The following is a 132,480-nucleotide window of genomic DNA, read 5'->3' on the forward strand; positions in this document are numbered from 1 at the left end:
CTATGTTTGTGTGTGTTTTCCCTTTATTTGACCCAGCTCCGAGTGTATACCACCTATCTCAGTCTTTAACTGGCTGGGACACCTTGCATTGCAGTTTGCTTCTGCTAACATACATTTTTCTTTCTTATCACCAACGAGTAAAACTTCCCTTACTAACCACACCGTGTGATTTTTCCATAACCAGGGTTGAATCTCCATCTAGTTTTCCTAACTCTATTTTGTGTATATAATAATGGTTAAATCTATGATCCTGTAGTTAACAGTCCAGCATGAAAAACAAGGAATGTAAAAACTGCCAATGTGCTGTTTACACAAGGTGTTAAAATATATTTAACGGATTCAACATGATTTATTATGTCTATTTTATAATTTCATATGCTGATCATTAAACGTTTAGAGCTGTGTGTCACACAGTCAAACATAAATCACTGTTAAGCTATTGCCCAATGAACAAGAGGAAAGTGTAAACATATTTACAGTAATTCTGCAAAGACTATAAAATATTCATGTTACCAAGAATCCAATTAAAAATTTTAATTGGATTAAACACTAAATATTTGGGGAATTTTGTTTAATTATTTAACATATCTTGGAGTGGACAACATTTCATGAAATGCATTATAAACATTAGTAATTGCTTCATTTTAATCGTAATACTGATGAGTGGTCAGTTTGAGCCAGGGATATTCACTTTCTCAGATTGCATTTGTTGATGCTTTCGGTATCACACCTTGCTCAGGTACTTTTTAACCCATTTCAGCCCATTCCTGCATAAAATTTGTATGTTTTTGTAGTGTTGTGTTGTAGAAGTGTTTATACTGTGTACCCGTGGTTGCCAGTCCATGCATCCCTTAATCTGGTAAAAGTTTCCACTCATTAGGGATTTTCAGGGAAAAATAAGGAGAAAAAATAGGAACAATAGCAATATCATTATCTGCTACCACAATTACTAATATTTTATGGATGTGATATTTCATTTCATCAGTCTGCTTTTATAACTCCTGATCACATTCCTGATTAATATTGTTATTGCGTTAGCATCATTGTTTCTTGTTGTCTGTACAAGAGGGGGGGAAATCCATTAAATAATGATGTGTGTTTGATTAGAAAACTGTCCACTGTGCTTGATTGCTTTTCATGAATTTGTATATGAACAGCCATTCTTCTCACTGATGGTCAAGTGACTCTCTTCATTGATGGGCAGGTCATTGCTGAAGCCTGACAGCCAAGTGGTGGGTAGACATCTGTCCAGTCTTTCTAGCTGTAAGGCACTGGCTTGGATGTAGTCAGGAGAGATCAGTCATGCTGAGACTCATGGGTAATCCAGGACGGAGGTAAGCCACTGGAACACGACCATTCTCGCTGGTCGATCCTGTGATAGACAGACGGGCTTTGGAGCGCATTGCATCCGTGAATTTCATCTGTATAAGGACAAAAACACATTAACCACATTTTCATCAATGACACGTAACTTAAAGCTGCATAGACAGGGTTAGAATCACCAGTTAACCAGAGTACTGAGAGGAATCTGCCACTGTACTTCATAGGCACTGGACTACTTGAATCTTTTTTTTGTTGCACTCACCAAACCCTTTAAGTTCCCCACTTATATACCTAATTTCATTTTTCAATCCTTTATTCACAGGTAATACTGTACAGCTGCTAACATAGCCTTTTTTAAGAGAACGTGCTTTCTCCTGGAAACCCTTTTAAGCCTCCTATTTCTTTAAACTTTAATATTTAACATACTAACTGAGGAATGTAGAATTGTGCTATCGCTGGTACTACCTGCTGGACATTGTTGATCAAGGGTCCAATACTAGCTGATATGGCTGATATGACTGATTACAACAACCTTGTGAACAGCCTATTACACTTTCTTATATAACAACTATTGTTGGGGTACCAGGGTGTGCTATTGGCTGTATTGGCTTTAGAGTTGTGGCAGCCGGACTGTCACTGAACCAGTGACTTTGTCCTAGAGCCCCCCAGGGGGTCCAGACCTGGATGTAGCATTAGGAGGGAGCTGCTGAAGTTAAGGAAAGACTGTTGGACAGCTGTGCATTCAGCTGTTGCGAAACAAGAAGGAGCTGGGCTTTGAAACAGCTGCTGGACTAGACGTGGACAGAGCATAGATTGTGTGGTAATGCCTTGCTTTTTGACTGTTTTATTGAGATTTTAGAATATCCCCTCATCTGCTTTTTTTGTCTTTTTTATGGTAATATTTAACAATTGTTATCACTCTTGTTCCTATTACTATTTCAGGTACAGAGGTACTTCCAATTTATACTTGTGTTTTTATTTGTGGGGAAAAATTTCTTTGCCCCAATGTCTGTCTTTGGGCTCCTATAGGCTCTTTCAAACCTAGGAGGCATTGTTTTTCAGCATAATCTGCTACTTAGCTTGACCTTACCTTTACCATTTGCCCGCTTGGCTGGTACACATATGAACAAATCTGTGTGTAACTCGTGTGTCTGAATGTTTTTTACACAAGTACAGAAGTCCTTCAGACCATGTATGTGAACAAATGATAACCTGGTTGTCTTTTAGAATTTAATCACAAGGCTGAAATGAGTGCTTCTGCTACAACTGCTAATTGTTATTATTGATTTCCCAAAACATTGTATGCCACAAAACCCTCAGAATTACAATAACAATTATTACGGCATCAACATTTTAATAAGCACTTTGAGCGCTTATATAGATACAGCAGAAAAGCATTACACGAGAACCAGTCCATTTACTTGAGGCAGAGTGTCTCAGGGGAAACAATATTCAGCAACCTGTTGTTTGAGCTGGAGCCTCACTTTTTGGTTTATTTATTTATTTTTAAGTGGTCATTACTCCTGTGGACACATTCTGAAAAGCAGCAGTTTTTTTCTGGCTTGCTCCTTGGACCTCGGACACTATTTTAAGTTTCTTTCACTTCGTTTTTGCTTTAAACAGCTTCTTTCTTACATATTTACCACTCTCTCCACTTCACCTCCAGGTAACCTTATTTCCTTGTGTAGCAAAATAGGGGTGTGCTGCATGCAGCCCACTGACTGCTAATATGAGTCTAACTTAGCCTGATGCACAGCTGGACTGGCCACCCAGTGGGCTGATTTTTTGTTTTTACATTCACATGTGGTCTCTTTTCTTCATGATAGAGGTTTAACCTGCATTTTTGCAATGTACTGTGAACTGTATTCACTAATAGTGATTTCTGTAAATGTCTGTCAGTCTGAGGATGATGATCATCCAATATTGATTTCAGGTTCTTGTGCACAGAGGCTTCTCAATATTTTTTTGAAACTTTTAACTAAATTTACTGTAAATAATGAGATATTTAAGCTCTTTGCAATTTTACACTGAAGAACATTATTCTAAAATTGTCATACAATTTTACAAGTTTTTGTTTTTGATTTGTATTTTTGCAAACCTCTGATATCTTTCTTTCTGAGAAACTCTGCCTCTCTAAGATACTATTTATACACAATCATGTGACCTGTTCATTAACGTACATTAGCTGCAAAATGTTCCTCCTACTTTAAATACTTGATGTGTTTTCAGTGAGTGATTGAATAAAGTTGAGGTTTAATAATAACTGCATTCTGTTTTTATTTATATTTCATATAGTGTTCCAGCTTTTCTTTGACACTGGGGTTGATAAGTGCTGTATAACACTCAATACAGCACTTGATATAAGATTTTCAAAAGACTGCATGAAATGATATGAAATGTTTTGCTTTTCTTAATATTATATATTGTATATACTGTATATAATTCCATTGATACATTGTATTAATGGATAGTGGCTGTAGGCCAGTAAGTCAACTACTAATTATCTTCTATGGTTGGTGGTTTGATCCCTGGCTGCTCTTAAGTCTTCTTGCACAAGACACTAAACCTTAAGTTGCTCTCCAATGAATATATGAATGGCTAAATGAGGCATGTTGTATAAAGCACTTTGATTGCTCAAGCAGAGTAGAAAATCACTATATAAGAACAAGTCCACTTACCATTAGGAAAGAAGCTATGTCAAACTTTAAGTATACTATAAAGAAAATAATTAGTGGCAGCAACTAACCCAGCCACCAGGGCACGTGTATGTGACGAGGTGAGGCCAAACCAGTGTCCTCCTAGTGTTGGTCCCAAACCCAGATAAATGAGGAGGGTTGCAGCAGGAAGGGTCTGCAATGTAAAATCTTTGCTAAATCAAACATATGGATCATCAAGAATGAGATTTCCATACAGGAACAGTCAGAGCCTGGCTTAACAGCGACTCCCTTCTGTGCTATCCGGTCTTTAAGTCTGACATAGCCGTTTCCGGGTCCAAACTCCACTTCAGGTCCCAAAGTCAAACTAACACTGCGGCATCACTTAAAGTTACAAACTGTCTAAATTCTTTCATCTTTAATCAGTGATCAGTTGTACCAGGTGTAACAATTAAGTTTAACATCCAGGAAAACAGAATTTATGAAATTTAATCGAGTTAGAAGTTAGCAGGAAGTTAGCTCGCTAGCTTCCACCTAAACATGATATAGCATGTTCTGACTGAGGGATTTTGGAAAAAATTAAAACGTACAGCTCTGCTATCACTTCCAACATAAATGAAGACAGAAAACTAAACAGCAGTGACGTTTGTAGGGTTACTGAAGTTGGGCTAGTTGGTATATAATGATGTGCTACCTGATCGCTAGTGACACAGCTGTGTTAGCTTAACATAAACGCTGTGAAGCTGGAGGATGAACGCTAACTTTTTCCCCCTCGATAAAAGTTAACGTGAGAGTTCCTGATGGTTAGGGACAAATGCAATCCCATGGCAGGATGCTGTAAACAGACCAAACTTCAGTCAGAACAACTGAGATAATCCATATACTGCTGCATGGGCTGGGCTGTAGTTGCATCGTAAGGGTTTAAAAACTGAGCTTTAAAATGATGGTAACAGTAGTAATAAAAACTGAGAGAGGCCGACAGTGATCACTGACTTTTATAGGGGCTTGTTCAGATTAAATAGAACCGATACAAAGCATTAAAACATGTTAAAAACACAATAGCCTTAATAAATGCAGAGAGGTTTGGACCTGGAAGCAGGGTTCATACGTGATCACTTAAAGACCAGACTGGCCAACAGGGTGTATCATGCAGGCTGAAATTTCACGACTCCACTTCAGCCAGAAGTTAACTGAGAGGCTCAACATCCGGTCTTATATGTGATTTAAGCACTCTGTTATTTGTGTTTTTTGCCAATAATATCCTTTTTCTTTATTCTTAATCAAAAAAATAAATTAAAATATGAGTTTGAACAGTATGTTAACAGAGAAATGTAGTCTGAGGATGTCTGTTCTAACATCTACACATTTTGTGTGTGTAGACATGATCCACTATAATTTTTAACAAGAAAAATAATGTTAAATGTTGTAATTAATTATGCTCACTACTGATCAGAATATAATCAGTTAAATATATATTGTTTACGTTTAGCCAAAAGGATGAGAGTAAGGCAATATAATAATGATTCTAAAGACAGGCCTAATTCAGGTCGAACTGAGAGGCTGGGTAGGTAAGGCCTTGAGAAACATGAGGGTGTGTGTGTGAGGGAATGAAGCAAGAGCCACTCTGATCGTTGAATTTCTGACTTTAAAAATACACAACTGAAGGGTGATGGCGTAGATCAGTGGGTGAGCAGGGCACTATACACCATATGGCTAGAAAGCAGTAGGCCTGGGTTTTAGTCTGACCCGCAGCCCTTTGCTGCATGTCTTCCCTTTCCTCTCTCCCTACTTTCCTGTCTGTCTACAATGTCTCTATCAAATAAAGGCTAAAAGCCCCCCACCCAAAAGAATCTATAAAATATATTCAATTTGGGGAAAAAAAAGTCTTGAATAAATAGTGATTGAGAGATGTCTGTGAAGGTTCTCAGTCATCCAGGTCATCATAGTCAAAGGAGCTTGCAAAGAAAAGTGTCCCAGATTTAAACCCAGTGGGAGTATCCCCCCCAAAGAGGGACAAAAGGCCCATTTCCTGGGCCATCTGACCTCAGGAAATCGCATGATAAAGTGGGACAAGGTTTCACAATGAGCTCACCCGAAGCCCTGGCTGATTGGGACCCACACCCGTTTTCACACCTTGGCTCATGTGATTAGAGGATCATCAGGGGGTCCTTTTGTCCCTCTTTGGGGGTGTACTCCCACTGGGTTTAAATCTGGGACTCTCAACCATTTGACCTTAGAACTAGAGATGGACCGATCCGAGATTACGTATCGGCATCGGTCCGATACTGACCTAAATTACTGGATCGGATATCGGAGAAAAATAAAAAATGTAATCCGATCCATTAAATATCACGAAAGCACCTCACAAAACTTGCAACACGCCGTAACTCTCCTCAGAACGTTAGCACGTCGGAGCAGTGTGGTCACGTGATAGAGCGGCTGTGGCATGCGGGACCTGTCGGTGGTCTGGATAGCATGTGGAGCTTCGCTAGCAACCCGGCATTTCATCTCCGACAAAGTTATCCCGAGAGAAGTAAGGCAAGTGTGTAAGTCCATCTCTGAATGTTTGTAAAGCATTCCTGCGTTAAGCTTAACAAGCGACTGCCTCTTCTTGCTGCTACTTCAATCATGAAACTGCTTAATGATCAGATAATCGGCTTTTCTGTCGCGAGTCCATCTCTCTGGTTTGTTTTTGGCCCACTTTGCACCAGAAAGAGGAAACCAGCGGCTGAACAACAGCAGCACATTTAAGCTTGATAAGCTGTTGTTAGAATTGATTTAATATTACTTTCTACTCGAGGATCTTTTTCTACATAGCTGACGGCTGGTAACTGTGCAGGGGCGGATCTAGCAAAGTTTAGTCAGGGGGGCCGATAGGGCATTAACAGGGAAAAGGGGGCACAAAGACATACCTTTCTTTCTTATTCTCATTTAAAATGTCTAGCTTTTAATAAATAATTATCTGACACCCAAAGTTTTAATTTGATGTAAAATGAATAGAAGTCAATTACTGTATATAGTAACTATTAAGTCTAATATATATACCCTAGTAAGCTATAGTACTTTTTCCTTTGGGAAGGTACCATCTGTGCAGTCTGCAATTTTGTTGAAGAAAGATTGTCATGATCCTGGGTCCTTTTGACCCAGCATTTTGTGTTTTCTCTTCGATTTTGGTTCTGTTCTTCCTTTGTTTAGTGTTTACTCTGTTCTGCCCGTGTGTTCCTGTTTTATTGTGAAGGTCTGCGTCTTATGTGAGTGTTTTCAGTTTGCCTCCCTAGTCTCGTTATGTTAATCACTCCCAGCTGTGTTTCCCACCTGTGTGTAATCTCCCTGTGTTCTCTGAGTGTATTTAAGTTGTATTTTCTGTCTTAGTAATTGCTGGTTCGTCTGTGTTGTTTCCCCTTGGTCTCCCTGCGTCTTCCCATATGTATTTCTCCGGACCTCCCTGCATCCTCGTTCTGGTTTGTCTTATTAGTTTACCCAGTTTAGGTTTCCAGTTTCATGTTTTGTCGCCACCGCTGTTTGTACTTACCCACCCCTGTTAATAAACACTCACCTGCACCAGAGCTGCTGCCTTTTGGGTCCTTCCTACATTCCACACGGCTTGCCCCGGCAATCCGTGACAGTACGAACCAGCCACCATGGACCCAGCAGCAGTAAATCCGTCCGAGGAGCTCCAGGACGACGTTACATATAACGTGGAGATTCTCCTCGGGCTGTGGCTTGAAAACCCTCCAGAGGAGCTTCGCCGCACCGTCGAAAGCCGGCTACAACGGCTCTTTTCCGGCCTGCCATGGCTTCTAAAATCGCTTCCTCCGACCATGCAGGCTTTTCTCCAGCACACACCTCACCTTCTCTCAGCCACTCCTGCCTCGCTGCCCGACTCGCCGGATGTGATCTTGCCCGGCCCGTCGGAGCCGTCTGCGGGGAGGAAACGCCGATCGCGCCGCCGACGCGCCACCCCACAGCCGGACGTTCGGACTTCTAATTTACCGGCTGTGGTGAGTGAGGACTCTGTGTCTTTTCCAGACAACGTGACTGTTCATTCAGGGGCTGTGTTTTGTGTGGCGGATGTCAACGCGAGCTGCGTATCGCCTGTGCAGCTACTCCCAGCTCAGTTAGCTCCCTCGCAGCCACCCTCAGTTCAGTTAGCTCCCTCGCAGCCACCCTCAGTTCAGTTAGCTCCCTCGCAGCCACCCTCAGCTCAGTTAGCTCCCTCGCAGCCACCCTCAGCTCAGTTAGCTCCCTCGCAGCCACCCTCAGCTCAGTTTCCAGTGTCCCCCTCAGCTCGGTTTCCAGTGTCCCCCTCAGCTCGGTTTCCAGTGTCCCCCTCAGCTCGGTCTCCCGTGTCCCTTTCAGTTCAGTCTCCCGTGTCCCTTTCAGTTCAGGCCCCAGAGCCACCCGTGTCCCTTCCAGTGCCGCCTGTAGCGCAGGCCCCAGTAGCTCCAGTGCCGCCTGTAGCGCAGGCCCCAGTAGCTCCAGTGCCGCCTGTAGCGCAGGCCCCAGTAGCTCCAGTGCCGCCTGTAGCGCAGGTCCCAGTAGCTCCGGCTCCAGTATCCCCGGTTTCACTCATTCACTCCATGCAGGGAGAAAGTCTAATATCACCTCAAGGGGCTTTTCGCGGTTCAGCCGCCATTGGCACAGTTTGCCGCTCCAGGGCTTCCCCAGAGGCTAGGTCTCAGTCCCCAGCTGATTCTGGACCCCTGAAGTCTATACAGCCACCTGAGAACTGCACCATGTCTGCGTTGCCTGGGCAGAGCCAGTGCTCAGTGCATTGCCAGTTGCCTTCGTGTTTGCCAGAAGACTCCATGACTGCTGGCTTAGTGTTGACTTCTGCTGGAGGGTCCGAGGGACCGCTCCGGCCTTTGTCTCTAGTCTCCGCTGGAGGGTCCGAGGGACCGCTCCGGCCTTCGTCTCCTGTCTCCGCTGGAGGGTCCGAAGGACCGCTCCGGTTTTCGTCTCATGTCTCCGCTGGAGGGCCCGAGGAGCCCGTCCAGCTTCCTACCTCATCAGCTGGGGGGCCCGAGGAGCCCGTCCAGCAGCCTTCCTCGTCAGCTGGTGGTTCCGGAGAACCACGCCAGCCTCATGCCTCGTCGGCTGGAGGGTCCGAGGGGCCCGTTCAGCCTCCTGTCTCCGCTGGAGGGTCCGAGGAGCCCGTCCAGCCCCCTGCTGCAGCTTCGTCATCCTCGCCTGGTCCAGCTTCGTCATCCTCGCCTGGTCCAGCTTCTGCCTGTGCTTCGCCTGGCCCAGCTTCTGCCTGTGCTTCGCCTGGCCCAGCTTCTGCCTGTGCTTCGCCTGGTCCAGCTTCACCTTGGCCTGGTCCAGTTTCGTCCTCGCCTGGCCCGGCTTCAGCTTCGTCCTCGCCTGGCCCGGCTTCATCATCGTCCTCGCCTGGCCCGGCTTCATCATCTCCGCCTGGCCCGGCTTCATCATCTCCGCCTGCTGTGGCCTCAGCCTCGTTTGGGTCTGGAGCTAAGCGGCCGTTTTCTAGACCGCTGGCTGGGCTACTGGCCGGCCACCATCGCCTGAGTGGCCGCCGTTGCCTTCCGCGCGGCCGGCCCCCGGACCGCCATCGCCTGAGTGGCCGCCGTTGCCTTCCGCACGGCCGGCCCCCTGAACTCTTCTGTTTTGGACTCCTGTGCTGTCGGCCCCCTGGCCGGCCCCCTGGTCTTTTCTGTTTTGGACTCGGTTTTCCTGTGCTTTGGTGTGCTTTTCTTTTGGTTTTGGACTTGTGTTTTGTTTTTCTTTTTGTCTTCTGGCCTTCTGGTGCTCCTGTTTTATTTTGCCTCGAGCCCTCCGTCCTGGACCCCCTCCGCCCGCCCTGGTCGGGTTGTTTTCTGTTTTTTTTGTTTTGTTTTTGGGCTGTCGGGAGCCAGCCCTTGAGGGGGGGGGGTTCTGTCATGATCCTGGGTCCTTTTGACCCAGCATTTTGTGTTTTCTCTTCGATTTTGGTTCTGTTCTTCCTTTGTTTAGTGTTTACTCTGTTCTGCCCGTGTGTTCCTGTTTTATTGTGAAGGTCTGCGTCTTATATGAGTGTTTTCAGTTTGCCTCCCTAGTCTCGTTATGTTAATCACTCCAGCTGTGTTTCCCACCTGTGTGTAATCTCCCTGTGTTCTCTGAGTGTATTTAAGTTGTATTTTCTGTCTTAGTAATTGCTGGTTCGTCTGTGTTGTTTCCCCTTGGTCTCCCTGCGTCTTCCCATATGTATTTCTCCGGACCTCCCTGCATCCTCGTTCTGGTTTGTCTTATTAGTTTACCCAGTTTAGGTTTCCAGTTTCATGTTTTGTCGCCACCGCTGTTTGTACTTACCCACCCCTGTTAATAAACACTCACCTGCACCAGAGCTGCTGCCTTTTGGGTCCTTCCTACATTCCACACGGCTTGCCCTGGCAATCCGTGACAAAGATGTTGAATCTATTTAATATTTCTTGAAAAATAATTGATTTCTGTGCATTTTTTTTCACACTGCATCAAATTAAGGTTGATTACGTCGATTAAGCATCATGAGGTGGCGCGTGAGGGGTGGTTCCCTATTTTTTATTTATTTATTTTTGTTGTTGGAACCCTATTAGTTAGGTTGCTTAATATTTATGCTAAGTACTCTTTAAAATACCAGAATAGGGAGGATGGTGTAGGTTTAAGTTTATTAGATTGATCAGTATTGCTGAACTATGAAAAAAAAATTTTTTGCATACAGGTATAGCAGAATAGCTTTAGTGTAGTTGTTGTTTTAAACTTGAGTATGAACTTGTACAAAATGCAGCAAGATATTTAAAAAAACAGTTTTGTTGATTAAAAAACACTGTATCGGATTCATATCGGTATCGGCAGATATCCAAATTTATGATATCGGTATCGGACATAAAAAAGTGGTATCGTGCCATCTCTACTTAGAACTGAAGAAGCTTCTCGGATGAGAGGTGAAACATTTTCAAGCAACTTAAAGAAGTCCAGATGCTTTTTTTGCAAGCTCCTTTGACAGTGATTGAGAGAGTTTTAAAGAGAAAAAGTATTTGGATTAAGAGGGATTGTGCTAAATTGAATGTGCAAATGAAACCTAAACTGAATGAAACATGAAATGAAGCTTATTCATATTGGACTGAATAAATTAACGCAATTTTCCATGTTAGAGAGATAGAGAGAGAATGAGAATGATAATATCTGACTGAAGATCGGTGGATCTCATGCAAACACACCTGATTGGTTGATTAGATACCAGAGAGAGAGGTGGAGAGAACGGGACTTGACAAAGCATAAATTGGAGTGCCTAGAGGAGTCCCTGCAACCTGTGAGATGAGCAGTTCAGAAGACTGAATCTCACAACTGTTTGAAATGTCAGACCACATCGGGATCCCCTTCAGTTCACTCACCAGCCCCACCTTGGAGCTGAGGATGCCGTGATCTACCTGCTCAATTGTGTCTACACCTATCTGGACCAACCAGAGGGCACTGTGAGGGTCATATTTTTCGACTTTTCCAGTGCATTCAACACCATCAGGCCAAGCCTCACAGGTGATAAGCTGACAAAGATGGAGGTGGATGCTTCTATCCCAGGGGTCAGCAACCTTTAACACCCAAAGAGCCATTTGGACCTGGTTTTCACGCAAAAGAAAACACTTTATGTCTGCGCTATCTATGCTGTTGTGTTGGTATGTGTCGGGCTGTGAGCTGAAAAGCTACAGCCGGCTGTATGCGTCAGCAACCGTGTGGGAAAAGTTGTCAATAAAGAGATGCTGAAAAGCATGTTCATGCAAACATCGACACAATAGTGCCCTGCAGACTGTTCACAAAGCTGAGGGATCTGGGACTTAACAGCCGTCTGTGTGCATGGGTGTTGGACTTCCTCACTGGCAGAACTCAGGTGGTGAGGGTGGGCAGGTGCTTCTCCAACAGCATCACCATCAACACAGGAGCACCTCAGGGATGTGTCCTCTCGCCACTGCTCTACTCCCTCTACACTTCAGACTGTGTGGCCACCCATGGCTCCAACACCATTGTGAAGTTTGCTGACGACACAGTGGTGTTGGGTGCCATCTCCAACAACAATGAGGCGGCCTACATGGATGAAGTGAAGAATCTGGCATCGTGGTGCCAGGACAACCACCTCCAGCTGAACGTCAGCAAGACCAAGGAGCTGGTGGTGGACTTCAGAAGGGGTCAGCACAGAGACTACAAGCCCATTATCATCAATGGAGCTCCAGTGGAGAGGGTGCAGTCCTTCAAGTATCTTGGTGTCCACATCTCCTCAGACCTGACATGGGCTGCCCACATTCAGGTCCAGACCAAAAAGGCTAGGCAGCGCCTGTATCACCTACGACAACTGAGGAAGTTCAGGGTCTCTCCAAAGATCCTCAGGATTTTCTATACAGGCGCTGTGGAGAGCATCCTCACACAGAACATGACATCGTGGTTTGGGAACAGCTGTGTGAAGGACCAAAAAGCTCTCCAGAGAGTGATCCGTACAGCAGAACACTGCTGCAGGATTGCTCTCCCCCCGCTTCAGGACACCTACACCAGGAGATGCCGGACTAGAGCAGCGCAGATACTGAAGGACCCGTCCCATCCTGGCAACAAACTGTTCCAACTTCTGCAATCTGGTAGAAGGTTCCGCATCTTCCGGGCAAGGACAGAGAGACTCAAGAGGAGCTTCTATCCCCAAGCCATCCGTGCCCTAAACACACACACCCGCCCTCTCACATCATCTATAATTGACTGAGACAGGACTCTTCCAGACACTAAACCAAGGCACAATGTACATTTCAATTCCTTTAATTTTAAATATGTTTATATTGTCTATCCTGTAAAATAGTCAGATGTCTATTCATATTAATGTACAGAATTCACCTGCTTGCTGCTACTACTGCACATTCACCCAGTGTATATACTATATGTGTATATATATATATGTATATATATATAATGTTCTTCCTCTACACCCCCCCCCCCCCAATTTTTGCACATGTCGAGGAGCGTGTCAGGCTACATTTCACTGTGTGTTATACTTGTATAACTATGCATGTGACGAATAATAAAGAACCTTGAACCTTGAACCATTAGTAATTCCTTTTGTGCATAATTTTATATTGTTGTTAATAATAAATTAATTAAAGCAACAAAACAACCTGAAGAGCCGGTTCGGAGCCGAAAGATCCGGATCTTTTTAGTGAGCCGAAACGAAAGAGCCGGTTCTCTAAAAAGAGCCGAAAATCCCATCACTAGTGTCGGGCTGTGAGCTGAAAAGCTACAGCCGGCTGTATGCGTCAACAACCGTGTGTGAAAAGTGGTCGTTAAAGAGATGCTGAAAAGCATGTTCATGCAAACATCGTCGTGTCTGCCGTGATATGTTTACAATGGGACTTCTGCTCCTGAACCTCTGCGCACAGCGTCTGCAAATCGGGGCTGTACGAAGTGACTTTCATCTTTACGCAGGACTGTAAGCTGCCATCTGTGAGGCGTGAGCGGTGTTTGTCTTTAACATAGTTCATGGTGGAGAATAGCTGCTGACATAATGTGGATCTATAATTGGCCTACCTGGGGTTGAAAGTCTCGATAAATGCGCGGCGTTTCGGCAGGCATACCGGCTTTCGCGAGTGTGACGCTTATTTTGAGCGATGAAAAAATAAAAGAATATAATTTTATTTTTATATTTCAATATCACAATAATCTTCCAATTTAGAACTACAAGGTAAAAAAGAACTAACATAAATAAAATACACTTCAGCTAAATACTTCTAATTTATTTTCCCAAACCACGCGGAGCTGCACTATAAGGACTAAAGAGCCGCAGATTGCCGACTCCTGTTCTATCCGGTCGTTAAGTGATGACGTGACGAATCCTGCTTCCGGGCCCAAACTACCCTGCGTTTATTAAGGCTTTCGTGTTTTTAACATGTTTTAATGCTTTGTATCTTGTTCTATTTAATCTCAAAAAGCCCCTAAAACAGTCAGTGATCACTGTCGGCCTCTCTCGGATTTTCTTACCGCTATTCATTTTAAAGCTCAGTTTTTAAAACCTTACCATGTAACTACAGCCCAGCTCACTTAATTTTTAGTTTTTCATCAGTATTTGAATGACTAACCTCGTATTGTGAATCGATTATCTCAGTTGTTCTGACTGAAGTTTGGTCCGTTTACAGCAGCGTGCCATGCGATTCCATTTGTCCCTGACCACCGAGAATCCTCACGTTAACTTTTATCGAGGGGAAAAAAGTGTTCATCCTCCAGCTTCACTGTGTTTAGTATGCTAACATAGCTGTGTCGCTAGCGATCACGTAGCATATCATTATATACCAGCTAGCCCAACTTCAATAACTCTACAAACATCACTGCTGTTTAGTTTCTGTCTTCATTTATGTTGGAAGTGATAGCAGAGCTGTACGCCTTCATTTGTTTCCAAAATCCCTCAGTCAGCACATGCTATATGTATTTAGATGGAAGCTAGCGAGCTAACTCCCTGCTAACTTCTAACTCAGTTAAATGTCATAAAATCTGTTTTCATGGATGCCTGGATGTTAAACTTAATTGTTACACCTGGTAGAGCAGGTAGAGCACACTGATCATTCTATTACAGATGAAAGAATTTAGACAGTTTTTCAACTTTCAGTGATGCCGCAGTGTTCGTTTGACTTATAGATATGCAACGGAGTTAGGGCCCAGACACGGCTAATGATGTCAGACTTAAAGACCGGATTGTGTCATGGATTGTTGATTACCTGACGGGAAGATCACAATATGTGGGTCTTCAACATTGTGTGTCTGACAAGGGGATCAGCAAAACAGGGGCACCACAAGGGACAAGCCTCTTTCCTGTTCACCCTCTACACCACGCACTTCAGCCACTGCACAGAGACCCATGGGTCCCATGTGTGCGACTAATAAAGGTTTATCTTATTTTATCTCTTTTATCTTATGAGTGACGGTGATGAAACAGAGTACCAGGCTGTTGTTGACTCATTTGTCACGCAGTGCGAGCAGAATCATCTGCAGCTCAACGTGGCAAAGACCAAAGAACTGATTGTGGACTTTAGGAGGACCAGGAAATGTGTTACCCCTGTTTCGATCCAGGAGGTCCATGTAGACATTGGGGAGGACTATAAATACCTCGGAGTACACAATGATAATAAACTGAATTGGGTTAAAAACACTCCCCCCATCCCCGTAGGTCTGGTATTCTTCATGAGCTCCTGGTTCTCTCTAGCCTGGGGTTGTCTACAGCTAAGCAGCTTCTGGTTTTTCATTTTATTTTTTAATTTACTGGGAGTCACTTTCTGACCTTTCAGGTCATGCCGACGTCCCTCTCCATGCAGATATAATGACCTCAATATGGCCCAGTCTTATGCTGACCTGCCTCAATTCTTTTCTGTTTTTTCTTTTCCAAACACACAATCATCTCCCACATTTTTGAGGCTCGTGTGGGTCATCAATCTTGTCCCATAAGGAATTTCCACCCGTTGATCTGTAGATAACCTATCATGTCTGCAGGCATTTCAGGGAAACTCACGCTCTGTAGTTGTTATTTCTTAGACTCACAGGCCTCCCTAATGGCTCGCTATTGCTCTGGACTCAGCATCCGATAAACTCTTGTGGGAATAAACCCCATTTCTTAGCTGGCGTCAGCCTTTATGTGGGTTTGGAGGATTTTGCTTTTATCTCTAAAGGTTTCACCCTCACGGCTATAGGAGAAGGGGACGCTGATGAAGTGCTTGTGGAAACTGTTTTACTATTTGCCAAAAATAAACGTATTGGCTAGGTATGGTGTTAAGAAAAGAAATGCAGAACAACACATGGTGATGGATTTTGTGAAAAAGATGGAAATAGCTGTGGTGAATATGTACTGTGAACATGATCGACTACAAACTCTCTCTACTTTTAAATCGTGTCTAAAACCCATCTGTTCAGAATTGCATACTCATCACTTTTAGTCTATTTTTCCTTGTTTAGCATTTATACTTACTTACATTATTTTTTTTAAATTTTTGTGTTTACTGTATGTTTTTATTTTGTTGTACTAATGTAAGGTGACCTTGAGGATCTTTAAAGGCCCCTATAAATAAAATGTATTATTATTATTATTATTATTATTTAAGAAGAGGGAGGATCATAGAGTGGCATATAAGAGTGTAGGTAAGTGTGCACAAGTGGACTTCACCTTACACAGATGGTGGGATCTTAAAGACATAGGAAGCTGCAAGGTGCCATCAGTGGAGAAGGTAAATTGTTTTCTTATATTGTGCAATGATGTTTGTATTACGTTTTCATATATGTTCAGGTAGGTAGGTTAATAGATGAAAAGTGGCACTTCCAGTTGATTTTAAACCAAAACTGTGAGCATGACCTGCTCTGAACCAGGCTTTGTACACAACAAAAGTTACCATGACACTGAAAATTCTGACTTAAAGCACAGCATAGCTTGCTAACTTTCTTTGCTTAATTTTGTTTTTTAGTCTAAAGCCAAAAAACAACAACCAAAACAGCAGCAACCAAAAAACAACTGTTATCTAACAAAGTCTCTCTCCCAAACCGTGAAATCCATGAGCAATTGTGTTAACATTAGGGATGTAAATTTTTATGGTAAACAGACTCTGGGGCAAAATGTTGTCTTGAACTGATACGACAGGCTAAATGGTAAAGTTTTTAACACACACAAGCCTGAATCTAAAATCTGGGGCAAAACGAAGGAAGAAACTGAGATAGATGCGACTGTTTTTTTTTTTATCCATCTTGGATTTGCTCTTAAATTCAATTGCCAACCAATTCCCATGGCCACTCTAATGCTGATTCTGTCAGAGTTCTTTGTTAAAAGGGGGTTTTAATTCTCCTCTGTTACCAAGGGCTTGCTCAAAAGAGAATTATTGGAATTTTCTCTCTTATATTCTAAGGGCTTGTGAACTCGGATAATCACAGGTTATCTATCATTAAATCAATTATAGGGCTGTTTCCAATTAGGTAATTAACAGAATAACTCATATTTTGTGTTATTACCAGTCTAAATTATTAGGGCCACCGAATAAAAACTGACATTAAGTCACATAGGAGTACTCAGTAAAGAGGATGATTGGCTATTAAGACAAGAGTAGGAGAAAAGGATAACGTACAGACAAACATAACAAAAAGTAAAAGGGCAAACAACGAAGTCAGAGAGAAGGAAAAGGAGAGGGCAAGGACAGAAAGGAAAGTTTGGAAGAGGAGTGGAGAAAAAATGGGAGCCAAAGAAAATGAAGAGAGAAGGAAGGGGGATGAAGGAGGCAAACGAGCTGTTGAGAAATAAGTAAACGAAGGAAAAGAGTACCACAGCCATACATAGTTTTGATCTTTTACTTTGAAGTTTTAAAAAAAGACTTTATTATTGTCTCAGTGTTAGTATTGTTTGTTAGGAAAAATTGCTGCATTCACATCATACTCTGAACACACACTGGCTCATATCACAATGCAATGCGAGACTCAATGGCAACTTTTGTATTTATGTTGTTCACAGTCAAAACAGTTCATGTATGTGAACAATGACTAAACAATGCTTTATTAATTATAAAGTAAATATCACTTAATTTTTAGTTTTTCATTTCAGAACAAGCATCTTTTTAAATTTTAAACAAAAAGTTTGCTCGTTTATAAACAAAATGTTTGCTGGTCACTGGTGTCGTAAACTTTCTGTACATAAAGATAAATTGCTACACTATAGTGTTATCATAATATAGATATATTATGTTTTGTAGAAAAATAACTACTATAATAATAATGATTTTTTTTTATTTTTAATGTATTAATTCATTCAGTAACTACCACCTCTTTTAATTTACCATGTGTATCTGCCAATTTACCACCACTAGAGTGATCAGTTAGCCTAACGAATGACAACACTGCAACTATATTAAAAGTAGAAATGTATACTTATATCTGAAATGGTAAAAAAAAATTATATGGACAACCCAAGATCTGCACAAGTGTTTGTGAAACAAAACACTATGCATCTGGAAAATTTGCCTGCATATTCTCTATGTTAGGTAACATCTACAGTATGACACAAGGCACAAATTCAGTTGTACAATGATTTGCAGATGACTAGATCTGGGTGCAGAAAAGTACAAATGCAAGTAGTTGTGCATTAACTATTTAATATACTTACTACTTATTTCCCTTCACAAGTTTTTCTTTACATTGGTAAATACAGACAAAATGACTGCACAAGTTTAACTCCAACTCTACGTTATTTTTGCCGCTGAGGTTGCTTTGCACCAGTTTGATATGAATACAGCTGTAAATTGAATTTAAATGGATGTTTGAAAAGATGATTTAACACCAATTAGTTGAATGTCTATGACACAAACATTGTCTATGGCTGTAAGGTAAGGACACTTTTAGCCATCAATCATCACTCTCCTACCCGTGTTAGATCTTGACGCTCTCAATGCCGTAAACGTTGTAGCCTTCTTTATAGGTGGCGTAGTTTGGCTGGTGGCTGGGGGACAGCAGGTTGTAGTTGGGGGGATGTTGAGGAGAAGGCAGAGTGTGTGTGTAGTTTCCTGTGTGCTGCGGTGATGACAAGGTGTTGGCTGCCACCTTCATAACAAAAATAAAGTCATGGTTATTGCTGCAGTGATTTTTCTAAGAAAAATTAGTATAACTGTTATTATTGTTACTTTAAGTTACAAAGTGACAATAGTAGTTTGAGCTATAAGACCAATAATAATTGAAATATGGCAGAAGTCAAAAGAAAGAAAATAGTCTCCGTGTCCATCCATGCAAAGAATGTGGTAAAATAATAAAAAAAAAAACATGACAGCCATTTAGAACTCTATCTATCTATCTATCTATCTATCTCTCTCTCTCTCTCTCTCTCTCTCTCTCTCTCTCTCTCTCTGGACTGGTCTACTGGGTATGTTCCTGGTGGCCAATGCACTTTTGGGCCGGTGGGTCAATTGAAGGGCTGCTGCACACTAGCTGTACAACAGCTCATACATTCATACAACTTTCATTACTTACACTTCATCATACCTTCGATGTGCACCTTGAAGAAGAGTTTAGTGTGGAAAAAGTAGTGAAAAGGTGGAGCTGTAAAGCTAAATAGAAAAAGAAACTAAAAGTAGATGCAGTAAAATATGTCCAGTTAACCAACACGTTAGCTGTCGGGCCTGCTGCTGCACCGTCAACAGCAGTACCAGCAACAACTAGTAACAAGCCCTGGTTCACAGGAGGCTGCTGTTGGTAGCACCAGCTGTGGAGAAGAGTAGGAGGTGGGACAGCAGTCTCAACAACTAAGTGAGGAAGAGATGGAGTAAGGTGAAATTAACATAATTAGGAAAGGAAAGATTCAAGGATATAGGTAAAATGAATGGCTACTTTGACCATAAACCACTCCTAATAGCTAAAGTGTGGCTTTTAATTGTAACATGTTGCACTGCAGTGCAACTAAGATGTCCTAACAAAAGTACAACTGTACCAATAACAATTAATATCTATAATCAACATAATATGTGTATACATGACATATTTATTTAATTTATTTTTGAGTGATCATGGTGGGCTTCCTGCCAGGGCCAAATTTTTGTCCCAGTCCAGCCCTGTCCACAGCCCAAGGGCCAGAGTTACTAACCTTTGCACCAGTGCAAAGTGTGTTTTGGTGTAAAAATTAAAAGTAAGTATTTAAAGTTTTAAAAAAAAAAAGTATTTACTAAGACAAAATTTTGTGTAAGAAGTGGGACCTGATATTTTTGTGACTCACCCTCTTGCATATGCATTTCTGTGAGTTCCTTTCTCACGGTGTGAAACATGGTGCCAACTACTAACTAATGTTTGCAACATGCAAAGTACTGCTAATTGCGGCAATATTTAACACTGAAAAAAAGCATGTTATTGTATTATCTTATGGGACTTATGGGAAACTTATTATTATTGCTTATAATATTTGTCTTTTGCTATTGCAGCAATTATTGCTGAGTGGTTAATAATTAATTTTCTGTTCTTTTTGAGTTACCTGGCTGCTGTTAGTTTTTCTGTATTATGTTTAGTTATTGTCCCCTCTGCTGTCTCTCATTTGGGCAGGTCAGTTTGTTGAGTTATGATATTTAGTTAAGTATTATTTTTTTGAGCAGAATTCTGTTTAGTTGACCTCTCTTATAGGCTCAATTAGTTCTTAAAATAGCTTATTCTGTGACTGTATATTTTTGAAATGGGGCTATAATAAAACTCATATTTTGAAGAATACACCTGTTCCTGTATGTTCTTGACTGCTTGGTCTCTAATACTCCACTTTAACGGCTCTCAGCCAACGACCCTGCGTCAGTGTGGAGGGGCCTGCAGGAAATCACCAGCTACAGACGCCCCCCACCCACTATTGAAGCAAACAAAGACCTGGCCAACGAGTTAAACACTTTTTATTGCAGGTTTGAGACGGACAGACTCCCACGCCCCACCCTCCCCTCCCCAGGGACATTGCTTCAGACATTGACCCCCAACACACCTTCCACCTCTCCGCCCTTCACCCTCCCCCTCCCCAATCCAGTCTCAACGACCACCCCCACCCTCCCCAATCCAGACCTAACGAACACCACCACCCTCCCCAATCAAGACTCAACGACCACCCCCATCCTCCCCAATCCAGACTCAACGACCACCACCACCCTCTCCAATCCAGACTCAACGACCTCCACCACACCTCTCACCCCCCTTTCCTCCTCCCTGAAACTCAGAATACACACTGAGGATGTGAGCCGACTATTCCAGAAACAGAAGCCCAGGAAAGCCCCCGGACCAGACGGCGTCTCACCCTCCTGCCTCAAAACCTGTGCTGAACAGCTGGCTCCCATCTTTACTCGCATCTTCAACAGATCCCTGGAGCTGTGTGAAGTTCCCTCCTGTTTCAAACGCTCCACCATCATCCCTGTTCCCAAGAAACCCACCATCACAGGACTGAATGACTACAGACCTGTCGCCTTGACGTCTGTGGTCATGAAATCCTTCGAACGACTGGTGTTAGCCCATCTGAAAGACATTACAGGCCACCAGCTGGACCCTCTGCAGTTTGCCTACCGGGCAAACAGGTCGGTGGATGATGCAGTGAACATGGGGCTGCATTACATCCTGCAACACCTTGACCGCCCGGGAACTTATGCCAGGGTCCTATTTGTGGACTTTAGTTCGGCTTTTAACACCATTGTGCCTGAACTTCTTTCCTCCAAACTCTCCCAGCTCAGCGTGTCACCAGCTACCTGTCAGTGGATCACCAGCTTCCTGACAGACAGAAAGCAACAAGTGAGGCTGGGGGAGATCACCTCTGAAACCCGGTCCCTCAGTATTGGTGCCCCTCAAGGATGTGTCCTCTCACCACTACTGTTCTCCCTCTACACTAACGACTGCACTTCCAAGAACTCGGCTGTCAAACTCCTAAAGTTTGCAGATGACACCACTGTCATTGGCCTCATTCAAGATGGTGATGAGTCTGCATACCGGCAGGAAGTTGAGCGGCTGGTACACTGGTGTAGTCAGCACAATCTGGAGCTGAACACTCTTAAAACTGTAGAGATGACAGTGGACTTCAGGAGACATCCCTCAACTCTGCTCCCCCTCACCATATCAGGCAGCCCTGTGTCAACTGTGAAGACCTTCAAGTTCCTGGGTACAACCATCTCCCAGGACCTGAAGTGGGAGACCAACATCAACTCCATCCTCAAAAAGACCCAGCAGAGGATGTACTTCCTGAGACAACTGGGGAAGTACAGTCTTCCACAGGAGCTGCTGATCCAGTTCTACACTGCGGTCATTGAGTCTGTCCTGTGCTCCTCCATCACAGTCTGGTATGGAGCAGCCACTAAACAGGACAGGAGCAGACTGCAGCAGACTGTACGGGCAGCAGAAAGGATCATCGGCACCCCCCTGCCCTCCATCCAGGATCTGTACCTCTCAAGAACCAGGAAACGGGCAGGGAAAATCATCACAGACCCCTCACACCCTGGACACAGACTTTTTGATCTGCTGCCCTCTGGCAGACGGTACAGAAGCCTGCAGACCAGGACCACCCGACACAGGAACAGTTTCTTTCCCCTCGCCATCTCCCTTCTTAACAGTTGACCTGTCACACTGCTCCCACTGCCAGACTGCAGCTGCACCTTATGTACATTTTGTAGTATTCATTCCACCTCATTCATTTCTGTATTTTATGTATATAAGTTTAGATTCGTTATTTATAGTTGGTTTACACAGCTTTGTGTATGTATGTGTAATGTGTATATATAGACACGTGTGTGTGTGTGTGTGTGTGTGTGTGTGTGTGTGTGTGTGTGTGAGATTTACATTGCTGTGCTTGAGAGCCACCATCTACCGGAACCAAATTCCCTGTATGTGTCTGCACATATACTTGGCCAATAAACACGATTCTGATTCTGATTGTGTCAGTTTATTAGGAATGTCAGACAAAAATGTGATTAAAACATATAGATTACCAAGCACAGGAACCAATCTTCTTTCAGCTCTTCAGCTTTTGGCGTTGAGTTCATTTCAATGTACTATAGCTTCTGTGGCAGGGATTTTATTAGCTTTGTTCCAGGTGGTGACGTTACTAATGAAAAGAGTGTAGAGGTCCAGCGCATTCCCAACTAGCGAGGATGCCCTTCAGCAAGTAAAACAGGAGTTTCAAACTAACCAAATACATGTATTGTTAATCCCTGAAACTGACCATGTGTTCCATAATAGGAAGTACACATTCTCAATTATTGTGCAAGTATTTTGCTAATCTATAAACATTATAATAAGTGTGATATCCAGGGGTGTATCCAGGGTCTGTTTATGATGCCTCTGATTTCCAGGGGAGCAGACTTTTTCAAAAACTGTAGGACGGAGAGTATAGAGAAGATTGGCTTTTAGGAGTATCTTTTTTATTTTCCAATGATCAGGATTTCATTATGATGATCATCTTAGTTCAAGGTGTTCATGGAAATTACCCCTTACACTCATGGATTATGACACAGGTTCAAAGCCTGACCACATCACCAGAGCAGCGCTACAACCATGGCCACATCTGTACCCGAAGCACGTCAGTTACCGAAGCCTGTTTCCATTATAATGACTCTGTTTGTCAGACTAACACCGTAGGCCTACATTTAACGTACACATGTGTGGCAATTGTTTAAAGGGTCATTGTGCTGGCTGTTTTACCATTTGACACTCAAAAGTGTTCCCAATGCCATATTCCGAAATCAATTCATTAAAATAAACTAACATCCAAATGACATCCTGACAAACTTGACTTTACTTGTAGAACTGTGATTATGTACAAATGTAGGTATAATATGCTTACATTTGCATCATGTAAAGTGTATGGTATACATGACCTATATGTCTGGTTTCTCTCTGGTCTCCAGGACACTTCCTTATCAGTCCATCCAATCCTTGTCATCCATGATGAGTGAAGCTTAAACTCAGTGTTCCAGTTATATTTCCAAGTACGCCAAGTATTTTTGCTAAACCAGATACTGCTGCAGTCATGCTCTTATGTCTGGGTCACAATGCTTTTGCATTTCCTTACGTCCTATACACTTCCTGATATGAGCTGGAGTTGACTCACCAAGTTTGGCAAGCTCTCTTGTAATGCCGATGTCTGCTTTGTCAGGCTTTGAGTATTTTCACGGCAATATCAGTGGGGTGGGTGGGTTTGTTGATTTTAAATATTTACACCGTAGCTGCGTCCATTCAGTAGACCTGGTAAAAAGTCACCTCTGCTGAAATGTGCACAGCAGTTGAAATTTTCCCTATTCAAGTCTAAAGCCCAAGTTCAAGAGTCACATTGTGTTTTTTTGCCCTGTCTCCCTCCCCTTATTCTCAACAAGTTTCATTTCAAGTCAATACAATTTTATTTATATAGAGCCAAATCACAACAACAGTTGCCGCAAGGTACTTTGTCTTCTAATATAAAAAAATTAATGCAAGGAAAACAGAGAAAATCCCTACAATTATGTGTCCCCCTACGGGCAAACACTTTGGGGACAGTGGGAAAGAATAACTCCCTTTTAACAGGAAGAAACTTCCAGAAACCTGCAGAACCAGGCTCGGGGAGGGGGAGCCATTTGCCGTGATCGGTTGGGGCCAGGCCAGGAATAAAGTCTATTAGATAGATAAGATGGAAGCCACCTCATACGCTTAATACCTACAGCATGCTGTAATCTGTAATAAAATATGGTTAACAGGATCAAACATCGCACTGACTGAGATGAGTCAACAGTCAGAGCCCACAAGATCATTTCATTAATGCTTTGCTTTGCTGTGATAAGCTCTGAAACCTGACTGAAACTCTTTAAACCACTGCTCTGCAAATCAGTAAGCTGTTTTACAACTACTCCTTCAAGAAATTTAGAGATAAAAAGAAATTTGGTGTATTGTTATAGCTAAGACAGTTTGGTTAAGTGATGGTTTTTCAAGTAACAGTTTAACTACTGCCCCCCCTTAAAAGCCTGTGGTATGTAGCCCATTAATAGAGTCAGACAGATTGTAATAAGACTGAAGCATTAATTACTTCCATTCCATTCTTAGAGCTGTCTTATAGAAATGGGGTCTAATAGACACAGGTTTGTATGAAGTACTTAAGTTAGAGAAAAGAATCTAAATGGATATCAGTAGTAGTAGAAGTGACAGTGCATAATGTGTCTGTGAAGGTTCTCAGACATCCAGGTCATCGTAGTCTACGGAGCTTGGAAAAAAAACGTCTGGACTTTTTAAAGTTTCCTTGAAAACGTTTCACCTCTGATCTGAGAAGCTTCTTCAGTTCTAAGCACAATTGTTAGAGAGTCCCATTTCTGGTCATCCCTAGTTGGAGTCTGGTCTTCTTTTTGTGCATCTTTGCTGACTTGCTGAAAGACCAATTGGGATTACCACATGTTTTAAGAGCCTGGGCCATTTGACCTCAAATGGCCCAGGCTGGCCATGATAGGACTGGGCTAGGTTTCACACCTTGGCTCCTGTGACTCAGTAGAGGATCAATAGGGGGTCCATGACCCTTTTGGGGACACTCTCATAGGGACTCTCCACCAATTTTTCTTTAACCTGATAGCTCTTAGCACCTGTTATTGTGATTGTATTGTTCTGTGAGTCATGCTATTTTTCAATCTTTAAAACAAATAAAAAGATTTGAAATTTGAACACTTAAAACACTGGGAAGCCTTTTTTACTATTAATTTAAAATTCATTAATTTTTAGTACTAATTAGTATCAGATAGTGGAATCCACTGGTATACTGTTATCACTTTCACGATTCATTAACCGTAAGACCTTTCTGTTTGTGGAGGATTAATTCCATCATGTTTCACATCATGTTTTTAGTGAGAATCCTCAATAAACTTTATTTCAACATTGTTAATATATAATCTTATATTATTGTTTAAGATTGAAATTCAAATTCAGCTTGTACTTCTAAAGATCATATACCTTCATTTTTTTGGCTTCTGCACGACTCTTGTAGCAAAACTCGACCAGTGCCACCATCATGGCTAATCCCAGACCTCCAACCAGGATGTAGAAGACTCCTGCTACATTACTAAGAGAGAGTGCGCTGGTCTTCTCCTAGTATGCACACACACACACACACACACACACACACACACACACACACACACACACACACACACACACACACACACACACACACACACAAGGAAGAAAAATCATCAGAAACCCCAGAGAAAGTTCTAGCGGCATGCTCTTATATTAATAGCTAACTTTATTTACTGGGAAGGTCTACTCAAAAGTAGACTCAAACTGAACCTAAATCAGTCAAGCTAAATATATTATAAATGACCTAGATTAAAACTTTACATGTAGAACACTGTCTTCAACCTTAATCATTCTGTATCTCTGCATATAAGAAACATTTCAAGCCTTTTTTGTTTTATTTTCAATGATTATGGCCTCAAGTTAATGAAAATCAAAAAGTCAGGATCTCAGATTATTAGAATATTTCAAAGTGATTATTGCAACCTTGGTGTCAAAAAGGTCAGGAACTGGGACAAGCTTCAAAATGATAACAGAAATAAATTTTATCTGTCACCCCCTCCTTTGATTTTTTTACGTTACCATGTTGGAGAGGTTTGTATGCCCTAGTGATCCTGGAAGCTATGTTTCTAGGGCCGATGGCACCTCGTAGGATCCTGGGTGAGAGGCTAGACTAAGAGCAATTCAGAACAGTCTTATGATGATTGAAAAACCAAGGGCCCAAGTTACCTTTCTTGAGCTCCACAGTGGAGCGAGGGCAAGAGCCTGAGAACAAAGAGCCTGCAATGTATGGTATGTATGGTAATGGCTGGGGTGTTGGGAAAGTAGAGGCCCTGATGTTCTGAAATTTAGCTTTCAAATTTGGCTACAGGGACATGGAATCTGACCTCTTTAAAGGGGAAGGACCTTGAGCTTGTCCATGAAGTTGAGAGAGACATGAGGTTGAGTTGGACTCACCTAATCACATAACTTGTACATCTTAGGTTCTAAAACCAGCTATATGTATTGAACACTTGGATGAAGAGAGGAGCTGAACCTGTAACTGTTTAGTATCTGGTAGTCAGTTGGATCACGTAGCGGGGGAAGAAGCCAGACACATCAGCTGCACAATAAAATACACTGAGTGAGCTGGCTACAACCCAGATCTGTGAGATCTTCAACTCCCACAGCAGCATTCCAAGGCAGGCTGGGTACAGTGTTTGAATGGACAGTATTATTCATCTAAGGCTAAAGCAGCTGTCGGGAACTATTGTCATAAGGTAATTGGTGGATGAGGGGAACAACTTGCACATCACTTGGGCCCTGCACCCAGAGAGACCACAACCAATCTGTTCACTCTGTGTTCCTCAAGGCTCTTGCCATTTTGGCCCAGAGTTGGTTGATATGCCTCTTTAACACTGTGAAGGTCTGGGGTGGTACCTCTGGATTGGCAAACTAGAGTGATGGTTCCTCTTTTTAAGAAAAGGGACTGGTAGTTGTGGTAAAACCTCAAGGGGTATCAACTTCTCAGCTTTCTGGTTGTGGAACATCAGAGCAGTTCTCCTCTTGTGGAAATTGCAGCAGACCTGGGAATTTGCCCAATTAAACAGAATACATGCAGAAGTGTGGTCCATGGCTCAGCTGCAGGGGAGGGGTGGAGCAGTGAGCTCAAGGGGCAGTGACAGGGAGGTTGGTGGCACAGGTGTGTTTTATTTTAGTTATTGAGCTCTTTCTCTCTTCCTGTGTGATTTAGTGAAGCCGGAGCAGAGAGTGGAGAGGTGTGTCAGAGTGCAGCTGTAAAGCTGCGCCCATGGGTGCCGAGCCAGAATAACAACAAAGAAATTGTCAGCAGTGTGTGTCACAGCAATAAAAAGGGAAAATAAAAATAATAAACAGTGTGTCCACTTTTGGTCCATTTTCACACTGGTGCCAAAAACCCTGTTGCCATGTCGGACCCGCAAGCCATGCCACCTGTGCAGCCACTGCAGATTCCAGGCCTGCCGGATGACGGAGGAGGAGCAACCGTTTGCCTGGGCCTGGAACCTGCATGATGCGTCGGCGAGGTGGCTACAGCCCGGGAAGTCCAGAAGGGGAGGCCCACATGCTAGGGAAAGTTGTGCAGGAGCAGTCCATGGAAAAGGGCTGTCTGCAGACACATAGCGGTGGGTGCATTGCCACCAGTCCGCGAGTGTGGGGGTGGTGGTCCTTTTTGCTGGCAGCCAGAGCGGAGGGGCCAGACAGCCAACAGGGACACAGGCCCCTGTGACAGCGCTGAGGCGATGGGTTCCAGCAACTGCTCCAGTGGAGGGCCCCCTACACTGCACCCCAGTAACCTCTTTCTCTCCATTCTGCCTTCCCAGGGCCCGGAAGGGGCTGGCGCTGCACCCTAGCCATGGAGGGCGGGACATTGTTTATTGTTAGAAGACAGGCTATATCGAGTGAGTCGTGACACTCGCACGGAGGAGACACACACCCAGTTGTTGGTACCACAAAGCCGCCGAGAAATGATTTTCCAGGCAGCTCACTATAACCCTAAGACAGGGCATATGGGATTTGACAAGACTCTGGAGCAAATTATGACCCAATTTTATGGGCCAGGTATCCGAGAGGATGTGCACCGCTGGTGCGCATCTTGTCCGGAATACCAACTCATTAACCAGCCAGCCATACCAAAAGTGACTTTGCGAACCCCTACCATTGTTGGAGGTCCCATTTGAAAGTATTGGCATGGACCTCATCGGGCCATTTCACCGGAGTGCAAGTGGCTATCACTTTGTATTGGTTCTAGTTGATTATGCAATGCCAGAAACACCCAGAAACAGTGTCGTTGCAAACCATCACTGCAAAGAGTGTGGTGCAGGCACTGTTTCAGGTCATCTCCCGAGTCCGTATTCCGAAAGAAATACTGACTGACCAAGGCATGTGGTTCATGTCTTGCACACTGAAGAAACTGTACAAATCATGGGGCATTAAATCTATTCAGAAAAGCATCTACCACCCTCAGACTGATGGGCTGGTGGAGTGGCTGAATAAGACTTTAAAGTCCATGATTCTGAAGTTCATACATGAGGATGAACACAATTGGGATCACTGGTTAGACCCTCTGCTATTTGCAGTGCGGGAGGTGCCCCAGGCCACCATGGGATTTTCTCCCTTTGAACTACTGTTTGCCAGGAAGCCGTGTGGGGTGCTCAACCTAATTAATGAAAGCTGGGAGGAAGGTCCAGCAACGTCAGCAGCATCTGTATAACAGAGTGGCCAGGCAATTTTCACCAGGGAGACAAAGTGCTTGTATTACTACCTTCTTCTAGCTCTAAACTACTCACCAAGTGGTAAGGGCCCTTTGTGGTCACACAGCGAATGGGGAACGTTGACTATGAGGTCTCGCGGTTGGACAGAGAGGGGGCCACACAGATTTGTCATCTCAACCTCCTTAAAGCATGGAGAGAGACTGAAACTGCGTCTCTGGTGAGCCGGGTCAAGGAGAGAGATAAGTTGGGGCAGGAAGTACCAAATTGCACCATTCCCACCTCCCTCCATTGCAACGACCATCTCATACAGGCCCAGAGAGCTGATGTTGCCACATTGCACCAGTGCTTTGCAGACATGTTCTCCCCCCTGACCAGCTGTACGTCTCTCATCAAGCATCATTTTGAAACACAACCTGGCGTGACAGTGCATTCATGACCCTACAGGCTTCCTGAACATAAAAGACAAATTGTTCAGATGGAATTGGCTGAAATGCTAAAAATGGGAGTAATAGAAAAGCCAAACAGCACCTGGTGTAGCCTCATAGTTCTTGTAGTGAAGAAAGATGGGTCTATATGGTTCTGTGTTGACTATCAAAAGATGAATAAAGTGTCATGCTTTGATCCTTAACCCATCCCCTGGGTTGACGAGCCCCTGGACCAGTTGGGCACGGCCCGTTTTTTCATGACACTGAATTTAACCAAGGGCTACTCACAGTTTCTCTTATCTGCAGATAAGAGGCAAACTGGTTTTTGCCAGTTCGGTACACTTCTTTTTGGCTTGTTTGGGCCCCGGCCACATATCAGCACCTCATGGACTGGGTGCTGTGGCTGCACGCTGCAATGCTGCCGCCTACCTGGATGATGTTATCATCTACAGTGACACCTGGGCGGAGCATGTGCAGTGGGTGGCAGTGGTCCTGGAGTCCCTGAGGCAGGTGGGACTCATAGCCAACCCGAAGAAGTGTGCAGTTGGACAGAGGGAGGTACAGTATCTGGGGTACCACATGGGAGCCAGGCAGGTGCGTCCACAGGCGGAAAAGACAGCAGCTACTGCACCCTGCCTGCGCCCCAAGACAAAAAAAGAAGTGAGACGGTTCCTGGGGCTGACAGGTTACTATCACTGGTTTGTGCCCGGGTTTTTTGACCTGACCAGCCTCTTGACTAATCTCACCCGAAAGGGTGCTCAAGATCTGGTCCAGTGGACACGGCTGTGCTAGGCGTTTGTGCAGGTGAAAAAATATCTCTGTGGGGAGCCACTGCTCCACACTCCAAACTTTTCTATCCCTTTTCTTCTGCAGACTGATGCCTCAAACAGAGCGCTGGGGGCCGTTTTGTCCCAGCAGGCAAGGAGGGTCGACCGGCCCGTACCCTACATCAGCTGGAAGGAAAAGGAGTGCCTGATGGTTCAGCCGGATGGCTCCCCAGCCTCAGTTGGGCGGTGGTGGTGTGTGGCGGAGGTGTGGTCCATGGCTCAGCTGCAGGGGAGGGGTGGCACAGGTGTGTGGTGTTTTAGTCAATGAGCTCTCTTTTCCAGCTGGAAAGCTGCACGCATAGGTGCTGAGCCGGGAAAAACGACAAAGAAACTGTGTGTGTCACGGCAATAAAAAGGGAAAATAAAATGGCCTGTATTTGTATAGCGCTTTACTAGTCCCTAAGGACCCCAAAGCGCTTCACACATTCAGTCATCCACCCATTCACACACACATTCACACACTGGTGATGGCAAGCTACATTGTAGCCACAGCAACCCTGGGGTGCACTGACAGAGGCGAGGCTGCCACCGGGCCCTCTGACCACCACCAGTAGGCAACGGGTGAAGTGTCTTGCCCAAGGACACAACAATGTGTTTTGTGGACTTGAAAAGGCATTTGACAGTGTCCATCGGGATGTACCTCCAAGTCTGATGTCATGATTTTCATCTGGAAATAGATGGACTGCCCACTATGGGTTAGGAATGAGTTGCTGCGTGGAGGAGTATTTTGATGTCTTGCAAGTGAGGGAAGGGTGGAGTAGGAGATTAACAACAAACTGGTAGCGCCTCAGTGACAGATCTTTTCCTTGATACCTATAAATTTTGTTTCAAAGATAGTTCCTTCCTCAATGGGCAGAAAAGGTCTGTTAATACACTTTTTGGTTAGCATTATACATGTGAATATTGTTGAACTGTCTCTGTTCTTGACATTACCTAAAGCTGCAAGTAATCCATACTAACTACTGTGGAGTCTTACCGTGTATATTGAATGTGTGAACAGACAGTGTGTTTGACTGACCCACAGACATAAAACTAACCTTATTTGTGGAGTCCTTGAAGCCACATTCTCCTTTATCGTACCACCACTTGTTTTTCATCTTGTCTAGGGTCCCTTGCTCATTCAGTTTCAATACGGCAAGGTTTACTGGCACTCTTCAATGGGAATAACATAAATAACATCATTATCAATGTTATCTTATGTTATTAATGAGGCAGCGGTTCTCAAACTCTGGTCTAGCCACCAAGACAGGTCCCTCATGTGCTACTAATTATTCATCATTAAAACTTTCATTGCAGTATTTGAAAAGATTACTTTCAATGTAAAGATCGTCTAATGGCTTTCTTTATTTTGTATGAGACACCTTTTAGCAAGTTCACTGTCTGTTGATTGTCAAATATTAAATACTAAAAGTATTTAGACATGACCATGAACAGGAAGTCTGTAAAGACTCTGTGGAATAATCTTGTTTAATTTGGCAAAGCTGCTTAAAGAAAATCTTGTGTTGTCAGGGCCTCTCTGCTTGGCCCTGGAGACAGAGAATGAGATGTGCTCAGCGAAAAGGCTTTCTGCTTTTTCAGTAGCAGTACTCCTCCAGGGCAGAGCCATTGATAAATAGAGTTTGGGCAGTTGCACAAACTCTTTATCGACAGCTCTTCTCCTGCACTGTTGCTACCATCTGGTGTGAGGTCACCTGACCCTGATCTGTAAGTCCTCATCTGCCTGCAAGTGTGCTCTGAACCTGACCTCAACCAAACAGGGGCAACATATCAGCAAAAGAAGCATTACAGACTACAATGCTACATGTTCTGGTTCCTTATTGCATCTGCTAAATCTAGTAGTTCTAGCGTATTTGTTTTTCTTTGTTCTTCAATTTCTGTAGGGGGTTACAGCTAGCTACTAGTGTTTGATGTCACATGTGGCATTGTAACTCTGTTTCTTCTTTACACTTTTTACATTTAATAACCCAGTGTCACCTGTGTGTTGTGTGCTGTAGTGTATGTGTGTGTGTGTGTATTAACCTTGCTCTCCCCTCCTCCGCTGCCGCATTCTCCCTTGTCATACCACCACTTGTTTTTCAGTTTGTCCAGCAGCCCCTGCTCGTTCAACTTTAACACCGCCAGGTTCACCGCATTTCTACATGAACACAGTGGCTGTTAGCAGTTCAACTCTTGCCAGTGTCTGTCCTCCTGCTGATATGCATGTTAATAGGATGTAAATAATAATAATTACTGTAAACACAATAGAGATAAAAGGAAATCGATTTTCTCATAACAGTTATCTTGAAGTAATATTTATATAATATGGTGTTTTGGTGGCTACACTCATGGAAATCAGAATGTTGTGTGGTATGTCAAATTTATATTTGTCGTTATAAAACAGAGATACACAGAGATGGATTTTTGGTTCTCATACAGTTGTCAAAAGTTTACATTCATCACTGAGATGAATGCCATAGTAATTTGGGACTTTTATATATGTATATATCAAACTAAAACAGTTTTAGATACAGTACCTGAATCTCAAATATCTATAAAGATTACTTGAAAAGATAACACTGAATGTGTGCAAGGTTATTTGTTGGCTTCAATATGTTTTTGTAGTGTGGGGCTTAAAATCTACATCACTGCACTGTAAGGATTTAAAAGTACCAGTCTCTTGAGCCCCACTTTTGATACAAGTTGAGTAAGCAGTGCTTTGTCTTCCTGCCAGGTCCTCTTAAATCACATCTATTGACTTCAGAGGGTTAAGATAGTGTTTGTATAGTTTTGAGTCCGCATGTAAACCTTTGACCATGTGGATTATAAAAAATAAATTTTTTTACTTGTGCATCCAATTCTTGTTTTTTTAAGTAATTGAAGATATATGCCGTACAATTATTCCACCCTAAAAAAACCCCCCAGTTGTTCTTGCTCTGTAATTAAAGTAAGTAGAGTGCCCCTGATATCTCAGTATATTAGGTGTTAGCAGTGTGTTACGGAGGATGAAATAGACTGTCACTCAAACCTCCAGTGTAGAATTTAGCACTTTTTAAATAGCTTTTATTTTTAATAAACTGCTGCCAAATCCTGCCCATTTATACAACTGCAATCATTCATCAAATTTTTTCGATTTCTCTATCTACACCTATGTAAAAAGTGTGAATCTGAACATAACATTCACACTTGAGATAGCTTTCAGGGTGATTCTAGTAAATGGCAATGATTAGGTCATTTTTTAGATTTTTTGTAAAAGTTACAGCAATGAAAAATGATTGCATAATTAAACTCGGAGTAGCTGGAAAAGTGAAAGTGAGAGGTTTTGTAATTTGGTAAGACATATGTCAAGGGCTAGGTTAATGCCTTTGCAGATTACCAGTAATACTTTATGGGTATTATGGCCAGTGTTGGGAAGGTTACTTTTAAAATGTATTCCATTACAGAATACAGAATACATGCCCCAAAATGTATTCTGTAACGTATTCCGTTACGTTACTCAATGACAGTAACGTATTCTGAATACTTTGGATTACTTAATATATTGTGGCGAGTTCAGACAAGGAGGAGACGGAGGTATCGTTTGGTCTTGCTTCCCGTGAGCTAGCCAGGGAGCACAGCCGTTTATTACATTTGCAGAAGAACACACTGCCACTAGCTAACTGCTCAGCGCGGCAACCACAACACACATAGGGCGCCCTCTGACCCCGGAAGGACACACCGTCGCAGCGAGAGGGCGTCACCCGTCACCATGGCAACATACACAAAACATAACTGTACAAGCAGAACCCCGAACAGCCCTGACCCGCTACAATATTATCATGCTTTTTACAACAACGTGAATGTACTATTGCTGTGTGATTTATTACTATTACTGAAGGTCCGCGACTCCGAACTGTAGTAAAGGGACCTCTGACTAATGCTGGGCTCACACTGTGCGATTTTTGGCCCATTTTGAGCCGATTTTTGAGTCGTGCGATCGTTTTGGCGATCGGCCCGATTTTGGCCTTCATCGTGCGTCGTGCATCGTGTAGTATACGTGGGGTAACGAGAAGCGATTGACACCTCACGACCAGCTCCCGATCATCAATCGCTTGGTCGTGAGGGTGTCACCGCAGTTTGCCACACTGCGCACGCGCAAACACAAATGTCAGCGAAAAAGACGGCGTAGCACGGCAGTGCAGCGTGTGATCTGGACACAAGCGATGGAGGCACAACCTGTAGAACCATCCGAGCCCTTTCGATGTGGCCTCACAAAATTATCACGACCACAACAACCTTGAAAATAGTTGGATCGACACTGCTGCTCAATCACAGCTGCCTGACCAATGTTTTTCATTAGCAATTTAGCAAAGTTGATGGTGGTGGTGTGTCTGTGTGAGTGAAAGACGGAGAGGGAGAGCGAGCGACAGAATTTCTGTTATAACCTTCATTTTTATGGACGCACAGTGTGAGCACTCAGGTCGCATCAGAGCATCGGGCCGTATAGTGTGAGACCCTGCATCATGACCTATGAACTTCTAACCCCTGCGAGTCAATCGTACAGTTTGAGCAGGAGCTCAATCGCGCGACTGAAAAAATCGCACAGTGTAAGCCCAGCATAATACGGCGGGGTCCCTGTCGGCTGGTAGCCGAAAAATAGCTCTACTTTGTTGTGTGGGTCAACTTTTCTTGCGACAGACAGAGAGAGGCGTTGAAAGGCTGCTCCAACGGAACTTGTTGTTTTCGGAGGAAAACACGAACACAGTGTACAGTCGAGTCTTAATACCTTACTTACAACTGGGCTCGTCAGGCACTCTTCTTGGCTGCAGTGGTTATTATTATATTTACATGCTTCCAGCTCCCGTTTTTGCTCGATGACTGCTCGTACCTTTCCACTCCCCTTTTTCTCCCTCCTAGCGCTCACAGACACATAACGTGTATGGCAGTCCATTCTCCCTGCAGCACGGACTACACTGAACATGATGCTACATTCTTTAGAGCTATGCTTGTAGCATTCTGCCTGTTAGCTTAGCACAACAACAACAACAACAACGAAAAGGCGCTCTCTCACCCAGGAAACACACAGTCGCAGAGAGAGAGAGAGCGTCGCCCTGTAACCATGGCAACCGTAATGCTGCCGCCTGGAACAAAAGAACGTAGCTGTCAAACAAAACCCAAACAGTCCTGACCCGCGACAAAATGAAACAGGAAAGTACCCCAGTGTATTCCATTTATTTCAACAAAGTAACTGTATTCTGAATACCACCTTTTTAAATGGTAACTGTAACGGAATACAGTTACTCATATTTTGTATTCTAAATACGTAACGGCGGTACATGTATTCCGTTACTCCCCAACACTGATTATGGCATACCTTAGAATGATATGAAATATATTTAGAATGGTGAGTTGCTCAAATTCCAATTATAAATATCCATTATAAACCAGCATACCTTTATTATAATAAACTAGTACCTACTCTATAATAATGTTCCACATAACCAGACTAGGAGCTGATTGCACACACATTGTCAGTGTCATCTCATACTGATGCTTGGTCTTGAGTCCCTTTTAATCATATTTGCATTTAATGGTAGTGCCATTTTAAAATATTTTCTACCAACTGGAATTGTACAGGCTTGTTCAGTTTTGGTGGTTCTAAGCCTGTATGTATGCTATATTTCCATCCTGATACAAAAACAGTCCCATTTAAAAAAAAAAATATAGATCTTGGATTAGATTACCAGATCATTCAAGGCACTGGTTGCCACCAGCAGCACCGTTAATAAAGAGGGTACTGGTAGAAACTATGAAGCAACAGTCAAGGAGAGGAGGAAAGAATGTCTGAAGACAGCTGATAAAGTAGGAGTATGAAGTTGAGAATCTAAACTGTGACTATTGCGGTGAAGGGAGGAATGAGTCTGAAAGGATACAGAGAAGGAATTATTAATATATACATTTGTGCAAGTGATGAGGCAGAAGAGGATTAAAGCCAATAGCATAAGCAGCTATGGCTAACAGGAAGAAAAGGTCATCTGGTAATTCCGAGGTAGGTTGTTTGCACCCTGGCATTTCCAGTCAGCATATCAAAATGTCCTTTGGCAAGATACTGAACCAGTAAACACTAATTAAAATATATCTCAAATAATCAATGAACCTGCCAGGTCTATTATAAAGAACATTCCCTGATCTGTAATTTATCTTTTGTACTAATGGAAGTGACAGCGTCATTGGACAAGGTGTTAATGATTTAGGGCTTGAGCTACAATCCTATTGCATGTTACAGAAAAACCACCTTAAGGGAACCTAGAATTATTTTTAAGGGAAAAACAAGCTATTTCGCACAGTCTCACAGAAGCCAGTAGACCTGGGGAGGGAACTTAAAGGAGAATGCCTGGTGGCCGTGGCAACCCAAAGAGATAACCCACATAGCAGACAGGTTTGGCCTGGATCTGGTATCAAGCCAGCACTGCTGGCTGACTTCTGGCATGGTAAGTGGTATGTCATCCAGATATGGGCCAGGCCCGGCGTAGATGGCACTGTTTATGTGATGGCATGCCACATCTGTCCCAATTGTGGTTTGGTTTATGTGGCCCAGGCTCATAGAAAACAGGTCCGGCCCGGATCTGGCACTTCTGACTGACTAGTGTCATGGCAGGGTGTCTGTCAACCAGATGTGGGCAAGGTCTGGCAATGATGGCACTATTTATGTTCCTATTTTCCTGTTTTAGTTAGAAGACCCAAATGACATGTTACAATACTATACTGCTATGGTAGCCAATGTTTCAAATGCAGGTTTGACAGGTTTGTGAGTGTACACTTTAGCCAAAACCTAGTGAGGTTTACTCATGCTTATTACTGGGTGGTTGTAGCTCAGGAGGTAGAGCAGATCACCTACTAATCAAAGGGTTATTGGTTGAATCCCTGGCTTCTCCAGCCTGCATGTCAGGAGTATAAATGTAGTTAGGAATCACTCCGTTTAAAGAAAGTGTGTGATTGGGTGAATGTGGCATGTTGTATAGAGCACTTTGAGTAATCCATGAGAGTAGAAAAGTGCTATATAAGAATCAGTCCATTCACTGTCTGAGTTTTGTCATGTTACTTTTGCACTATTATGTTCCGGCACACGTTGTTATTACATGGCTTGATTAAGGTACACATCAGGCTGACATCTGGGGTGTGTGTGTCTGCAACTGGCCTTGTGCAGGCCCATGTGTGGGCCACCTCTGGCAAACCTGATCTGGGCCACCAAAGGGCCATCATTCTTTGCAGTATGTGGGCCATGTGTAAGCACATTGTGTGGGCCAGATCCGGGCCATACCAATTTTGCTATGTGGGAACGTTGGCCTGTTCTCTTGTGTGCTCGCTATCTGCACGAGGCATAATAGGGGTTTGGTGCAGCTGGTGTCAGGCGGTAGTCAGGGACTGAGGCAACAGGGAGGTCTCATCTGAGCTGTGCTGAATGATATTCAAAGTGCAAAGAAGTCTTGGAGTTATCCAACCAGGTGGGGCAGCTGCCAGTACCCCACCTGGTTGGGTACTTGGGTACATCCTAGATCGCTCAATGATTGATTTTGTAATTGTATCATCATATCTGCAACAATGGGCTCTGGACACGTGGGTGCAGTGGGGAACTGAACTGTCAATCAATTGCCACCTAGTGGTAGGTTGGATTAGGTGGCAGGGGAGGATGGTAGACATGCCTGGCATGACCAAACGTATAGTGAGCGTGGACTGGGAGCTTCTGGCAGAAGCCCTGGCCTGTGAGATCTTTAACCCCCAGAGCTTTGACAGCATTCCAATGAAGGCTGGGGACACTATGTTCTGCACTTCCACTGTTGTGCAGAGCTGTAGCTGCAATGTGGTTCGTGCCTATATAAAAAAAAACTTGACCTTGACCTTGTCATAGTGGCAATCCCCAAACTAGATGGTGGAAAGCGGTTGTGAAGGGAGCAATCTACCTGAAAAGCAGTGTTATTGGGCTTGGTTAGTTTGTGTGACTGAAAACAGCTGACAAGTATCAGCAGCCAAAATGCACTTGGGCTCAAACAAAATCTTGGGTGTGGGAAGAATTCATTGAGGCCATAGAATGAGACTGTCAGCCTTGAAGTGATTCTGGTTACGTCAGGCAACTTAGGAGGAGAAAGCCACACTCTACACATATTTACATAGTGTACAGTGCAGCTGGAGCACTGCTGACTTCACTGATGATATGGTTTGGTGCTGAAAGTAATACTTTGAGGATCTCCTAAATCCCACTGACATATAACTTCCATCGTGGAAGCAGAATATGGGAATGACCTATGACCAGTGTTTGTGTTTTCAATTTATACAATTCAGTTTTATTTATACAGGGCCAAATAACAACAACAGTCACCTCAAGGTGCTTTATATTGTAAAGTAGACATTACTTTACAATATAAATATAATGTAAATATAATTTGTTTTCCTAACCCTACCTACACTAACAGTCATGCTTGAAACTTGAAGCAAGACATAAGATCCATCAGACTTTATCCTCCAACTGTCGCCAAAGAGCGACAAACTTTCTTTTAACAGGAAGAAACCTCCAGCTGGCTGAGTCTGACTCTTGGACTTTCAAGTTCTGTTTATTTCTTAGTTTTTGCATTGTTTAGATTTTCACCTCTGCATCTATGCATAGTCTTGCCAAAGGACATTTGGCATGCAGACTGAAGCAGCCAGAGATTGAACCACAAAGCTTGCAACTAGTAGATGACCGGCTCTACCTCCTGAGCCACAGTTTCCCGGCCTGCCTGTTTTCCCATGTGCTATTCTGTATTGCAAGGTATATATTATGTTGTATTTTGGACTTTTTTTCTTGTAGTCCCCTTCTGTCATGATGTGGAGTGTGATAGTGAGGAATGAGGACTTCAAATGCAGGATGCAAAGACAGAGTTTTAAAACAAAGCAATCCATTTGAATATAGCTGGATAAACCCCCATAATACAAAGTAACACAGTACGACATGAAAAACAGTACAACATAATGGAACACAGGCAAACTAAGGTAATGAGTGAAGTGGAAACAAAAAAAAAACAAAAAACAAAAGAGAAATTAAAAGTCCAAAAACACAAACACAGGGTCATAGGACGTGACAAGTCTACGTGTACAGTAACTTGTTTATCATAAACACCATATACTGATTAACGTAAATATTTTTTTAAGATTTCTAAAATCCTATGTTTGTTATGTGATCTAAAATCTTACTTATAGCCACTTATAGCAACTAATAATATAATCACTTATTGGTCAGTATTGCCATTCATATATTTTAAGTTTGATGCTTTGTATATACCAGTGTCCTACATTTTGTTTCTGAACAGAGCCCATCAGTGACTTAACACTGCTAATCTGTAACAGTGAAAAAATGAAAGAAAATCTGTATGCCCATGCTAGGAGCAGAGACCATGCAATTCAATACGGCAAGTAATTCAGTATTTAGCTCAAATCAAGACTTTTTCATAAGAGAAACTGTAGAAATGAAATGTGTGTCTCTGGTTCTACCATGATGTATACAGTGACAACAGAAATCCAATAAAGCTGTAAAGCTCCATTAAGCAAAGTTTAGCATTCATTTAAAAAAATGAAATGTACGGATCCTAACACTCAACACTGAACTCAAAACCTTATAAAGATCTCTAAATTCATTGTTCTGACTTATAAGTCCAGCGTGTTAAATCCTAGTCCTTAGCAACTAGCAACTGTTGGCTAATACTCAAGTCCTGTTCCTTACATATTGTTTAAAACATTTTCAAGGCCCGTATCCTCATTGGGATTTCTTTGTTCCAATTAGCCACAATCTAAACAAACAATAGCAGTGAAATTTTCCTTCAGTCTTCTATAACTAGATAGCAGAGGTGGTAAACGTACAGAAACGTAGTAGAAGTACGGATATACGAGTGTTAAAAATTACTACAGTAAACGTTGAAATACTCAGTTCAATTCAATTATATTTATACAGTGCTAAATCACAACAACAGTCACCTCAAAGCGCTTTATATTGTAAGGTAGACCCAACAATAATATATACCAGGGGTCAGCAACCTTTAACACTGAAAGAGCCATTTGGACCTGGTTTCCACGCAAAAGAAAACACTGGGAGCCGCAAATACTTTTTGACATCTAAAATGAAGATAACACTGTATATATTGTTTTTTACCTTTATGCTTTGTTTGAACAACTAAAGTGTGTTGCTTATGAAATCCATGAAGTGCTACAGAGAAAATTACATTTTATTTATGTAATTAACACATTTTGAACTCTTTAAGAAATATAACGAAAGGAAAGACACCAACATGAATTAAAATGATCCATGTAGCAAACAAAAACTGTTATATCGCCTTCGGGCTTTTGGAGCCTTGACCTGACTTTTAAAAAATAATTGGGAAAAAAAGCACTAAAAAACTAAACTTCACTAAAAAATGAAAAATAGACATTTGCAAAATTCTGTCTAAATATGTATTTTACCTGGTTAATGTGTGTGGCGGGGGTGGTCTGCAGCGCCGCTGCAGGGGAGGCGGACTCACTTGAGCGGCACCTGCAATCCGATCACGCATTTATGTCTGTGCTATCTATGCTGTTGGGTTGGTGTGTGTCGGGTAGTGATGGGTCGGTCGCGAACAAAATGGCTCTTAGAGCCGGCTCTTTGACGTGAACGATGCGAGCCGGCTCCTTATCGCAAGCCGTGGGTTTTTTTTTTTCTTTCTCTCACCCTCTCTCTCTCGCACTTTTTTTCACTTCACTCAGCATGCCAGCCTTGTGCTTTACGCTGGGAAGAGGGGGGAGGGGCGGTAGTTACACTGAGTAGCACAGGAACAGAGCGGGAGGGAGAGAGAGAGAAAGAGAGCCAGGGACAACAACCTCACATTAGAAAGGTATAGTAATCATCCACAGCTATTTTCAGTTGCAGATGATAAAGGATTCAGAAAGTTTATTCATGCAGGTCCATGTTCTTTTTGTTTTCATATTATAATTTATATTTAATTGTGTTGTGGTTTGCAGTGTTTTGTGTTGTTTCACTTTAAATTTGTAAAAGGAAAAAGCTGAAAATTTAAATAGTTAAAAGTTGAAATGTGAATAATTGATTTTTGTATTATATGATTTATTTATCACATTTTATGTGGAGTGAATAAATAAAAGTATGTTTACGGTGGCCCCTACAGACAAAGCACGTACAAACTTCATATCACGTACGAACTCTGAAGCACGTACAAACCCTGAAGCACATACAAACTCCAAAACATGTAAAAACACGTAAAAACTCCAAAACACGTACAAACTCCGAAGCACATAAAAACTCAAAACACGTACAAAACACAACAGAAGTGCTCCACGATGCTAGGGGCAGTGTTGAGCTTTTGTTACCTAGTGGCTACACAAGCCAGCAAGTACCAACGACCGGATTTGGTGTGTGGTAATAACAGGTAAATGAACTTTTTTTTTTTATTATTTGACTATATATGAATGCTTGTGTATAAATACACAAACAATACACATATGCTTTCATGCTTTCAATTGTGTAATTTAAGTGATCTAGGTAGCTCTGTTTTGGAAGTTCAGTTCATGCTAGAAATGTGTTTTGGAGTTTGTATGTGCTTTGTCTCTAGGGGCCACCGCATATACCAGGGGTTTATGCGGTTTTGGCTGGTGTATCTGGCTCTGCCCTAGACTGGTTTTCTTCCTACTTATCAGACAGGACCTTCTCTGTTAGGACTGATAGGTTCTCCTCTAACACTGCTGCCCTGACCTGTGGTGTCCCACAGGGCTCAGTTTTAGGTCCATTACTATTTTCTTTTTATATGCTTCCTTTAGCTAGTATCATTCAATCTTTTAGCAACCTGTCTTATCATTTTTATGCTGATGACATTCAGCTCCATATGTCCTTTAAGCCTCATCAGCTGGATAGGCTGTCCACCCTAGTCCAGTGCTTAACCCAGGTTTCTGATTGGCTTTCAAGCAACTACCTTGTTCTAAATACTAACAAGACCGAGACCATGATCATAGCTCCTCCTGAGCTACATTCTAAAATCAGTCAGGTTCTTGCCTCTTTCTGTCCATCTGTCAAGTCAAATATTCGAAATCTTGGAGTAATATTTGACTCTTCTCTGGGCCTTGACTCTCATGTAAAATCTTTGTCTCGTTCCTGTTTCTATCATTTAAGAAACATATCTAAACTGCGACATATGGTTTCCTCAGCTGAACTGGAAAAACTCATTCATGCATTTGTGTCATCACGCTTAGATTACTGTAATTCCCTGTTTACTAGCTTGGATAAATCATCTCTCTCTCGCCTCCAGACAATACAAAACGCAGCAGCCAGATTACTAACTCGCTCTACCAAGCGTGTTCACATCACTCCCATCTTATATTCTTTACATTGGCTCCCAATAGAGTTTAGAATTCGCTTTAAAATTCTTGTTTTAACATACAGAGCACTAAATGGCCAGGCTCCAGATTACTTATCCAAGCTTCTTTTAAAATACACTACTGCTCGTCATCTCCGCTCACAGACTCAGAGTCTCTTAGTTCTTCCCCGTACACGATTGAAGACAAAAGGGGACAGAGCCTTTCAGTCTGTTGCACCAAGGCTGTGGAACAGTTTACCACTACAATTACGTTTGCTTGACTCTGTGGATTCTTTTAAAAAACTGTTAAAAACTCTTCTGTTCAAACAAGCCTTTTGTTGATCTACATATTTTATTTTATTTTTTTTACATTATTTACATTTGATCTTTTACATTGTATATAATGTCTATTGATTTTATTGTTTATTTTAATATTTTAATATTTGTGTACAGCGCTTTGTGATTGCCTGTCTGCGAAAAGCGCTTAATAAAATCATCATCATCATCATCATCATATATTTATATATAAACATATATAAATAAAACCACCTTTTTTTTACATTTACATGCAGTAAACGCCAGGACCACCTCCTACAACGCGGGTCTCGCCACTGGCGATATGAGCGCCTACAAAGCGGCCTCATACGGCGTGCGGCGCGCGGTGAGAGATGCCAAACGCAGGTACCGGGAACGTGTGGAGTCCCGCTTCCACCAGGGCGACACACGGAGTATGTGGCACGAACTACGCACCATTACGGACTACAAAGCCAGGGACACTGCGCCGATCAACGCCGACTCTGCATTCACCAACGAGCTGAATCGGTTCTACGCCCGTTTCGAGGTTAGCCAGGCGGCTAATGCTATCTACCGCCTGACTACCGAGGACAGTGACGTCATCAGCGAGAGACCGGTGACCAGCATCGCGGAGCATGACGTCCGAGCGGCACTGAGGAGAGTGAACACAAGGAAAGCGGCAGGGCCAGACGGCATCACCGGCCGTCTGCTGCGCTGCTGTGCTGACCAGCTAGCAGGTGTGTTCACTTACATCTTCAACGAGTCCCTGGCGAAGTCTGTGGTCCCCACATGCTTCAAAAGATCCACCATCATCCCTGTGCCCAAGAACAGCAAACCCTCATCCCTGAACGATTACCGGCCAGTTGCACTGACCTCGGTAGTAATGAAGGTGTTTGAGAGGCTGCTGAAGAACATCATCTCCTCCTCCATCCCAGACACCACAGATCCGCTGCAGTTCGCCTACAGATCCAACAGATCCACAGAGGATGCCATCGCCCACGTCCTACACACCACTCTCAGCCACGTGGACAAGAAACAGGGTAACTATGTGCGAATGCTGTTTGTTGATTACAGTTCAGCGTTTAACACAATAGTGCCCTGCAGACTGTTCACAAAGCTGAGGGATCTGGGACTTAACAGCCGTCTGTGTGCATGGGTGTTGGACTTCCTCACTGGCAGAACTCAGGTGGTGAGGGTGGGCAGGTGCTTCTCCAACAGCATCACCATCAACACAGGAGCACCTCAGGGATGTGTCCTCTCGCCACTGCTCTACTCCCTCTACACTTCAGACTGTGTGGCCACCCATGGCTCCAACACCATTGTGAAGTTTGCTGACGACACAGTGGTGTTGGGTGCCATCTCCAACAACAATGAGGCGGCCTACATGGATGAAGTGAAGAATCTGGCATCGTGGTGCCAGGACAACCACCTCCAGCTGAACGTCAGCAAGACCAAGGAGCTGGTGGTGGACTTCAGAAGGGGTCAGCACAGAGACTACAAGCCCATTATCATCAATGGAGCTCCAGTGGAGAGGGTGCAGTCCTTCAAGTATCTTGGTGTCCACATCTCCTCAGACCTGACATGGGCTGCCCACATTCAGGTCCAGACCAAAAAGGCTAGGCAGCGCCTGTATCACCTACGACAACTGAGGAAGTTCAGGGTCTCTCCAAAGATCCTCAGGATTTTCTATACAGGCGCTGTGGAGAGCATCCTCACACAGAACATGACATCGTGGTTCGGGAACAGCTGTGTGAAGGACCAAAAAGCTCTCCAGAGAGTGATCCGTACAGCAGAACACTGCTGCAGGATTGCTCTCCCCCCGCTTCAGGACACCTACACCAGGAGATGCCGGACTAGAGCAGCGCAGATACTGAAGGACCCATCCCATCCTGGCAACAAACTGTTCCAACTTCTGCAATCTGGTAGAAGGTTCCGCATCTTCCGGGCAAGGACAGAGAGACTCAAGAGGAGCTTCTATCCCCAAGCCATCCGTGCCCTAAACACACACACCCGCCCTCTCACATCATCTATAATTGACTGAGACAGGACTCTTCCAGACACTAAACCAAGGCACAATGTACATTTCAATTCCTTTAATTTTAAATATGTTTATATTGTCTATCCTGTAAAATAGTCAGATGTCTATTCATATTAATGTACAGAATTCACCTGCTTGCTGCTACTACTGCACATTCACCCAGTGTATATACTATATGTGTATATATATATATATATGTATATATATATAATGTTCTTCCTCTACACCCCCCCCCCCCCCCCAATTTTTGCACATGTCGAGGAGCGTGTCAGGCTACATTTCACTGTGTGTTATACTTGTATAACTATGCATGTGACGAATAATAAAGAACCTTGAACCTTGAACCATTAGTAATTCCTTTTGTGCATAATTTTATATTGTTGTTAATAATAAATTAATTAAAGCAACAAAACAACCTGAAGAGCCGGTTCGGAGCCGAAAGATCCGGATCTTTTTAGTGAGCCGAAACGAAAGAGCCGGTTCTCTAAAAAGAGCCGAAAATCCCATCACTAGTGTCGGGCTGTGAGCTGAAAAGCTACAGCCGGCTGTATGCGTCAACAACCGTGTGTGAAAAGTGGTCGTTAAAGAGATGCTGAAAAGCATGTTCATGCAAACATCGTCGTGTCTGCCGTGATATGTTTACAATGGGACTTCTGCTCCTGAACCTCTGCGCACAGCGTCTGCAAATCGGGGCTGTACGAAGTGACTTTCATCTTTACGCAGGACTGTAAGCTGTCCTCTGTGAGGCGTAAGCTGTGTTTGTTTTTAACATAGTTCATGGTGGAGAATAGCTGCTGACATAATGTGGATCCATAATTGGCCTACCTGGGGTTGAAAGTCTCGATAAATGCACGGCGTTTCGGCAGGCATACCGGCTTCTGCGAGTGTGAAGCTTATTTTGAGCGATGAAAAAATAAAAGAATATAATTTTATTTTTATATTTCAATATCACAATAATCTTCCAATTTAGAACTACAAGGTAAAAAAGAACTAACATAAGTAAAATACACTTCAGCTAAATACTTCTAATTTATTTTCCCAAACCACGCGGAGCTGCACTATAAGGACTAAAGAGCCGCAGGTTGCCGACCCCTGATATATACAGAGGAAAAACCCAACAATCATATGACCCCCTATGAGCAAGCACTTTGGCAACAGTGGGAAGGAAAAACTCCCTTTTAACAGGAAGAAACCTCCGACAGAACCAAGCTCAGGGAGGGGCGGGGCCATCTGCTGCGACTGGTTGGAGTGAGAGAAGGAAGACAGGATAAGGACATGCTGTGGAAGAGAGACAGAGATTAATAACAAGTATGATTCAATGCAGAGTGGTGTATTAACACATAGTGAGTGAGAAAGGAAACTCAGTACATCATGGGAATCCCCCAGCAGCCTACAACTATTGCAGCATAACATCTATATTCTTAAGCAAAAAGGAAAGTTTTAAGTCTAATCTTAAAAGTAGAGCTAGTGTCTGTCTCCCAAATCCAAACTGGAAGCTGGTTCCACAGAAGAGAGGGGCCTGAAAGCTGAAGGCTCTGCCTCCTATTCTACTTTTAAATACTCTGGGAACAACAAGTAGGCCTGCAGGGTGAGAGTAAAGTGCTCTAATGGGGTGATATGGTACTATAACGTCATTAAGATAAGATGGGGCCTGATTATTACAGACCTTGTATGTGAGGAGCAGGAGTTTGAATTCAATTCTGTAACTAATGAGACACCTAGGTTTGTTCTTATTTACTCAATCAGTGATGAATAATAAGATGTTCTTATAAAGCACTAAACTATTTCTTCAGGCTAAATGATGATCTTCTACATTTGTGACATGCCATTTCCTCTCCGGCTTACGAGTTATCTGCTTTAACCTCCTAAGACCCGAACTCTTCCACGGCATGCATTTTTAATTTCTCTTTGATATTTGGGCATATTGGGCCCCAGTGAATGTAAAAACAAAGAATTGCCAGATTTTTTTTAAATCTTATTTTTGTTTTTAAGAAAAATAAGGTAGCATAGAACAGTAGCAGTATAATGTCCTTGTAAGTGGATATCAGGCCCTTGTAGAGCAAAATTGAGTATTTTGGTCTAAATAACCCAAAATGTGATGTCCACATATGTGGACGCCAGGTCCTAGGAGGTTAAGCTACGTGTTTGGAAATTATACCACAGAGTCAAATATTTCTGATTTGAGGCTCTATTTTTCACAGGAGCTATAGTATCCAGAGTCATATGTAGTGAGGTAAAATTATTAACAAGATGATCGACCTCTGTTGGAGTAGTGTCCAGGTGCAGTTTGCACTGTGCTGCAAACTGCACTCATAGCAGCAGTTTGTGTGTTTCCTGATGTCTGTTAAGCTGATAGAAATGTAGCATTTGAAATCACATGGATTACTTTAAAAAAAGTAATCATTTACATCCTTTATGCTTACTCCTTTTCTGTACTGGTAGCTAGATGCTGAAGTACCACAAGCGCAATTTATAGACAAAAAAAACAAACAAACAAAAAGCCGCCAGCCCATATTAACACTTGAATATGGCACAAGGTTTTATCTCTTTCATCTCTTTTTATGTGATATCCCCTGGTGATTAATACATGAACAGTATTGTGTTGCATGTATTTGCTATTTAGACTCAAATCGGTTTGATGTTTGATAGCCTACAATGACGTGAAATAATAATTTCCATTAAATGTGTTTAATCAAAAGTAATGAGCCCGCTTTGAAAATGTAAGCGGTATAATGTAAAGTGCAGATAATTAAAAATTCTACGTATGTACAGTAACAAAGTATTTGTACTTCATTACTTCCCACCTACGTTATATAGTCTTTTCCTACATAATTTGAGCACTCAAAGCGCTTTCTAACTCCAAGCTTCATTCACCTATTCACAAACATAGTAATATAAGTACTTTTTGAACCTAACATTTATGCACTTATATTCCGATAGATACATTGTAGGCAACTCACAGTGGTTCAGAATGTTGGACAAGGATACTTTAACATGCAGGCTGGAGGAGCCACCAACCTTTCAATTGGTAGACGATTGATTATGAAAGAGTGCGTTTGTAGAGCATGTGGCTAAAACGGACAAGTGTCCTGGCAGGAAAGTGACATATAAACTGTCATGGCGTGACTGGGAGGAACAGCCAAGCCAACACATTGATCTGAACCTGAGTGGTGTTCTCTCACAAAACTTCTAGGTTCACAGATTGTCCATGATGAACATTATGATCAAGTAAAACCATGTTTGTGATAAGAGTTGGAACCAGGATGCCATCAGTCGCAGGTTGATGATTGATTTTGCAATTGTATCATTAGACCTGCTGTCATATCTTGCACATTTGGGTGAAAAGATCCATTCACCTGGTGGTGAACAGATCAGGTGGGAGGGGAGGATGCCAGACAAGACTGGTGTATCCACATATAAAGTGAGGGTGTGCTGGGAACCTCATTCTGATCTCCCCAGTGCAGGAGACTTTTAATTTCTGGAGAAACTGAGTCTGAATGGACCATGTTGTGCATCTCTATTGCTGAGGAAAGTATGGGGCTGTAGCCACCAGGGAGCCAAAAGGGAGCCAACACGCTGAAGGAGTCTGCTGACCTTGGCTAGCTTGTCGGATGCTGGAGAAAGGTACTAAGCAGAGCCCAGCTCTTGGAGTAGCTGAAGCTGAAGCATGTTGTATTATTGTAGGGTCTACCTTAAAATATAAAGCGCCTTGATGTGACTGTTGTTTCTGATGTTAAATTAGCTGGTATCTGGTGATAAAGTTCTGCTGATCTGCAGAGGGTGGTGAGATCAGCACAGCGCATCACCAGGACTGAACTGCCAGTCACGCAGGATGAGGAAGATGCAGCGGATCCTCTCTGATCCCAGCCACAGACTTTTCACACTCCTGCTGTCCGGCAGGCGGTTCAGGAGCATCCAGACCCGCCTGCCGGACACAGAGACGGTTTTTACCCACAAGCCATTAGGCTTTTCTGAACTGCTGACATTCTATACACACCATTACACACTCACTACAATTACAGGACTCTACACACTGTCACTTCAACTAATCCCACTTAAATGCTCATTGCACAAGTTTTGCACAAACTGTAAATACCAAAACTAGTCTCAAATTCTCTAAATATTTAATACTTTTTTCTCTTTATCATTATTATTACTGTTATTTCTGTTATTTTCTTCTTCATTTAACTGCACACTTTTATATGCTCATGTAAAGCTGAGGAGCACAAGCCAAAGAATTTCATTATGGGTAAATGTGGCTACACTGTTTATCTGTACATGACAATAAAACTTGAAACTGATCTGAACCGAGAACCTAGTTAGGTTGAATATGCTGAGGATCTCTGTGACCTCACCAACAAACCTTTTGTACTGAAGGAGAGTTGAAGTCACAAAGATAGTTTAAAAAAACTATTTGTGGTCCGCTTGGTGCAGCTTCTACAGTAATGTGGATAAAGTCTAAGGAGCTTGGAAAGAAAAGCGTCTGGACTTCTATAAGTTGCTTGAAGACGTTTCACCTCTCAACTGAGGCTTCTTCAGTTCTAGGGTCAAATGGTGGAGAGTCCCAGATTTAAACCCTGTCGGAGTATCCCCCCAAAGAGGGACAAAAGGACCCCCTGATGATCCTATACCTAATCACATGAGCCAAGGCGTGAAAACAGGTGTAGGTCACAATCAGCCAAGGTTTCGGGTGAGCTCATTGTGAAACCTAGCCCCACCCTATCATGTGATTTCCTCAGGTCTGTAAAACCTCTTACTACCTGTGCGCCCTGTCACAATCTTTTGGACATGGGCTTCAGTTGATATAAAATACTCGAGAATCACTTTACTGACTTGTGAATCATGATTCACAAGCCCAACTGACTCCTTCACTGACTCATCCCTGTTGCTGTTAGCAAACTAATTTCAATAGTAGAAATATATTTCGCTTATAATTAAAATTGTGGGGGGAAAAAAACAACAGCAAGTTTCTTAACAGAAACATTTCTGCTCTGAACTGGAAGAAAACACCCTGAGTAGAAAGCTCACATCAAGATAATAGCTCCTCAGTTCACAGTAGCATCGCTCTGCTAACAGCACATTTGAGTTACTCACCCCCTCCCTTCCTGTGCTGAATCGTAGCATGAACGAATCACTCATTCACCTCCTCCCTTCCTGTGCTGAATTGTAGCATCAATGAATCACTGGTCGTGTCCAAATTCATGGTCTGCATCCTCCTGAGGACGCATTTGTAGACTCCTCCGAATGCAGCCGGTGTGTCCTTCGTGGCCCACCATATCCCAGAATTCATAGCGCGGCCCAGCCAAACTCCTGTTTCCAACAATGGCAGCCGCTACTATGTTTTAAAATTACTCTTATTAATCTTTCTGGGTCACAAAATAAACTTTTAACATATTTTCAGGGTGTGAATGTGGGTGTGTAAACTGAAAAAATATCTGCTCGATTTATCAAGATATCGCATATTTGCAAAAGTGCTTTGACGTTTTCGGAGACGTCTGTTACCCACCAGCTCGATAGCTGGCCGAGAGCTCGAGGGTCACTAGAGCCACTGAGAACGGCACAACTCCCGGCACATCATTTCAGATCACCGCAGACTTTCACTACTCAGGTTAAACATAATATATAAGTCACTTAGACAACCTAAAAATGTTATTGTTTGGCTTTTTTCAGTGTTTTATTTGTTCGTGAGTAAATCAGTTTGGCTGAGATTAAAGTTATTAGATTAGATTAGATAAAATAAAACTTTATTAATCCCCCGGGTGGGTTCCTCCTTGGTTTTCACACAGCTCAATAAACGTCAAACAGAAAACTGATCAAACAGAAGTTTGAGATGGTCGAGAATTTACGCCAGTGTCCTGTTATATTTTCGATAGCAAGGAGCAGACGGCCGAGTTTATTAAACTCCACCGAGACAGCCTAGACCGTCCAATTTCACAGCCGTTTACTTCCGGCCTACCTGACCTTCTGAGGACCTGGCCCACGTAGACCGTGAAGGCCGGGTCCTCAGGAGGATGCAGCCCATGAATTTGGACACGACTACTCACTCACCCCCACCCAACCCCCCAACCTTCCTGGCTCACAGCTTCTTCTTCTACTTTTTGGTTGGCAACCACTGTTAAGGCACATTACCGCCCCCTGGCTCACAGCTCAGTGGACATTTAGATGAGAAAATATATATTTGACATTTGAGGAAAAAACTAATAAAATACAATAAAAATAAATAAAATAAATTTTCCCTTTAGAAATCGTAATTTTTTTTGCTCTTTTTTGCTCTATAAAAATAGTTGTTATTCTTTTTCAATCATCTTAGCAGTAGGATATACATGAAAAGAGAAACACATTAAGTTTGAGTGAAAATGTAATTTTTTTGCACTCTCTGGGCAACTGACTCAGTGACTCAAATGACTCAAAAAATCCGATTCATTTTTGTGAGTGACTCATTCAAACTCGATTCAGTAAAAACAATCAAATTTACCATCACTACTCCCTGCATTGCTTTTACTTACATTTCACATAGTTAACTTTTTTCTTTGTGGAAATGAGGCTATGGATTAAAATGCCATTGGGTGTCATATGAATACGAGGCCAACAATGGTGTAACAGCCTAGAAACCGGAAAGATAATTTTGATAAGGACCCAATGTTTGCAATTTTGCCCCTATACACCACCAGATTTTTAAATGAAACAAGATTTAAGGAGGTTAACAAAAATACTGCATGAACAGTTTAAGAATTACAGTAGTTTTATACTGAATCTCTGAATCTCACATTTTAAGAGGATTTTCTAAACTTGCTGACTACAGTACGCTTCGGAGTACGCATTTTGAGACCTATTATGTCACAGCGACGTGACCATGGCTGTCCCAATCCGAAGTGTACTCCAAATGCGGTCTCCAAATACGCCGTCGTTTTCCCCAAATATGAAGTTTGGTCCGCTGTGGACTTTGTGGTCCCATATATCGCAGAATTCATAGTGCGGCGGTGGGTGTGGATAATTTTGCCGAAAAAAGCGGCAGATGGGTTAAGCAGAGCGGCCGAAAAAGTAAACTTTCAAAAGTAAGTACTGAATATTATGTCACTTATTTATGTGCAAATGTTTAATAATGAAGAACATTAAAACATTACTGTTAACCACATGTCGGCAAAGTTGCAAACATTAGCAATGTTAGTACTATAGCTGACCTTAATCTTACAGAGAATGTGATGATTTTATGGATAATTAAAGTCAGTCATATATCCACAAATACAACAAGATGAAAGTCAATGAATGCTGCTCGGTTTGCAGTCCTGAACATCACGGCACAAGCAGGATTCACTGCACTGTTAATGTTAGCTATGTTATATTGCTGCCTCTGTTCGGTGGTGTCGAGCCAAACGGACTTTAACGTGTTTTTGAACGAGCTGACGGTTCACTCGTTAAGCTGAAAGAAAGATGCTTTAATCACAGGACCATCACTGTACCATCTGGGAACTCTTCTTGTTGAGCACTCGTAATGACACAAACACTAAATCCTCCTTCTCTTGTGCTGTTTTGTAGCAGTGTATACACCTGAGACTGTCACCTGTCTGTCTGTCCTGCACTCTCTCTTTTTCTTTCTCTCTGATTGTGTAATAAAAGTATGAACATTCATTTATAAGTCACACTTGTGTTTGAATCCTGCAGCTTATCACACATTTGATTTCCATGTGTGACAACTGCAAGTGTCCGGAGTGAGGACAGACTGAAGGACCCACTGCTGCACATCATCTGTGAGGCTTTGCACCCCTGATGATCCACCAGGACAAACTCAGCAGTGTGTGAGGAAGAGGAGGAGGAAGAGCCAGCAGCAGCTGACAGATGGAGAGAATAGACAGACTGTTCCCTGTTTGTGAAGGACTGCTAGAAAAGTTTAAAATAACGAATTGTCTGTCCTGAATCAGTCTTATTAGGTAATGTTTAAATCATTTTATCATTCCAGTGTTTTCAGTGTGGGAGAAAGTACTCAGGGCCTTCAGGTTACACACTATGAAAGGCAGAAACAAGTTTAATATTCAGAAACCTAAAGTATGTATCAGCAGCAGAATGGACCTAAAAATAAATGTTTGTTTCAGTTCACTTATTGGTAATGCCACAAGAAAAACAATGGTGTGCTTGGTTTCAACGTAACTTTATTCTTTCATGAGTTATTTACAAGTTTCTCTTTGTTCACAGCCATTGACATGTCGAAGAGGTTAACACGTGAGGAGCGGATCGAAATTGTGTTGATATCTGGTGAACGCAGTCATTGCAGCAGATTTCAATGCAAGACACCCTACGAGACCACCCATCTCCCATGCTACAGTTAGCAAACTGCTTGCTAAGTTTCGTGAAACTGGTTCAGTGTTGGATTTGCCAAAATGTGGACGCAAGAAAACTGTCACTAATGAAGAAACATCAGTGGCTGTCCCAGCTTCATTCAGCAAGAGTCTGCCAGAGATCAGTAATATCTTCCCCACTCGCTGTCTGAGGAGGGTGCACAGTATCCTGCAGGACCAACATCACCCTGCGCGCCACCTTTTCCATCTGCTGCCCTCAGGGAGAAGGTACAGGTCTATACAGGCCAGAACATCCAGACTGGCCAACAGCCTGTAGCCACAGGCTGTGAGGCTCCTGAACTCTCTGCCCCCCTCTCACGGACAATAACCATATCCAACTTCTTAATAGCAATGAACTGGTCTGCATTGGTGCATCATATCTTTATTCTCTTCCCCCTCCTGCCCCCCCTCTTTCTTAAATAGATAACTATCATATCTGATATCATATCTCACAGTACAATAATATTGAATGGGTTGCATTGTTGTATTTTGTCATGTTTCTCAGGTCTTTGTCTGAATTTCTACGAACATTATTGCTAAGGATTGTCTTATTGCATTGGAGTCACACTGGGTTAAATATGTACACTTGGGTTTTAAGGGGTATTTATTATTTTCTTCTTTTTTTTTGGGTTGTATGGAAGCCCCAAACGCAATTTCATTGTTCTTGACAATGACAATAAATAAATAAATACTAAAATACTAAAAAGAGCCCACAGCGTAGCACTCGCCGCATGTCACTGGAGAGTGGCATTAGTCGAACATCCCTTCGGCGGATATTGGCTACTCACAAATGGCACCCTTACAAACTCCAGCTACTGCAGCATCTCAGCGAGGATGACCCAGATCGGCACACAGAATTTGCAGAATGGGCAAAACAAAAATTGGAACAGGACCCTCAGATCACGCAGAAGATTTTGTTCAGTGATGAGGCAAACTTTTATGTGAATGGTGAAGTTAACAAACAAAACCACCGCTATTGGTCTGACACTAACCCACATTGGATGGATCCCTCCAAGACTGTTGGAACAACAAAAGTGATGGTTTGGTGTGGTATATGGGGTACAACGATAGTGGGTCCATTCTTCATCAATGGAAACCTCAAGGCCACTGGATATTTGAAATTGCTACATGATGATGTGCTTCCCTCTTTATGCACTGAAGCTGGCACGTTCCCTGAGTTTTTCCAGCAAGATGGTGCACCAACACATTATGGGTGCCAGGTCCGAGCATTCCTAGATGAACAGTTTCCTGGAAAGTGGATTGGTCGTCATGGGCCAGTTGAAAAGCCTCCAAGGTCTCCCGATCTGACCCCCTTAGACTTTTAGCTTTGGGGTCATCTGAAGGCAATTGTCTATGGTGTGAAGATACGAGATGTGCAGCACCTGAAACTACGGATATTGGGTGCCTGTGCTGGCATTTCTCCTGCGGTGTTGCTATCAGTGTGTGAAGAGTGGGAGAAGAGGGTTGCATTGACAATCCAACACAATGGGCAGCACATTGAACACATTTTATAAGTGGTCAGAAACTTGTAAATAACTCATGAAAGAATAAAGTTACGTTGAAAACAAGCACACCATTGTTTGATGTGTCACATGGCCCTGTTCCTATTGAAAAAACAAAAGTTGTATCCAAGATGGCCGACTTCTAAATGGCCACCATGGTCACCACCCATCTTGAGGAGTTTGCCCCCTCACATATACTAATGTGCCACAAACAGGACTTTAACATCACCAACCACTCCCATGTTATTACGGTGTATCCATATAAATGGCCCACCCTGTACAATACAGTGCATTGTTAGTAGATCACCCTGCAATTGTGATATCACAATAATTTGACAGTTGTGGACAGGTGTATTTTTATGGCTGGCCTTACCGCATATGTGTTTGTAAGAGTTTCATTGTCAGTAAGTTAAACTAAACTATGTTTAGTAAACAAACAGGGTGAATTATTGCCTATAAAATATAATACATCTTACATATATATATAAAAATATTTACATGCTTCCATCTCCCGTTTTTGGTCCGTGACATCTCTTACTTTTCAACTCTTTTTCTCCCTTCCTCGTTCACAGACACATAACGGGTATGGCAGTCCATTCTCCCTGCAGCACGGACTACACTGCCCATGAGGCTAGATTCTTTAGGGCTATGCCTGTAACACTCTGCCTATTGCCTTCATATTAAATCATTTTTGTGAATAATTTTTTAAAATATTTCTTCACGTCATTATGTGGGCTACAAGTAGAGGTGACATCGGCCGTGAGATTGAGACACAGACATGAGAGCCTCTTAATGCGTGTTTTGTTTGGGTTTCCACCGGCGTGGACACCAAAAATATAGAGTTCATAGCCTAATGAAACAGGAAAATACAGCCATGTAATCCATTCATTTCAACAAAGTAACTGTATTCTGAATACCACCTTTTAAAACGGTAACTGTAACGCAATACAGTTACTCATATTTTGTATTTTAAATACGTAACGGCGGTACATGTATTCCGTTACTCCCCAACACTGTTGCTAATCCACTTAATACCATCTGATTTTTTTTTTTGCTACATTTATTAAAGTGTTCCGTTCTGATTTTGCTTTGTTGATTCTGAAGTGTACATATTTTTTCTCATATATATGACACAAATATTGTTGAGCTATATACCATTCTTCTTATTTAAGCTATTTCTTAAGGGCCACTTTAGATAGGTCTATATAAAGTGCTAAATGTTGTTTATTTATGAATGTAAATTTGTTGTATTTTCTGTAGCAATTTAAAAAAAAAAAAAAAGGCTATTAATCTGCATGTGTAAACATGTATGTAAATTCTTGCGCAATTGCATGAGATAAAAGAAAAATATAAAACTACTACTACTTTCACATATTAAAAAAATAAGAGACAGCTCTGAGGGAATGTAGGGGGAAGCTAATTTATGTATAACTGTCCGTATGTAATTTAAACATTTTATGGTGACATATAGTGCCCTCCCCCCTCCCAACAGACACACACACACACACACACACACACACACACACACACACATACACACACACACATGTGTACACACTCAGACGCAAACACACACATGCAAATTGCAAATTCCAACTTCAAATGGAATGCAGCATTAGGTCATAAACTCCCTTGATCCAGGTCTTAAAGAGCCAAGTTATCAATGGAGAAAAGCCTGCAGCCAAAAATAATAACTAACACTTAAAAAAAAAAATCAAACAGAATATGAAGACACTTTAATTTGACATTCACAGGTTTGTTTAGAATGTTTTACACTATAAATGTCATCACATTTATTTTCAAGATAAAAGGAGCCTATCTGAAGGGGTTCTTTAAGACCTGGAAGCAAATCAAACACCCTATCCCCCATTTGTCATGGAAACCACCGCTAGCCATTGGTCAGAGGTGGTAACCATGGTAATAAATACAAACCACTGAGATGGTGTCATCAGGGTAGGTGGATTATTATAACAACGAGTTAACCGCCGTGTCCCATTCATCACACTCGCATACTGCGACACCCAGCTGGCAGTAAGCCTTGGGATGAATCTATCTGCTCTCCATAGTGAGTTATGTGTATAGGGACAGCTTGAACACTGGCTAATTACCACCTGATAACAAGCAGTTTGTCAGCCAGGGTTATTACTGTGACTTCAAGTTACTGAGTTTAGGAAAAATCTGGATCTCTTTAAAGCTCAAAGTAGTTTAGCATGATTTTCTCTTTCATCTACATATACAGAGAGAAGAACTGTAGGAATTAGGAGAGGGATGGTATGCTAGGCAGCAGGTTAGTAGTGTGAATGGTACATGGCAGTGCAGGTTGGCCAGCATTGTTATACTGATCCACCCACCTTAATGGGGATCCTTTTGGTGTGGCGATGCCATAGCCTTTTGAGTCCAGGTTTCCTCCAACTTTCATTGTGTCACAGGGTTTCCTCTGCTCAATGTACTCATTCATGGTGGACTCCAGCAGGTAAGCGTACTTTCCCTTGGATTTCCTGACACGCTGGACACCCTCTGATGTTTTCTTGACAAAAACTGAAGGTTCTGCGTTTTTCATGTACTGCCACATCTTGTCAAACAAGGCGATTTTAGAACGCTAAAAAAGAGAAACAGACACAGATAGTATGCGATAACTTAATTTTTATAACTTACCTTTAGATAACCTGTAATGTATGTAAAGAAGGCGTTTACCTAAAGCACTTTTGAAGGTAAAGAGAGTATGACTGTAGCCTGAATGAGTTGATGCATCATCCCACAAGACAATATTCTAAAACTAGCTCCATAATGCTCCACTGGGCAATGTTGTTAAGCCTAAATTGTAAAACTGTTAAAACCTAGTAATACTGTAGGTTCTGTGGGGATCAGGGAAATTATTTTACTGCTACTGTTCATAACCATCATCTTTATCATTGCATTAATCAGCATTGCATTAAAGCATTTATTGAAGCTGTTAACATTACATTAAAGTCTGTATTACAGGTGGTATCATAATCATGGAATATTCTTTCATTGCAGGAGCAACTGTAATCATTTTATACACATTGCATTTTGGTGCTTATTAAAGAGTTGAAGCTCGGTCAGTTAATTGATGGTCAGAAGCTTTGTCCGGCGCGATCTATTGAGCAAAGTGGCCTAGAGCTATGGAAGAATTGCATACACGTGTGTTCATTAAAATCATCGTTTGACTCCACCCGGCCGGATCAGTGTTGTTATTTGGATTTCCTCCTGTATCCCTCCTCAATATTTGAACCCTTAACAATATACATCAATACAACTATTATAGCCCAAATTTTAATAATATGTATGCATTACGTGCATAGTAATTACATAAATTTAAAAAAAGTGCAATAAACTACAAAAAAATTGAAAATCGTTTTTTTAACATATATTTCTAGTTAGAGAAATTTAAGAGGCTTATCCCTCAAAACTGTAAATACAAAAAAGTTGCACAAAATAGTTTCCCACCACAGGAAATTTATTTTAAGTGTCTTCATACTTTTATTTTTGAAATACACCAATTTTTATATACTGCAGGAAAAACGAAAATAAATATTATAATGCAAATTTGCAAAAAAACAGCATATGCATCAAAATAAACTATTTCCAGCAGTGCAATATGAGTCCTAAGCATCCCAGAAACGACACAGAAAGTCATAAAGTCAAACATAACTTTTAAAAACACCAGTACAGGCTCGCAAGGCCCTGATGGGGGCCCTTCATGTCCTGAGGAAGAATAACCTGGGCCAGAAGCTCCTGCTGGACTTCTACCACTCCTCAGTGGAGAGCATGCGCTTCTACTGGCTGGGTCTTTAGTACACAGGGGCCACTACTGACAACAGGAAGGCAACACAGAGGGTAATTAATACTGGTCAAGTTGGCTGACATCAGCCACCCTTAGAGGCCTTTGCCAGCTCCTCCTGTCTCAAGAAAAACAAGGTCATCACAGGTGACCCCTTGCACCCCGCCCACCACCTGTCTGACCCGCTCCCGTTTGGTCAGCACCTCAGGTCAATCGGGTCCCACACCTACAGACAGACTAAAAGTTTATTCCCCTGGGCCATTCGGACTTTTAAGAAACACTCCCCCCCCAACCCACCCCTGCCCACTCACCTCACTAATCTGAGTACCCTGATCACTCAGAACACTCACATGTGGACTCTAAACTCAGAGCAAGTGCTTTGCACCTCTTCCAAGCACTTTGTTCTTCAATATGTGCTTTTCTCTTGCTTTGTATACATTTATTGGGGTGACCGTGGCTCAGGGGGTTGGGAAGCGTATCTGTAACCGGAAGGTCGCCGGTTCGATCCCCGGGCTCTCTGTCCTGGTCGTTGTGTCCTTGGGCAAGACACTTTACCCTAACCGCCTACTGGTGATGGCCAGAGGGGCCGATGGCGCGATATGGCAGCCTCGCTTCTGTCAGTCTGCCCCAGGGCAGCTGTGGCTACAACTGTAGCTGCTTCCACCAGTGTGTGAATGTGAGAGTGAATGAATAGTGGCATTGTAAAGCGCTTTGGGTGCCTTGAAAAGCACTATATAAATCCAATCCATTATTATTATTCTCCTATTTGTTATTTATGCCTGCTGTCTTACTATTTATATTTTAGTCCTGCACTGATGCTGTGGAGCCTCCATAATTTCATTGCATGTACAATGACAACAAAGGGTCATTGGGATGTGACTCTACTGTCACATCCCACTCTGGGCAGCGCATCTCGCATGTTCTTCTCTCTGCCTCTTCCTCATTTCAGACTTGCTGCCCCGTGGGAAACCTCCCATAGACTTTCTCCGCACATTTGCAAATAAGTTGAAACCTCACATATTCTCCCGCTGTGCACCTGTAAATAAATTCACCATCACATCAAAGTACTTTGAGTTGTGTGTCCGCCCTCCAGTACCCTGTTCCCGTTACCAAAGGAGCCTGCTGAGCCCATGCAAATCGGGCAATCCAGGCTCACTCCGTAGGAGAGAGAGAGGCGTTTTCCTGCATGGGAGTTTGTACTGTGATCGGCCAGGGCATTTCATTGGCACCTGAAATTTGGGGGTACTGGTGGGCGTTTCAGGTGCAGCTAAACTCCATCTCCCTCCCTGTGAAGCTCAAATACCATCAGACCTCTCATTCTCTCCAAGCATTCGTGGAGTCCGGTTGTGAGAAAAATTTAATAGACATGGATCTAGCCCGACAGCAAGGTTTCCCTTGGTGCCTCTCAAGCCTCCCATTCCGGCCTCCACTCAAGGTTTTGCCTATATCACTCATAAAACCAAGCCCGTGCAGCTAATCACATCGGCCAACCATTGGGAAACAATAACTCTCTTCATGTTTCCATCCCTTATCTTTGGTTTTCCCTGGTTGAAAAATCAGAACTCCCACCTGGACTGGACTGCTAGCAAATACTTAACTGGATTTTAACGTGTCACTCTCTCTGTTTGCAATCAGCTCTACTCTCAGTTTCCAGCTCCTGGTGCTGTACACAACCATCTTAGATCTATTTCTGGTCCTCGAGGAGTACCATGACCTCAGAATGGTCTTCAGTAAGGAAAAGGCTCTTTCTCTGCCACCACATCATCCCTATGATTGTGCTATTAACCTCCTCTCTGGTGCTGCTCTCCCCTCCAGTCCACTATACAATCTTCCTAGGCCAGAGAGGGAGGCAATGGAGGAATACATTCAGGAATCACTAGTGGCTGGCATGATCCAACTCTCGACTTCCCTGGTAGTATTCCAAGCCCTCGTCCATGATGTACTAAAAAAATTTTTACTCACCCCCTGGTTGCAGAGACATAATGCTCACATTGATTGGACCAGGTAAAAAAAATCACCAGCTGGAGCCTGTTTTGCTTGGCGAACTGTTTGAGGTCAGCCATTCCCACTGCAACAGCAGATCGAGCTCCACCCCTGTCACAAACACCAGACCTTCCCTCCAGAGTATCATGATTTACAGGAAGTGTTCAATAAAGACAAGGCTCGCTCTCTACCGCCTCACCGACCATACGATTGCACTATTGACTTACTTCCGGAAGCCCCGTTGCCCTCTAGTAGACTGTATAACCTGTCCCGTCCTGAGAGAGAATATATGGAGAACTACATCCAGAACTCGCTGGCAGCAGGAATAATTAGACCTTCTTTCTCCCCAGTTGCTGCGGGCTTCTTCTTTGTATGAAAGAAGGATGGGTCGCTGTGGCCGTGTATCGATTATCGAGGTTTGAACGATGTTACTGTAAAAAATAAATACCCTCTCCCACTAATCAACTCTGTTTTCGAGTCTCTCCAGGAAGCCACAGTTTTGAGTTCCACACCTCATCTATTTCCTTTTTGGGCTACATTTTGGCAGGAGGACAGGTGAAGACCGACCTAGTAAAGGTCAAGGCGGTGCTGGAATGGCCGGTCCCAGAGTCACGGAAAAAGCTTCAAAGCTTCCTTGGGGACGCGGACTTTTTACCGCCACTTCATTCGGAACTACAGCCAAGTGGCTGCGCCTCTCACCTGTTTCACCTCATCTACGGTACCTTTCACCTGGCCCCCAGAAGCCCACTCAGCTTTCGCTAAGTTGAAGCACATTTTTACATCCGCACCCATTCTAATCCATCCTGATACTTCTAAGCAGTTTATCGTGGGGAGTGACGGACTGAGGAGGTAATTGACAGAAGTGACGTACAAGGTAAGCGACTCATGCTGTAACTGACGTCAGACCCAGAAGATTTTGGCGGAAAATTAAAGCGAATGGTAGTTTAGAATTGAACAAAGTTTCTTTAAGCTTCAGTATTACCAAATATACTAATAAATTGTCATATAACTAACAACATCTGTCCTAACCCTAACACCCTGGAGGACAACGGGGAGAATTTAGACGCTCTCCAAGATTACATCGACCGCTGTTTCCAAGATTTAGTCATGAAGAAGGCTCAGAGTGCATCTTCCCCGGCCAAAATTGAGACACGTCCTATTGTGGCCAAATTCGGCCACTTCAAACAAAAGGAACAGGTGAAAAGCCGCGGCAGGGAATTAAAAGGAACGGACTTCAGCGTGAACGACCAAAGAGATCCTGGAACGAGATAATTGATAAAAAAAAATAAAAAATTCTTAGTACAAAGACTACGCCTACAAAATTATGAACATGGTAATAAATCCGGTCAATTTCTAGCAAACCAGCTAAAAATAAAGAAAGAAAAAACAACTATATGTGCTGTTCAAGATTCATCTGGGAACACAATATATGAACCGATACAAATAAACAACATTTTCAGGGATTTCTATAAAAGATTGTATTCACCACAAATAAACCCATCTAAAAAGGAAATTGATCAGTTTTTGGACAACATAACTCTTCCAAAATTATTAGACACTCAAGCAATGGCACTGGATTCACCACTGACATCAGGTGAACTCCAGGAAGCCCTGATAAGTATGCCCAATAATAAGGCTCCAGGTCCAGACGGCTTTCCTGCAGAATTCTACAAAGAATTCTGGACATTTTCTAGCACCAGTTTTTTACAGAACGTTGTTGGAAATCAAAGAAAAGGGCAGACTTCCATCAAATATGAATTCTGCAAACATTAATCTCCTGCTAAAACCAGGCAAAGACCCTGTATATCCCTCAAGCTATCGTCCAATATCCCTTATAAATGTAGACCTTAAAATAATCTGCAAAGCTCTCTCAAAGAGACTGGAGAAAATAACCCCCCTCTTAATTCATCCTGACCAAACTGGTTTCATAAAAGGTAGGCACTCATCAACAAATACACGTAGATTACTTAATTTGATAGACTACTCATACAGTAAAAACCTAGAAACTACAATATTCTCTTTAGACGCAGAAAAAGCATTTGACAGAGTTAACTGGAAATTTCTATTTGCAACTTTACACAAATTTGGTTTTGGATCCTCTTTCATAAACTGGTTAAAAATATTATATAATTCCCCAACAGCTTGTGTCAGAACAAATGACCAGACATCCTCCAGCTTCTGTCTCCTGAGGGGCACCAGGCAGGGATGCCCACTCTCCCCTTCACTGTTTGCAATTTTTATTGAACCACTAGCAGCAGCAATTAGACAGAATTCAGTAATTAAGGGCATAAAATGCAAGAACGTGGAACATAAAATCAGCCTTTATGCGGATGATGTGTTACTTTTTCTCCAAAACTCACAAACCAATATCTCTGGGGTGATTGAATTGATAAACTCTTTTGCAAGAATATCAGATTACTCAATTAACTGGTCAAAATCTACAGTCCTTCTGATTAATTGCTCCTTCCATAACTCCTTTTCTACACCACTGCAATCGGGAAATATAAAGTATTTAGGTATTAATGTTTCTCCCAAGCTTGCAGATCTAACTAAATTAAACCATATCCCACTTTTAAAGACAGTAGAAGGTGATCTGGCTAGGTGGAAATGTTTACCCATATCACTCATGGGAAGGGTTGCCGCTATAAAAATGATGGTCTTACCAAAAATAAATTATTTATTCTCAATGATCCCAACTAAACCGCCACAAGATTGGTTCAAATCTCTAGATTCATGTATGTCCAAATTCCTTTGGAAAAATAAACCTCCCCGTATAAGCTTAAAAACACTACAAAAGACCAAGGATAAAGGAGGATTAGAACTACCTAACTTTCAGCACTACTTCTTAGTCAACAGGCTAAGGTTTATCTCAGGATGGCTAAAACATACCCTCTTAGATGAACCTTGGCTAGATGTAGAACAAGCACTTTGCAATAATCTAGAGCTTATCAGCTCAAACATCCAACGACATGAATGCTTCAAAAGCGTCAACATCAGCTCTTCTCTGACAGCATGGTGGGAATTTCTAAAATTGACGGAGTCTTTTTAATCCCATGCAAACGTACATCTATCTGGAACAACCCTGACATATTATAAAACAATAATATGATAAACCTTTCAGATTGGAGTGGTAAAGGAATCAAATACTTAGAACATATACTAGAAGGAACAGAATTTATTCCATTTGACAGACTGGTTACACAATATGGGATCAACAAGAAAAGATTTTTAGAATATCAACAAATTAAATCCATAGTAAAAAATAAATTTAAACCGGGTCAAGTTGAACTACAAACACCACCAAGTGTGGTTCAATTTCTTACTCTTAAAATCCCCAAATTACTATCTAAAATATACAGAATGCTTTCTAAAACAGATGAATCAATATCACTTCCTATTGCAAAATGGGAAGCGGATTTATCAGTTAACTTAGACCTAAACTTCTGGTCTCAGATTTGCTTAAAAACCTTTCATCTAATTAGAAATCCCAGTCTTCAATTAATTCAATACAAAATATTACATAGAGTGCACTATACAGGTCATCGGATGTTCAAGATGGGCTTTACGTCTACCAACAACTGCTCACACTGCCAAACCAATTCAACGGACAATTATATACACGCTCTTTGGTTCTGTCCACCAGTTCAGAGGTTTTGGCGCGAGATATGTGAAGACTTATCAAAGTGTCTGAAATGTAACATTCCAACTTCCCCTTTAGTGTGTTTGTTGGGCAGCTTAGATAATGTCACTACAGATAAGAATATAGCCCATATGGTTTTCACTGCCCTATGCATAGCCAAGAAAACAGTCCTCATGAACTGGAAAAATAAAAATAATCTTAATTCTAACCAATATAGAAATTATCTATTAGATTACATTAGTCTTGATACAGCCTCTGCCACCACATCAGATCAATTGCTCTGGGCTCCTTTGATCAGCTCCATCACCTAGCGGGGATGGGGGGTCATAGTTTGGTCCCACCTTCGCTGTTGTGATTGGTGTGGGGGTAGGGACAGGCTTAGGGCGTCGGGGGGTTCCCCAGGAGCATCTACCTTGGAGGGCTCAACCTGGGGTAGCGGTCATGGCCTATTAAGGGCTCTGTTGGCTCTTAGGTGACGGTTTCCTCGTGGCTGCGTGCAGTGGGGCTAGGGGAGGGTCTGTGCTGACGGACGTGGGTTACTGACCTGGTAGCCTGGCTGCCCCGGGGTGGGTCCGGGACGGGCGTGGGGTTGTGGGGGTACTCCGTCTCCGGGCTGGGGCCCTGGTTGGTGTGTTGCCGGGGTTGTGGGCGGGTGGGTGTATGGGGGCCCAGCCCTGGCGCAGGGTGCCGCTCCATGTCCTCCTGGGTTTTAAATGCACCTTAGAACACACATGCATCAACAATACATATGAGCGGGCAGACGGAGGTCTGGAATCTTCTCACACCCCCGTTCTCTGCGGCCTGATGGAGCGGGGGTGCTAGGAGGAGGATTTGGCCGTTCGACTGGCGTCTGGAATGTGGGGCCTCCCTGCTGCTGCGGAGTCGGGGCGGTCTGCATCTCTCCACCCCAGGGAAAAGGGTAACACCACCTGGGTCTGGGTGCAGTTTCCCCCTCCAGCGGCAAGGGTACCTAGACCTGGGGCTTAGAGTACGCTTGGGGAGTGTGATTGTGTGTACAGTGTCTCTTTATGTCTGTCTCCACGTTGGGTGAGTGCCTGACATATGTGCCTGTATGTCTGTGTCCATATGTCAGGTCGGGTATCAGACGCCACCTCTCTAGGGACATCTCAGGCCCTCCAAGGTATGGAGGCCTATCTCCCACCACCACTTCCCCTGCCAGTGGCAGACGCCCACAGACATCGGTGCGTTGGTGGGTCTTTGTGTCCGGGGATGGGCGTCACACCGGCTCACTCCTTGGTGGCTGCTTATCGGGGCCTGGAGCCTGGGGCTCGCTCGGGCCACTTCGGGGGTGGGGTGCCCTCGGCCTCGGTCACTCTGGCGCAGCTGGCTGCCGGCGCTCCCTGGGCACGTCACTGCTTATGCTCCGCGGCTGCTGAGTGACCCCTCATCTGGGACTCTCCTCAGCTCTTTCTGGGATAGTGGCACGGCTGCCCCTCTCTTGGTCTTCCTTGGTCTCTTGTGTTCTGAGAGCCTCCGGATGTCTGGAGTTTTGATCTCCTCTATACCTGCTTCATGCCCTGGTGGACGGGGCTGTGGCTCCCCACACCCTCTAACAGATATGTAGGAACATGTAGGAACCTTTTAAAAACAAGCGCATTCATGCTCACAGGTGTACAGACGGGTGCTCATACACAAAAAACTATACCCTTATTGGCTACGACCTTAAAGCGCACTGTGCGCTGTCGATCTTACACAATAATGTTTAACATTTAGTATTTACTGTTATATTGCCATAGATCATCATGATGTTGTTTATTCTATTGCTCTAGTTTCCTTCTGCTTGTTTTCTTTTTTCTTTCTCAACAGGTGATCCAGGAAAAGAAAAAGAGAAAAAAAAAGACAAAGGTGATGAAGCAGTCTTTTCTCACTATCTCTTTTCTCCTTTTTCTTTCCCTCTCCTTCTGTTAACTTTCTTCTCAACTGTTCTTCTTGTTTTTCTTTCCCGTCATCGGGTCCAGTCTGGCCTGATTACAATAACTAATAAAAATATAAAAATAACTAATAAAGATCAAATAAACTATGACAATCAAGATGACCAGTATAGCAAAAGGCCCACTTGGGAAAGTAAATCTGTTGGGCATTTTTCTTGGCCTTCAGACAATAATTCTGATTGCTACAGTGCCAGACAGGACACACACACACACAAAAAAAAGCAGTTTATCGTGGATGTTGATGCGTCCGACACCGAAGTTGGGGCAGTTCTCTCCCAGCGGTCCGGGCCACAAGGTAAGCTCCAGCCATGCGCCTACTCCTCATGCCGACTCACCCCCACGGAGAGAAACTATGACATTGGCGACAGGGAGCTCCTGGCTATAAAACTTGCCTTAGAAGAATGGCGCCACTGGCTGGAGGGGGCGGAACAGCCTTTCCTCATATGGACAGACCATAAAAATTTAACTTACCTCAGAACGGCCAAAAGATTAAACTCATGGCAAGCCCACTGGTCTCCATTCTTCACTCACTTTGACTTCACTCTCTCCTATCGCCCAGGGTCACAGAATGTCAAGCCTGACGCGCTCTTCTGTCAGTGTTCCTTGGACACTGAAGCATCCTCTCCCGCCACTGTCCTGCCCCCTGCCTGCGTTTTAGGCGCTCTCATCTGGGACATTGAGGAGACTATCTGCCAGGCCCTCGCAGGGGACCCCAACCCAGGTACCGGGCCACCTGGGCGGCGCTTCGTCCCCGCTACCGCCCATGGGGCGGTCATTCATTGGATTCACACTGCACGATTTTCGTGCCACCCTGGCGTGAGTAGAACAATACAACTCCTTAGACGACATTTCTGATGGAAATTTCTAATAAAGGACGTAAAGGAATATGTGTCAGCCTGTGCCGTTTGCGCTCACAACAAGCCATCCACTAAGCACCCCCTAGGTCAGCTCCACTCGCTCACAACACCTCACCGGCCTTGGTCTCACATCTCCCTTGATTTTGTTACTGGTCTCCCCAGCTCCTCTGGAAAGAGTGTCATTCTCACCGTCGTTGATAGATTCTCTAAAGCTGCTCACTTCATCCCACATCTAGCTCAGTTGTGTGCCGTTGAACCACTATGTGAAACTAAGTTAAATGAATGTGACATACAAAAAATTAACATACAAAGGGCCTGAAACCATGCTGACTTGAATTCAAGTTTTCTTTTAAATGACAAAATTTTGTTTTGGGGACAAATATATCTTTCAGCTTATAAAGAGGACAGGTTTCAGGACATGATTCAGTTGAACTCCAAGGAAAGATCTATCGGAAATTTTGGATTAAGTTGCGAGACTACAATCATCATATTTTGTCATCTAAGGATTCCCATTTGAAACAATAAATTTCATAAACACTCTAGGTGCGTGGAAGTGCTGAAGCAGGCTCTTCCTATTGTCCAGCTGATACTAAAAGTCCTTACCCTGAAAAACTCCTTGGTGGATCCAGAGTCCAGTGTTCCATATGCTATCTCCGTCTGCTTAGCCAAATCTTCAGCACTCTCAATGGGAGACACCATCCTCTCCACCGTGAGGAAGGCAGCCAGGTTAGCAGTGTATGATGAGATAATGATCAGAGTGAAAAACCACCACACCCCACCAACTATACGTCCTGAAAGAGACCTGCCCACATAAACACATGAATCAAATTAAACTGTTCTAGGACTCATGGCAAATTCATTCAATTACATCTTGAGGCACTTGTTGTTATGATTTGACACATTGTAGATTCTTACTGAAGGCATCAAAACTGTAAATGAACACACATGGAATTGTGTAATAAAAAGTGTGAAATAACTCAAACCATGTTTCATATTTAAGATTCTTCGTAACAGCCTTTGCTTTGATTACTGCTTTACACACTGTTGGCATTCTCTTGATGAGTTTCATGAGGTCGTCACTTGAAATGGTTTTCCAAGCATCTTGAAGGAGTTTCCAGAGATGCTGAGCACTTGTTGGCCTGTTTACCTTTACTCGGCGGTCCATTCCATCCGAAACCATTTCCTTTGGGTTTTAGGTCTCCTTCTTGGTTCTAAAAGTTCTAAAAGTAATGATGGACTGATAATTCTCTTAGCTGTCATTTCTACTTAGCTGATTGGTTCTTGCCATAATATGAATTTGAATAGCTGTCAAATAGAGCTGTCAGCTGTGTACCAACCTGACATCTGCTCAACACAACTGATGGTCTCAACTCCATTAAGAAGGCAAGGAATTCCACCACTGAACCCTGACAGGCACACCTGTGAGGTGAAACCATTTCAGGTGGCTACATCATGAAGCTCATTGAGAAAAGGCCAAAAGTTTTCAGCACTGTGAACAAAGCAAAGTGTGGCTACTTTCAGGAATCCAAAATACTGCTACATAATTCCATATATTTTGCTCCATATATTTGATGGAGCAAAATATATGGAGCAGAGAAACAACATTAAATGAGAAGGTGTGTCCAAACTTTTGACTGGTCATTGTGGATAAAGAAAATATTTTCAGCTGACAGACTACAGTGACTTGCCCAACACAGCTAGCTACAGCAGCAATGCCATAGTGGCAACAGCCTCACCCAAACTGGACAGTTTAACAATGACCACATACATCTCTTCATGGCCATAGTTAACATTACAAACATGATGCTATACCAAGTCAGTGTAAAAATATTAGGGTTGAAGTAGAACAGAACAATTGTAGCATGAACAGAGTTTCTAATGCACTTTTATCTCATTCAGTCTATGATAAGAACTGTGCCTGTTTTACAGCCCTTAATTAGTATTAATATTCAGTTCCTGATTAACGAGGCAGTGAATGTATATTAATATAATATACTGATTACAACATCGGGAGCTAATACCGTATATGACTATGAAATGTCAAGGGCATACCAACCTTGGTGAGATGTCACAACCCTGCCGCATGAAAGCACCCAAAGAAAACCAAAGAGAATTAAAGATCCCAAACTCATTGGTGGATTCAGTGGTTAATGGCAAGGCTCCATCTTCTGGCTCCTCAAGCGTCCATTCATAAGGGCTGAACCTGGATACCTACAGCAGCAAAGCATTAGAATGTCAACAGAAATACACAAATTACATAGATTGTTATAACAGGGTTTTCTAAAAGTTTGCAAAAAACAAGGCATTTCATTTTTTCCACTGTTTCAAAGAGCCCAGCCACAAAGTAGGTGCCTACACTCAAAAAAATGAAACGTTGACTTTAATTAAAATTATTTTGTCAACAGGTTCCACGAAATTGAATTATGTTAGTTTAAAGCAAAAATCTTTAGTTCATCTAATTTAAAAAAACTACTTAAGATTAACAAGACATATTTAAGACTAACTAAATCAAGTTATGTTGTATGAACATAGATGATATATTTTCAGGTTAGATAGTTTAGATTAGTTACTTCAACACATTTCTTATTTGTGGCAGTAAAATGTTAAATTTAAGTTAGATTAATTCAAATATTATATTTTCAGCCACCTTGTGCTTTATTAATTAGTTTTACATAAATCTATTTTGTCAACAGGTTCCACACAAATGAATTAAGTACATCCAACTTATTTTTTTAAATTTATTTTATTGCCAACACATTCAGTGAGCATTTGTGTAAACCCAGTCCAAAATAAAACACAACAGCTCATTAGGGTTAGTAATTAACAGTATGTAGACAGATGCAACATCAAGACTTTAAATTAAATGTCTGTATCTACCAGAAATAGAAGAAAAAAAAAACGCATTGAAGATCACATAACACATTGATAAGATGACACTTGAGTTATGCACATGTGATTCTAGTAAGGTCTGTGAGTGTTTTTTTCTTTTAGTGTCTAAAATGGATAGCAAAGTTGCTATTTGCAATGATTGCTTAGGGTCAGTCCAGTAACACAATGCCAATGAAGTGCTTTCCTTTAACAATGTAAAGTGAAGTGTCCACCTCAACAGCCACAATTTAAAAAAAAATAAAAAAAAATAACAACAACAACAACAACAATAATAATAAATAGTCCACTGATATTAGCAATCAAAGAAAATTACATCACCATCCCAAATAAAACTTTAACAAAACATGCCAACATTATGGTCTAACAATAAAACAGCTTGTCAGCGTTCAGTTTTTTTGCAACAGCACAGCAGTAACCATTTAACACTCGCCACTGTCAACATTTATTTTACCAGTGTTTGGGCAAAAAACTTCAGATGTAAACATTTTAACATGGAAACAATTGTTCGTCTTTAAAAGTCCACAAAATATACATTCATCCTGCATTCCCAACTTGGATGATCTGATATCCTCGTGTTGGTGTTGTTCCCAGACCATCATGAAAATGTTGTTCCAGGTTCAACATTGCAAGTGACCAATCACATTGTTGTGACGTTATTCTATTCCAAGCCATTCGTGCATTTATGAAATTCCAATGTTGCAAGGACAATATCAATTCTGCTTACTGTTTATTAAAGGGTTACGGTTAGGGTTAGGGTCAGTTGATCGGCGGACAGAGGCGGTTTCACGCAGCTTAAGTACAGTTTTTTGTTTTACGCCGGTTTTTCCCGAAGTCGCAAAAGTATGACGTCACAACATTCTGATTGGTCACTTGCAATGTTGATCCTGGAACAACATTTAGTATGATGATCTGGGAACAACACCAACACGAGGATATCAGATCAACCTCCTAACTTACCCTTAATTTTAGTATGTATTGCAATTACCTTTACAATGCACACAATGTAACACAAACTGAATATGAACATATTTCCACCTCATAACAATATGCCTTGAACGCTAATATACACACCACCCTTCAACATTTCTGGTGCAGTATCATCTCTCAATTAAATCCTTTAAATCTCAATACTTTTGATTGTCTCTTAGCTTTCAGTCTTGAGGTTAACTGAGATTCAGTGCATATATCCCACCCATTAAGAGTGCACATGCAGAGGCCAGGTCTTCCAGGTCATGCAGGACACACTAGATGGTTATACCCACTGTAGGGTAATTTCCAATAAACCAAGTTCAAAAAAGAAGAGTCTATGGCTGACGCGTGTTCCTGGTTTCCAAAAGAAATGCTTCCAGTTGCATTATGATTTGAAGACTGTTTATTTATTACAAACGGAAGATGTAACAATGAACTCCTTCCTAAAAAGCATGAAAGTTCCAAAAAATAGCAGTTATCCAGAACTAGCTGTGCACACGGTCAGAAAACCGTGAGACTCCTAACCTCTCTGTCCATGCTCCTCCCCTTCCCTCTCACACAGGGTTTCATGCTACTATTGCACTTACATAATTAAAGTGAGAGGTACCCCCTTTTAGGTTCCAATCCCAAAACAGTGACTTAAAATTACTTTATGTAAACACATATATTTTCACATTTATTAATCCTGAAAAGATGACTTATGTAATGAATCTATGAATTATAAAACAAACATGAACTCAATCGTAAATAAAAATATAAAGCAGACGTCTGGCGCTTACACCCACATCGGCTGGAGGAGTGCTGGCATCAGCTCTTTCGATGGTAAAGATAGCAAGGGTAATTTGTTCCAGCTCCCTCTGAACAGCTGTAGCTTAGACACAAAAACATAGAAAAATGGCATCCAGTTTTAAAAAAAGAAAGAAAAAGGGCCAAAGCTACCCTTTAATGACGTAAACACAATATTAGGAACATGCACCCCAGTGTGCCACTATTTTAGACTACAGATTCAACGATAAATATAAATAGTTTGGGTATACAAGAAGATTTCCCAAAACATTTAAACAGGTGCCATGCAAATTACAACAACAACAACATTACAACATGCAACAACATTAGTTATTCAAAATTTGGTTTAATACAGATAAAAAACTAAACTAAAATTACCAACCAATTATTCTTTGAAGAGGATGCTTGGGTCTTCATTCAGGTAAAAAGGTAGTGCCCTGAGGACACACTCCCTCCCCTTTTCAATGGTTTCCTTCTGTAGAGAGTGGCAGAGATACAGGAAGAGAAAACAGATATACTTTAGGATGACAGAAACTCACATTATACGCAAAATGAATGACATATCCACTGCACAGATAGACATGTACACAAGACCAACTAATCATCACATGGACATGAATAGTTAACCTGTTGGGCAGGGTTTCCACCACATTATATATGTCCATAATGGAGGTAAAGACAAACTAATACATCATCTTTTTTGCATTCAAAACATAACATAAAAACATTCACTTCTGGTTTAACCTAAATCAAGGGATCAGATTTTACATATGTTTAGGTAATTTAAATTTTCCAACGTTTTGAGTACCAAACTTTGTCTTGCTTAATATAAATGTAAGTGCACTGTGCAGCTACCATACACTAGCTGTTTAAATTTGAAAATGATCTTATTAGCCATAATATTTTGCTACCAACAGAATAACGCACCTGTGTGGCTGGGGCCAAGGTTTGTCTAATTTTCTTCCCTGCAACGCCTCCTTTTTTCTTGAAGACTTTTATGAGCTGGTCAGTGTATTGGTCAAGTTGTGTAAAAAGCCTTGGAACATGTGCAGCAGTAGTAATCCTCACATATTCTGCTTCCACCTGAAAATATGTCAACAAACACAACATACTGTACTGTAAATATACATACTATATGTACACATATACAAACTAAAACTAATGTAGTAAGACCTCATTAAAGCTATAATTTTAACACAAACATTTACACAAAATGCTAATGGAGCCATTACAGCTTTTATTGTTATTTATCAAGTTCCAAAAAATATTGATCACAGCTGATCTGAAAAGAATTTCATGCCTCAGGCCCTTGAACTGCAACCTTTACCATGGTTCAGATGTGGAGAAGAAATAACAGGGGCATGGGATGGGTCACAAAAGAAAACTTAACTTATAAAACAGTTTTGTTTTTAAAAGTATAACAGTTCACATACCACATACAAGCTCAGCAATACCACATACACCACATCAGTATAGGAGGGAGCAGGTAAAGGCAGGATCTGAGATTTATAAAGAAAAAAAATAATTAATTCCTTAATTTCAAGAAGCAAATTATTGTTTGAATTACAACTAAATAAAATACTACTCAGAAGAAAAGCAAGAGATTGCTTCTATAGAAAGTTAGCACATGGCAGTGTCAATTATCACCAGGTCTGTCGACCTCCATTGTCTGTCCACTCATATGTCTTGAATAATTTTATTAAAAAAATTAAGTGTGTACTTTCACAAACTGTAATTTATAACTACATTGATATGTATAACTCCGCTAGGAAACATGCTGTATTTACAGACCATTTTTACATAATACAGATTACTGATAGAGCAGAACAATGGTGTCACAGTGGCTTTCGCCCTTGACTTTTTGGATTTTAAATGTCACTTTATGCTATCCTTGCTATCCTATTCGATATTTCCGACTCTCGGATTACAGAAAAGGAATCCCAAGAAAGCAAATGGAAAAATAACCCCTTGAAAGAATAACCCCATGAACCCCTGTAGCTAATCCCTTAATAAAACAAAAAACAATAAAAATGTTTCTTACACAGTCCACAAAATAAGCATGTCCAGGACCCAGTAAAACTAATGTAAAACAAGCACACGCAAACGATATAACATGTCTTGTAAGACAAACGCAAAATATAACCATGCTGGACATATAGATACTACACAACATAGTCAAAGAAAAAAGTGGTCTTACCTCTCAAAGAAACAGCAGCTTGGCGCCAAAACAGCCTTTTTCAGTTAAATTTGAAGTCTTGCGCATGAGCAGGCACAAGCCGTGAAACCTTCTTGTTCTGCGCGGTTTCATTACAACTGTTTTTGCATTACTGCCACCTTGTGGATATACAAGGTATATCGATCCTAATTGACTTAACTTAAATGTTATGCGATCAAGTAACACATTAGTATTATGCACGTTGAATAATAGACACAATTACGTAGACTTGATTAGAAAAACATATGTTAACTTAACAAAAACATATATTTTAAGTAAAATGAAAATAAATAATTAATATACACTGAACAATCCACCTCATTCATTTTTTTGAGTGTAGGCTGTGAAGAGGAGCTTTTGTCTAACTATACTGCCATAAAAAGACACAACTGCTCTTTAAGAAATGACACATTTTTAACTAAACTGCTCCTCTGTAGTGTACCTCCTCGTTGTTAAATCAGATTACATGTAATCAATTGATCATAAATATAAAATCTTTCTGAATCGAAGCAAGTTTCTAGTTTTCTATTAAATTAACCCTAAAGTTGAGGCAAGGAAGGTTGGGCTTCAAACTTGAACTACACTTTTTGAGACATAATACATTAGTCTCAATAAGTGTCAGTAGGTATTATGTCACTTATTTCAAACATAGTATTTATGCCTTCTTTTAACATAACCATATTAGGCACTGATACTTATGAAAACAGGATAGCACCTAAAGGAGGATTTCAACAAAGCATGCAAATTCATAATAGCAGGCTTACTTACCAGAAAGAGAACAACACTAACTCCTATGTAGGCAAAGACAATGCACATCCAGATTTCATAGGCCAGTGGGTCCAGAAAGGAGAAAACACCTGGTTTGGATTTTTGCGGCTTTTTAATCATGATGGAGATTCCCAAAGACATGAAGGGTTTGGAGAAATCTATCACCTCTTCACGGACAAGAGTGATTGTCAGGGGAGCAATAGCTATATCTGCTTTCTGTTGGAAAGTAGAGACACAGTGACAGGGACAATGTGATTGCTTCATGGACTTGGAAGAGCTGCTGCTACTACAGCGCTTTGGCAGTCGTTGTGATCACATAAGTGATTCTAGCCTACAAGCCACATTTAACTATACAATCATATAGTGTTTAATTCTACACACTGTAAGGACGTTCACCTAACTTTACATCCACATGCACAAAGAAGACTTTAGAGGCATGCACCAGGGGCCACATGCCTGAAACAATAGTTTCTATGATTTTTTTTCCTATGACTTAATGGTGATTTGTGTGATTAACAATTCAAGTACAGGTAAAATTTAAGATTATAATGGACCATAAGTTCCTAGAGCTCCAGATTTTTTCCTAGAGAACCAGCGAGAAGCACACATCATTCCAGGCATAGCAGATGGCCCAGTCAGTGATTGAGGTCAAGGGTCATGCCGTTTGGGCTCCTACTGGTCACCTCGAGAGGATTCCAGAACCACAGCAATAACCACGAAGGGGTTGGCGGAAATCCAGAAGGACCAGACTAAGAAGGCCAGAAGCCCTGACTTGGCTGAGTCAGAGAAACACCCAGACCTCAAAAAGGGGGCAGAATAATCCCCCGGTCTGTGGAAAAAGACCTCATGGTGGTCCACCCATGAGGTTAAAGTAAGAAGAGGAGAAGAGCACAGAGAATTGCCCGTCCCAGAAGATTAGTTGTTTAAATGTAAAGAAGGTCAAAAGCCCTTTAGACAGAGTTTCTAGTTTGAGCACAAAGGTGGAAGCTGAAAAGTAATGGGAGGTCTGAGAGTATTAGCTTTACTAATAGTTTGTGTGATTTTTATGTTATGTTAATTGCCCGAACACAGTGGTCATCCCACATTTGGTCCAGCCGTTAAAGGGGGACAGACTGTCCAGAGAGGGAAAGCGCGACAACTAAGAGAACTGACAGATACTGGGTATAGAAATATCAACCTGGGGTTAGATTGGCTAATTCAAAATATAAAGGAACAAAAGGTGTCAGACTGTGTGGCGTGCGTAGCCACCCGCCCACACCTGTTCACCGAACCTGGCCCTGTCTATTCAAATGACACGCGGGGATTTGGTTGTGTGCTTATAATAACCAGAAGTGCAATTCCACCAATTGATAATAAAACTACTCCGGGACCTTTTACCCGAAGAAACGCTAACTATACCTGTTTTGATTTTACAGTGAGCAGCAAGGGAAGTCAGAAGTATGACGTAGGAGAGATCCCAGCGGACTGGTGTACGGTGGTGTATCCAGCCCAAGGGAATGCCTCCAGGGGTAAACATGACATAAATTGGCCCGTGGGCAAGAGCGGGTTTGTACTATTATGCTGGGTAAAAAGGGGGTAAGGGTCTCAGGAAACAGGGCAAGGCAGCTCACAGCCCAGTGTAGATGCAAGGTGCTGTTCTGGACGTACACTTACTTGTTTGACTTATTTGTGGGGTTTTTAACATATATGGATGCAATAGGGGTGCCTAGGGGAGTAGCAGCATCAGAAGTATGGTGACCTTCTTTCGAAGGTCAAAAGGGGGAATTGTTGAAAATATATCATGAAGCAGTATTTCAGCAAAGGCCATATTAACCCAGCCGCTAATAAAATGTGCTAGATCATAGGGTATTACCAGAAGTGCTTTGATTGTAATTGCATACGTGCTTGCACAGCGACAGTCAGAACAGGATGGACTCAGGATGTGTCATTTACTATTATAAGACTCATAACGAGAACAACAGGAAACAGGTGGGGGTGAAAGGCAGTTAAGATAGATTTCTGAGTAATTGTAGAAGATCACCAAAAAAGGAATCGTGTCTAGCTGTCACTAACTGTAACTGATGCATGTTATGTTATCTGCTTATGCACGAAGGGGCGTGAACCCTGACATATAAAACTGTGTATCAAAGTGCTTCCTCTTTGAGAACTACACGGAAGGTGGTATTGTGTACATCTCCCTTGCATGCAAGCTAAATAAATAATTGTGGATTGACTAGACCTGCTCTGAGTATTGGTTGTTTGTTCTCAACCCAACATCAAAGAATTCGGGACAACTTCATGACCCAATAGCCTATTTTGAATGGAGGGGAGAGTAGGGAACTGTCTGTTGGTCTGGGTTCTTGTTACAAAAGATAAGAATATAGTGTGAACAGGAACAAAACAATAAATCTGGGCGATGAAGCTGGAATCCACCCCATCCTCTCCATTTTATCTATAAAATGGGGGATTGGATGGTATTAAATGGTTATTTGAGTCTCATCCAAGAATCTCATGTAATGAATTTGTTGAAAAATACGTTGTAACTCACTAAATTACTAAAGTTATTACACAGTGTTAGAGATGAAACCCCAACAATCAGCTAATCTTATATGAGGGAATTTTCTGAACTGGTGCTACATAAAGCTTAATTTTCCAGATTTTTCAGACTGCCTCCTCTAACTTAAATGATCGGAGTGTTTGGTCAGTTACTCAGATCTTTAATGAATGTTATTAATTACTATTAATACCAATTTAATCTAATTAAAAGTAAAGAAAATTTCAAGTTTAAAGTGTCATTCACACTGCAGGACGTGCAGCTGCAGTTGGTTGATGTCCACAAATTTCCAGGCATTTGGTTAAATGTGCTCATGCAATTCTAAGAGAGAGGCTCAGCAGAGATAAAATCTAGTACTTAACAATTTCTATTCCATGTCTTAAGTAATATTTATAAACTTTGCTTTGAACATGGTTTTCACACACCATTTTTGTTTTGCACTACCACCAATATTTAATTTGTCTCATGCTCAAGTTAAATAAAACATTCTGCTGTTTATTGTGCCTGTGTAAAGTCTTACCCCATATACCAGCTCTCCAACCATACCATTCCAGATTTTGGTTTCAGCATCTCTTGCTCCATATTTGCCATCTCCCACAATCCTCAGCTGGTAGCGTATCCCACAGTGCTTTGCAATCTCCGCAGCCAGGTCGACACAGTAACCTTGCATCAGTACAAACAGCCAAACAACAAAGTCGCTTATATGAGATACAAGAGTAGTGTGTAATTGAATATCACATATCTTAATATCAAATTTACTCTAAATTAACGGCACCTTATGTGTCTTGAAAAAGTTTTAAAAGTAAGGAAAAACATATGCTATTGTGGTATCATTGAGCTATCTTCATGGCACATACTTCAAACAACAAATTATTTTCATTAATACTTCAAGTAGAGGAATGAATAATGAAAGGTTTTATATGCAGAATGCTATACACACTGGTTGCCACTCACATGGTGCTACTTTAAATGGTGGCAGTAGCATTTGTATGTAATCTATAAATCCAATCCAACTTTATTTATATAGCATTTTAATATATATAAACAAAAAAAACAAAACACCCAGCACGCCCCTGCGGGCGGTTTATCCTTCAAGCTCGGGTCCTCTACCAGAGGCCTGGGAGCTTGAGGGTCCTACGCAGTATCTTAGCTGTTCCCAGGACTGCGCTCTTCTGGACAGAGATCTCCGATGTTATTCCCGGGATCTGCTGGAGCCACTCGCCTAGCTTGGGAGTCACCGCACCTAGTGCTCCGATTACCACGGGGACCACCATTACCTTCACCCTCCACATCCTCTCGAGCTCTTCTCTGAGCCCTTGGTATTTCTCCAGCTTCTCGTGTTCCTTCTTCCTGATATTGCTGTCATTCGGAACCGCTACATCGATCACTACGACCGTCTTCTTCTGTTTGTCTACCACCACTATGTCCGGTTGGTTAGCCACCACCATTTTGTCCGTCTGTATCTGGAAGTCCCACAGGATCTTAGCTCGGTCATTCTCCACCACCCTTGGGGGCATCTCCCATTTTGACCTCGGGACTTCCAGATTATACTCGGCACAGATGTTCCTGTACACTATGCCGGCCACTTGGTTATGGCGTTCCATGTATGCCTTGCCTGCTAGCATCTTGCACCCTGCTGTTATGTGCTGGATTGTCTCTGGGGCATCTTTACACAGCCTGCACCTGGGGTCTTGCCTGGTGTGATAGACCCCAGCCTCTATGGATCTTGTACTCAGAGCTTGTTCTTGTGCTGCCATGATTAGTGCCTCTGTGCTGTCTTTCAGTCCAGCTTTGTCCAGCCACTGGTAGGATTTCTGGATATCAGCCACCTCCTCTATCTGCCGGTGGTACATACCGTGCAGGGGCCTGTCCTTCCATGATGGTTCCTCGTCTCCCTCCTCTTTCTTGGGTTTCTGCTGCCTGAGGTATTCACTGAGCACTCGGTCAGTTGGGGCCATCTTCCCAATGTATTCTTGGATGTTCGTTGTCTCATCCTGGACTGTGGTGCTGACACTCACCAGTCCCTGGCCCCCTTCCTTCCGCTTAGCATACAGCCTCAGGGTGCTGGACTTGGGGTGAAACCCTCCATGCATGGTAAGGAGCTTTCTTGTCTTTATGTCAGTGGCTTCTATCTCCTCCTTTGGCCAGCCTATTACCCCAGCAGGGTACCTGATCACGGGCAGGGCGTACGTGTTGATGGCCCGGATCTTGTTCTTACCATTCAGCTGACTCCTCAGGACTTGCCTGACCCTCTGCAGGTACTTGGTGGTTGCAGCCTTTCTAGCGGCCTCTTCATGGTTCCCATTTGCCTGCGGGATCCCCAGGTACTTGTAACTGTCCTCTATGTCTGCAATGTTGCCTTCTGGTAGTTCAATCCCCTCAGTTCTGACTACCTTCCCTCTCTTTGTTACCATCCGACTACACTTCTCCAGTCCGAACGACATTCCAATGTCATTGCTGTATAGCCTGGTAGTGTGGATCAGTGAATCGATGTCTCGTTCACTCTTGGCATACAGCTTGATGTCATCCATGTACAGGAGGTGGCTGACAACTGCTCCGTTCCGTAGTCGGTATCCGTAGCCAGTCTTGTTAATGATCTCACTGAGGGGGTTCAGGCCTATGCAGAACAGCAGTGGGGACAGAGCATCTCCTTGGTAGATCCCACACTTGATGGTGACTTGTGCTATGGGCTTGGAGTTGGCCTCTAGTGTTGTACGCCACATCCCCATTGAGTTCCTGATGAAGGCTCTTAGGGTCCCATTGATCTTGTACAATTCTAGGCATCCAGTATCCAGCTGTGGGGCATCGAGTCATAGGCCTTCTTGTACTCAATCCAGGCAGTGCACAGGTTGGTCAGTCTGGTCTTGCAGTCTCGGCTGACTGTTCTGTCTACCAGTAGCTGGTGTTTTGCGCCTCTGGTATTCTTGCCAATTCCTTTCTGTGTCCCACTCATGTATTGACCCATGTGCCTGTTCATCTTAGCCGATATGATGCCTGACAGGAGCTTCCATGTAGTACTGAGGCAGGTTATTGGTCGGTAGTTGGAGGGGACCGGTCCCTTCTTGGGGTCCTTGGGGATCAGGACCGTCCGACCTTCGGTTAGCCATTCCGGGTGTCTCTCGTTAACTAGCAGCTGGTTCTTTTGTGCTGCCAGACGCTCGTGGAGTGCAGTCAGCTTCTTTAGCCAGTAGGCGTGAACCATGTCGGGCCCTGGTGCTGTCCAACTCTTCATACTGGAGACCCTTTCTTGGATATCTGCCACTGTGATGGTTACTGGACCCTGTTCAGGGAGGTCGCTGTGGTCTGCCCTCAGATCCACTAGCCACTGAGCATTGCCATTATGGGTTGCATCCTTCTCCCATATGCTCTTCCAGTATTGCTCCATCTCCAGCCTTGGTGGTGCTGTTCTCTTATTATTGTTCCCTTGCCACTGAGAGTACACCTTTGCTGGTTCTGTGGAGAACAGCTGGTTTATTCTCCTGCCTTCTGTCTCTCTGGTGTACCTCCTCAAGCGGCTGGCCAAGGCTGTGAGTCTTTGCTTGGCAGTTTCCAAGGCCTCAGGTATGGACAGCTTGCTGTATTTCTTATGCACCTTCTTTGTCGCACCTTTCTGCAACTCCGTTAGTTGGCTAACCTCCCTCCGTGCTACTTTGATCTTGCCCTCTAGCCTCCTTCTCCATGGAGGGTACTGCCCCTTGTGGCTGTTCAACTTGTAGCCAAGCATCTCACTGATCACTGCTGCCGTATTGTAGATCAGCTTGGGGTAATGTGCTCACGTTTGCGTGTCCTTGTCAGCAGGTGAGCAGCAGTATTCTGGACCATTTGCAAGCGTGATTGTGAAGCCTGATCAATACCAATATAAAGCGCATTACAATAATCAAGGCGAGTGGGCACAAATGCGTGTAAAACTCTCTCGAAGTCATAAAAAGAAATAAAAGGTTTGACTTTAGAAAGCTGCCTCAACTGAAAAAAGCTATTTCTCACCACTGTATTTATTTGTTTGTCCATTTTAAGAGCTGTGTCAATTGTTACTCCAAGGTTGGAAACAATTGGTTTCACACAGGAAGTGAGAGGACCCAAGTCAGATGGAGGCACACCAGGGCCACTCGGCCCAAATATAATGACCTCTGTCTTCTTTTCATTAAAATTAAAAAAATTCAGAGCCAGCCATGCTCTGATATCTTTAAGACATTCTAAAATAGGCCTGAGGGGGTTAGGGTCATTGTGTTTCAGGGGTAAATAAATTTGACAGTCGTCTGCATAAAAATGATATGGAATTTTATGTTTTTTAATAATATGGCCAAGGGGAAGTAAATACATGCTAAAAAGAAGGGGCCCAAGGATGGATCCTTGGGGTACACCACATGGGAGGGGGGCGGAAGATGAATAAAATTTACCAAGTGAGACAGAGAAACTTCTGTCAGACAGGTATGACTTGAACCACTCCAAGGCAGTGCCTCTAATTCCAACATGATGTTCTAGGTGAGAAATCAAAATGTTTTTGTAAACTGTTGCCACTCCTCAACCTCGGCCGTAGTCCTCGGTGAGTTAAAATAGGAACAGTCTGGCGGTAATAGTTCCGAGAAAGCGCTTAACTCACCGTCACTTAGCCAGGTTTCTGTCACACAGAGGAAATCCAGATTATGAGAAGTGAAGAAATCCTTCAATATGAACGTTTTATTTGCTAACAACTTAGCGTTACCCAGAGCAATCCGGGTAGGGTCCATCATTGCGGTGACAGCCATCCAAGAAACCTGTTTCACTGGATTCTGCGGATTTACTCCACCGCAGCGAAGACGAGGTAAGAGAAGGCGGGGACGCAGGATCTCCTCAGCCGAGCCGACAACAGGTACCAGCTAGGTGGCAATAGGTTCCAGGAAGCAACGGGGGATGAAACGCCAGTGCAAAGGTCGGATTTCCGCCAGAGTGCATTGGGAAACTGTTCTGTCTCTGCCAGATGAAAAACCTAAATATGATTTCAATTTCACTAACAGCCCGCTGCGTTTTCTCCGACGTTTAAAGCGCTTCTTATGAGATGGGGTAGGGGTGTAGCCTAGGTGAGCCGGTACTCCAGAGAGTAGCGGAGGTGGGAAAAAGTCCTGTCCATCAGCGCTAGTCCTTACCAGTTTCTCTGTGGCAAGTCGAATATTTAAGAGAGTTTCACGATTGTAGATCAGTAGAGAGTCAGCGTTGTTCAATAAAAGTGACAAAAACAATATAAACACGCAGAGCAAAAGTGGATCCGACAGCCATGGACGGCGAGCCATGCACTCCGGCGCCATCTTGGATGTAGGACTTGGCTCTACTTTACTTTACGTCTTAATGCATGCGCCATCATCCAGGCAAGGAAATCCCAAAGGTTGATTCTGTCCATGTGGACGTAGTGTTGTCATTTAGATAAATGCTTCATCACTCATCCAAGTGACACTTTCTCCCACTGAAAACACTACGTCCACATGGACAGAATCAACCTTTTGGGATTCTGTACTGAACGTCCAGTTTCAGTCAGTCTCAATACAGAATACTGATATGACAATTTTGGTCTAGATTTTTTGGTTTAAATAACAAATAAAACGTTTTACTGTACTGTAAATAACTTTTCAAACATTTTTTATGAGTATCATATAGACATATAGTACCTGATGTAACGTACCTTCATAACGGTCATTGTCTTGAAACAATTCAGCATTCTTCTTTAGCATCACATACGGTGCTTCCTATATACACAAACACATTGAAATGTTAACAATACAGTAGACTGGAGTATGAATGTGTGTGAGTATAGATAGAAAGCACTTAAAGGCATAAAATAGGTGCTTGTGTAAATGAGTGAATGAGTGCTCAGAGTAGTATCTTGCCCAAGGATGTTTGGCATGCAGCAGCCAGGAATCAACCAACAGTCTTCCAATTAGTAGATGAAAAGAACACTAAATAATACAGAATACTGAAATAAAATGCAAGATTATTAAAAATGCTAACTAGAATCCCCTAAACATCTCCAAAACTCAAAACCCTGGATCTAAACCCATGGCACTGTTTGTAACACAGTGGACCATCTCTTAAATTAGATCTCACTTTGTTGTTGTGAGATCATGCAAAATCTTGATGCTGTGTAAAAAATGTACAGACCAATCTCAAAGTAACATTTTACAGCAAAACTCTTAGAGAAGATTGTCTTCAGCTTCTTAAAAACAACATCCTTGAAAGAAATTCAGTCAGCATCACAATACTATGACTGTGTATTAGGTTACAAATTACATCTTAAAAACTGCTTGTATGGTGAATGTTCTAGTCTTGCACTACCTCACATAAGTTCAGCATTTCATACAACAGGACATCAAATTCTGGCTGCAGCACTGGGACGGTGTCTGGGACATCTCTGTGGTGGTTTAGACAAACTGTAAGTTTTTTGTTTCCATTGGTGACCGCAGGTCTGTGTAGTCTGGACTGAACTGTGGAGTCCCCCAGGGGACCTATCCTTTTTTCGATTATTTATGGTACCATTTGGTCACAATATACAGAGATACAACATTTCATTCGACTGTATCAAGAAGACTGAGATCCCTCAGCTCAGCTCCAACCAGAAATTAAGTAAATTAATTTAGTAACTCCAGCCTTTGTGGGTGTTATAATGTAACACAGAGCGACAGAGTTTTATGTATGCACTTTCAATGGGCAGTTATTCCTGCTGCAATCAAATCAGAAACCTGATCAAAACATAATCAAGAATTAACAAGCTGAATAATTTAATTTAAGGTGAATAAGAACATAATCATTACAATGAAATAATTCTAATGTTAAGAATTTGTTTTCTGTGCAGATGTGACCTTGAGCTCTGTGTGTGTGTGTGTAAGGAGTTAGACTAAACAATTGTCTGGGTGTGAGTAGAGTAGGCAGAAAGACAGAGAAATAGAAAGGTTTTTTTTTTTTTTAATCATGAACAACCAGAAAAAGTCGTTTTAAATGTAATGTGACTGCAGATCTTAACAGGTGTTAAAAAGAGAAGACAAGAAAAACAGATTTTTGGACAAAAAGAAGTAATCAGAAATGAAAAATACATAGAATGATAGAGGGAAACCACATATTTCTTTTTAACATGATAAGAAATCATGTTGGTATTATGCAAACTGAAGTATAGTGTTGAATAAACATGACAATTGTAATAAAATAACTTTTGCTATAGAGAATGAGGGGAGGGGAGGGGAGAAAGAGAAGAGGGAGAACCTCCCTCTTTTGTGAGGTTGTTATAGAATATTCTCCCTTTAAAAATTAAAAGATCTGTCACGGACCCGGCTCCGGGGACTCAGGGTCCGTGAGCAGTGTGGACTATTATTTCTATTATTTGATGTGTGTGTCTTCTGCACGATGCTGTCATGTCTATGTTCCACATGTTGTATGTGTAGGCAGGGTGTGTGTGTATATGTGTGTTTCTGCGGGTGTAGCCATAGCTGGACTGGCCATCGGGCATACCGGGCATTTCTGGTGGGCTGATGGTGATTTTTCGTTTTTATGGGCCGATGGTTTTTGTTTTGTTTTTTTTCGTTTTTTCCCCGTAACGGTATAAACACTGAAAGGTGGTGGATTGGCCAGATGCTGGGAGATGTGTAAAAATAACTCAGTTGTTTGGTGGTGGTTATTGCGGAGCTTCCACAGATTCAGTAACATTAGCAAGTGGTGGAGGCCAGCAGATGCAACACGCTGGCAGGTGGATGACGGAAAGGCAGGAGGAGCAGAGACCCGAGGCGGTGAATTGAACTTCAGGTAAGAAGTTATGAGCTGCAGTCTATCTGGGTCAGATATAAACCAAGTTTAGGTGGAGTTTATTTTCATTATGCTGACTTTTTACAGTCAGTTACAATAACTCGTACTGCGTACTAGCTAGCATGACGGAATTTCTATACAGCTGGGCGGGTGCTATGATGTTAATGATGTTGAACTTGTTTTATCTTATTTTATTTATAACTTCTTACCTGAAGTTCAGTTCACCTGACACTCTCGGACCAGCGGCCGCTTTGGGTCTCTCCTCTTGCCTCCCTTTTCCTTCATCCACCTGCTGGCTTCCACCACTTGCTAATGTTATTGAATCTGTGGAAGCTCCGCGATAGCCACCACACAAAGTAACGAATAACGAGCCTATCTAAATTCCAGTAACGAGTAACGCGTTCCCGGTTTTGGCATAATAACTAGTTACCGAGCTCGTTACCACAATAATAACGTAGTTACTGTAAGACGCAACACCTGCACAAACAAACACATGGACATGCAAGTTCGTAACAAACGCGTTACTTAATAACGCGTTAGTCCCAACACTGCTGAATGCTTTCGGCAGATTTCCATGTGTACATCTGTAATGTCTGTATCATACAAGGCTTGAATAATCTGGTCCCATTTTATCTTAAAGACCTCATAGTACCATACTATTCCAATACAGCACTTCACTCTCAGACTGCTGATGTACTTGTGGTTCCTAGCGTATTTAAAAGTAGAATGCAAGGCAGAGCCTACAGCGTTCATGCCCCTCTTCTGTGGAACAAGATCCCAGTTTGGAATCAGGAGACAGACAGCCTCTTCAAAATTTCATGCTATTTTTTCACATTTTGGATCATCTTTACTACTGCACTATTAGAGAATAGAAGACAGAAAACGTTTGACATTGACTGACATGGTCAATTGTAACTCTATTCATGGGTTACCAGTATCGTTGTAACGATGACAGTCTTATTTTCCATTCCCATTGTGTCATTTGGGTAAAGGTCTGACTTTGTCAGAACCATCTTATCCACCTCATTCCAATACCCAATCTGTGAACAGACACAAGTAAGGTTATGCAAATATCTTGCACATACAAGCTAGAAAATGTGTTCTAATGATACATATTATGGCAACCTGATGTTTTAGTTACCTTAACAGGTCCATTGTTCCTAAGCTCCATGATTGTCACCGAATAGTTGATCCTTTTCCCGTACTGGTCAAACTGTATATTCCCTGTTAAACCATCTACATGCACCTGCATACACATTATTTGAATTATTAATGGCACAGCTTAAGAATGAAATTCAGTCAATTAAATTACAAAAATTAAAATGAAAATAGGCACTTTCTGGATCTCATGCACACCCACACCTCATGCACACCTGGTGGCTATAGTAGGATAAGTTAACAAAGGGAAACCCTACTTTTGGTCATCTTCACTGGTACCTTCACCACACACTACTTCCACTCAAACAAATGACTGATTGTGTTGCTAGAACAATTTTCAAATGATTATATTTTCAATTATATTTTCAAACATTAAATTTTAATAGCTTTTGACAAGTAACCAAATAAAAGACAGCAAGATTTTTCAACAACATCTCTGATCTAAACTCTTACACCTAGCTTTTATGATTTCTTCTTTGTGCATTCAAACTAAAGACATTCAAATCCTTTTTACCTGTTTGAGGGCACGCTCAATTTCCACCCCTTGCGCCCAGGGCACTGCTGGATTAGCTAGACAGTCCCCACTGTTGCCACGACGACTTATATCTATTCTTTGCTTGTGCAGGAATCGGAATGCCTCAGTCATCACATGGACTGCATCATAGGTGAGGGCTGAAGTATACTGAAGGACAAAAATAATGGCAAAAAATATAGTTTGGGGACATTTTACTTCATTTAACAGTTGCAATAAAGGCAATGCTGCAAGGGACCAACTGGCCAGGTGTCCAACCAGGGAGCTGTCTCTTAAGGAATTCTAACCTATGTCAAAATGTCTGATGTTGACTGTGAATCTCATAGAATTAACACGAAATTTCAGGTGATTGGATCAGTTTGAAAGGCAAAAGGCACCTGCAGGTGACGACGTATCGTCGACATTGTTGTGTTTGTTGGGGAGAAAACTTAGAAACATACAGTACAGCACTTCAGAGTCACACTGACAGCGATTGAAGATTTATGGAAATTTGACAAGCTGAACGCATTCTGTACTGTCAGGAGACACGGCGCAAGATTGACTGATATTAAAAAAAAGCATGCAAAATTGCAAACACAAAAAAAAAAATATGCGAAACAGCGAGACTGCAAATGGTGAACCATGATATAGCAAGGGACCACTCATCAAGCATCAGCCAGATCTTTCTAACATAGGTTAGAATTCAAGGGATGAAACTATGACAAGGTTTCATCCCTTGTCATAGTACAGACTACATATGGCATGAACTAACGAGCCTCCAAGCTGACATTTTTTATGTTGAATGTGGTGCAGTATTTTATTTGCCAGCTAAAAAGAAGGCAAAGAAGCTCTCAAACCCATTGATCATTTTCATATATGCCTCAGTCTAGCCTGAAATCTTCTAGAATTCCCTAGAAGTGCTACAGGTGTGACTTTTAATTTTAATGCACACCTAAGTCATGTACAACTCACTTTGATTAACTCAAGCTGTATGTATTATACTTGTTTATGTATTATACTAAAGATTACTTGATATTAGAATACATTTTTGCTGGCCTGATTCTTAGACCATCTCCCGGCAATCTTAATCCATTTCTTATAGCATATAACTTTTGCTGAAATAACTAAAACTCCACTAAATTAAACAAAAAAAAGATTGTTGGATGTCCAAATCTTACTCTAATCCTTATATCAGCTCCAGGATACTCCTTTTCTTCCAAAGCCTCCCATCGCTGATCAAACTTTGCCACCACAGGATCATCAAAATCTACAATCTGAAAGCCAGACACATTTGCACCTCCATACTGGATTTTAGAGAGGTCACCATCCACAAAACCCTGGAACAAGATCAACAAAATATACAATTACTGAAATTTACAAAAAGTTTATTTAATACTAATATGCAAACACTATTTTCTTCTCTGCTAAGATCTCATGCAGAGCAAATGATGTGCCTCCAGCTATTTTTCAGAGATTTACTTAGAGCAAAGGTGTTAAACATAAGGCCAGAATCAGCAACATCTAAAAATACTGTTGAATGACACTGAGAATAGTCACAAAAGCAATCTAGTCCGCATGCCAATAGAGAAACGAGATATGGAATGAGTTATGACTAGTATACTCAGCAACTACTGCTCTATTATATAAATTGCAGTAGTGCAAGCAAAAGGTAGTCTTCTCACAGCATGTCTAAATGTGACTGCCTGCTTTAGGATCCCAGTTACTAAGTGTAAACCTGTTATTAGATCCTAATCTAAACTGAGTTATGTAAACCGTCGTTATTGTTAAACAGTCATACATAAATGGCCTGCAGTACATACATAAATATACTTTGTCAGCCTCATTTAAAGACTGGAAAATGACTCACCAAGTTTGCGATGATATAGTGATATCCTTTCACGTGCCTGCCTATAGTGATCACCTGGTGAATAAGAGGAAGAGGTTATGTCAGCAATAAACAACAATTTTAAATGGTTAACAGGTTAATTATCCTAACCCAGAAAGAAAAACTAGATGCTTCAATTCACTGGAAAAAAAAATCATAATTTTTGGAGATACATGGTATGTAATTTTATTTATATAACACTTTTCTACTCTTACTAACCAGTCATAGAACATCACATTTTCAAATTCAAATTCAAATTCAAATTCAAATTTTATTTGTCACGTACACAGTCATACACAGTACGATATGTAGTGAAATGCTTGGACAACTGCTCGTGACCTAAAGAAAACAAAAAAGGAAAGGCTATGAATAAGATAGGAAATAAATATGAAAAATTAAAAAGGGTAAATTTAACTAGGAAGGAATAAAATATAAATTAAGGTTAAAAATGAAATAACTGTACAACACAAATTAGAATGAAGGGTAAATTTAACTGGGAAGAATAAGATAAAATATATAAATTAAAGTTGAAAATAAAATAACTGTACAACAAAATACACAATACACAATATAGAACTATATAAGAATGTATGAAGAAATCTAAATATAAATAAATATATACACAATAACAGCAGCTGTACAAGTATTAACTAGAAATGAAGAATATAGTGACCAGTGTTGTGCAAAAACAAAGTCCAGAAAGTCCAGTGTGTGTGTAAGAACCATATGTGTGGGTCAGTACTGTGTGGTGGTGTGATTGAGAGACCGTATCGCCTGCGGGAAGAAGCTCCTCCTCAGTCTCTCTGTGTTGGTCTTCAGGGAGCGGAATCGCTTTCCTGACCTCAACAGAGAGAACAGTCTGTTGTTGGGATGGCTGAGGTCCTTCACGATCTTCCTGGCCTTGGTCCAGCACCGCCTGCTGTAGATTGAGTGCAGGTCAGGGAGCTCGGAGCGGATGGTGCGCTCAGCTGACCGCACAACCCTCTGTAGAGCTCGTCTGTCCTGCATGGTGCTGTTCCCGAACCAGGTTAAGATGTTTCCCGCCAGGATGCTCTCTATGGTGCACGAGTAAAAGTTCCTGAGCACCTTGGAGGGCAGTTGGAAGTCTCTCAAGCGTCTGAGGTGGTAGAGACGCTGACGGGCCTTTTTCACCACGGTGTTGATGTGACAGGACCATGACAGGTCCTGCGTGATGTGAACTCCGAGGTATTTGAAGCTGTCCACTCTCTCCACTGGGCACTCGTTGATGACGGGGGTCTGGTAGTTCCTCTCCTGCTTAGTGCTGAAGTCCACTATCAGCTCCTTTGTCTTACTGACGTTTAGAAGGAGGTTGTTCCTCTGGCACCAGTTCTCCAGATTCCTAATCTCCTTCACGTAGGCCGTCTCGTTGTTATCAGAGATCAGGCCCACCACGACGGTGTCGTCAGCAAACTTGATGATGGTGGTGGAGCTGGTAGTGGCCACACAGTCATATGTGTACAAAGAGTACAGCAGGGGGCTCAGAACACACCCCTGGGGGGCTCCAGTGCTGAGAGTGGTGGAGGCTGAGACATGTCCGCCCATCCTTACTGCCTGTGGTCTGCCAGTTAGGAAGTTGGAGATCCACTGACACATAGATGAGCTGAGTCCCAGATGCTCCAGCTTGGTGGTGAGTGTGGAGGGAATTATGGTATTAAATGCAGAGCTGTAGTCTATGAAGAGCATTTTAACATAATTCCCCCTTCTAGTGTCCAAGTGAGTGAGTGATGTGTGGAGGAGATGAGAGATGGCATCGTCTGTGGAACGATTTGGACGGTAAGCGAACTGTAGTGGGTCCAGTGTATCTGGTAGTGAAGAAATGATGAAGTCTCTGACCAGGCGTTCAAAGCACTTCATCACTACTGAGGTGAGGGCTACAGGGCGATAGTCATTGAGAGAAGCAGGGTGGGGTTTCTTCGGGACAGGAACAATGATGGACTCTTTGAAGCATGTGGGGATCACCGAGTGAGATAAAGAGATGTTGAATATCTCAGTGAACACAGGAGCTAGCTGGTATGCGCAGTCTCTTAGGATACGACCTGGGATGCCGTCTGGTCCTGCTGCTTTCCTGGTGTTCACTCTCTTGAAGGCTCTCCTTACTTCATGCTCGGAGATGACGAGCACGTTTCCGGTGCTGGCAGTATCTTCCTGTCTGCAGCCGTTAGCGCCGCTAACACTGGCATTGTTGGAGACCTTAGCTGCAGCCTCGAAGTGAGCATAGAAAGTGTTCAGCTCGTCTGCCAGAGTCACGGCCGCGTTCGTCATACCGGTTGTTGGTGCTTTATAGTCCGTTATTGTCCTTAGTCCCCGCCACAGGCTCCTAGAGTCACTCTGTTGGAGTTGTGACTCTAGTTTCCTCCCGTAGCGCTGCTTCGCCTCTTTCACCGCCCTCCGCACGTTATATGACGCGGCTTTGTATGGGTCCATGTCCCCCGTCATGAGTCCCGTGTTGTAGGCAGCGGTGCGGGATCTCAGAGCGTCGCGGATGGTTTTATCCACCCACGGCTTCTGGTTGGGAAACGTTGTGATAGTCTTTGTCTCCACGGTATCATCCGCTAGTTTCCCGATGAATCCCACAACCGCTTCCGTAAACACGTTGACGTCATCGTCGGAGCTGTTTCTGAACATGCCCCAGTCTGCGTCATCGAGTGCGTCCTGTAACGCGGCCACCGATTGATCCGTCCAGCGCGCGACCTTCCTCTGAACCTGTGCTTTCAAGGAGCACTTTATTGTATTGTCACCTTTCTCCCTTACTATATGTCAATAGACCTCTCTGCATGGAATCATACTTGTTATTAATCTCTGGCTCTCTTCCACAGCATGTCTTTTGTCCTGTCTTCCTTCTCTCACCTAATCGGTCAGGACAGATGTCCACCCCTCCCTGAGTCTGCTTCTGCTGGAGGTTTCTTCCTGTTAAAAAGGAGTTTTTCTTTCCCACTGTTGCCAAAGTGCTTACTTGTAGAGGGTCATATGATTGGGTTCTTCTCTGTATGTATTATTGTAGGATCTACCTTACAATCCAAAGAGTTTAATTTTGGTCTCTTTCTGACCAGACTGTACTCTCAGTATTTCACAGGCTTGCCTAAATGTTGTTCAGAACCTTTAAGCATGCTTCAACATGTTTTTTCTTCAGCAATGAATACTTGAATGGTGAGCGTGCATACTGGCCATGTTGGTTGAGTGCACTACTTATTGTTTTCTTTTAAATAGTACCTGCTGATTTCAAGTCTTTCTGTAGCTCTCTTCAACTGGTCCTGCCTCTTAGACAACTCTCCAAAAGTGCTCACTGGGACCTTAAGTTGTTTAGAAATTTTTCTGTAACCAATGCCATTAGCTGGTGATTTCAGCCGGTGTCACGACTTTCTATCTGTGTCATTTCTTATTATTACACATAATTTATGGACATATATGATCTGATTTCTTTGCATGTATGGATTAGAGTGTTACAGACATCTGGTCATGTCATGTCATGTCAATAGCACGTTTAGAAATATATCTATTTAAAAAATTGGTTTTGTCTTCATTACATTTTACATTACATTTTACCAGGTGAATATTTCCCCAAAATGCAAAAAGAAAATATTTTTAACATGAAATTCTTAGCCACAAACATGTATGTGTTTTAAACCTAACCTGAATTATAAGACAGCTCTGGGGCAGTAGGTCGGGAAGGTATTGAAGATGAAACAAATGCTCATATTTAACAATTTTTTTCTCAGTTATTATGCAAGTAAATGTGGATACTCCAAAATTTGTTTCTTTTCAGATTAAACTGCTGATAATTTTATTTTTCTGGTACAAAGTTGAATGAAAATAGAATTTTCATAATTTTCGTAATCTCCATGTTTTATTTTGTATTATTGTGAGATATAACTATCAACAATTCAGAAATTGCCACAAGTTGCATTTTGCAATGAGAAGTTTTTTTTTTAAATTCATGTGTGTTCAAATAATGGATTTTAAAGGAATACTTAATTTTTTAAATATTTTAATTACCCAATGCTTAAACTGTCTTTAGTGTAGCTGCCAAATTACATTTCATGTTCAAGCATTGCTGCAGATTTAAAATTGGAGATGGTTCAGCAGATTTAAAAAAAAAAAAAATTTAAAAAAGAGAGGAAGGCACTCACATCACTTAGTGATGACAACAACATTATCATCCTTCCGGCAGACAAGGGTAGGTGCAGAGTATTGCTAAACCAGAAAGACTATTATGAGAAGATCTTGTCACTACTCAGTGATGAAAATACTTATGAGCCCCTGAAACAAGATCCAGGGAGTGGCTGCAGGAATAGGGTAATAGACTGTCTGAAGCAGTTAGAACAAGACAAGGCTATCGACTACACCAAGTCTGTATGGTTTACCGAAAATACATAAACAGGGTGCACCTTTAAGACCGACTGTCTGCATGATCAACTCTGTCACCTATAACATCTTTAAGTTTCTGGCTTCGATCCTCAACCCACTGGTGGGCAGCTCTGAACTCCACATCCAGAGCACCCTGGATTTTGTTGAGAAGGTGAGAGATGTAATTATGGAGGCAGATGAAACCATGGTCTTGTACAACGTTACATCTCTCTTCACTTGCATCCCAGTCACGGAAGCGTTGGAGATAGTCCGTAAGAGATTACAGGATGACACCAACCTCAGCAACAGGACCACTCTCAGCATCGACCAAGTGTGTTTGCATTTGCAACCGTGTCTTCATTCCACCTACTTCACATACAAGGGTCAGTACTACAGGCAGAAACATGTGTGTGCCATGGGTTCCCCAGTTTCACCCATCGTGGCCAATTTGTACATGGAAGAAGTGGAAAAGAGGGCTTTGCTATCCTACCCTGGAACACCACCAAGCCATTGGTTCAGATATGTGGATGACACCTGGGTGAAGATCAAATCTCAGGACGTACTACTTTTCACGGATCACATTAACTCGGTGGACCGACACATCAAATTCACCAGGGAGGATATGAAAAGTGGCAGGTTAGCCTTATTAGACTGTGAGATTTCCATCTGTAATGGGGGACATCTAAAAGCTGACGTGTACCGTAAACCTACACATACGGATCAGTATCTAAGGTTTGTCTCTCATCATCCACTGGAGCACAAACTGGGTGTCATCAGGACACTACAACACAGAGCAAACACCATCTCCACTGACACAGCGGCCAGGGAGGCAGAAGAACATCACATCAAGAAGGCCCTGAGTAAATGTGGTTATCCCAGCTGGACTTTTGTCAAAGCTGGGAAGGCACCTAAAGAAAGCTCCGCCAATCCAGGAGAGAAGGACAACCGCTGCCCAAGCGAAAACCTGTAGTGATCCCATATGTGTCAGGAGTATCGGAACAGTTGAGACATATTTTTTCTAAACACCGTGTCTCTGTGGGTTTCAAACACCTCAAAAAATGCTGCGCCAAAAATTGGTCCACCCCAAGGATCAGGTCCCCCGACACAAACAGAGTAACATAGTGTACGCTGTTAAGTGCCAGGAGGATTGCCAGGATTTATACATCGGGGAAACCAAACAACCTCTGGCGAAGCGGATGGCACAACACAGAAGAGCTACCTCGTCAGGCCAGGACTCTGCAGTCTATTTACACCTACAGGCCAGTGGACACTCTTTCAATGATGAGGATGTAACATCCTGAACAGGGAGGAATGCTGGTTTGAGCGCGGAGTCAAGGAGGACATTTACGTGAAAAGGGAAAGACCATCTCTGAATCGAGGAGGGGACCTAAGGGTACATCTTTCGCCATCTTACAATGCTGTGATTGCAGCCATTCCCCAACTCTCTGTGAATGGTACTCATGGCCATTGATCAGTGGGCTTTGATCAGTGGGTTTTGGTCAGTGGTTGTTGATCAATGGTCATGAGAATTTGCATAATTATGATTAAGGAACTGACCTCCCAGCCCATTGTTCCTTCAGTGGGCTGGTTTCAGTCATTATGCAAATGTACTGTTTATAAGATTGGGGAAACCTGCAGTCAGCTGAGACTGAAGAAGTCACTTGGATGAGTGACGAAACATTTCTCCCACAAAACGCTACGTCCAGATGAACAGAATCAACTTTTGGAATAAACAAAAAACATTTATCTGAAGTCTCACTTTGCTTCTGGTGATTCGACACATAATTTTTCATCACTGATCAAATAGAGTTGGTAAGATATACCACCACTGTTTCTGTCTAGTTGATAGTAGACTTTTCTCTCCACCTATCTGGGACTGTAAGAGGAACATGTTGCAAAAATAGTTGTGTTATATTGTTGAATGATCACTGTCTATTAACATTACAGATTACAACACTTTGCAGAACTAATAATACTTGCTGCCTAGCTCCCACATTAAGATTATTATTTTATTATTGGAAATAGCCGCTACTTTAATGCTAACTTAACAGACGGGTAATGTGGCTCTTGAATAACTGCTACAAGTTTAACAGTTGTGTGCAGTAGCCAAGTTAATGTTTATGATAACTGTTTAATACATTTTTTTTAGAAACACGAGTTTTAGTGACCTTTCAAAAGTCTTCATGACCCTAATAAACTTTTCTGGTTTGTAAAAAGTTTTCAGACTCAGATAGCACGTCTGGTATCAATACTACTGCTAATGTGTATCCAATAGCTATTTTGATTCATATCAGAGTATTGATTTCTATTGTAACCCTACTCCACAGAGTAACAGTGCTAACAACTGTACCACCATGCTATCCGTATAGCAGCTTCTATTTAGCTACTTTTCTTTGTCATTTTTTTTTGTCTTCTGTGACAGAGATGCAACATATAGGGTTCATACAAATATTTAAAATCAGTCAAAACAAGTCCCCTCCCCCAGAATTAACTGACTGTTTTTTAAGCATTTGTCATATTTTCAAAATGTTTAACAGCTTGTGCTTTGCAGATTTAACTTGCAGCATTTGCAGATGTCATGAGCAACATGCCCAGTTCTGATAATTGTGACATTATCAAAATAGGGTTTTCCAAATGATTATCATGAGCTGGTACCGTAAAGCAGTTAGCAGATAGGGGTCTAATTTTAGTTTTGATCACAGTTTTGATCCAGCCAATCAAACCAAGCTGAAAAAGAAAATCCAACTGTTTTCTAGATTATCGTCATTAAAGTGTAAGTTAACACTAATAATTATGTAGCAGCCATCTGCATGTGAACAGTGAAAGTTCTACGCGATATCATTTTGCTAACCATGTAGAAAAGACAAATACTGGATACTAAGCACACATCATTTCCATTGTTTGCCATCTGATGATGGAAACAGGCCAACAGTACTTACCGAAGAGGAAATTAACTCTGCCAGAATAGAATTTGAAAGATTTCAAAACACGTATAGTAGTTTCATTTAATTGTTATTTAAGAAAATTTAAATGACACAGACACCATCATGACTAGTTCATGTCTGGTCTGGTATCACACCTAAAAAACATCCAGGATAACCACAATACTGTTGGTTTCACTGAACAAAAGTCTCCAATAGTATGTTTTGCATAGTTTCATTACTTCTTTTACACAGACACACACATATAGAAATATTATCAGTTGACTCTGAGTTGGTTGGATGAGAGACATTCACTGTTTTTTAAGGAATGCCCAGTAAAGAATGGATCTATAGAATCAGCTTCATTTTTGATGGAGAGAAAATATTGCTCATACTGGTAGCAGCAGTAACAAGATAAAAATCAACCTGCTCCATGATGTCTTTCACTTTATCTTGTTCGCAGTCCAGTATGATGCGTCGTTCCTTACGGATCTCCAGGTCCTAAAAAAATAAGACAACAAGCATCCAACATTATTACACAGTCTTTAAAGATTTGTGTGCTCACAGTACAAGATCAAATTGCATCTTCCTGAGGTGCAGTGCTGCCACATACTGCTTGACACCATAGGTTAGACAAAGATATTTATTATAACTAGCTACAAAACCCTGAAAAGCTTTCTGGAAAATACAAACTAAAAGCTTAAGCTTATTTTAGTATTTAAAACAAGCATATGTAAAAACAATAGATAACATCAAAGCAAAGTATACTCTACAATGCTGTACAGCTGCTACACTGTACAGCTGACAAAGCCCTTTTCCCAAGACATCACAGACCAAGTTTTGGTCAGGACCCATAGGCTTCAAATTGTAAGGCACTAGCTACTGTGTCAGTATGTGGTGGGAGTGGGAATGTGCTGAGCTAACTTTAGAATAAGTGCATAAAAGCATGTTTTTATTTTTTGAGGTTTTTTTTATGTCCTTTCAATCAGCGATCAGAATTATTGTCTAAACACCAAGAAAAGTGCCCAACAGATTTGTTTTCCCAAGTAGACCATTACAGCTATTTCTATACGGTCCACTTAATTGTCATATTTGTTTTTATTATTATTATTATTATTATTATTATTATTATACGTTTTTATTTAATTTTCATTTTGAGTTATTACAATCAGAATGGACAGGACCGGGGACAGGAAAGAGAAAGAAAGAGAGGTTGGGAAGAGAGTTAAATGAAGGAGAGGGGAAGAAAAATAGAGGAAAAGAGGGATAGTGAGAGAAAAGACACTGAAAATCTGCTTGATCACCTGCTGAGAGAAAAAAAAGACAACCAAAAAGAAGATAACACAGTAGGGAAACCACAGGTAAATAATAAATATTGAATGTTACTGAGCAGCATACAGTACTAATAATGCATGAAATGTTTAGAGGCATCAGCCAACCAAAATAGTGTGTGTCTGTGAGTACCTGTTTGTACACCTGTGTGCACACCTGTGTGTGTGAGCGCGCTTATGTTCATAGGATTTCTCCATGTAAGCATCTAATAGTGGGTATTGGAAGCCATAGCTCTGCCCCCCAGGGCATGATGCAGGACAAAAAAACATCCATCCATCTGCTTCCGCTTTTTTCAGGTCGTGGGTGGGGGCTGGAGCCCATCACAGCTGTCTTAGGGTGAGAGGCAGGGTACACCCTGGACAGGTCACCAGTCTGTCGCAGGGCTAACACACAGAGACAGACAACCATTCACACTCACATTAACTCCCCTTTGGGCAATTTAGAGTTTCCAATCAACCTATCCTCACTAACTGCATGTATCTGGACTGTGGGAGGAAGCCGGAATACCCGGAGAGAACCTACGCAGACACGGGGAGAACATTCAAACTCCACACAGAAAAACCCCAGCCTAATGGTGGAATTGAACTCAGGAGCTTCTTGCTGTGAGGCAACAGTGCTGTTTGGCTTCTCTGAGTGTTTAGTCCATTTTAAATTCTGTTACCTTCTGTTAACCTACTTTCATGTGTTCCCTGGACTCCTAGACTCTGTTACCTTTCCTTCATGGAATTCCTTTTGGACTGCTTCCGCTACTATTTATTGTACATAATAAAGATGTTTTTTTTTCTGGAAAAATCATCATTCCAGAAGAGGGTTGTATATGATGAATGGAGGGTCCTTCACCAAGGGGAAGAGGTGGCTGTAGCTCAGAAGGATGCCCAGGCCATCAACTAATAAGAAGGTTGGTGTTCTGATCCCTGGCTACTCCAGTCTGCGTGCCAAATATCCTTGGGTGACATACTAACTACAAGTTGCTTTCTGATGCATTCACTGGAGTGTGAATGTTAGTAGTTAGGAAATAAAATGCTCAGATGCTCAGCACTATATGAGGACATTTTGCTTTTTAGATATTGATAAAATGTTTTCATATAGCTGGATTAATGTGACTATTTTATTTTCATGTCAAATAGTTGGACTGAGTGCTGGTGAAAAAAAGACTTGTTTTGTAAAAACACTTTTTTGAGAATTGTGAACATGGTTTAAATAAAATAACTGAAAAAACCATATGGAGTTATTTCAACATTTATCCACTGAACTGTGAACAAAAAATAAAAAGACTGAATTCTTGGAACAATTCTCCAACTCATTTGAAGAGAGAAAAAAAAGGAAAGAGAAGCTTGTTTGTTATAATCTAGCCAAAATAACTTAAATATTTCGGACTGTGTCATTTGCTAAATTACTATGGCATAGTCAGGATTTTCACATCAGGCCAACTGCAGTGCATGTACTTGCCAAAGAATAAATAACATAACAGAAGACACTGTTGAAAATGCTGGTTAGTAGCCTAAACTGATGAAAAAGCTGTTATGACCAAAACTTTAAATTTGTGTCTAAAATTTGATTTTCTCCGCCTCTCTCTTGCATTCCAATATAAGAGCAGAATACCAGTACCTGAAACAGGGACCGGTAGGCTTCATCCTTTCTCTCATCTTTCAGGTTTCCTACATTTATTGCAGTGACGACCCATTTTTTCTCTGCTGCAGTGTCCAGTATTACCTGAAGAGTCGAAAGACCTACACACACAGAGTCTCATTATTAATAATTAATAATTCATTAACTTATACATTTGTAGAACATATCTCTATCTCATTCTTTTCTATTTATATGAAGCATATTTCTCTGCCTTGCTGTGCTTTCTATAACTGTAGCAAGTTTCTGCATTTGCTTAACATTTTCTGTATTTACAATTATTTCAGTCTTATCTTCAAAATTAAGCACTAGCAATATTTATGCGATAAATGATGAGAATTTCCTTACCTCGATCACTGTCATACAGATAGGCAAACTTTTCCCATTTGTAGTATTCCACTAATGAAACTAGTGGCCCCTTGATGTCCGGCCTCATTTGGAGAACAAACTGATTCATTCCTTCTGCTGGGAAAGAAGGTGTAATGAAGGAGACATGAAGTGTCTCACAAAAGGATGTGATGGTGTTGACCGATTTCTTGTCATAGAAGCCAAAAATGGCATAGACACCCCGAGAGAACTGGGAACAAACTAGGAAAGAGAGAAGAAGAGAAAGATTGTACAAATTAAACAGTGAGTTCAAAGGACCTGGGAAGAATATTTGCACTCATTAAGTGTCCCAGTGCCTTTATCCCAAATAAACACTAAACGCACACTTATATTTAATCACATTGAAGAACAGTTTTTTAAATTGGGGTACATTAATAAGCACAGTAGTTACAATAGGAGTGGGAATTCTGTGGTTCACAATAACAAGTAAAATAAAATATTTCTAAAACAAAGCAACACAAAAAATTTAAAAAAAGAAGTGCTTCTGTCCAATTAAAAGCTAGAGGGCTTTATATCTGATATAGACAGTGCTAAGTTTCTATAAGCTGCATAAAACAGTATAAGAGGCCAGGTGTAATAAGCTATAACCAGTTACACTTAAGAGAAGAAAATTAAAATGCCAGTTCCAATCATCTGTTGAGAAAAAATGTATGTATTTTGTGTCAGCATACATGATCCAGCTGTGTGGCTGCAGGAAGGTGAATTATTCTGAATGAGAGAATTGGTATTAAGTATCCCACTGTGGAAAGTGACGTCGGCGTGACGTCTTTCATAAATCATTTTCCAAATTTGGTCCACTGAAGGGGTTGTTTTATAACACCAGGCAACATCTTTTTTTTCCAAACTCTGCTGAAAGTATGTTGTTGTCAGCGGTACGGCCACGGTGTACGGGCTATTTATAGTCCAAATATGGTTGTTGTGGATGTCTTTTCAAAGTCAAACTTTGACTCACTTTAGAGATAATTTTTATAAACCAGCAGAACCAGCAGAAAAACCACAAACCTCTCTTACTTTCCATCACAACTTCTCCCACCTTCTCTCAACCTTAAAAATTAACTATATATAATGCAAATGCACTTTGACACATTGCTTCACAAATTTAAACGAGCAAAGGGAATTTCAATTTCAAAAATACTTAAGCATTATTATTTTACATTTTAAAATGGATTTCATCGTTTTTAATATATCAACAGATTTTAATAAATGACATTTTTAACCTTGTTACAAACAAATAAGTTGATATACTAAAATAAATAAACCAGTTAAAGAAAAACAGAAAAATGCAAAATAACAAAAAGAATTACCCACGCGTAGTGAAGAAATCAATAGGCTAACACATAATAAATTATATTTGTTTATACATAATCCATATTCATTTGTATCATGTTGACAAAATCAATGTTAATATTTGTAAATTTAAAAAATTACATTTATTAATCATGCAAATTTCCTGCAATTGTCATAGACGTCAACATGATGTCCAAAAATATTACCCAATCCAAAGTTCAAATGTTGATCAACATATTATCATCCAAGTTGGGTCATGTTTAGGTGTCCAAATTGTGAAACTTGTTTGGAAGTCATATAGATATCTAGAATTGGTCATGGACTGAGGGACCCAATATACACATGGTCTCCATCTTGAATTAACTTCATTATTTATTTCCACCAAATCATTAATGTGTCTTTTAGATCCCGTTTCTACAAGAAAAAACCCCATTTTGGACAATGTTTTCACCACTCAGAGAGGAGATTACAAAGCCCTCCCCCTCCACCACCTTGGTGCCTGTCTTCTATTCTGACTTCCTTCTCTCACCCCAACTGGTCACAGCAGATGGCCCCGCCCCTCCCTGAGCCTGCTTCTGCTGGAGGTTTCTTCCTGTTAAAGAGGAATTTTTCCTTCCCACTGTCACCAAAGTGCTTGCTCATGGGGGTGGGGGGGGTGGGGGGGGGGGGGGGGGGGGGGTTCGTATGATTGGGTTTTTCTCTGTATGCATTATTATAGGGTCTACCTTACAATATAAAGCGCCTTGAGGCGACTGTTGTTGTGATTTAATAATGATAATGGATTGCATTTATACAGCACGGTTCCGGGCACCCAAAGTGCTTTACAATTCCACTATTCATTCACTCTCACATTCACACACTCGCTGTACAACTGGGGCAGACTGACAGAAGCGTGCCATTGGCCCCTCTGGCCAACACCAGTAGGTGGTAGGGTAAAGTGTCTTGCCCAACAACACAATGACCAGGACAGCAAGAGCTGGGGGATCGAACTGGCAACCTTCCAGTTACAGATGAGCTTCCCAACCCCCTGAACCACAGTCGCCTCAATTTGGTGCTATATATATATAAAACTGAACTGAATTGAATTGCCTACCTGGAATTGGCATAACTGTTATGCTAATTCCAGCATACAAGCCCCTGGTCAAAGTCACCAAACCAGTTTGTAAGCAGGTACATATGTGGTCTCAGAGACAATGGAAGACTGTTTTTCCACCACAGACTGGGAAGTCTTTAAACAGGCCGCCACACGTGACAACACCACAGACCTGCAGGAATAATCAGAAACTGTCATTTCCTATATCTCAGAGTGCATCGATGATTTCCCAGAGACCAGGACTATCACTATCCAGGCCAATCAGAAACCATGGCTCACAGGTGAGGTCTACAGGCTTTTGAGGGAGAGAAATGCAGTCTTCAAAGCTGGGGATTAGGTGAGCCTAAGAACAGCAAGGGCAAACCTGCATCAGAGAAGTGAAAAGGCAATACTCCAGGAGGATTTCGCAAAGCTGGACGAGCACAGAGGGACTGTGCTGCAGAACTCACAGATGTCTTCACAGACATCTTTAATACATCACTGAGCCAGGCTGTCGTTCCCACATGCCTCAAAGCCTCCACCATCATTCCTTCACCAAGGAAGTCTCCTCCCTCCTGCTTTAAGAACTACCATCGGATCACACTCACCCTCAAGTGCTTTGAACAGTTAGTCATGCATCCATTTAAAACATCTCTTGCCCCCAAACTGGATCCATTTCAGTTCATATACCGGTCAAACCACTTGACGGATGATGCATTCTCAAATGCCCTTCACTCAGCCCTCACACATCTGGACACTAGAGACTCATGCGTCAGAATGCTGTTCATAGACTTCAGTTCAGCATTCAACACGATCATTCCCCAGCAACTCATTCACAAACTGGATCTGCTGGGGATCAGGAACTCGCTTTGTAACTGGCTGCTGGATTTCCTGACAGGAAGACCGCAGACAGTACATGTCGGCTGCAACACTTCCAACACAAGAACACTGAATACGGGGGCTCCCCAAGGATATGTGCTGAATCCCCTTCTCTTCAGTCTGCTGACCCACGACAGCACGCCATCACACAGCTCCAACATCTTCATCAAATTTGCAGATGACACAACTGTGGTAGGTCACATCAGCAACAATGATGAGCCCTACTACATGAGTGAAGTTAACCATCTGGCTGAGTGGTGCAGTGACAACAATATGCCCTGAATGTGGAGAAGACTAAGGAGATCATCACACCCTGCACACCCCACTAACCATCAATGGTGCTGCTGTGGAGAGGGTAAGCAGCACCAAGTTCCTGGGTGTGCACATCTCAGAAGATTTCTCTTGTTCAAAAAACACAGCATCACTTGTCAGTAAAGTCCAACAGCAACTCTACTTCCTCCGCAAACTGGAGAGCAAGAGCCTCATTCCCATTGCGAGCACCTTCTTCAGAGGCACCACTGAGAGCAGCATCACTGTGTGGTATGGCTCCTGCACTGCAAAGTAACGAGTAGTGAGAGCAGCGGAGAGGATTGTGGGCACTTCTCTTCCCTCCCTCCAGGACATCTACTTCACCCGCTTCACCTGAAAGCCCTCTGCATTACAGGTGACTCCACTTATTCATCCAACAGCTTCTTCAGTTTGCTGCCATCGTAAAAGAGACTGAAGAGCTTCTGAGCCAGAACCAGCAGACTGAGAGACAGCTTCGTTCATCAGGCTGTTAGGATGCTGAATTCACTCCCTGCTCTGTCCCTCGCAACTCTCACACACACGAACTCCAGACCTGCATTCACCTCTTCCCTCTGAACCCCCCCAGACTTCTACCGACGCCTTTTCACTGACTGCCCCACCCCCACTTGCACACAAACTCTTGCCAAAAAGCACTCTGATTGTGTTGGACACTGTTGTTTATGTAAAATTGCATTGTGTTGTACATAAGACTTGCATTTTATTTTTATGTTTATATTGTTTTAGTGTACACTGAGGGCCGTGGGAGAATTGCAGTTTCAAATTCCTGTGTATCAGCTTTGAGGTTTCAGAGCATGTCACAGTACTGAAACAGCTTTAGTGAAGAATAGAAATAATCTTCTTATATTCCTTCTTATATTTTATCATTAGAGAATGTTGTAGGTATTAGAGGTACTGCACTGCAATGGTTTAAATGGCATCTATCTAATACACTTCAATTTTTATGTAAATGAAGAGTTAATTATGGAGTTCCACAGGGTTCCATGCTAGGACCAATTGTATTTCATAATATGTTTGCATTAGGCAGAATCATTAGAAGGAATAGAAAACATTTCCCACTGCCTTGCAGAGGACACAATTTTTTTCTATCCATGAAACCAGATAACACACACCAATAAGTTAAACTACAGAATCATGGACATGTCCTTCAATGTCCATATTAACAAATATGTAGCACTGCTTTGTCCCATTTGCACAATATCTCTAAAATTCAAAACATCCTGTAAGAGTGCTGAAAAACCAGTTCATGCATTTATTAATCCTAGGTTGGACTACTGTAAGTCATTATTATCAGGACGTCCTACAAACTCCCTGAAAAGCCTTCAGTTAATCCAAAATGCTGCTGCATACTGTACTGAAAGGGACTAGAAAGACAGAGCATATTTTCCCAATACTGGCTTCACTTCAGTGTCTCCCTGTTAAATCCAGAATCAAATGTAAAATCATTCCTCTCACATGGAAGGCCTTGAATAATCAGGCCCTATCCTGTCTTAAAGACCTTACTGTACCGTATCACTCAAATAGAGCACTTTGCTCTCAGACTGTGGGCATACTGTGGTTCCTAGGATATTTAAAAGTAGAATGAGAGGCAGAGCCTTCAGCTTCCAGGAGATTTCTTCCTGTTAACAAGGGTTTTTTGCTTCCCAGTATCACCATAGCTCTTGTTCATTGTCAGTCATCTGATTGTTGGGGTTTTCTCTGTTTTCTCTGTATTGTTTCCCTGTTGTGATTTAGTGCTATATAAATAAAACTGAATTGAAGGGTTTAGGGTTAGGATGAACAGCCACAGCACACTGCACAACTATTGCTACATATTGCCATGTTTGTATTTTTTTAAATTTCAAGTATTATTCTAGACTTTTAAATAATGACCCAATAAAAATAATTCTTTTCTTTTTTTTTTTGTTTAAAAATGAAGAGATCAATACTTACAGCAGTTAGTAACAGCAAAGCTGTTGGCCACCTCCAGGTTATCTATGTGTGGAGTTAGCCTGAAATCTGCCATCCCAAACTGAACCATGCCAACTCGGAATGCACTGTACTCCTGATCTGCGCCTCTGGGAAATAAACCACCTGAGAAAAACAGAGACAGAAAAGGTCGTGATCATAAAGAAAAACAAAACTAAGTGGAGAAACAGGTTTTCTAGCTACAAACATGTTGAGATAGGGACATTTTTACCACTTTATGTCTTAAAAAACAACAACAAAGAAATTGCAATCCTTCATTAACAATTGCTAAATTTTATATTCGTCAAAATGTTTTTATAATGTGATATGGAATCTCAGCAGTTTAGGCTCTCCTTTTTCATATTTATTGAGTTATTTACTTTTTTGTTTGTTTGTTCTATATTAGTTCAAATGTTCTGCATTTCTCTCATAAACTTCATACCTACCTGACACCTCCTCATCACCTTTCTTCCATTTACCTACATGTCCACTGAAGTCTGCTCCAATCACCAGTCTTTTCCACATGGGGAAACTTTCTACCACTTCAGCTAGCTTACTTCAGAATCCTTCTCTCTCTCTCTCTCTTGTCTGACAACCTATGCATTAAGCCAAGCGCTGGCCAATCCCATATGGAAATCTTATTATTTATCAGCATGTTTGATTTGGTAAATATTTTACATTGGGAACCCTTCCTGACCCAGAACTCCCCGGTTGTCTGGGTTTAGGAACAGCAATAGAAATACTAATCAGTAATTCTGAGCTAGAGTCTGCCTGAGACAGAGATATCTATCTCAGGCAGACATTGTCTCTCTAAAGGACATATGTCCAAAAAATCGGTACATACATTCACCACTCCACAGTTCACTCACGTTTGTCCTGTTACAACTCAAAACAAAAAGGCAGAGTGATGTTAATTAAAAGAAACATAAACATTACCATTAGTAAGACTGTAGCAGAAGTGGAAGGTAGATTTATAACACATAGCTCTCTGCGGTATTTCACCTTTAACAATGGTTTACCTTGCCTTCTTTCGCCTCTGTCAGTGCGCCCCAGGGTGGCTGTGGCTACAATGTAGCTTGCCATCACCAGTGTGTGAATGTGTGTGTGAATGGGTGGATGACTGGATATGTAAAGCGCTTTGGGGTCCTTAGGGACTAGTAAAGGGCTATATAAATACAGGCCATTTAACATTCCTTTCAACACAACCTCACATGTCTGAAGTTATTTTTTTCATTTCCACATACTGTATTACCACAACTGGTCTAAAAGCACACAAAGAACATAACATCGGAGTGGGTAAAATGTGATTTTGTTTACTATGATGTCTCTAATGAATCATTTTTATAATTTGAAATGCAAGTATAAATCAGAAATTTCAGAAATGTATGCACATCCAATGGATGTGCTGGGATGCATCATTAGCAGTGTTGGGTAAGTTACTTTAAATGAGTAACTTAGTTACATTACTAGTTACTTCTATCAAAAGTAACTGAGTTACTTCAAGTTACTCGTTACTTTCAGAGTAACTAGTTACTAGGGAAAGTAACTTTGGTTTTACTCAAAATTCTCTTGCTAATCTGTTGCTTCCGTAACTGGATACCCAGCAAGATTGCCAGTCTTCTAGCTTGCTTACTTGCCACAAGTGCACTGTGCCACCTACCAATAGAAAGGAAAAAATAATGTGCACATTTCCACCTGATTCTATCCTAGCCTGCTTTTTACATCCAACACAAAAACTGCAGTCGCGGTGCTTTCGATTGTACTCAGAACTCGGAAATTCTGCCTTCTGAATAGGAAGATGTAGGTAACACCAGACTGCAGATGAGCTGCATACAGAGCTGGACTGGGACAAAAAAATCGTCCCGGGCATTTTGACTAGAGACCGGCCCACCATTATAGCAAATATCATAAAGCCTTTGAATGAAAACAAACGCTGTTGTGACAGTGATGTACACTGTTCTGATGGTTTATATGTATCAATCTATCAATTGTTTGTTGCAAGACTCAGATAATTATTTTTTTTAAAGTGAGACATTTTAAATGAGAATAAGAAAGTATTTCCTTGTGCCCCCCTTTCCCTTTTAATGCCCTACATGGACCCCTGGCAACACTTTGCTAGACCCGCCCCTGCACAGTTACCAGCTGTCAGCTACTTAGAAAAGGATCCTGGTGTTATTTGTCTCTCAGAAACAGTTCATAACTTCCCTTCAACTCATTCATGTTAACTAAAAGGTAAACCTGTTTCTCCATCACAGCTCTGATGATTCAGTAAGGACATCTCCTGGTTTCATCTTCATGTTTCCCTCTCACCACATAACCAAACCGACATCATGACCAGCAGCTTTACAGCTGTGGCTCCAGCAAACATCAGCTGATACTAGAAATTAATATTAAATAAATTCTAACAACAGCTGATCAAGCTTAAACGTGCTGCTGTTGTTTACCGCGACATCCGCTGGTTTCCTCTTTCATGGCGCAAAGTGGGCGATAAATAAACAAGAGAGAAAAGCCGATCAGCTGATCATTGATCAGTTTCATGATTAAAGTAGCAACAGGAGAGGGAGGGTGAGAGGATGAGAGAAGAAGAGGCAGCTGTGCAGCGTAAAGACGCAGAGTAACTCCAGCTTTGTGTCTTTTTCATTGTCGCTGAAGTCCGGGACAAACTGTTCCTTTTCACCTCAATACGAAACGCATGATATTTTCTCTGAATACGAGACGATTCCGTTTTTTACGGGACGTCTGGCAACTCTAATAATTAACCTTATGAACAAAACAAAGTTCAACATCAGTAACATAGCACCACCCAGCTGTATAGAAACTCCCTCATGCTAGCTAGCACGCAGTATGAAAAAGTCAGCATAACGAAAATAAACTCCAACTAAACTTGGTTTATATCTGACCCAGATGGACTGCAGGTTATAACTTCTTACCTGAAGTTCAGTTCACCTGACACTCTCGGACCAGCGGCCGCTTCGGGTCTGTCCTCTTGCCTCCCTTTCCCTCATCCACCTGACTGGTGTCAAGCCAGCCTCCAATTCGAGACTTGCAGTCAAGCCAGCCTCCAGTTTGTTTTACGTTCCCTGTGTATTCAAAGTATTACGGGAATGGATGTGGAAACCGGATTTCAAAATAAAAGCCAACTTCGAGTGAATTAACAGATATGTTAAGAACATAATAACATATAATTTAGGCTTTTTTTTTTTTTTACAAACTCTAATGTTAGCTCTATATGACACAGCCTTGTACCCTAATTGTGCCCTGTCACTATCAAGGCCATCTTATTTTGGATTTCAAAGTAAAAGCCCTGTGAATCTTCATTTTTGAACTACTCTTTCAATGACTTAATAATGCTCTTAAAAGCAAAAGTCGTATTTCCAAATACTATTTGAACTTTATATCAACACTTTCCAACCACAGTCTTTTTACAGTGATACCATATCAATATCAAGTCAGTCTGATTTTGCCTTTCATAGTAATGGCCCTTTGAAATTGTCCATAATTGACTTAATCTTCTAACGATTCAAAATGCTCTAAAATGAAAAATTCTTGTTTCCACAGGGTAATTCCACCTTAGATCAACAGTATACAGCCCCACAGTGATACCATATCAATATCAAGTCATTCTGATTATGCCTTCCAAAATAAAAGCCTTTTTAAATTGTCCATAATTGACCTAACTTTCAGTGATTTCAAAATGCTCTAAAATGGAAATTTCCTGTTTCCACAGGGTAATTCCACTTTAGATCAACAGTATACAGCCCCACAGTGATACCATATCAATATCAAGTCATTCTGATTTTGCTCTCAAAAATAAAAGCCTTTTCAAATTGTCCATAATTGACCTAACTTTCAGTGATTTCAAAATGCTCTAAAAAGGAAAATTCCTGTTTCCACAGGGTAATTCCACCTTAGATCAACAGTATACAGCCCCACAGTGATACCATATCAATATCAAGTCATTCTGATTATGCCTTCCAAAATAAAAGTATTTTCAAATTGCCCGTAGACGACCTACTCGTTTAACGATTTCAAAATGCTCTTAAATTGAAAGATGCTGTTTCCACAGGATAATTCCACTTTAGATCAACAGTATCCAACCCGACAGTAAAACCATGTAAATTTCATGTTGGTCTGATTTCGCCTTTCAAATTAATGGCCCGTCGAATTTGTCCATATGTGATATACTCTTTCAATTATTTCAGAATGTTTTAAAAATGAAAATTGCTGTTTCAACACATATTGGGTTTTCATTTTGAAAAGCAAAATCAGACTCAATTGATTATGACAGAATTGAATCATAAAGATGATGTAAAAGGAAGCTGAAATTGCCACTAGGTTGTAATTGATAGTACGTTTATATTTTAAGTCTGTGGAAAGATGTCATTCTAAATAAAGAAATTACAAAACAGCTTGCAAACCAACCATGACATCTTTCCACAGACTTAAAATATAAACGTACTATCAATTACAACCTAGTGGCAATTTCAGCTTCCTTTTACATCATCTTTATGATTCAATTCTGTCATAATCAATTGAGTCTGATTTTGCTTTTCAAAATGAAAACCCAATATGTGTTGAAACAGCAATTTTCATTTTTAAAACATTCTGAAATAATTGAAAGAGTATATCACATATGGACAAATTCGACGGGCCATTAATTTGAAAGGCGAAATCAGACCAACATGAAATTTACATGGTTTTACTGTCGGGTTGGATACTGTTGATCTAAAGTGGAATTATCCTGTGGAAACAGCATCTTTCAATTTAAGAGCATTTTGAAATCGTTAAACGAGTAGGTCGTCTACGGGCAATTTGAAAATACTTTTATTTTGGAAGGCAAAATCAGAGTGACTTGATATTGATATGGTATCACTGTGGGGCTGTATACTGTTGATCTAAGGTGGAATTACCCTGTGGAAACAGGAAATTTCCATTTTAGAGCATTTTGAAATCACTGAAAGTTAGGTCAATTGTGGACAATTTGAAAAGGCTTTTACTTTGGAAGGCAAAATCAGAATGACTTGACATTGATATGGTATCACTGTGGGGCTGTATACTGTTGATCTAAAGTGGAATTACCCTGTGGAAACAGGAAATTTCCATTTTAGAGCATTTTGAAATCACTGAAAGTTATGTCAATTATGGACAATTTAAAAAGTCTTTTATTTTGGAAGGCATAATCAGAATGACTTGATATTGATATGGTATCACTGTGGGGCTGTATACTGTTGATCTAAGGTGGAATTACCCTGTGGAAACAGGAATTTTCCTTTTTAGAGCATTTTGAAATCACTGAAAGTTAGGTCAATTATGGACAATTTGAAAAGGCTTTTATTTTTGAGAGCAAAATCAGAATGACTTGATATTGATATGGTATCACTGTGGGGCTGTATACTGTTGATCTAAAGTGGAATTACCCTGTGGAAACAGGAAATTTCCATTTTAGAGCATTTTGAAATCACTGAAAGTTAGGTCAATTATGGACAATTTAAAAAGGCTTTTATTTTGGAAGGCATAATCAGAATGACTTGATATTGATATGGTATCACTGTGGGGCTGTATACTGTTGATCTAAGGTGGAATTACCCTGTGGAAACAAGAATTTTTCATTTTAGAGCATTTTGAATCGTTAGAAGATTAAGTCAATTATGGACAATTTCAAAGGGCCATTACTATGAAAGGCAAAATCAGACTGACTTGATATTGATATGGTATCACTGTAAAAAGACTGTGGTTGGAAAGTGTTGATATAAAGTTCAAATAGTATTTGGAAATACGACTTTTGCTTTTAAGAGCATTATTAAGTCATTGAAAGAGTAGTTCAAAAATGAAGATTCACAGGGCTTTTACTTTGAAATCCAAAATAAGATGGCCTTGATAGTGACAGGGCACAATTAGGGTACAAGGCTGTGTCATATAGAGCTAACATTAGAGTTTGTAAAAAAAAAAAAGCCTAAATTATATGTTATTATGTTCTTAACATATCTGTTAATTCTCTCGAAGTTGGCTTTTATTTTGAAATCCGGTTTCCACATCCATTCCCGTAATACTTTGAATACACAGGGAACGTAAAACAAACTGGAGGCTGGCTTGACTGCAAGTCTCGAATTGGAGGCTGGCTTGACACCAGTCACCTGCTGGCCTCCACCACTTGCTAATGTTATTGAATCTGTGGAAGCTCCACGATAGCCACCACACGAAGTAACGAATAATGAGCCCATCTAAATCCCAGTAACGAGTAACGCGTTCCCGGTTTTGGCATAATAACTAGTTACCGTGCTCGTTACCAGAATCCGGTTGTTCAGTGATGACGCGACGAATCCTACTTCCGGGTCTAAAGTAGTCTGCGTTTAATATGGCATTTGTGTTGTTAACATGTTTAATGTTATGTATTTTCTTCTATTTGATCTCAAAAAGCTCCTAAAACAGTCAGCGATCACTGTTGACCTCCCTCGGCTTTTATTACCGCTAATCATTTATTTAAGCTCAGTTTTTAAAACCTTAGGATGTAACTACAGCCCAGCCCATGCAGCAGTATATGAATGACTAACCTCGTATTGTGGATGGATTATCTCAGTTGTTCTCCTGGCTGAAGTTTGGTCCGTTTACAGCATCCTGCCATGCGATTACATTTGTTCCTGACCACCGAGAACACTCACGGTAACTTTTATCAAGTGGAAAAAAAGTTAGCTTGTTTATATTATGCTAACATAGCTGTGTCGCCAGCGGTCACGTAGCACATCATTATATACCAGCTAGCCCAACTTCAGTAACCCTACAAACCTCACTGCTGTTTAGTTTTCTGTCTTCATTTATGCTGGAAGTGATAACAGAGCTGTACGTTTTAATTTGTTTCCAAAACCCCGCAGTCAGGACATGCTATATTGTATTTAGATAGAAGCTAGCGAGCTAACTTCCTGCTAACTTCTAACTCCGTTAAATGTCATAAATTCCGTTTTCATGGATGCCTGGATGTTAAACTCAATTGTTACACCTGGTAGAGCAGAACGCTGATCATTTTTATTAAAGATGAAAGAATTTAGACAGTTTTTCAACTCTCAGTAATGCCATAGTGATCGTTTGATATATGGACCTGCAGCGGAGTTTAGACCCAGACACGGCTAGTGACGTCAGACTGAACAACCGGATAATAACGTAGTTACTGTAACGTGTTACTTAATAACGCGTTAGTCCCAACACTGATCATTAGTGATGTATCCTGGGTTCATTAGGTGTTAGGATCTTACAACATCTTACACCCTCGCCCAGGTGACCCAGCCGAGGTTGATCATGCCCTTGAGACTGGCCGGTGACGCCTCTGCAGCCTACTTCCACAGGGCATGCTTGCTAACCCTCCAACACTCTTCCAGAACACCCTGGCATTTGGCCAGCTACCTTCCAAATGCCCTCTATGTGGTCTCCAAGGAACCATCAATTCTATCAGAGCTATCTGTCTTGAGGCCTCTGACATTATCACAATATCTGGGCACAAAGATGTTTCTGCAATGTGTGCTGGATTGTGAGCGTTAGGTTGTTGCTTATTTGCTGTTATCACCGAGGAGATGCTTTCACCAGCTACCATCAGCAGCTGGTCATGGTGCAAGCAGCGGTATAAGGACTCGGTAAGATATCATATACAGCTTGGATGAGGAACTTTTATCACTACTTCTTAGCCAGTAGATTGCTGTTCTTCAAATTGGATCAAATCAAGCTCAGTAGACAACCCATGGTTGGACCTAGGACAAGCATTCTGTAGAAAATTAAAAATCTCTGATTTGCCTTTTATTAGCTCTAGAGTTAAGAATCATAACTGCCTTAAAAGTCTTTGCAGAAACACTTCGAGTTGGACATCCTGCTGGGAATTTCTAAAAAAAACAAAGTCTTCCTTTACCTCATGTAAACTGACAACCATTTGAAACAATCCAAATGTGTGTCCAGAACATGTTATTCAAGAGAAAACTTATTTTCATTCAAAGAACTTTTATCAAATCATGGAATCAGCAACAGTAAATTTCTTGAATATCAGCAAGTCCATCGTACAGAAAACAGCCGTCAGCTGAACTTAGAAATGCATACATGGGCAAGAGCATTTTTAAATCTTTGTATCCCTAAATTGTTATCAAAAAATGTTATTGTTAAAAATCGATGACTCAATTTTACTTCCAGGGCCCTATTTCAGGAAGCCGGTTTAGTGCAAACTCTGAGTAAGTATACCCTGAGTTAACGAAAACTCTGGGTTTTCGGTTTCACAAAGCGAGTTTAGATTAATTCTGAGTGAGTTACTATGACGACACACTCCGTGAAGCTAACCTGCCCCCTAGCAGGTTTACTTCAACTAACCCTGACTTTCTCCGCCTCTTTGTCGGAAACCTGACTGTAGGAAGTGTCAGACATGGCGTGCTCCTTCCTTGAAGAGCCAGTAGATGTTGAAGCCCAAATTCTCCGCAGAGCTCTCCGCCGGGAGAGAGTGATTAGAGTGCGTTCGGACATTTTATCATTTCCTGATGATTTTCTGTGTGAACGTTACCGTTTTTCAGCACAATCTATAATTCATTTGAATAACATCCTCAGGCCTAATATTGCTCATGTGACACATCGCCGACATCCTCTCAGTTCTGTACATATTATTTGTATTGCACTTCGGTTTTTTGCAAACGGGAGCTTTCTGTATAATATTGGTGACGCTGAGCACGTTTCCAAGGCTACCGTCTGTCGGGCAGTCAGGAATGTTACAGTTGCACTGAAACGTCTCCTGTACTCGTTTGTGGTGTTCCCCGGTCATAGACCCACAAGATTTATCAAAGAGGGATGCCACAAAATTGCAGGTATCAGGATGAACAAAACTTAATGTATGATGTGGTGATATTTGAACTACTACTTAAATTTTACATTTATTCTCACGGTTCCCAGGCGTGATTGGCTGTATACAGTGGGGCAAAAAAGTATTTAGTCAGCCACCGATTGTGCAAGTTCCTCCACTTAAAATGATGACAGAGGTCAGTAATTTGCACCAGAGGTACACTTCAACTGTGAGAGACAGAATGTGAAAAAAAAAATCCATGAATTCACATGGTAGGATTTGTAAAGAATTTATACGTAAATCAGGGTGGAAAATAAGTATTTGGTCACCTCAAACAAGGAAAATCTCTGGCTCTCACAGACCTGTAACGTCTTCTGTAAGAAGCTTTTCTGTCCCCCACTCGTTACCTGTATGAATGGCACCTGTTTGAACTCATCATCTGTATAAAAGACACCTGTCCACAGCCTCAAACAGTCAGACTCCAAACGCCGCCATGGCCAAGACCAAAGAGCTTTCGAAGGACACCAGGAAAAGTATTGTAGACCTGCACCAGACTGGGAAGAGTGAATCTACAATGGGCAAGCAGCTTGGTGTGAAAAAATCAACTGTGGGAGCAATCATCAGAAAATGGAAGACATATAAGACCACTGATAATCTCCCTCGATCTGGGGCTCCACGCAAGATCTCATCCCGTGGGGTCAAAATGATCATGAGAACGGTGAGCAAAGATCCCAGAACCACACGGGGGGACCTGGTGAATGACCTGCAGAGAGCTGGGACCAAAGTAACAAAGGTCACCATCAGTAACACACTACAACGGCAGGGAATCAAATCCCGCAGTGCCAGACGTGTTCCGCTGCTGAAGCCAGTGCATGTCCAGGCCCGTCTGAAGTTTGCCAGAGAGCACATGGATGATACAGCAGAGGATTGGGAGAATGTCATGTGGTCAGATGAAACCAAAGTAGAACTTTTTGGTATAAACTCAACTCGTCGTGTTTGGAGGAAGAAGAATACTGAGTTGCATCCCAAGAACACCATACCTACTGTGAAGCATGGGGGTGGAAACATCATGCTATGGGGCTGTTTTTCTGCCAAGGGGACAGGACGACTGATCCGTGTTAAGGACAGAATGAATGGGGCCATGTATCGTGAGATTTTGAGCCAAAACCTCCTTCCATCAGTGAGAACTTTGAAGATGAAACGAGGCTGGGTCTTCCAACATGACAATGATCCAAAACACACCGCCCGGGCAACAAAGGAGTGGCTCCGTAAGAAGCATTTGAAAGTCCTGGAGTGGCCTAGCCAGTCTCCAGACCTCAACCCCATAGAAAATCTGTGGCGGGAGTTGAAAGTCCGTGTTGCTCGGCGACAGCCCCAAAACATCACTGCTCTCGAGAAGATCTGCATGGAGGAATGGGCCAAAATACCAGCTACTGTGTGTGCAAACCTGGTAAAGACCTATAGTAAACGTTTGACCTCTGTTATTGCCAACAAAGGTTATGTTACAAAGTATTGAGTTGTATTTTTGTTATTGACCAAATACTTATTTTCCACCCTGATTTACGAATAAATTCTTTACAAATCCTACCATGTGGATTCATGGATTTTTTTTTCACATTCTGTCTCTCACAGTTGAAGTGTACCTCTGGTGCAAATTACTGACCTCTGTCATCATTTTAGGTGGGGGAACTTGCACAATCGGTGGCTGACTAAATACTTTTTTGCCCCACTGTAGATGGCACTCACATTCCAATCATTGCTCCTTCAGTAAATGAAGGAGACTATGTGAACAGGACGTCTTTCCACAGCATTAATGTACAGGTACATAGTTCCCTGTAGCATTTCAAACTAACAAATTATTTCATTATAGTAATGGATGCTAATTTGTGTTCTCTGCACTGTGAAGATCATATGTGATGCTGCCAACATTATCACAAATGTGGAAGCCAACTGCTCAGCCTCTGTGAGTGGTGGTGGAGGAGGACCCCCACCTGTTTTTCGGGCCTCCACTTTTTTTTTCCGTTGGCTATAACGGGTCACATTTGAGCATACAGAGTAAGCAAATATGTACTTGTAATGTGCTCAGATAATTTCAATAAGTGCTTACAGAAAGAAAATTAATGTAGCCTCTAACTGCAATTGATTTACATCGGACAAACAGACCAAGCACTATGGCTCATAATACAATTACACCTCACCTGTTTGGACTATATTTTTATATTTCATTTTTACTTGCTGCCAGGAACGTTTGGGGCCTGTTGGGTTGCACCTGCGCTCACATCACATCACAAAATAAAATGTATGAAATAAAAAATAAAATAAAATATAATAAAATAACGTGTTAAATGGGTGGAAATCCCTAGATCAATGTTTAAATTAACACTCACGCATTGACTCTGTCGGCTTTGTTTTGCCATGCATGCTCTCTTTCTTTTGCAGCTGAGGCTGCGTTACTTTTTTCCCGCAAAATTTGCATGTTATCGGCATATGCTGCCATCAGAATTTCGGCCTGTAAAATACATTGACCGCGCCTTCTTTCCCTCCGTCTCCATGGTGACTCGCTTAATCTGTGCTCCACTAATCAGGGCTTTATGTATCCTCGTGCGTGCGCTTAACTTGGGGTTAAAGCAACTCCGCGTTGATTGAACTAATTGTTATCAGCCTTTCTGAAACCGAATATTCCGAGTTGGACAGTTCGGGGTTACTCAACCCTGAGTATCGTTTTTCACTCTGAGTTTTCTAAACCGGCTTCCTGAAATAGGGCCCAGCTGACAAATGGGAGCGAGATCTCTCCATTAAGGTTACCTGGACACACATATGCTTAAATACGATCAAAATGTTGCAAGTCCCAACTTACAACTTACACAAACCTCGCCATAGAACACACTATACATGTTCCAAGTGGGCATTATACACTCAAACATATGCACCCACTGCACAGACAATTCTGGAGCCAGGAACCTTATGCATACACATAAACATACACACACACACACACACACACACAACACAAGACGGTTGATTTGTTTTTCTCTTCCGGGTGCTGTTTGTGATTGTTTTCTTGTATGTTTTTTTTTCTTAAACTTGCAGCTTTTGGCGATTTATTGCTTCTCTGTTCTCTTTATCTTTTTATATATTTTCTGCCCTTTTTTTCTCTCTCTCCTACTTTTCAGCTTTGACACTGTTATGTTACACATGTACTGTAATAACAGAAATAATGTTCATAGAAATTAACAACTTAACATGTAAAAGAAGCACATGAACAAGAGTAGCCAAGAGAGAATTTATAGAGCTCATCTTGGAAAAGAAAATGTGTTTGTTACCACGCTGCATTCAGATCATAATTCTGATTGCAAAAGCTGCCAGACAACAAAGGCTAGAAATTTTTTTTAAACTTAAGACATAACTGACTCCATCTAAGAATAAACACACATAAACTAGCCTACTGGACACAAGAAAGGAGGATATGTTAGTGTTGGTGGTGATTAGCTCATGCCCATCTAGCTGTCTGTATGGAGTTTGGATGTCTGTGCGTGTTCTCTGTGGTTACTCAGCTGTTGTGCCACAGTCCCCACTTAGCAGGATTATTTTAACAGGTGATTGTAAATTGGCAATATGTGCAAATGTGACAGTAAATGTAGGGCTGGATATTCACAAATCTGGAAATACATACTGTATACATAATTGACAGTTATCCATACCTCATTTATTTCATGATTTTATTTCATTATATACCTGTGGCACAGTGATTAGCACTGTTGCTTTACAGCAAGAAGGCTTGGATTTCATCTCCACTATGTGGCCGGGGCCTTTCTATGTGGAGTTTTCATGTTTTACCCGTGTTTGTGTGGGTTCTGTCCGGGTATGCTGCATGCAGTTAGAGGTATTAGGTAAACTGGTGATTCTAAATTGCACATAGGTGTGAATGACAGTGTGAATTTTTGTCTGTATCTATGTCTTAGGTCTGCAACAGACTGGCAACCTGTCCAGAGTGGTACCCCGCCTCTCGTCCAATGGTTGCTGGGATAGGCTTTGGCCCTCATAAGGATAAGCAGAAGAGAATGAATGGATGAATCTGCACTCTGCACATATAAATATAAATATGCTTTATTTTCTGTGTCATGTTGCTATTGTCTGTTTGTCTACTCTGTTAAGGACACAAGCTAAATTACTTGTATGTGTACACATACCTGATATTCTACACTATAATCTACAAATTGTATAGAATATACTATATTTCTGAAATATTATGTTTTAAATTATGGCTCCACAGTGTAATTGTTTACACATTTGCCTACAAAGTGAACAATCCCCTGTTATATCCCGGGAGGTGACAAATCCCTCGGGTTGCATCAACACAGGCATCTGGCATAAAAATGTGCCAAATCAAACATGCAGAGGTTCCTGCAGTGGTGATCATGTGGGAATAAGGGCGCGTCTTTAAGTAGCTTTATACAAATATTTCCACTACACTTTGTGTAGTTTGTCTACTAGAACGATTGTCTCTGGCATCAAGTCATGCATTCCAGAACTTCAGGTGAAATGGAAATGTTCATACATGCTGTCATACCTCAATTACTGTCCAGAATGCTGCTTCAAGGATTTGCACGGAGTCCTCTATAAGGTAATGTGTGACGTCTTTACATAGGCTAGTCATAAAGTAGGATTGGTAAATGCACTGTTCTTGTATAGTGCTTTTCTACTGTACTTGAGTACTCAACAAGCTTTATACAACATGGTGCATTCACACATTCATGCAGTCACTTTTTCCTGTGCCTAAGTTCTTTCTATGTAGTATTCAAACACATTCCCACTCTCATGAAAGCATCAGAGAGCATCTTGGGGTTCAGTTTGCAGGTGGTGCCTCTGGTCACATTACAGAAAATAAAGAGACTGCTTTTGAGGTTGTAATATCCAACCTGTGGAAGTTGGTTCAAAGTTGGTATAAAGCTGTGTTGTTTTAATGTTTCAAATATATACATTTTTAGAACATTTTCTGATTCACTATCTGTGATTTGCTTAAAAATGTTAATCTTTTGGTTCAAAGTTTGAACATATGTGCTTTTACCTTCATATATCATAGTTTTCAGGCCATTTTGGCACATTGGAATCTGAGGCCATTCTTGAATATACCTTAAAAACAATTAAAGATAAAAGTATGACATTTATATTTCCCTTTCTTAATTTCGATCTATAATTTGAAAGAAATACATTACAATATCTGAGATTTCACTAGTTAAAATATTTTAAAAATCCAGGGAAGGTAATAAGGTAATAACCTGAAATTCTTAAACATGAAAATTAAGAAAATTATATTTTCATTCAACTTTTATGCTCAGCATTTATTCAGACGGTTATCATACCCTTTCTCTGATCTCGCCTTACCTCTGGCAGCCGTGGCATTGTGGTTAGAGTTGGGTTAAGGGGTTAGGTGTTAAGCTGAGGTATTTAGGGTTTGTGTCTTATTAGCATCAGACTACCAATTCTGTCATGTGGACACAGCAGCTGGGTCTTGCAAGACTACATTATTATTCTAGGGGCCATGTTATTCATTGCTAAGTATATAAATTACTTGCTTGATGTTAAATAAGGAAATGGACTTCATGCCTATGAATAAACACAATTTAGTCTATGGGAAGCACCAGCACAGTTTGGTAGATTTTTAAGTATTTTTTACTACTTCTTCTTCTTCTTCCTTCCCCTTTAAATTAATAATTTTTTTTAAATTACTATTGATATTTCATGTGTTTTCATCATAGCACATGAAATATAAATCCTTTGAAGTATACATATATAATGTCTGCTTCTCTGTCTCCGTTAGGTTAGAATATATAATCATTTTTCTAAAGCTCCCATTCCTTAATCAGCCCAAAGATACTTCTCTTCTGCCTGATTGCATTCACAGACCCATATCAGCAGTAGCATCTGGAGACTTTGTGGAACTGTCTTGATGTGGCAGATAAGCTGCCCATTATAGATAGGTCAGCAAACCCTCTGCTTAAGAAATGTATAATTTTGTCTTATTTCACAATTGATTTTTTTTCTATTTAAGAGCCCCTTGCAGGTTTAGAGTAAATATTGTCAAATGGCCAGACTACAAAATCAGCAGTGTTTGAGTTCATATCTTTGCAAGCATTTATACTTTGAAATGCTGGACTAATTCGTCATATAGTAAAATGGAAAAACTTTGGGGAAAATACCTTTCATTGCCTCCATATAGTCTTTAAGTGTCATTAAGTGCCAGTCTTAATCCTATAATCCCTCTTGATGGCCACAGTTAGTTGTTGTCTTTGGGAGCTGGACTTCTGGACTACCAGTAACGGAAATGGTGAGCTAACACGTTTAACATATTGATAGATCCTAAGTGTTTTACCATTTTTTAAGTAGTGTGTCTCACAAAATCAGTTATTTGGCAAAACCTTTGCCACCCAACACCCCTCTTTAGACACGCTCCTGCTATAGCTATCACATTATTAATGCCATGTCACTCCTAAATCAGACATCATCAGAAGCATACTACATGGGCTGAGGGCAAAAAGAACTGGAGTGATGCTTAGTGATCCATAGTCCTCTTTAGGGTGGAAGAGAGTGATACAAGAATGAGCCTTTAACCCAAAGGCTCATGTTTGCAAAAATAATATTGTAAAATGCCAGAAATTTAAAAATTACAGAGATATTTTTCTAATGTTTGCATATTTTCCAGAAATATTTAAGTAACATTTTCAATACTCTCATAGTGAAATTATTGTTTGCAACGTGTTATTCGAGCCTTCTGAATTTTAGTTACATTAATAAATTTTAATAAACCTTAACCAAGGTGTGGAAGTAGCTTTTTGTGAAAAGCTACATTTTTAGACTTATGCAGTCCTCAGAAGACAGAATTGGTACAACAATGTCTTATAAAAGTTTCAAATATAATTTAAAATTTGTTCAAAATATAAATGTATGTTTTAGTCTACTCCAACCTTGTCTTACTAAATACGAGCCAAACAATCCAGCTGAACCAAAATTTTAAGTTCAGATGGAAAAACATACCTACTCCACAGAGAAAGGGCTGCTGTGATATTTAAAAAACATTTTTTTAAAAAGATTTTCCAGCACTGCATCATGTATGTAAAGTAAATGTAAAGTATGTAAAGTGTAAAGTATGAGATTTATAGTTCAAATGTAAAAGCAGTGTAATGTGACTGAGGAGGAAAAACTCTGAATAGCATAAAATACTGTAGATTTGAAAGCTAACTAAGTGTAATAATGGAAAACTTTACACAAACAACCAGTAATGTTCATTATAGCTTATTCTAACATTTTAATGAAATGCTGAAAATCACCCACTTCCACTAAGGGCTTGATGGATATAGGTCCAACAAGAAATGCAGTTCAGGAAATAAGTCTCATGTGCTGCGTTTCAGTGAGCTTAGATCTTCACTTGTCCCTATGACAGCACCATTAAGACTTCTGTGCACACAGGAGCAATTGCAGATTGACGGAATGCTGCAATGTTAGCAAGACGTTTGGGACGCATATAATTCCTTTTATTTTTTGATCTATTTAGTTTACTATTTAAATGATGAACGTATTAACTCAATTAGAACACTGCAGCAGCAGCAGCAGCCGTGCAATCACGAGGCCTGGCGTTACTGACAGCAGTATAAAGAGGATGGAGATGAGAGAGGCCCACGGGCCAATAAAGAAGACACGAAAAGACAATGAAAAGGAAAGGTTTGAACGGGTAAAAGACGAGCTTTAATACACGCTGGAACAGGAAAGGTGAGGATGACAACGATCGGGCGACGACAGATATAAAAATCCTACCAATCTGGACGCTCGGAGATCCGCACAATGCCCCGCGCCATAAGAGTGCCACCAAAAATAGCAGCTTCATTGTGGTGTTCAGGATCCTCGCACAACACCACAGCATCTTACGATAGAGGTTCCTACCAAAACATCACCTCCATCAAAGACGATGTAATCTCATGGCGTTATTCCGGTGTTATTTAGAAACGTGTCGGGCTCTGCAGATGCGCGATCCTGTCGCCTGAGGTGCGCGTGCTGCTGCTGAAGCTGGACTTGAGGGCGCGCGCACTGAATTGCCCAGGAATGCCGATGAAGCACGAGAGAGAACCGAGAGCAGCCGACTGCTGCACATGAGGTTATTATAAACCTCCGCTCGAGGAGGCTGACACAAATTCTAACATAACAGATGCACACTGGGAATTTTTACAATAACTAATTTCTAATTGCATTAAGCAGTGCCTAAACACTATTATAATAATTATATTATATACATTATAATTATGATTTCCTTCTGTCTTTTTTTTATTATCGTAATCATTACATGCGCCTTTAAATATGTTACTATGTATTTTCACATTGCTGTATAGCAGCTGTGTCTATATATATTGCCGTGTTACGTAGGGCAAAAAGAGACTGAAGCCATCCCCACCCAACGCCCGGCTACCTCTATATCACAGCTAACGGAGTACCCTCCGTTAGCTGTGATATAGATCTTAAATCCAGCCTTATGTGACTGAAAATGATCCAAGTGCAAAAACAGAGCTTTTCTGTATGTCCTAATAATAAGGCATTTGGATTCTTACTCAAAGATAAATCAAAATTAGTTAGATCTATATATAAATGTGAAATGTTGTTTGAGTAGTGAAAATGTTCTAATGGCTCAGTATTGTGTCTGTGATTGTGCGTGTGTGCACATGAGCCAGGAATGCAGGAAGACAATAACTGTGTTGTCACACAAAATCCTGAATCAGAACAATAATTGTTAAACACAGAACCAGGATTTATATGAGGTTTTACTACTGCAATCGCTTAAAACTGATCAAACTGTAACACAGCAAATGTAAATATGTTCAATTGGTCAATACTGGCATGTTGAATCGAAATAAAATAAATAAAAATAAAAATGTTTAAGTTAACTAGTATAATAAATCAATAAATGTGATTCTAATAACTGGCCTCACTGAGAGCCTGTACAGAGTCTGACCTTGGTGTGTGTGTGTGTGTGTGTGTGTGTGTGTGTGTGTGTGTGTGTGTGTGTGTGTGTGTGTGTGTGTGTGTGTGTGTGTATGTATGTGTGTTTGGTGCAGGATGGGTCAACATGACACACTGGAGCCACTAATTTCAGTGAATGTCTGACTCACAAAATGTATGATTTTATAAAAGAAGTTGACTAAAATAAATTTTAAAAATAAATAAACGTTGATTGACAAACATTATGAAAAGAAAGTGTTATCTTCTGTATTTGAATTATAAAGGAATTATGTTACAATAAATGTTCATGTGAAAATGTGCTAAAAACAAATCTGAATTACATAAACTGAATGAAACAGAATAAATTATATCCATGTGTGACTGAATATTTAAATGTGATGTGAACTCTCTATACTAGAAATAACAAAGAATATGTAATAAAGTGGTTTTAAAGGTTAAACTTTGTGTTAAAGTTGGATAAACAGAGACTGATAGATAGGGTGTGGGTGGACACTGGATGATTAGACGTAAACAGCTTGACTGAATGACCAAAATATGAAGATGTGATGGCTAGCATGAGAGGGGGGAGAAAAGTGGGCTGTAATAGAGATTTGGGTTCTTTCCTTTTTGTCTTCTGTGAGATGAGCAGTTCAGAAGATTAGATCTAAGAGGTTCAAGTTAAAATTCCAGCAGGGATGCGAGTGTGAAAACAGCAGCACAATCTGTGAACCTGTGAATTGATCTTGTAATTTTTGTCTTTCCATCGCATCTCATTTTTTCCATGTTATGTGGTTAATTCACAAGGATTTTGGTTTACATTATACTTCCACTGGATGGCCAGCTGTTTGGAGATGATCATCTACTTGGAAACAAAGGGATAAGTGCAACTTTAGGTCTGGTTGTGCTCATTCTCTCTCCAACCTCTCTTCACCAAAGATAAGAACAAAATCAGCATTAGCTCAGAGTAGGTAAGTTATATAAGTATAGATTAAGTGATTTGGTTATTGTTTTGTCATTATTACTATTTGCTAAATTGCTTTAGTATAATCCCCTGCAATTAAAGTTTAAATTGTGGACATTCACTTATTATCCTTTAGTGAAACACATTCGGCACAGGATTATCTGTACAGAACATGGCCCGGAAGTCCCGTTCCCTAGGGCAGTTGAGAATGATCGAGCTAACATCCTGTGGGACTTTTACAAATGGACAAATGGTGATGGTGGATGACCAGAGGAAGAAGGCTATAGTGTAGCAACATGTAGTGATGGCAACATGAGGAAAAGGAACACGAGATGCTTGTGAAATAACAAGGGCTGAGTGAGGAGCTCTAGGGTGGAGGAATAATTTTTATTATTGAACAATAACCATGTTCTCAATGAACCCAAAAAACTCATTAATATCAAAGCTGAATGTTTTTGGAAGTAGTTTTTAGTTTGTTTTTAGTTTTAGCTATTTTAGGGGGATATCTGTGTGTGCAGGTGACTATTACTGTGCAGAATTATTAGGCAACTTAACAAAAAACAAATATATACCCATTACAATTATTTATTTTTACCAGTGAAACCAATATAACATCTCCACATTCACAAATATACATTTCTGACATTCAAAAACAAAACAAAAACCAATCAGCGACCAATATAGCCACCTTTCTTTGCAAGGACACTCAAAAGCCTGCCATCCATGGATTCTGTCAGTGTTTTGATCTGTTCACCATCAACATTGCGTGCAGCAGCAACCACAGCCTCCCAGACACTGTTCAGAGAGGTGTACTGTTTTCCCTCCTTGTAAATCTGACATTTGATGATGGACCACAGGTTCTCAATGGGGTTCAGATCAGGTGAACAAGGTGGCCATGTCACTAGTTTTTCTTCTTTTATACCCTTTCTTGCCAGCCACGCTGTGGAGTACTTGGACGCGTGTGATGGAGCATTGTCCTGCATGAAAATCATGTTTTTCTTGAAGGATGCAGACTTCTTCCTGTACCACTGCTTGAAGAAGGTGTCTTCCAGAAACTGGCAGTAGGACTGGGAGTTGAGCTTGACTCCATCCTCAACCCGAAAAGGCCCCACAAGCTCATCTTTGATGATACCAGCCCAAACCAGTACTCCACCTCCACCTTGCTGGCGTCTGAGTCGGACTGGAGCTCTCTGCCCTTTACCAATCCAGCCACGGGCCCATCCATCTGGCCCATCAAGACTCACTCTCATGTCATCAGTCCATAAAACCTTAGAAAAACCAGTCTTGAGATATTTCTTGGCCCAGTCTTGACGTTTCAGCTTGTGTGTCTTGTTCAGTGGTGGTCGTCTTTCAGCCTTTCTTACCTTGGCCATGTCTCTGAGTATTGCACACCTTGTGCTTTTGGGCACTCCAGTGATGTTGCAGCTTTGAAATATGGCCAAACTGGTGGCAAGTGGCATCTTGGCAGCTGCACGCTTGACTTTTCTCAGTTCATGGGCAGTTATTTTGCGCCTTGGTTTTTCCACACGCTTCTTGCGACCCTGTTGACTATTTTGAAAGAAACGCTTGATTGTTCGATGATCACGCTTCAGAAGCTTTTCAATTTTGAGACTGCTGCATCCCTCTGCAAGATATCTCACTATTTTTGACTTTTCTGAGCCTGTCAAGTCCTTCTTTTGACCCATTTTGCCAAAGGAAAGGACGTTGCCTAATAATTATGCACACCTGATATAGGGTGTTGATGTCATTAGACCACACCCCTTCTCATTACAGAGATGCACATCACCTAATATGCTTAATTGGTAGTAGGCTTTCGAGCCTATACAGCTTGGAGTAAGACAACATGCATGAAGAGGTTGATGTGGACAAAATACTCATTTGCCAAATAATTCTGCACTCCCTGTAGAAAGTAATATTAAATAAATTCTAACAACAGCTTATCAAGGTTAAAGATGCTGCTGTTGTTTATCCGCTGGTTTCCTCTTTCTGGTGCAAAGTGGGCGATAAACAAACAAGAGAGACGGAGTCGCGACAGAAAAGCAGATCAGCTGATCATTAAGCAGTTTCATGATTGAAGTAGCAGCAGGAAAGGGAGGGAGAGAGAAGAAGCAGTCGCTCCATATATCGGTTGTTAAGCTTGACGTGGGAATACTTTACAAACATTCAGAGATGAACTTACACACTTGCTTTACTTCTCTCGGGGATAACTTTGTCGGAGATGAAATGCCGGGTTGGTAGCGAGGCTCCAAATGCTCAACCAGACCGCTGACAGGTCTCACACGCCACAGCCGCTCTATCACGTGATCCATACTGCTCCGACGTGCTAAGGTTATGAGCCGAGTTACGCCATGTCACAAGTTTTGTGAGGTGCTTTCGTGACATTTAATGGATCAGATTACATTTTTTATTTCTCTCCGATATCCAATCCAGTAATTTAGGCCAGTATCTCTAACCAAGACATTTTGGACAACTTCATTCTCCCAACTTTGCAGAAAATGTTTGAAGATAGCCCCTTCCTGTTCAAACATGGACCTGCAAGGTCCATAAAGACATGGATGAGCAGATTTGGTGTGAATGAATTTGACTGGCACGAAGTCCTGACCTCAGACCAACAGAACACATTTGGGATGTAGAATGGAGAAGAAGCATACTTTTAAACCTAGCTGTTAAAGCTGGGTTAAGAAGAAAGGTTATGATCAGTGAGCTGCAGTAGGCATTATATTGCTCCTCACTGATCAGATGCAATGTTTGCTGTCAAAGTGTTGATGCAGAAGTATAGAGAAGGTCAGAAGGAGCTTCATTGTATTTTTGTGGGTCTAGAGAAAGCACATATTAGGGTACCAAGAAAAGAAAAAGTCAGTGTTTAGGTGTGAGGGAGAAATTACAGATGGGTTCAATGTGGGGGTGGGACAACATCAGTGATCTGCTCTGAGCTCCTTTATGTTTGCACTGCTGATGGAAAGCCTGACAGATGTGGTTGGGCAGGAATATAGGATATAATATAGGATTATAGTGTTTGCAGATGACATTGTAATCTATTTTGAGAGAAGGGAGTAGGTGGCTCCACCAATCCTAAAATCCATATACAGTTTTAGAATAACATATGCGCCCATCCAGATTACACCTTTTTCAGATGTATAATTCATATACATGATATTCAGCAAGATAATGCTAAACGCTATACTGCATCCACTAAAACACTAAGGTTTCATATTAGAAAAGTTGTTGGACTGGTTTGCCTACTTCCAGACCTGTTGGCAGCTGAAAACATCTGGCCCATCATGAGCCAAAAAACATGACAAAGAAGACCCAGGACTGATTAGCAGCTCTATTTTTTCTTAAAATGGACCAGTTCCTCAGTTTAAACTGCATTCTGTAGTTTACATTTTACACACTGCCTGAAGTGTTTTGGATTTGGCTTTGTTTTAACAATAAAAATATTACTTAACCTCAGTTTTCTAATGCCAAAAACACTCTAAAGTCCAAATGCTACAGATTAAAGAGAAATAAGGTAAAGAGAGCTCAATTTCAGATCTTATACTAAAAATACTGAAGGACAAACAAAAGATGCTGAAAAGGCTTAGGGGACCTAAATGGTTTTGCTGTCTTCTTGAATTTATTGCCATTGTTACCATGGGTACATTTTCTTTGAGAATGTGAACTGCTTCACGTTGTGTTTATTTTGTTTGTGTTTAAAAATAAATAAAACAAACAAACAAAAAACAAGCAAAAAACAAATACAGCACATCTCTTCTTGGGGAAAAGAAAATTTTATTCACTTCCACAAAAATGATTCAAGTTCTTTGCAGTGCTGGGAAGACAGTACTTCTGAAATATATATCATGGCAATATATATTTTAAGAAAGGGCATAGCAAACAATTTAGCAACTGGCAGTCAAGCTTAGCTGGTACTTAAAACTGTGCAATCTAACGTCAAAGTACTCTAGCAGTTAGTTAGAACACTCCAGCAAAAAGATATATCATCGATCTTTAGTGAAATTTGACATATTGCATAATGCCATCAGTCTACTATATATGTATTTGATTCAGAGTCAGAGCCACATGGAAATATTTCTGATTCTTTTCCTGTTCTTGCCCATTCATTTAAATCACATCTCCACAGTTTTCTATTTGGCATTTTAAGTGAAGAGTTTCTTCCTTTTGTATGATTATATCTTTACATACTGGAATGTTACTGACTGAGCTGATTACACTTTATGTTACAAAGTACAGATAGCATGAAGTTATTCATAAAAAGCAAGGTGTCATAAGAACTAATAATTGTTAAATTAAACTTTGGAGTAGTTTTTCTGTAATGTTATGCTATGTAACATTAACTCCTTGCATTTTGCATACGGTTTTTCAAATTAAGAAAAAAAAGAACACAATATATGTATGTGTGTATTAAAAATAACAGAGAAATATTCAGCAGCAGCAATTGTTCCTTGTTTTGTAATAGGATTGCACACGGGACAATAAGCCTAAATGTCAAGTCTCTAGTGAGATGTAGGTATCAAAAAGATCACACTAGAACAAATAGTTAATAGTTACACTGTGCAAAAAATTAAAGGACCACTTTGAAAATGCATCAGATCTAAATATGGATTCAAACGCACCCTGAAAATCGAAGTAAAAAAATTATGGTGCTGGCTAGTTCATTTTGACAGAATTTAGTTCCTTCCACTCAACATGGTACTCAGTAGTCAATATAGGCCCCACACGCTTGTCATTCCTGACAGTTCCTAATGAGATTCTTCAAAGAGTAGTTGTAAAACATTTAACAAGATCATCTGCAGAGGAATGGTTTATTTGAAGAGTTTCAGTCAGGTTTCAGAGCTCATCACAGCACAGAAACAGCTTTAGTGAAGGTTACAAATGATCTTCTTATGGCCTCTGACAGTGGACTCATCTCAGTGCTTGTCCTGCTAGACCTCAGTGCAGTGTTTGATACTGTTCACCATAATATTTTATTACAGCAATTAGAGCATGCTAAAGATATTAAAAGTTCTGTACTGCAGGGATTTGGATCATATCTATCTAACAGACTCCAATTTGTTTATGTAAATGGAGAGTCGTTAGTTATGGATGCCACACTTTGTGTACTAACACCAATTCTGTTTACATTATCCATGCTTGCCTTTGGCAGTATCCGTAGTAGTAAGTTAGATAGCACACACCAATTAGATTGCAGGAATTTCTTATAAAAGTAAAGACCTGGATGACCTCTAATTTTCTTTTACTCTACTGTGGCCTAAAAGAATGTTAGAAATATGGTATCTAACCAGATTCTTGCTATGGATGGCATTAAATTACAGGGCACTAGTAGTGGACCTACCATTAACACTGTGAGGAATACTGGAGTCGTTTTTGACCAGGATATGTCCTTCAATGCACATATTAAAAACATTTGTAGGACTGCTTTCTTCGAATTGGGCAATCTCTCTGAAATTAGAAAGATTCTGTCTTAGAGTCACGCTCAAAAGCTAGCTCATGCATTTATTACTTCTAGGCTGGACTACTGTAATTCATTACTATCAGGATGTCCTGAAAACTCCCTGAAAAGCCTTCAGTTAATCCAAAGTGCTGCAGCAAGAGTCCTGACAGGGACTACATTGGCTTCTCTTCATTGGCTCCCTGTTAAATCCCAAATTGAATTCAAAATCCTGCTCCTCACATACAAGGTCTTGAGGACCCAGGCTCCACAATAGAGCATTTGTTTTCAGACTGCTAGTTTACCTTTGACTACTAGGGTAGTAAAATGGGAGACAGTGCCTTTCACTTTCCAGGCCCCTTTTCTGTGGAACCAGCTTCCAGTTCGGATTTGGGAGAAAGACACCCTCTCTACCATATAGCATATAGTTAAGGCTGAATCAGGTGACTCTGATCCTCACTTAGTTTTACTGCAATAGCCCTGGGCTGCTGGGAGCTTCCCATGATAGAAGTGTTTCTTCTTCCTCACTTTGGCATACACATGGTGCAGCCAGGAATCGAAACACCAATCGTCCGACTAGTAGATTACCCCCTGTACCCAGTACCAAGTTAAATTTTATGTAAGGTAATGGAATTTTAGGTAACAGGTTCACTTTCATAAATACCAAAGCAGATGATAGTGATTAAAAACCCTTGCTGCTATTTAAATGACCAGATCCATTTCCCAGAAGTTTAAGTGACTTGATGCTATACTCTGATTAAAACGTGTTCTTTTGAGCAGTGTATTTTAATCCAAATCCAATTTGTTTATATAGCACATTTAAAAACGAAAGGTTTGCCCAAAGTGCTGAACAGAAACAAAAGGGTAAAACACAAGATAAAACCACTGACACTCACATAAAAACATAATAATACACATAATATCGAAAAAAGGTGTGTTTTCAAAAGCAACTTAAAAACAGGAAACGAAGATGCCTGTCTAATATTTAAAGGGAGCGTATTCCAAAGCTTGGGGACCATAATTGAAAAGGCTCGTTTTCCTCTATGTTTTAGCCTAGATTTTGGGACAACCAACAGCAGCTGGTCAGCTGATCTAAGGGTCTGCGAAGGAATATAAGGCTGAAGCAACTTGGAAAGGTATGGGGGAGCAAGACCATTAAGGCATTTATAAACCAGCGTTAGGACTTTGAAAGTAATCTGTCATGAACAGGAAGTCAATGAAGAGAGGACAGGATAGGTATTACATGTTCATGCCTGTGGGTACCAGTCAAGAGGCGGGCAGCAGCATTTTGAATGAGCTGAAGACGTGCAAGAGACCCTTGGCTGACTCCAACATAAAGTGCATTACAGTAGTCAAGCCATGTTGAAATAAAGGCATGTATTACCTTCTCCATGTCACATTTTGACAAAACTGGCTTCAGCTTTGCTATTTGCCTCAACTGGAAAAAGCTTTGTTGCAACACAGAACTAATATGTTTGTTCAATTTAAAATCTGAGTCCATAATGACTCCCAAATTTGTCACATGCTGTTTGATATAAGACCCTAGCCAACCACAATTTCTAAGCGGGTTGCATGAAATATTATTAGGTCTAAATACAATCACCTCCGTTTTACTCTCATTGCAATTCAAAAAGTTCAGAGCCATCCAAGCTTTGACATCTTCAAGGCCGTTCAAAAGGATTTGGATGGAGCCTGGGCCATTTGGTGCTAAAGGCAAATAAATTTGGCTGTTGCCTGCCTAGCAGTGAAAGGATATTTTGTGTTTTCTAAAAATAGACCCCAAAGGGACCAGGTATAATGAAAAAAGAAGAGGGCCAAGGATTGAGCCCTGAGGCACCCTACAAGGAAGGGGGGCTGAGGTGGACTCCAAATTTTCAACTTTAACACTAAACGTTCTGCCACTCAAATATGAACGAAGCCAATCCAGTGCTGCACCTTTGGTGCCAACCAGGTGTTCCAAACGAGAGGTAAGAATATTGTGGTCAAGAGTATCAAACGCTGCAGTAAGATCTAAAAGCACAAGGATCACAGGACTTCCACAATCACAACCACTAAAAAGATTAGTCTTAGTAACAAGTGTCAGCCTTCCAGTCTGGCTCTGTTGCGCTGACGCAGTGATGAAAAAAAGGCCGTGAATCTAATATGACTTGGATTTTTTTTACCTTAATATGAAAACACGGCATCTAATTAAAAACATTAAAATGTTTCTTTTTTTTCAATATGGTGCCAATAAAATGTCTAAATTAAGACTGTTATAATATAAATAAATTTAATCATGCTTCTACTGTCAAACTTGAAACAACAGGGAAATTGCAGAAGAATATTTTTACATTTTTTATTCCCTTTGGATTATATTTTCATCATGGAATTTATTTTATTTATTATTCGCCACTAGGGATGGGATTTCATGATTGATTTCACTTATCGATTCGATTCCCGTATCCATTCTCATTTTCAGAGTCACCAACATCTCTAAGCACCATGTCAAAGACATTACTTTCATGCAAATTAATTACATCCGGTGGGTCAAATATTTGTGGATGTTGGAGGTATTTCCACTCTTTGTTACGATCAGGGGTCATTACTCAAAAGGAGGAGGAAGTACTTTGTTACACTATTTGTTACATTATAACTGCATTTCTCGGTCAAATGAACGAAAACATATTGTCTCATAATTACCATTTGCCAATATAAACCTGAATTTACAGTCCCACACATCAACACAAATCCCTGCCCTAATGAGGACACATATAATATTTCTCTTAGTATTTAGGTATGAACACAAAGCCTACAGCACAAAAAAAATGAAAACAAGCACAAAGAGACTTTTAAGTGATCTCCATGTTGATTCTACTTCAGAAACATGAACAGATTGTTGTGATTTTGGGCTATATAAATATATAAATAAATATAAATATATAAATAAAAACAGGTAGAAACGAAGCCTGCAGCCTAACTGCTCATCTGTTTGTTACTGGATGAAGTTCAGTGGCAGCTGGCTTCACGGCAGCTCACAAGTGATGGCTCAGCCATGGGCTGGGATCAGCATTCACTCAGCTTAGCATCGCTCTGGGATCTTGGATAGCTTAGCATTTGCATGCTGTTATATTAGCAACAACCTGTTCTGTCCTGGATGCAGTTTGCACTTCCTTTTTTTGCAATAAAAATAAAAATTATGTTCGTATCCACGCTGGAAACTGCCCTACAATTTGCTCCTCCATAACTGAAATCAGCTAATTGTAGAATACATGCCAGAACTGATAAGCGGGATTGACAGGCAGGCAGACTAACAATTCCAAGGAATTGGACTACTAGGAACCGGTTCTTGTAGAGAACCTTCTTTTTCTCGATTCTCATCCACATTGGCCACTCTAGAATACTATACCTTTAGCATGAAGTGTGACCAGTAATGTTACCCTCAATAAAAAGCATTTATTTCTAATGCACAGGATACAGTTATATTTTAAACTGCATAATTTAGGTTATAACTAGCACAATGTCCTGTATTACACAAAGACAAACATGCAGTGCCTACTTAATATACAGGCTTTAAGGGAACTCAAGCAATAGGACGCTAAGTTTTATATTTGTGAAAATTTGCAGTTATACCCGGGAACCACACTGGTTTTTGCAGCTTTGCAAACATGGCTCTAAACAGAAAAAAAGAGTTGTTAGTTAGCAACGACGTGCAATCTTGTGTAGGAACTTCTGGCAATAATAAATCCAGCCTTCATAATGGTTGTATTTTTGACACCAGACAAACTGACAGTTTCCAGTCTGTTTTGATCGACTGGAATAAAGCTGTGATAGGCATGGTTTCCTTGGAGCATCAACACTGCTGAACGAGTAAGACTGCTCAGAGATTACTGTTAGTTTGTTGGAAACATGTTCTAGTTGCAGGCATTTCTAATTTCATCACATATGGTGGATTTCTGCAATAGCTTGTTTTATGGCACATATCCATTGTTAAAAAAACCAAACAAACAAACAACCCACCAGTTTTTGTGTTGTATACCTGTATAGCAGATGTGAACAGGTTGAAAATGTAGGTAAAA

At 41.3% G+C, this 132,480-nt stretch overlaps 1 protein-coding gene across 3 annotated transcripts; it reads right to left on the bottom strand.

The window, feature by feature from the left end:
- Positions 1 to 1,286: 1,286 nt before the first annotated feature.
- Positions 1,287 to 120,966, bottom strand: LOC146629994 (glutamate receptor 2-like). Of its 3 annotated transcripts, none has more exons than XM_085355533.1 (19): positions 120,861 to 120,966; positions 104,234 to 104,374; positions 98,719 to 98,958; positions 98,353 to 98,474; positions 95,839 to 95,913; positions 88,109 to 88,162; positions 87,420 to 87,578; positions 86,245 to 86,412; positions 85,714 to 85,818; positions 85,505 to 85,612; positions 82,465 to 82,528; positions 77,332 to 77,474; positions 74,279 to 74,494; positions 68,708 to 68,862; positions 67,255 to 67,453; positions 56,769 to 57,016; positions 30,968 to 31,082; positions 25,386 to 25,520; positions 1,287 to 1,421 (listed from the first exon to the last, which is right to left on the bottom strand). In XM_085355533.1, the coding sequence occupies exons 1-19, from the start codon at positions 120,964 to 120,966 to the stop codon at positions 1,287 to 1,289; spliced, it is 2,688 nt and encodes an 895-aa protein (XP_085211659.1). The 3 variants fall into 3 exon arrangements, with proteins under 3 accessions (XP_085211659.1, XP_085211658.1, XP_085211657.1); XM_085355532.1 differs by lacking the exon at positions 30,968 to 31,082 and adding an exon at positions 31,950 to 32,064; XM_085355531.1 differs by lacking the exons at positions 1,287 to 1,421; positions 30,968 to 31,082 and adding exons at positions 18,363 to 18,533; positions 31,950 to 32,064.
- Positions 120,967 to 132,480: the final 11,514 nt, after the last annotated feature.

The sequence above is a fragment of the Diplotaxodon limnothrissa genome, linkage group LG6 (assembly GCF_057381915.1).
Source record: "Diplotaxodon limnothrissa isolate DT_005_m linkage group LG6, D_limnothrissa_male_GT1.1, whole genome shotgun sequence".
Taxonomy (NCBI): domain Eukaryota; kingdom Metazoa; phylum Chordata; class Actinopteri; order Cichliformes; family Cichlidae; genus Diplotaxodon; species Diplotaxodon limnothrissa.

Excerpts from the sequence above, each read along its gene's own strand:
- LOC146629994 (XM_085355531.1), bottom strand. The coding sequence starts at position 120,966 with ATGCTGTGGTGTTGTGCGAGGATCCTGAACACCACAATGAAGCTGCTA. Across the intron at positions 82,529-85,504 it reads TCATCGTTACAACGATACTG|GAAGCACCGTATGTGATGCT; the intron begins GTAACCCATGAA and ends TTGTGTATATAG. Across the intron at positions 68,863-74,278 it reads TTAGTGTTGTTCTCTTTCTG|GTATCCAGGTTCAGCCCTTA; the intron begins GTAAGTAAGCCT and ends TTGCTGCTGTAG.